The 142553-nt window shown below is 40.1% G+C and overlaps 11 protein-coding genes and 1 pseudogene across 19 annotated transcripts in view; 8 read left to right on the plus strand and 4 right to left on the minus strand.

Moving 5' to 3' along the window:
- The window catches only part of kank1a (KN motif and ankyrin repeat domains 1a), a 27417-nt gene extending 13324 nt beyond the window's left edge, over window positions 1-14093 (minus strand). The window contains exons 1-2 of one of the 3 annotated variants that reach the window (XM_088288059.1): window positions 13814-14093; window positions 1411-1554 (exon numbers count right to left, since the gene is read on the minus strand). In XM_088288059.1, coding sequence (XP_088144185.1) covers window positions 1411-1447 — 37 coding nt within the window. In that variant the 5' untranslated portion in view covers window positions 1448-1554; window positions 13814-14093. Of the gene's footprint in view, window positions 1-1410; window positions 1555-2832; window positions 2885-8012; window positions 8094-13813 lie in introns of those variants that run through there. The other 2 variants (XM_088288066.1, XM_088288073.1) reach the window with 2 other exon arrangements.
- A 3700-nt stretch (window positions 14094-17793) lies between these two features.
- LOC148343665 (fructose-1,6-bisphosphatase 1-like) lies at window positions 17794-22920 on the plus strand. The gene is made up of 7 exons (XM_088289194.1): window positions 17794-18072; window positions 18951-19113; window positions 19179-19271; window positions 19338-19481; window positions 20517-20654; window positions 21621-21740; window positions 22240-22920. The coding sequence occupies exons 1-7, from the start codon at window positions 17903-17905 to the stop codon at window positions 22435-22437; spliced, it is 1026 nt and encodes a 341-aa protein (XP_088145320.1). The 5' UTR covers window positions 17794-17902; the 3' UTR covers window positions 22438-22920.
- A 650-nt stretch (window positions 22921-23570) lies between these two features.
- On the plus strand, window positions 23571-30502 carry fbp2 (fructose-1,6-bisphosphatase 2). Its single transcript, XM_088289229.1, has 7 exons — window positions 23571-23792; window positions 24722-24884; window positions 24972-25064; window positions 25673-25813; window positions 26013-26150; window positions 29665-29784; window positions 30245-30502. The coding sequence occupies exons 1-7, from the start codon at window positions 23620-23622 to the stop codon at window positions 30428-30430; spliced, it is 1014 nt and encodes a 337-aa protein (XP_088145355.1). The 5' UTR covers window positions 23571-23619; the 3' UTR covers window positions 30431-30502.
- Window positions 30503-31268: 766 nt separating this feature from the next.
- On the minus strand, window positions 31269-36658 carry ctsla (cathepsin La). 3 transcript variants are annotated; one of them, XM_088289163.1, is made up of 8 exons: window positions 36525-36658; window positions 35139-35269; window positions 34780-34902; window positions 34543-34701; window positions 32435-32659; window positions 32039-32207; window positions 31684-31801; window positions 31269-31613 (listed from the first exon to the last, which is right to left on the minus strand). In XM_088289163.1, exons 2-8 carry the CDS (start codon window positions 35259-35261, stop codon window positions 31514-31516), a joined length of 1017 nt encoding a protein of 338 aa, XP_088145289.1. In that variant the 5' UTR covers window positions 35262-35269; window positions 36525-36658; the 3' UTR covers window positions 31269-31513. The 3 variants fall into 3 exon arrangements, with proteins under 3 accessions (XP_088145289.1, XP_088145298.1, XP_088145280.1); XM_088289172.1 differs by having other exon boundaries at window positions 35139-35273; window positions 36529-36639; XM_088289154.1 differs by lacking the exon at window positions 36525-36658 and adding an exon at window positions 36187-36354 and having other exon boundaries at window positions 35139-35273.
- A 4496-nt stretch (window positions 36659-41154) lies between these two features.
- Window positions 41155-70677, minus strand: dapk1 (death-associated protein kinase 1). 3 transcript variants are annotated; one of them, XM_088288044.1, is made up of 28 exons: window positions 70577-70677; window positions 70305-70497; window positions 69625-69840; window positions 60616-60837; window positions 58734-58872; window positions 57489-57618; window positions 56830-56878; window positions 56688-56714; window positions 55362-55514; window positions 54368-54413; window positions 54172-54261; window positions 53892-53984; window positions 52682-52900; window positions 52024-52122; window positions 51770-51868; window positions 51509-51706; window positions 50681-50878; window positions 48994-49092; window positions 48698-48775; window positions 48055-48274; window positions 46710-46904; window positions 45868-46065; window positions 45661-45799; window positions 45402-45522; window positions 45073-45261; window positions 44404-44901; window positions 42914-43255; window positions 41155-42001 (listed from the first exon to the last, which is right to left on the minus strand). In XM_088288044.1, exons 3-28 carry the CDS (start codon window positions 69684-69686, stop codon window positions 41543-41545), a joined length of 4362 nt encoding a protein of 1453 aa, XP_088144170.1. In that variant the 5' UTR covers window positions 69687-69840; window positions 70305-70497; window positions 70577-70677; the 3' UTR covers window positions 41155-41542. The 3 variants fall into 3 exon arrangements, with proteins under 3 accessions (XP_088144170.1, XP_088144177.1, XP_088144165.1); XM_088288051.1 differs by having other exon boundaries at window positions 70305-70492; window positions 70577-70627; XM_088288039.1 differs by lacking the exons at window positions 70305-70497; window positions 70577-70677 and adding an exon at window positions 69941-70249.
- Window positions 69777-73856, plus strand: LOC148343669 (uncharacterized). The gene is made up of 3 exons (XM_088289587.1): window positions 69777-70460; window positions 70659-70727; window positions 73206-73856. Exons 1-3 carry the CDS (start codon window positions 70195-70197, stop codon window positions 73237-73239), a joined length of 369 nt encoding a protein of 122 aa, XP_088145713.1. The 5' UTR covers window positions 69777-70194; the 3' UTR covers window positions 73240-73856.
- On the minus strand, window positions 71026-92741 carry LOC148343670 (phospholipid-transporting ATPase ID-like). The gene is made up of 28 exons (XM_088288083.1): window positions 92604-92741; window positions 85726-85813; window positions 85564-85622; window positions 84991-85104; window positions 84662-84760; window positions 84067-84128; window positions 83618-83690; window positions 83381-83451; window positions 83229-83311; window positions 83005-83163; window positions 82837-82925; window positions 82405-82598; window positions 80921-81129; window positions 80791-80834; window positions 80107-80272; window positions 79858-80046; window positions 79019-79134; window positions 78780-78944; window positions 78594-78705; window positions 77825-77930; window positions 77597-77738; window positions 76789-76972; window positions 76455-76678; window positions 75622-75705; window positions 75284-75529; window positions 75061-75199; window positions 74387-74517; window positions 71026-73549 (listed from the first exon to the last, which is right to left on the minus strand). Exons 2-28 carry the CDS (start codon window positions 85766-85768, stop codon window positions 73220-73222), a joined length of 3633 nt encoding a protein of 1210 aa, XP_088144209.1. The 5' UTR covers window positions 85769-85813; window positions 92604-92741; the 3' UTR covers window positions 71026-73219.
- Window positions 92742-95203: 2462 nt separating this feature from the next.
- Window positions 95204-117519, plus strand: LOC148343671 (metal transporter CNNM4-like). Of its 2 annotated transcripts, XM_088288262.1 has the most exons (10): window positions 95204-95791; window positions 96808-97654; window positions 104962-105105; window positions 105180-105314; window positions 106660-106829; window positions 109357-109453; window positions 110214-110276; window positions 112037-112093; window positions 113079-113260; window positions 114624-117519. In XM_088288262.1, the coding sequence occupies exons 1-10, from the start codon at window positions 95204-95206 to the stop codon at window positions 114861-114863; spliced, it is 2523 nt and encodes an 840-aa protein (XP_088144388.1). In that variant the 3' UTR covers window positions 114864-117519. The 2 variants fall into 2 exon arrangements, with proteins under 2 accessions (XP_088144388.1, XP_088144395.1); XM_088288269.1 differs by lacking the exons at window positions 110214-110276; window positions 112037-112093.
- A 4969-nt stretch (window positions 117520-122488) lies between these two features.
- il1b (interleukin 1, beta) lies at window positions 122489-125634 on the plus strand. The gene is made up of 4 exons (XM_088289427.1): window positions 122489-122574; window positions 122936-123143; window positions 123731-123892; window positions 124609-125634. Exons 2-4 carry the CDS (start codon window positions 122936-122938, stop codon window positions 124962-124964), a joined length of 726 nt encoding a protein of 241 aa, XP_088145553.1. The 5' UTR covers window positions 122489-122574; the 3' UTR covers window positions 124965-125634.
- Window positions 125635-127696: 2062 nt separating this feature from the next.
- Window positions 127697-130355, plus strand: LOC148343673 (uncharacterized). The gene is made up of 2 exons (XM_088288908.1): window positions 127697-127877; window positions 129011-130355. Exons 1-2 carry the CDS (start codon window positions 127790-127792, stop codon window positions 130144-130146), a joined length of 1224 nt encoding a protein of 407 aa, XP_088145034.1. The 5' UTR covers window positions 127697-127789; the 3' UTR covers window positions 130147-130355.
- Window positions 130356-130878: 523 nt separating this feature from the next.
- On the plus strand, window positions 130879-133880 carry LOC148343674 (uncharacterized; annotated as a pseudogene). The gene is made up of 3 exons (XR_015842261.1): window positions 130879-131032; window positions 131954-132193; window positions 132546-133880. The product of XR_015842261.1 is annotated as an uncharacterized LOC148343674 (transcript).
- A 1177-nt stretch (window positions 133881-135057) lies between these two features.
- Window positions 135058-142553, plus strand: part of LOC148343675 (uncharacterized) — a 10749-nt gene continuing 3253 nt past the window's right edge. Inside the window, exons 1-7 of the mRNA XM_088303013.1 lie at window positions 135058-135362; window positions 136403-137061; window positions 138340-138377; window positions 139404-139474; window positions 139590-139775; window positions 140830-141497; window positions 141968-142196. Of these exons, the coding sequence (XP_088159139.1) occupies window positions 135185-135362; window positions 136403-137061; window positions 138340-138377; window positions 139404-139474; window positions 139590-139775; window positions 140830-141497; window positions 141968-142196 (2029 nt within the window). The 5' untranslated portion in view covers window positions 135058-135184. The remainder of the gene's footprint in view (window positions 135363-136402; window positions 137062-138339; window positions 138378-139403; window positions 139475-139589; window positions 139776-140829; window positions 141498-141967; window positions 142197-142553) is intronic.

The raw sequence follows: 142553 nt of genomic DNA on the forward strand, positions 1-142553 counted from the left end.
CTCCTCTCACTTGCTCTAGAAATACAATTTAAACCCATCAACCACGTCATGCGATGAATCGAATCGCAGCCCTCAGAATCAAATCGGAAGAAGTCGGCAAAAGATTGTCCACTTTTGGGATTTTAAGCAATTTACTCTCAAATTGCCGCTCGTTTTCTTTCGTCCAAAAAAATTGTCACGTGTATCGCAATTCTTAAAGAATGAGGCATTTGATAAAGTCAACTGGACTCGACTCAAGTATCTGAAATCATCTGCCCGACATGCTGCGCATTCCTGCAGGGATTGGCGAGACAGACCACTCTCTCCTGTTAGTCCGGCCAGGAATGCGGGGCCGTCTGCAGGTGTCTGCAAAACAGCCCAGCACTGGCCCTTCTTTTTGCACCAAAGTGTCGAAATCCTCCCAACACAAACGCCTTCACAATTGCTGCCACGATGAATATTTTACGGTGACATGTACACTGCCTGACCAAAACATTCAGCACACTTAAGTTGTTCAATAATACAATCTGTCTCCAAAAAATATAACGAGAACGGCATGGCTGTAGACCTTGTCAGATGTCAAGATCCCCCCCCCACCTTCATTCGAATATTCCCATTAAAGAGTTGCAGCTCTGCCTAGTGGGGAAATTGTTCAATTACAGTTGAATCAACCACAATGTCATGATTTTGCCATTCCGTGATGGTCTATAAGGAGAACAAAACGCAAGAGAACAAAAAGGATCATGCAGATAATGAAAAAAAAATAATAAAATTTCCAAGTTCACGATGCTCATTTTTCTCGGATACTTGCGTCCGATTGGGCCTCATTTGGATAAATTCCAGTGTAAGAGTTAGTCCAAGTAGGACACGGATGGCTTCAAGCCAAATTTGACAACTTGCTCTTTCATTTCAGCTGTGGGTCTTGAGAGACTTTTTCTTATACGTCCTGTCGTGTCCATTCAATTTTGTTTGGTGAAACTAGTCCGGCTGACGATTGCGGGGCCTTGCAGCTCGGGATGCAAAGATATCCAAATGTCACGATACGAAAGCATCACAATTTGAACCTCACCATACGATAATAGCACAATTTTGTGGGGAGGTTGGCGAGTTAAAAAAAAAAAGCTTGCGATATGGTATAAAAAATGCATAATATTATATATGTAATATTTTTTTTAAAAAAAGAAAAATGAAAAAGAAATCGCCATATTGTGTTTTTTGTACATAACAGCATTGCTAAATAATTAATGTTGCTATTAATATGCAACACATGAAAACAATATTGTGGCAATTTCAATATCAGGATATTGCTGAGATTGTTCCAACCCAACTTGCAGCCCTGTCCTGTTGGGCACTGATAAAACGTAGACATGTGCACACGCCCGCCAGAAAAAGTGTCACGTTTTAATGACGTGATGTGGTGAATGTGGTTACCTGGACCGTTGCCGTTCACGTGCGCCGTTTGAGCCATGGTCGCCACCCAGCGCAATCAGTTCCGCACCAGCACCATCAACAACATCAACAACTGCTACCGGCGTCGTGCAAAGGCCATGCATCAAGTCCGCAACACCATGCAACCTGGACACAAAAAAGGGGGGGGGGGGAAGCAAACAAAAACACACAGTTAGTGATGTTGATTAAAGAAGTGGGGCAAGTTGGTGATGTGATGAGCACATAATAATATTCAAAGACTGCGCTGTCATAAAGCCAATTGACGCGTGTCACTTCTTTTACAAAAGGTGACAACATATGCCACATGGCATCATCCAGTCGTTAATGCTGTTAATAATTAGACTGAGGAACGTTTTCACCTAAAACGGAGCAAATTCCATATTTGAAGTATGAGCAGCTTACCCATCACCCTCAACGGTGCGCACCCGAAAAGAGCAACAGACAAGCAGAGCAATGGAGGGAAGGGTAGGGTTCACACAGCTAACTTTAGACCATGATGTCAAATGACAAACTAAGCAAGGTGCATACTAAAAGGGGAAATGAGGGAGGGGCGGGGTTTTGGGGGTGTAAAGCGGTCCTCATGCTAAAGGCCTGCAGGTAGGGCACATGTAAAGGTCAACTTCTTGGAAGACTTTAGTGACTAACAAAAATACTCATAAGTTCATGGAACGCAAAGTCACTCTTAGTATTTGCAAAAACACAAAAGGCTGTTCGTTTATGGAAAAAAATAGTAATCATGATTGTATTCATAGTAATTGAAACGACGCTTATTTCAAACAATATTTTTTTGGGCACAAAACAAATTGTAAAATGTAACCAATATTAAAGAGAGGCTTGATTGACGTTAACATTGGCACACATATAGTAGGTTTGCATGTAAAAATGACATCAGTACTGAAATGTAAAATCTTCATAGTTTCTGAAAAGCGACAGTTTTGTTGAAGGCGATGTTCATGAAAACAAGTACGTCATCTTCAGCGTGCTCGTGTTCACAAACCACAAGTTCGGTTTGTTGAAGGCAAAGTAACCTTGGAAATTCCCCCACAATAAACGTTCGCTTCCTTGAAGACTAAATTGTCCTCCATAATTCTGAAAATATCCATGTGAGATTTGTTGAAGGAAATGTGTACATTCGCTTCATTAAAGACGACATATAGTCAACCGTCAGTTGGATTCGCTCAAGACAACAACTGTCTTCATTGTCCAGAAATATTGGTTTTAGATTCTAAATTGTCTTTAATGTTCTTAAAAACCAACGTCATCTTCAGCCTACAACTTTCAACTGATATTTACAACTTGACATTGTTCAACACATTTACGTATCGTGAACCAAAACCTCGGTGGTCAATCCAAAGACAAAAGCTGCAAGTGGGCATCAAAAGTGAGCAAAGATGCAAAACTCACCTTAATTGACGGCTTAAGAAAGCAAAGCACACAGATTTGTGCGTCGGCAACCTTAATGGCTCAAACCAGAAGGACTCGTTTTGTTCTAAGACATGACGTAAACAAAAGGAGGCACGCGTCCTTTACTCACTTGAGCTGAGCGGCACCTTGTTAAGCCAAGAAAAGTGTGGTGAAATTTGCACAATGTTCTACCAACCTCCACGTCCGCAACCTTTCCCTCTTCTTCCTCCTCTTCGTCCCAATCAAAGTTGCAATCGTGCTTTTTTTTGGGAGGCAGGGAGGAAAGGGCCCAAAGTGGAATTGGTGGTACAGAAAGAATTTGAAGAGCTAAATGCTAATGCTAACAGTGGTTGAAGCATGAAGCGTTAGCTAGCTATCAGGAAACCATTTACTTTATGTTTTAGTTGTTTTTTATGAGATTTTTTTTAAGTCAAATATTAGCGAGGGAAAAAGTACATGTTAAAAACAAAATGAGAATAACTTCATTAGGTGTGCCTCATGAGAACCATTACGACCTTAAACAAAATATTATTTCTACATACAATAACAAGGTGTCACACCTTAAGTCTAGGCAAATCTAACTCCATTAAAGTAAGACTCAGTGTGATCAAGAGACAGGCGGACTTCCTTTTTGTAGATAACACTGCCCCCTGGCGGCAGGAGCACGAGCGTCACTTGCCCAAATTGAAAATGAATGGCCAAGTGCAAACAAGGAACCTGAAGAAGCAAAATCACCACGTTTCTTAACAGCTTCATGAGCCCACGCACAGCACGTTGTCGATGTGAGCTTTTCATTTCACCTGTGAAGTATTTAAAAGCGCCATTATTTAGATGTGACCGGCTTCTCTTCTTCCTGCCGCTCGTCTCATCGCTGACCCGCCTGCACTTGAGAGAGGACAATCTGGAGCCACGCATTTGTTTGACAGGCTGCTGAAAGTCACCCAACAGCCACGCGAGAGGCGACATGCAAAACAAGCGTCCAAGTCGTTTTGAATGCTTTGAAAATACAACAATAAAAAAATACAAACCAAAAAAAACAATCCAATCCCAATTAATCAAGACAGAAGTGTAGAGTAAATAAAAGGCACCACAGGGACAAACAAAGCGTTGCCCTCCCCATGACACAAAAAAAAAATATAACTTTTGTACCTAAAATGCTAATCTGGCCATTCAAGGCATCGCTAATACCTAGCATAAATCAGGCCCATCTGTTGATGGCCTCGTCGCCGGCTGGCGCGGCGGCGCTTTAATCGCGCCGTGGACTGTGGCGACACCAGCGGCGGGGGCGCCATTAAGTGGCTTCCACGTCATTAGTCGGCGGGGATATGGAGCTGGCTAATCTGGCCGCTACATGCGGACTCAAACGCTCCGACGCCACGATTAAGCTTCAGAGTCCATTTGGCTTCCATTAATAAGACACCGCATGGCATTAGTGTAAAGCGTAAGGACAAATAATTCTCATTCAACGCTCAAATCCTCATTTAGCACTCATTAATTCTGTTTTCATGGAGATGAAGCAGTGGAGTGGCCCCTGAAGAGGGCAAGCGCAGGATGGACTCGGGCATGTGAAAAGAAAGAAAGGGGGGGGGGCACAGTGTGAGGACTAATCCCATTAAAGTGGAAGCCAGATGATTTGTTCCGCGATAGGCGGGAGGAAGAGAACGCCATGGCACTCAGATCTCGGTTTTGACAGCTTTTGTTATTCGACTCCTATTTGCCTTCTATTTTGCCCAAAACTTGTCTTATTTTCTAATATTTTGCAATGTCTTTTCACTCAGTGTGTGTGTGTCATTAGACATTTTCAAAACTTTTTGTTCCTTTTTTTTTTTGTTTGCAATGTCTGTGGGAATTGTCATGTTTTTCCATTAGCCATCTTTAAATGGTCAAAGTGCAGCCAACATTTTGAGCCGTCTCCCTCCCATTGGCACATTTCTCTCTTGGTCCATTTCATGATTTGAAGTGTGAGAGTGGAAATAAAAGGTGGAGCGTGGTGGAAGAACGACAACAGCGGGGCCTCATGAAGTGGCCGGACGGAAGCTGGAACAACTCATTGAGCACTTCGGCGCTTCACCCTTTTTTCTTTATCTTGGCTTCGGCCTGCAGTCGCAAGGTCAAAGGCTAGCAAAACACGAGCCGGCCTTGGCATGCACGACAACGCCACTGATGTATCGTGCGTGTGTGTGTGTGTTCGAAGCGCTGACATTCCTGTGGAGACACGGCAGCATGATGGAAGAACCCCCCAACCACCTTTTTTGAAAAAAACAAACAAAAAAGAAAACAAGGTTTAAAACTACTGGCCTGATATGTTCTACTTTTTATGACAACGTATGTATTTTTCACTTTTTTTGTTTCCGTACTACGCTAAGTAGATGACACTGTAAATCCTCCTGATATGGTACACGTTGAATTGACCCGGCTTAAATAAATAAATCTCAACGGGCCGCGTTATTTTCTTCTTGATAATTAACATTATAACAAAATCCAAGGTATTTCTGTTCGCAATATTCCTTTGACTAAAGAATGATATCGGTTCCTCATCAGGATGCGTTGTAGTCATTATTATGTGACTCGTCAGAAAGACGGACGTGTTCCACATAAGATTCACCAAACGGAGGCGGCACCTTCACCGTCCCAAAACAAATATTGACCGGACTGCGTGCGATGGCTTCAGGCGCACCGCTTGCTTGCACTCATGTCTGCTGCAAAGCAAAAAACGGCCTTTGACGACAGTCTTCAAAAGCTCAACTTCATTTATTAAATCCACTCGCATATTCGCCGCCACCTGCACTAGAAGACCGAAAGGGTCAGGCGCGCCGTGGACGGCGTTGTCTTGGCGACCACACCTTCCTCTCGCTCAGTGGAAACTGAAACATGAGAAGACGCACGTCCATTGTCACCCGGCTGCACGGACGACAAACGAAAGGTCGGATCAGTCTAGTGACACTGCAGTGCCTAAACGTGTGACGTGTTTCGTGGAATGTGCGCCTCCAGTGGACCACATTTCAGGATTCTGCATGTCTCGTATGCCATCGTATGATTCTCTCACATGCAACGACTGACTGCAATGTTCTTTAATTGGAAAACAACATTGTGAGGTGCTAATTATACACACTTCAACTTCAACTTCATCTGCAACATTCAACATGTCCGCAGGATGTTGGCCACCTCTGCTACATCCTGAGATAAACGGCTCATTCAATTCTACCCCAGAAATGAAATTAGGAGGATGGATGATGGAATCAGTATTTGATTCAGTCTTTCATGTTTTCTGGAAAAAAAAATGCCGAACTGCGAATATGTACTGTAGTCTTTAGTTGTAACATCACCACTCACCACTAGATGGCAGACAACATAGTTGAGCTTATACTGGTCATAATACTCTGTTTTGCGGATTTGGAATGATATGCAGTACAAACAAATATTAATTATAATTACTAAATTATACATGTATAAGATATTAAATATTAATTTGAGTCACTTGATTTTTGTGAAAAAAAAATTGAACAAATTCTCATTCAACAGTTTTGTGCCATTCTTGAATAGTAATTTGTATGCAAGCGAGCGCTTTGCACTGAAAAAAAAAATACTTTTTGGTGATCTTGTTTTGTGCTTCAAATTTTGATGTCGCGTTAAGAAAGTGGACCTTTTATACATGAATTGAGAATTTAAAATCTCATTTTTGGCATCCGTCTGGTTAGGAAACGCGTTGTCCTATGTTGGGTCACGAGCAGCACTGTTGAAAAAAACGTACTCCCTTCCAGCATTTAAGTGACACATCTCTGATCTAGAGGTTGTTGACCCCATTCATTGGCTGCAAAGAGACTCTCCACGCTTCACTTTCTCAGCCACAGGTGTATATACATGAAATGACCTGTATAAGTAAAGGTATTTTCGACCATAGGTAACTAAGTCTCCGTAGAGTACCTCAAGTCTATCTGATGCTGAGTGCACATATCATAGTTACATAATCAATGCAGCAACATATTTAAAGGTCCCTGCACCTTTACGTAGGATATTTTTCACACATTTTCAATGAGACAACTAGAGTACATTTTAGCTGTTGTCCCACCACGTAATGGAAAATAAAATAGTGTGAGGTGTCATATTAAAAGCTGCCATGTGCGCCTTCACCAGCAACAGATGCGATCAACGGTGTCACCGGGGGAGCCGGTGTGCACTGTAAACAAAGTGCTGCTGACCGCAAGAGGAAATCATTTACTGCTGCTGTTAAACGCCCTCCCATCCCCTCCAGCCACCGAGCTCTTCGGGAATAAACGCACTGCCAACGCTGACGCATTTTATGGCGAGAAAACCTCATATCTTTTAGGACGCGGTCATTAGGGAGTTGTGTGGGCAAACCTCAGTGGCAGCTGCAAATGGTTGCCAACATATTTTTAGCGTTGTGTTGGTGGTCTGCTATTTTTTTTTTCAACGATGAAATGCTTTATGATTAACAGATCGACCTAGACGCAAGTCGTTTTTCCTATATAGGATGCAGTAGAAAACATACAGATAAAAAGATGTGCATGACTGCTCAGTAAGCCTCAGTAACAGTCATTGTTCAGAGAGGATAAAGAATATATGACTGTGATTACTGTTAGTTTGTCAGTAGTAGGCGCAAGGTGGCAGGTCTGTTTGAAGCTGCGCCGCTTTTACTGTCCCCGCGTGGCTCAGGTCACGTTCACGCCTCGGTTTAACTTCCACGCAGCTAAAATAGGCGACGCCGGCTAGTTTTGTACATGACGCTAGTGCTGTTCGGAATCAAATTTGCGGTCCATTGGAAGTCAAGCAGGCTGCACGGCTGAACTGCTCCCGTAACATTCACACGTCCACGGAACAAAGCGGGGGAAGCTGACAAAGTGTCATTTGGTCCTGTGGAGGAAATGCTCACCACTCAGTAGTTGTAGGGCACTACATTTGCACTACAATGATTAGATTAAATTCTTTCGCTTCTTAAAGAGAACGGTGCGGCCGATCCCCTGCAAGGCTGCAGAGCAGCGACGCTGGAGAAGTTGCAACCTCGTATCATAAATAAATAAATAAATAAATAAATACTGGGAGGCATTAATGGGAAGAAAAAGGTCTTAAATGATAAATGTCCTCTAAGTTTGTAATGCAACACAGCTGAACAAAAACGCATTCTGAGACAAAAAAAAAAAAAAAAAGTAATTGCTACTCACGTCAATCAGGTCCAAAAAGTGCTCTAGTAACTTTAGTCCAAACATTTCCTTGCCAGCTCACGCTACATTGACGGAGAGAAAACATCCCGGGGATTAATAAGGAGACGTCACCCGGCGCTGTCTCACACGGCCCGAGTGAGGGCCAATCACAACGCGGCAGCGCACGCGCGCACGCACACACGCACGGCAACCTGACAATAGCAGCCTGTGCAGGGCACTGAAACACGAGCAGCCTGGTGAGACTGGCCGCTCCGGGGCTTTGGGGGGTGCTCTGAGCCGTAAAAATGGAGGCATCCCCGAGAAAGGACACAATTCAGACTGCCATGTAGTTTTGGATGGGGCAGCAAAGCACAACAAGGCTACAACGACTGGAAGAAAAACGTTTTTAAAAAAAAAATGAGGATGTGTTGGATGATACTGTGGCATGCCGGTCCTGCAGGTGGCAGTAATGAGCATTACATCGTGGCTGGCATGCAAAGATAGTTTTGTTTTTTTTATTCTGATCCGCGACGCTGCAATTTGCAAAGTTTTTGTCAAACATTTATTAGTCATCTAATACATATAATATTTTCAAATATTTAATCAAATGTAAAAAAAAAATTCTAATATTTTTGTATTGAACAATATTGCCTAAATGTGTTTTTCTAACTAATATTTTTATCCAGTATCTCATTATGGTTAATTATAATATTTAGATTTTGTATCCATCTTTGTTTGTGTTCTTTTTTTAGGTTCTGTAAATTTTACTTACATTTTTGTGGTTTTCCTAATTTTTGCCCAAATTTCATGACTCAGTTTATTTTTTTTAACATTTTTGTCAAACAAAGAGGGAATTTATTTGGACTTTTGGCCATTACGGTTCACTTAAAGCCGAACCCAAGTGAGGTCGCGAGTGTCGCAATATACATTACTGCCATCTAAAGGACCGGCTCCGGGTTTGCCCAGGCGCTGGTCTTCTCTCCAATTATACTGGTAAACAAGTTCGCCGTGCTAACTTTCATGATGTTATTGTTGGGGGGAAAAAAAAGGACATCTTTGGTGTGTCTAAATTCAGGAAGACGCCTTGAGGAATGCCTCCACTTGACGGACAACGTCTGTGCACGCCTGCATAGCTGAGGGCTTTATCAAAATCACAACGGAAGCCTCTGCCTGCCTGGAGAAAAAAAAACCTAAATAAACAAAACAGAAGGGAGCTCTTCCTCCTCCTCGCGCACAAGTAGCGCTCAACGCTCGGCGCTCAAGTAGTCCAGGATGGCGATGTCGCCCGAGGAACAAACAGATCGACCACGATGCCCGTTGAGGATCCCCGACAAAGCATGTGACAAGTGAGTGAAAAGAAAGGGATTAGCATTCCAGGAAACAAGACATCATTGTGAAACACACTTTAGGCTTTGCGCGAGGGTTAATCCAACCACAAGAGAAAAAAAAATTGCAATCGCAGAATTAAATCTGCAAGAACCCACAAACAGGCTTCCTTTATCACGACAAATTTTGGAAATGATCATCAATAAAAAATTTGGCCATCTACTGTTTGGAGGACACCTGTTGCGGTTCATTCCGGAGTCGGAATTGAAAAAGTTTGAGTCGTGCTAAATGTCCGCTCCAAACCAACGTTTGCTTCTTTTTCGATATTGGTCATGGGTCCTTGAGAGATTTTCAAACACCGTGTTATGGTAAAAATGACCACACAAATTTGTGTTGATCAGTGAAACATGACGTGGCAAATTTTGCAAAAATTTCCAGGAGCGGCTACCAATTTACTTTCCTTCACCTGTCTTTTGTGTGGGGGACTCCGAATATATAACTCAGACATAAGCGCTGGCAAAAACATTGTCACAATGACAAAGTGCTAGCACTAGCATGTAGCATTCTAAGGCTGAAACATAAGGCAAAATATTCACTGCCAATCCCTGCGATTATGCTTAGCCTCACAATCCACGAATCACACTTCTAAACGGATTTTCAACACTTTGATGAGTGCAACAAAGTACACGCGGGATGGCGCTCGCATGCCTGCTGCCATCCTCGGGCGTTACAATATCACATGTGTGACATTTCAACAAGTGTTCCGTTGAAGTATATTTGCCATGGTTGCACCTTCAGGGCTTCTTTTGTGATATTAATAATCTCATCTCATGTTAAGTGTGCTTTTCTACACTGCTGTTATTTCGGGGCCCACAAGATCCATTTACATCAAACGGCGGCATTGTGTGCAGTCCCGGACAGATTCAGGGTCCCACATTAAGTCTTTTTCGGGTGGTGGCCACCGTGAGCTAAGTTGTGGTGGCATTGCCAGAACTCGCACTGGCACTCATTTAAAACAATACGGAACAAAATTCTGAATTTTATACGTCCGTCTACCACTGGATGAAATACAGAAGCAAGCAGTCTTACTGGCCAAAATGTACACAAGCATATAGCGCAAGTTGGCGATTAAGGCAGCTGCTTCCCACTACTACAATCCCGAGAACGCCAACTGTGCGAATTTACTTGCATTGGGCGCGTTCGTGAAGAAGAAGAAGAAGAAAGAAGAATGATACAAATAAGGAGACCAATAAGACCATAATAAGGTAAGTGGATTTGAATCGTAAATTAGCCAGCTAATGATGTTTAACTAAATCTCTGCCGTTAGCATTTCTCTGGCGGCGGCGGCATACACAAATGTTTTTTTTTTTTTTCGGGGCATGACAATTTTTATGAATAAGGCCGGAGATTCGAATTCGGAACGGTCCGAAGATCGCGGCCGTAGGGCGGGGGGGACTGACCAGCAAAAAAGGGTCAAGTGCCCAGCTCTGCTGTTGGCCCGTACGGGTCAGCATCACTGACCTTCGGGTATCCTGACGCAGTCGCGTGGTAGCCCCTGGCCATTGGTTATGTCATGATTTTTTTTTAACAATATTCCCGACAACCCAGCCAAAAACATCCACTTTTTCAGCACTAGTTTGTTTAAGTACCATTGGGAGTAAAACGCCACTTATAAGACTAAGCTACGTATCCAACCATGATATCGTTAGCAAACTGTTAACACCCACTTTCAATGGAGTACTTTCCTAAAAAGAAAACTTTGAAGCTATTTTAACTGCACTGAATGCGACCGTGACCTTAAATCCAAGGGAGGTACTCAACCGTGATTTTTGGCATACCATTTCCCCCCATTCCAAACTGAATTGTGTTGAGCGACACTCAACTGCGCTGCTCGGGGGACTTCTTCTGCTAATTACAAGCCACAACTGGAAGAACCGCCCTCTCGCCACATTCCACCTCAAAAACCGGCGAGAACTTTTGAGGAGGTGCTGTCCAAAAAAAATTTAAAAATTCCTGCGCTGAATACATGTAAAAGTTCAGCACTTTGAGTGAACACTTCGCCCACGTGGCGCTTATTTTTAGCGTCCCAAGTATGCGCAGATGCGCGGCCAAAAGTCAAATTACAAGTGAGCGACACCACGAAATAAATACAGCTGCTGCGAGGGAAGAACAATTTTGACGTGCAGCACACTCAGGGCGCTCGCGCCAGTGGAAGTCATTTTGCCACAGCAAATACTGGAAACAAGGGGGGGGGGGGGTCCAAGGCTTAGCTTTAATCATGTGGACAGAGGGGTCATGTCACCACGGTGATAATTGAGGGACCTTTACCACAAGTACACAAAGGCTGATGTGCGAGGGGCCCGCCGCTAAGCCGAATGTACCAAGCGACACCAGGCAGGCCCTGCTTATGCGACGTATGAACAGCTTTAGCTTTAGCTTTCGCGCTAAGCTCGCTTTGCGATGAGACATGCCTGTGAAGTAAACAGGAACACCACAGTGGCACTTCCTGTAAGCTTCGGACACAGCCGAGGGAACATAATATGCGTGAAAAAAAAAAAAGTGGCTGTCGTCTCCGGAATAATCAATTCATCTTTATTAAGACTTTGGTCAATTGTGTGTGATTGATTGCGTATGGAGCGTATAAAACAAATGGGACAAACTGGAGTTTTTAATGCTTTTTGTAGCATAAGAAAATCGAGACCCACTTGTCTGCATTGAGGGATGCAAAACACTCAGGTTGCACTTGCATAAAAAGGAAAAGATTGAAATCATTTTGTTCCTTTAGCCATCATGCGAAAACTGTGAGCTAAATAAAAAAGGCACAGGACAAATATTTTTGCCACAATGTGAAACTAAAAAAAATTATCACAACTTAGCCCCCCCCCCCGAAAAAAAAGAAAAAAAACGACTGACGAAGCAAGCCTGCGTTTAATGTAGTGTACTTTTGGGATGGAAGGATTCTCTTAAGTGTAGAAAAACACCAGCGGGCAAAGAATTTAATTAAACAACCATCACCATGCTCCCCTTGACACTTCAATTCAGCGCTTAACTCCGGAAGAAGAGCGTAGAAGCCTTGGGGTTTGCTTTTTAGAAGGGCAAAAAAAAAAGGCTGTTGAGTCCATCAGAAGCCCAGAGGGAGGATTCAAGCTCTTCAAGGACACAATAGGGCCCACCGGCCCACCATTGTGCTCCAGAAAGCCCTCAAGTTCCTTTTTGTGCACGTTATGGACTTGAAGGAAAATATGGAGTGGTGTGTCAAAACAACGCAAGGCCAGAATCAACTCATAGCATCTTGTTAGCAACAAATTTAAAAATAAGACGGCCGATGCATTTTTTTCACCATTTGAAACGGTTTTCAGGTCTTTTGTCGAAATATCAAAATACACACGAGCTCCACAGTTGCACTCCACTTTAAGCCCAATTTTTCGTCTTAGTCCGGTGGTCGGTCAGCAGTGACCACAAAGATCATATGAGCACTTTCACTCAAAAACTACACTGTGAGTATGTGGCACACCAAACATGAAAAATAGTTGCCACTCCAAAAACGTACAACTTATTTCTGTGCCGATTCTCCGACATGCAGGTCTTGGAAATACGCTAAGGTTGGATCGAGACAATGTTAACAACGCGCATTTGTTGACTTTTTTGTCATGTTTTCAAAAATGACTAAGGCAATAAATCCATCAGGCTAACAAACCATGTGTCATCTTTTTAAACATAAATACACATAATTACCTGTGCAAAGTCAAAAGTCAACTTTGGAGCACATTACAAAAGACGCGAAGAGTAAGATAAATATCAAGTCACATGCACAACAAGGTGCGCCTATCAAAAATGTAAATACACATTTTTATGTTAAAAAGTCACATGTTGGCGGTTTCATTGCTGTACTAGTGTGGCATATTATGAGGTTATGTGTGTAAATCTCACCAAATAGCATCTTTTACTCAGGCATGGCACAAAAAGTTGACAAAACTGCAAATACACTATTTAATGTAGAGAACTCCTCATTTTGAGATCCTTATTAAAATGAGGAGCAGCATTAAGTTAAATACCCAAAATACAAAAAAAATATATCAGTTGTATCTTTGCTGCCATAACAGAAAATGTGCAATAAAGCAACAAAACTGCAGATACACGTTCAAAAATATTTTTTTTCTGGCTCATATTTACACTTTATAGACTGCAGCACGTTTCCAACTCAGCACCCAAACTCGAAGGGACATCAAATGCATTCCATGTAATTGTTTTATTTGACTGCCTGCTCGCAAAGGTTTTCTTTCCCATGGAGCTCAAAGTCCAAACCGCCAACACTGAGCACTTAAACGCACCAGCAAAAACTTTCGACGTAATCCCGTTTAAGCGGCAGCGCTTCATTGGATCGTCTCATCTGCACTCCGCGGACACTTGACCAACTTAAGGTGTACTGCTAAGAGGCGATGAACGGAAAAACGACGAGAATGTGCGATAGCTAAATCATCGTGTAGACGGCTTACCCTCAACGCAAGGTGTCCTCGCGCAGGCTGCCTGATTTGGGTTTGAACGCAACACCGGTGGTTCCTCCTCAGCCTCGTATGTGTTGAATAAAAGCACCCCCGGTCCAATAATGCATTAAAACCCCGCAAAGTCCACTTGTAAAACTCCCCCGAAGCGCAAGCAGGTCCCGAGTGCGACGTTCAACCTCCTCTTTGTACTTGTCCACTTGACTCGCGTGTGCGTGTGAGCTCCAACTTGTGGAGCAGCTACGCGCATGCGCATTTCGCGTCCCAATTTAGCTTGGCACTCCGCTAAATGCTAACGCAAAGGTCAAATAGCAGCGCAGGTGTAACAGGTTACCTGTGGCTAAACTCGTCCGATTTCCACTTTATAATTCAGAGGTACCTGAGTTTTTAAACATTAAAATAAGCCCCGCCCCCCAAAATGACGGCATTCAAAGTTTGGCTGCCGCCACAAATTAAACCACAGAAGAAAAATAGGGCCTTATTATACTTGTAAGCGTCAACTCTTAATTTATCTGAACCAAGTGAACTTTGTTTTCTTACATTTAAATGCAACTCAAATTGTGAGAACTAAATGCTTAAATTAAGTTCAACTTTGTGACTTCTGCCCAACCACATCGTTCATTGACTGCACTTGATTATCCTGTTCAGTGGTCCGTGTCTCTTTTGGTCATTGGATATTATGTTTGGAAGCAGATATTAAAAATAGAAAACGACTGGTAATTTATTTTCATTTTTATATATAAAAACCAAAATTGAAAAAAACATCTAGTTTGTCGTCTGGACCTGTTAAGGAAAAGTGTAAAAACAGTTTGATTTTCAAGTTTTAATTCTAAAACTATTCTAAAACGAAAAGAATCCATATCTCGAAACACACATTGAAATACGGCTTGTATAGTTCATAAGGATTCCCGGAAGTTGTCATCGACAGTATTTCTCCTACTGACCAGGAGGTGGCGATATGTACTGCAATGCTTAAACCTAATTCCACAAATGATAATTATACCTGGAGAAAATGGAACCTCTCTGACAAAGAAATATAATAATAATAATAATAATAATAATAATAATAATAATAATAATAATAATAATAAGAGGGAAAAGTGGAGGCATGCGCTGGAAAGGGAAGAAAAATAGTCTGCTGCGTGAGGAACACCACTGGCAGACAAGACAAATGCCACACGGCATACTTGTATACAGACTTCTTCTGCTTTGCCTCTCGCCACCGATCGGTTGGTATAGAAACCTCACTCAACCATTGAAATAGCTTTGTTGAAAAGTGTTGGGGAAAAAAGGGGGAATAAAATGGAGGGAATGACAAAAGAAAAAAAAAACTGAAAGAAGAAATGCATTAAATTCTGAAATTGAAGGAAGTCTTCTGGTCCTGCAATTCCAGACATTGTTCATCAAAACAAAACTCACTTCAGACACACTTTAGCTTCTGCAATTTATTGGAATTCAAAGTCATCGTACAATCCATCCAAACCTTTTTTCATCAGTACAATGGTGATCTGGCCGTGAAGGCGGGCATGATTCCGGAGTCCATCATGTACAATTCAATGCAACAACAAAAAAGAAAACATTCAGTTCTGATATAGGGCACAACAGAAATAATCTATAGTTCAATAAACAAGGAAAAATAAAAGATTTGGTTGGCGTTACTAGACACGACCATCCATCTAATCAAGGTGTGGGTAAACTACGGCCCAGGGGCCACATGTGGCCTGTTAAACGTTTTAACCTGGCCCGCCGAACTTGAAAAAAATTAAATGAATAAACCTTGTTAATATTTTATTTTCTAAATACTGTGGTTTTTCAAATACATATATATTGTTGAAATGCTTTCATTCACTTTCATTTCAAATGAAATGTATTTTTTTCTCAGATGAGGTGAGGTTACCGAAACACTCCATCCATCTGCCCCTGGTCCGGCCTCTTTGTCAAATTTTAGAACCCATTATGGCCCGCCAATGAAAAAGTTTGCCCACCGCAGGTCTAGTCCATCCGACGGATGCTGTTGACGAACTCGTGGGAAGCGTCGACTCCGGGCTAGATGACCATCTGTACAAAAAGACTACAAATATCAAGTTCTTCTTGATCATTTGACATATCCCGCAGCAGTCCGGATTGTTGAGAGGTATAGACGAGATTATAAACAATGTCTCTGCTTACCGGCCTGGAAAGGCTCGCCAGGCACATTGAAATAGCAAAACAACTGCATTTATTTTTTGCCGTATGGCCTCGACAAAGATGAATGGCCATCTTGCCGTTTCGGCTCAGATAACACGATTTCCTTTTTTTTTTTTTGCTTGCTACTATTTATTCAAGTCAAGCTTCAATGTTGAGTACAACTGTTTTGCACATTAATAGAAGTTTAATACAGCATCTTTGCTCTTCTCCATGTTTGGATTAGATTGCAATTTCTATTCTTCTAGAAATAGAATTACATTTGACGTAAAATTCTAAACACAGCCACCAGTCCCATGGTGTGATAGCCATGCAAGTGTGATGACATCACAGTGGCCAAACACATTAAAGTTTACTGAAAATGTTTAATGAGTCTGTTGGTCATTAGTAGCTACTAAGAGACCTTCAGAACTGAAAATCTAGTTACAAATGGAAAAGTGAGAGTTTATGCCTGAAAAAAGAGAGATGGATTTTGCATCACAGTTGATCCAAAGGTTGAATTGAGGTCTGCCTGTGTGCTAACCACGAGACTGTCTCGCTCCGCAAACAGTTACAACAATGGCTTGTTTGACATGTGGAAATTGTTAAGAAACGCAATGCAAGGAACGTAATGTTCTCACTATATTTCAAGGTGAATTAAATTAAACCGTACGAAATTGCCGTATTTTTGCAAGCAAAAAAATTCCTAGCACTTTCTTCAAGCTGTACTACTCTCAGTTGGAGTTTACTGAAATTGAAATGAAATATTTATTATGAATATGAGAGTATAGCGAAATATGAACGTGCCTGAGTATGTACTATGTACTTCGCGTATGGAGGCAGATGCACGTACAAGTTTAAGTATTGTGGTGGATCCTTGTTCCTCAGATCCCAGTATGTTTGTATGTTGACTTTTTTTCTTTTCTTGTTGGGGCATATTATATAAATGATCTACTGTATTAACTTAAAATAAGTTAAATTATAGGGTAGGACTAGATAAGATGTTTACTTCTTCCTACTCCCTTTTGAAAATGTAAACTGTTTTTCCCTTTTTAAATGTTTTCTGACTGAATTCATTTCCGTTATCTGTTTATAAGTTCAATAAAAATCAACCAATCAACTAATACATAAAATCAAAAATAATTAAACATTCTGTTTTTAACCAAATCACATAACTTTGACCTCCAGAATCTGCCAGTTTAATGCTAGCACAATACAAGACACATTAATGAAACCGATTTGCATTGATGTTGCGATACTTTAACTTGCATATTGGTGACATAATAATTTGTAAAAGTAACACCCACACATATTAAACTGATCAATAGTATAAGTTTGTGTGAAATTCACCAAATTGTGACAGGTTGGAAGAGGTTCAAAGCCAGCGATATGATCACAGGCAGGAGCAACACGTTTCTGTCGTTTTGTGTGGCTGTGATGTATCTTGAGATATCAAAGCAAAAGAAAATTCTACATGAAAGTGCAAAGAGGGTCATGTTGAATTTATTTCAGTCCACTCGCAAAAACAAACAAATACCTACATTTTTCTAAACATGTAAACAAACAAAACATTATACGTTTTAAATTGATTTATTTTTTCATTTATTTAGTTGAGGAGCTGTTCGTACAGGTGGACTAAATGAAGTGTCTGTGAACTCGTGCAACATTTCTTAACACATCATTATCAAATGTGCTCATTGCCAAATGAAGTGCACAGTCACACTTCATTGTGACGCTCACACTCCATTTTATCACTTCCAAAACTGCCACAAAGCGAACCAGTGTGTTGCGCTTGAGGCCACGCCCCTACTCTCCTCTCCTCTCTCTGATTGGCCAGTCAAGTTCCGCGTCAGGGTTGCATTTAAGTGCCGCGGCACTTCCTCCTCTGGACTTGGAAAACTTTTTTTTGCGGTGGCAATCATGTCCGACCGAGGAGCCTTCGACACCAACGTGGTGACCGTGACCCGCTTCGTCATGGAGGAGGGCCGACGGGTCAAAGGTACCGGGGAGCTCACCCGGCTGCTTAACGCGCTGTGCACGGCCGTCAAGGCCATCTCTAGCGCCGTGCGCAAAGCCGGCATCGCTCACCTGTAAGTACACGCCCCTACTTGCAAAAGACTATATTTTTAGGAATTATTGTTCGTGATTGATATGCGTTTGGACCCCATTTGGAACATCCACGTTGGCAGAGACCGAGCAGGAGATTCTGGTTTGGCACGAACCAATCAGGAACCGCATACCTGAGGCCACGCCCACTCCAGCTTGTAATGCACTCAACAGGCTTCATGGTTAAATCGCGTATGATATTGATCAGTTAACCATTTAACTACTTGCAGTGTACAATATTGACTTTTTAAGGTTTTAGTGTTGTGCACAAAAAAAAATCCATACAAATATTTTCTAAGTACTGAGTGAAAAAGCTACTCCAGTACTAAGTAACTTCCGCTTGATTTTTATTTCTAATCAGTGTAACCTTAATAGACAAACATACAATAGAAATGTGCAAAGTCCCAAATGCCCAACAATAAAATTTTAATAATTTTACTTTGTATTTAAAAATATTTTAATGTTGAGGTCTTGAGGCAAACTATTCCACTTTTAGTTCAGGTCATCCTGATCTGACCAGATGATCGGAAATCTGAGACTTCATTTTCACATGCTCGCTATCAGGTTAAAAAGAAACAAGTTTTTAAAATTCTCGTAATTTTTAGAAGTTAGAAATAAAGTTGTGCTATCTGATAATATGTTGTATATTGTATTCATTTGCCAGATGATATAAACCGCCATCCATTGTTATTTTTCGGTGTGGGGTATTGGGAACTCGGAATCGGGTCAACTGTAGTGTACAACTCAAGTAAGCGTACCTAATGTTGCGTCCACTGAGTTGTCCGTCTTTCCCTGTGGATTTGCGTGCGGACAATTTGAGCGTTGACCCCCTCTCCCATCCTGTGTGCGTGTTTGTTCCCAGCTACGGCATCGCGGGCAGCACCAACGTGACGGGCGACCAGGTGAAGAAGCTGGACATATTGTCCAACGACCTGGTCATCAACATGATCAAATCGTCCTTCACCGCCTGCGTGCTAGTGTCGGAAGAGAACGACAAAGCCATCATCGTGGATCCTGACACGAGGGTAGGACCGTGTGAAAACATTCAATTTGACCTCCACAGGGATGAGCCAAAATGTCTTCTCCTCAGGGAAAGTACATTGTGTGTTTCGACCCGCTGGATGGTTCCTCTAACATCGACTGTCTGGTCTCCATCGGAACCATCTTTGCCATCTACAAGAAGGTACTCGCACCCGGCATACGACATGTAGATTTGTGACACACTAACGTCCACCATGTTGTCCCGCAGGCCTCAGACGATGGCGAGCCTTGCGAGGAGGACGCCCTGCAGCCCGGCCGGAACCTGGTGGCAGCGGGCTACGCCCTCTATGGCAGCGCCACCATGATGGTGCTCTCCACTGGACACGGCGTCAACTGCTTCATGCTCGACCCGGTCAGAACATGCTCAGTCCACAATATGATGTGACTAGGCGGGGCTTTTGGCATAATCTGGTGTGGATTCAGATTTAGACCCTTTTTGTGACATGGACAAATGTGGCTCCAGATTGTTTTCTTGCGTACTGTAAGACGGCGACAACTCAAAAAGATGAATTGTGATTTGGATTGAAACAATTCTGACTCGGGTTATATCATTTTGTTACCTGGACATAATGAGTCAAACTGGATCAAATTTGTTGTGGGTTCATTCCTTTTTATTCCATAGACGTGCACCAAAATATATATACCAATCGATTTGAGATTAAACGAGGTTTAGCGTCCCATCCTTTGTGCAATCTGAAACGTGATAAAGATACAAATCAATTTAGTTTATTCTGTAACTTGCAATATAGACGAGCATATTTGAAATAGATTAGGATCAAATTCGGTGTATGACACAACTCAAAAATAGGTGAAATAATTATGATTCAATTCACTGTGGGGCCAGATTTAAATACATTTCTATGAAAACAAATTGGATCAGATTTGGTGTCAATCCAGATCGGCGTTAATGTGTAACATGGACAATTTTGTGGATCAAGATGCACATCACTTTGCAACAGAAATTGTGAACGGATTTTGATGTGGATTTAAATCTTGGCCTGTTTGTAACATGGTCAGAACTCAAATAGTTGTGAGCCAAATTGGAACAAATTTGGTGTAGCTCCAGATCATTTTTGTATCTTGTAACATGGACATAATGCAAAAAGATTTGAACCAGTTTTGATGATTTTGGAAGTAGCTGTAGATCACTTTGTGATTTTTCATCACCCTCAACTGTGAATCTGGATGTGGAGTCAGAATGTGCACCCAGGACATTTTTGTAACGAGCAGACGTAAATAAAAGAGTTGTAAACTGAACTGGATTCAATTTGGTTTCGATCTGGCTCCTTTTTGTATCTTGGAGATAGAGTCGTCAAAAAGTTGACATCCAACAAAATTCATTCCAATTGAATGTAAATAAATGATTTTCGTTCTTTGTACTTTTCAGGCCATCGGCGAATTTATCCTGGTGGACCGGGATGTGAAGATCAAAAAGCGCGGCAAGATCTACAGCTTAAATGAAGGCTACGCCAAATACTTTGAGCCGGCTGTCACAGAATATTTGCTGCACAAGAAGTTTCCTCAGGTAATGTTGACATAACTGCTGGGCAAAGCTCCAGGAAATAAGCTTGTGAAATTAACTCCTTCTAACTTTGCTTCCTGTTAGAATCTCCGTCACCATCCATTGTAGTTAAACTTGTACAGCAGTGCCTTGAAATACGACAAACATGATTTACGACTTTTTGAGTATGAGCGGTCATTTGGCCAATTTTTTGTTTGTATTTTTGCACAGTCCCAAGATACGACTCAACACACTTTTTAAGTAGCACTTTGGTAAATTGCGAAAAATCATCCTCCCAAAAAGGCTACAATTGGTTTAGTGCCACTCCCGCTGGAAGTTTACTGTCAAACAAAAGAAAGACAATTCCACTTTTATTTAAAACAGTTTTCACGACTACCTAAAGAAAGGTCCCACTAGCTTAATGCTAATTAGCATTAAGCTGTTGTGGCACTTTCAACTTTTACACAACAGACTGAACACAAACGGCTCGGCAACAACATGTAGCCAGATCCCGTAACAGTATTCACAGTGGAAATGCAACGATTAATCGACACCGAATCAATTATCAAATTAATTGCCTTTTTGTCGTCAATTAATTATTTAGAGAACTGGTTTCAGTTAGAATTGTCTAAATGGTTGGAATCTCAGCCTCTCAATAGTAAATCTCAGATTTCTGTTGTCGTATCTCAGTGTGAGTCAAAATAAAACATTTGCCTGCATATGCTTTTACTTTGTAAAACAAACATTTTTGCAAATTCTATGGACCAAACTATTAAATGGATCATAATCAATTCATGTTTGTGCATTTTCAGCCTTGTCAATATGAAATAAGATGGAAATCAAAACTCTTGTTAAATCTGATGCATAGATTAATGATTGGATTAATCAATTATTTTGATAATTAATCTGCTGCTAATTTTTTTCAGTTGCATTTTTTACTCACTCATTATTAGCAAGTGTCTACTGCTAACGCACCTGAACTACCTGCAGGACAACAGCGAGCCCTACGGCGCCCGATATATCGGCTCCATGGTGGCCGACGTGCACCGGACGCTCATGTACGGCGGGATCTTTTTGTATCCTGGCAACGCAAAGAGCCCAGACGGAAAGGTGAGCGCTCACAAGGATTGTAAAGCAACAGCTACGAGGGCTGAAGGGCCAAGTTGACGCTGCAAATTGCCACCTTTGGAATGAGTATACTCTTTTACACGGAGAACCTGCAAAACCGGCATTAAGTTACTTCCTTCAAGTTCCTTGCCGCTGATATTCATACAGAGCAGCGACACCGTTAAAAGTTGGGGAAAATGCATCGACAAAGCCAACAATTTTCCATTTTTAGAGGCAGTATCAGAAGTCTCTTTCACACAGAGATGCTGCAAAATTGGCATTTATGCAAATTTGCCTTTTATAGAGGTTCTAGCCAAGGCAGGATAGAACCGAGACTTTGTGTCCTTTCATGCTATAATGCCAACCTGTTAACTTTCCGTCTTCGGGGTTAGAGTCTCTTTAACACAGAATTCCAGCAAAACTGGACACATCAGAGTCAGCTAATTAATTCTCTTTTCCACGGACGTGTGATGATATTAATGGGCGCCCTTTTTCCCGCAAGCTCCGTCTGCTCTACGAGGGCAACCCCATGGCCTTCATCATCGAGCAAGCCGGGGGCGCCGCCTCCACGGGCTTTGAGAACATCCTGGACATCCAGCCCCAGAGCATCCACCAGAGGGCGCCGGTGGCCATGGGTTCCCCCGACGATGTGGCCGACTACGTGGCCGTCTGCCACAAACAAGCCGCCAAGGCCAAGTGACCTCAGGCCCGTTTGCCGTCCAGCGCTCAGCGGAGCAGAACACTCTGTCATTGTGGATGAGCTTTTAGTTCACAAGCAATATGTCTGCGTTATGTTGAATGATTACATACATGTTTGTCATTGAAGGACTTTAAGAAGAAAAATACATTCCACAAATAAAAAACACAAAAAATTGTCCAAGTATGAAATCGTCAGATTGCTGTTCGATGCTGGTGTATCCATACTGTATTGTAACAATTTTGTTTTATACATTAACATTTGTTGCCAGTGTATTGATATATTATATTGATATGTGAATACATGAAAATTGATATTTGTTGCTCATGAACAACACAATATTGACATGCACCCCTCATGTGTATCCATGACAACGCACATCAACATGCAGCTGAAGGACCGAAACTTGAGCAAAGTTCTTTGTGATGCTTCATCATATGAACAACTGTTTAGAAAAATGGAAATAATAAACAATAAATGTCGCGAGTCACTTGTGTCCTCCTTTTAGCACACTGGCACGGTTCATGTTCATCCGTGAAGACGCCGGTGTTCTCCGGTTACGCTGACATTTAAGCTCAAAGGTTAGCAGAGGGTCAGGCAGCCCCTGTGAACATTCTTTTTTCACATCTGAGGCTACAATTTTCACTGGATATCTGTGTAATAGTCAAAAATAGATAAAAAGAGACCCGTCTGTTCCGGATTCAGTGCTGCAATTTTGCAGGATGGGATCTCTTTGTGAAAGAACCTAGGGTGAGACTGGCGTGTGACGTTTAACAACAAGGACAGTCTGCCTCCATTCACCGGGTTCTGTGTAAAATTCAACCTGGTTTCTCATCCAACAATGACAATGATATTTTACAAAATGTAAATATTGAAGATGTGAGAAAGTAATTTTTGCTGACTTGACTGGGTTCTGTGTAAATCCTGTTTGTGGCATTTTTGCACGATCTCTGTGGGAAACAGGCTGTTTTTTCCAGGCGGGGGATTCTTTTGATAACTGTATGAAAAACATTTTAAGATTTATATTGGATTTACTAGACAAACTTTTTAACAACACAACTAGGAGCAAGTCACTGCATCTGACACTTGACACCACACACACACAAATAGATCCCCCCTGAATCGACTCTCACTTTGCTTCGTCCCTCACCTGAGTCAGGACTCTTCGTTGTTCCGGAAAGCACGATGTCGGACCAGTCGACCTTTGACACGGACGTGTGGACGTTGACCCGTTTCGTCATGGAGACGGGCCGCCAAGCCAAGGGGGCGACAGGCGAGCTGACGCAGCTGCTTAACGCCATGATGACCGCCATCAAGGCCATCTCCTCGGCCGTGCGCAAGGCCGGGCTGGCCCACTTGTGAGTACCTCATCATCTGAAACGCAAAAAGGCCACAGGATAGAAAACGTTCAGAGAATAAAAATATTTTTTTGAAAGGAAGTTGTAAAGTGAACAAAACATGAACTAAAGTGGATTTTGTTAAGGATTGAAAGTCGTAATGAGGGCTGGACAGATGTGGATCTTTTTTAAGTCGATGCTGAGTCAGATATTTTGTGAAATATAACCTGTTAAACGGACGTTTAATTAAAAAAATATATATATATATATATACATATATATATATATATATGTATATATATATATATATATATATATACAATAAAGAAGTGAACTTTAGGCAGAATATTTGACTGTTTACATTTTTTTTAATTTCCTCAATTTTATTTTGTCAAGCAAGCAGTTGCACAAAATAAATTCATCTGGATTTAGATTTTTTTTAAGTACCGGTAGACTAATATATATATATATATATATATATATATATATATATATATATGTATATATATCCAGCGGATTTTATATTGTGCAATCATTTGCCGAAATAAAAGAAAGAGAAAATCCACTTATTTTTTGCAGATTTTTGTGGAGCGGGTGTTTGAATGCCATTATCATTGTCATGATTTAATGTGTTAAAAGAAAAATATGCGGATTGTTCGCCAACTTTGTCTTGTGTTGTAATATGTGTAAAATGAATATGTAAACAAAGCAGAATTTTTGTCTCAGTGAAGCTCCACAAGTCTTCAACAAATGTAGGTCATGACACTCAGAGGCCACTAGATGGCAGCATTAAAATACAAATGTAAAATGTCAGCATGTGGACCTCAATTTTGCCACCTGAAGTGACTTTGTTCTGGTTCCAGTTGTGTTGATGAGATTGCATTGTACGGCAACGATGTAGTTTGTGGCGCTCATATGCGAGTCAACATTGAAATGTGTGGTGAGCGCAGACAAGGCTTGGCGGGCAGCGTGAACGTAACGGGGGACGATGTGAAGAAGCTAGACGTGCTGTCCAACGACCTGGTGGTCAACATGTTGAAGGCCTCCTACGGCACCTGCTGCATGGTGTCCGAGGAGGACAAGGGCCTCATCGTCACGCCCAAAGACAAGCGGGTCAGTGAAACAATACTCGGATCTGTGAGATACACACACATGCATGCATAAGCGCACTCACTGTATGCAGTTGGACTTTTTTTCCAGGGTAAGTACGTGGTGTGTTTTGACCCTCTGGACGGCTCCAGTAACATCGACTGTCTGGCTTCCATTGGCACCATCTTTGCCGTCTATAAACGAGTGAGTCTCTCCTAGTTCACTTTGTATGTCATCTTATCTGTCCATCTGTTATAGATCTCACTAAATGTAATACATCCAGCCATCCACCTCTCAACACATTTAACCTGATTTTTTTAAAACAATTGTAGTAGCGCTTTGTGGCCGTAAGGGGGAGTTATTGTAAAGCTGGTAAGGGCCATGAGTCATTTGAATTGTTTTAACCTTCCAAAAAGGCGAACTATGAGGGATAAACGCACATTTGTACAATACAATACATCTTTAGTCAGATAGCGCTCTCACAACAGCTGAAGCTGTAACGAAGCGCTTTAGAGAAGTTTAACATAAAATAACAATAATACAACAGAAGGCATACCATGAGCGTGCCTTTATAGATTTAAGGCTCCAAATATAACTTGTAGTAACTTTTATTTCTTTTAACTTTGATCTTTCATAAGGATTTATAATCAAAAGGCGTTAACAGCCTTTGTGCAACTTCACTTGAGCAGCGAGCCTTTAGCATGCAACATAATACAATAGTAGTGCAAGATGTCAAACCGAAGTTTCATTTTATACACACACATATACATATACAGGTATCTAAAATCTCTGTATATTGATGGTCCCCTCAGGTGACGGAGGGTGAGCCCACCGAGGAGGATGCCCTCCAGCCAGGCAGCAACATGGTGTGCGCCGGTTACGCCCTCTACGGCAGCGCCACCTTGGTGGCCCTCAGCACCGGCGCCGGCCTCAACTTTTTCATGCTGGATCCAGTGAGTAAAAAAAAAAAATGGCTGAAATAAATGCTTCAATACAGCAACGAAATCTACTTCTTAGTTCTACTTCAATACGAGACTTCCAAAAGTGCTTGTACTTATAAAATAGTCTTTTAATTATCTGCAGTACAGAGTGTGAGGATGTTTGCTACTTGAGATTACATATTGAGTCCGTTTTTTTGTTTTTGGTCGACAGGCCATCGGCGAGTTCATTCTGATCGAGAGAAACGTGAGGATTAAGCCCAGAGGGAAGATCTACAGCTTGAACGAGGGCTACGCAAAGTACTTGCATCCCTCCGTCAATCACTACATCAACCACAAGAAAAACCCAGAGGTGAGCAAACTGAGCTGCAGCCAAACATCTGCCTGCTGACCGACTAGCTGTCTGTCTGTGGCGGAGGTGTTGTGTGTGTGTGCGGGGGTGTGTGTGCGTGTGTGTGGGGGGTGTTGGTTGAGGTCACTTGTTCCTCACAGCAACTAACATCCCCTTCCTGCCCACAAAGTGCACACTCAGCACTTTTTGGCATCACGCAGCATGTGATGCAAGGCGGCGGTCATGTGATTGTACAGTGCGCTGATGACTTGGAATAGATCTTGTTTCAAGCCGTAGCTCGCCTTTTTTTTTTTTTTTTTGTGAACGTGTTGGCACAATTTTTTTTCCATTTCCTTTATTTGAGTTCCTTGCAACGATTCAACTGAGAAAAGAATGTGCATAGTGTATGTTAATAAAGATGACATTTAGATTGAATATATTTGTTTGTGTGCAAGACATTCATCTGTCATTGTGTTTATTTTTACGGACTGTTTTGTTTCATTTTATTTTTATGTATTTGTCTATGATAATTTTATGCATTTGTCAATGTTTTCCTTGTACTTTTTAATTTAATTAATCTATTTTAGTTATATTCCTTTTTATTTTCTATAATATCATGTTTAAGGTAAAAAATCTTTATTTTTAAATATATTTTGAATTGTTGTTTTATTCAATCATACATTATTTTTATTTTCTGTTTTATTTTTAATGTTTCAAAATATTGTTTTAATCAATCATTTATATTTTTTATTTTATCATATTCTTTGATGCTTTTAAATATGTTTTTGACAATTATAATAATTTCCATATTACATTTTAAGTAAATTAAAAAAAAAGATTTTTTTGATCAACATACATTTTTGTATTTGTTTTTTTATATATATATATATTTACATTATTCTACTTCATGATCATAATATTTAAAAAATATTGTTTTATTCTATTCCTACTTTGAGGAATTCTGCCCAGCAACAGTTCGAACAATTCTGCAGATTTGGTGCTTTGCTGTGCTTTTACTTTCGTTAACTCCAGAAAACTGCAAACTTCAACTTATATTTAATTGGTAACAAAATTGTGACGATGAGTGTCATAAATGATTTTCTCCTCTTATAAAAATGTCACTGCAGCCATTTTGAAACCATCTTTTTTTAATCCCAGTTCCTCTGCAGTGTACGTGCGAGTGCGTGCGCACGCGTGCGTGTGTGTGTGTGTGCGCGTGTGCCTGTTTTCAGGAATTAGTCAACACATTTGGCCTTGGCATGTGACGCTTGCAACGTGAGTCAGTGAGCACATGACTGCATTGCATCACACGTTGCCTGGAAGTGTCCACACAGTTTGAAGTGTAAAGTCAACTTTTCGCTACAGCATTCATGCTCAAGTCTCGACATGGCAGGAGTCAGAAATCTTAGATACTCAGTGAGCCATTTTGTAAAAACAAAACTAAAACGAAAACACAGTGTTGACATCTAAAAGGAGAGTAAAACCGCATACCTCGATTTAAATGTACAATTTGAGGAAGGGCTCATCCGTTACAGCCAAGTACTTTTTTCTAGGCCTAAAAACACTCAAAAAAGAAAAAATATAGTTTTTTTTTTTATTTACCTTTTTTGGGTAGGCTAAAAATACCCAGTACACTACAAAATAGTTTTAAATAAAGGTTAAAAGCAAGAAACTGTTTTAAAGACTACACACACTTCATTTGAATCTGGTCGCGTTCATGAACCACAATGTTAGTGCTTCCTTTTTTTTTGCCTCCGTTTAGAGTAGATGCCACCGAAATGGGCTTGATCCCAAAAAACAAAAGTTGACAGCACCAAAAATCGCATGTTTTACAGGCATGTACACGACACGCGCCTGGGTAAAACAACAGCCTTAAATATGGATAGGTACATACAATACGTGTGCTAATGACAATGCTAAACTCATTTCCGTGCTTTCACGAAGTAATCATGGCTCAGCTTTAGAGAACAGGTGATCCGTGATTGGTCCTTACCTGAGCAATTGTGATGTCATTTTCAGTCAACAAAAAGTGGCAAAATGGCCGCCCCTTGACATGACTAAAAATGTGGGTATCTTGCTGCTTAACTCATATTCCACAAACGCAATATGAATCAGAAGGCCGTGTTTCAACTGGTGAAGGCGCATAGAACATCTTATTGCAAAGAGTATCTTTGAGCTGACTTCCCCTTTAATGTTGGCGCTTTGTGTTGCGGGGTAAAATTTACTAGCAGGCCTACTCTGTGGACTTTGGCTTGTTGAAGTGAGCTTGAGCGCAATGGAATGTCAGCACACTTCCTCATATTCAGCTTTGTGCTGATAGAAATACAGACAGCAGATGCTTTGGAAAAAACAAACAACAACAACAACAACAACAAAAACTGCTGCGACCATTCTGGGCTGTTGTCATTCCAAAGTTGAAGTCCTGAGCACTCTTTAACGTACAGTCAACTAACTTAACAAAATGTGGCAAATAAAATGGTAAACAATGTTTTTAAAAAGATGATTCAAGTTATTTTATTTCCACGCCCGGTTAAAATCTACTGTCAAACTAAACAGACAACAAGGAGACTTCCACTTATTTAGTGAATCAAACAAGTGCCAAAACAAAGCTTAATGCTAACAGACAATGCTAAACGCCATTGAAATGCTAAGTGTTAGCATCGGTAGTAGCAGCTTTTGAGGGAAGAGAAGTTTGAACTCTTGAAAGGAACAACACATGTAAGGCAAATAATAGAAGAATACTCACAGGAATATATATATATATATATATATATATTCCTAGTCCTCAGTGAAGAATGACATACACAACAGGATCTTACAGTGAAGCTTAATTGTCTTAGAAGAAGTAGTAGTTCTATTCTTCGTTTTTTTGTCTGCTTGACTGTACTATTATACTGCCTCCCACTGGCCAAGGTCGGCACATCGGCAAGAGCAGCACGATCGGCAGGAAATAGTTGAGTATTTTGTATTTCTTCGGTTTTGGATTTTTTCATGTCATAATTGTGTCATTTTTTTGTCTAATATTTTTGTTTATTCAAGTATTTTTGTGTATTCGTCAAATATTTTAGCATTATGTTTTACCTTAAAAAAACGTTTTGTTTAATGCTTGGGAAATTTTCTTAGAATACTACTATGTTATTTTTACCATATATCTTTCATGTGATATTAGTGATTTTTATCAAATATTTTTCCATTTGTCCAATATTTTGATAGTTTTTCTCATTGTATGTTTTTCTTGTTCTTGAAACATTTATGTCTGGGTTTTTGAAATTGTGTTTTAGGGTATATTTGTGCAGGAAGTTTTATTGTTTATTTTTTGTATTAAGAAAGTATTTTCATCTTTTATTTTATCATTTTTAACCGATTCGTTTTTTTCTGCTTTGACTTTTTTCCCCCAACGTAATGTATCTTCCTTGTCGTTTTACTAAATTTGGAGTTTTCTGATGCTTTTGTGAAAGAACAAAAAAACATTTGTCACATTTTTTAAATTATCTTCCTGTTTTGGCTTATTCATCTCTTATTCTGTGTTGAACAGGACGGCGGTACGCCGTACGGCGCGCGCTACGTGGGCTCAATGGTGTCCGACGTCCACCGCACCATCGCGTACGGCGGGATCTTCATGTACCCGGCCAACCAAAAAAGCCCGGAAGGGAAGGTAAGCTCCACCTTCTGTGGCCACAATAACTGCTTTAATGAAAGAGGATGATTTCGAGTCCCATGAACTGTACAGAAACTCCCGCCAGGTGTTTACGACAGTGTGGTGCAGTTTTACTTTGTTGACGAAGGTGCCGTATACCGAGTGTGACAAGCAGGTGAAATGGCAGAAGAAACGAGAAGAGAAAGAAGAAGATGCAGAAGTAAAAGTGACAGCTGGAAGGGGGAAGGTGTCAGGCAGGGCGATAAGTGAAGCTGATTGGCCGACAAGAACAGGGGAAAAACATTTCACTTTAGAGATTTACTTGTGGCCATCATACAGATTAACCCAGTTCAAGGCTGTCGCTAACCAAAACTGCAGCACATATTGCGATGTTGAAAAATTCAGTTACAGATTTGACTTTTCATACGTAAATCCATTTTTTTGTCAAACTTGACGTCCATCTTTGTTTTTTTTGTAGCTGCGTCTGCTGTACGAGTGCAATCCAATTGCGTTCCTTGTGGAGCAGGCGGGGGGCGTGGCCACCACTGGCACCCAAAGGGTGCTGGATGTTCGACCCCAGGCCCTCCATCAGCGGGTGCCCTTTGTGGTGGGCTCGCCCGACGACGTCAATGAGTATTTGGCATTTGTCAGCAAGTACCAGTAGAGACTTTTTATCCAGTATACCTTCGGGTTTACGTACTTTGACCAATAATAATGAAGAAAATTTGAAGAAAATTTTAAATGAAATTCCAAATTTAGTAATTATTTTCTTTTAGGCTAAAAATACTTGGGGAAAGAAATGAAAATGCTGTTTTAAAGCTGATTGTTGTTCTTTTTCTTTTTGGTGAGTTTTGCTTCACCACCCAAAGCCAAAATTTTATGATTTTTTTTCTATGTAATAATGAAACATTTTTGTCAGCTTAACTTTTGTGTTCTTGGTGCTTTCTGCAAAAAAACCTTTAGTTTTTCAGCACAATTTTATGATTTTTTTACAACTGATCTCAATTTTTTTTTAGAATTTGAGAAAAAAAATTTTCTCAGGAAAGATACCATTTTATAGCCAATTGTTTTTTTTGACTCAAGAACATTTTTTGGCTTGATCTCGTAATTTAGTGAGTTTTTTTTCACCATACTTATTATTTTTGCAAAACAGTCATAGTCTTCCGCCACCCATGTTAAAAGGTGGCATAAGTGATGGGGAGTGACTTTTTAGTCAGTATTCTCGTCATAACTTCTTTGTTTTTAAACATTGCAAACTTTACCTTTATCCTTTGTATAACATTTAGCATTTTCTCTTTGGTAGATAATCTTCGTTATATAAAAACATATTTAGGGCAAATTTTTTTAAGTTTGTATTATAACTGGAATGTCTATTTATTGGTACACTGGCCAAATTCAGGGTTCTAAATCTGAATTGCTTAAAACATGTTTTTAGCCCAAAAATAAATAAAAAAGTTTGCCTGGAATAATAAAAAAAATTTAATGGGCAACAAACACAAATGTAGTGTTTCACACCTTTAATGGTCAACATCAAACATTAGAAAAACAGACCTTTACAAGAACAAAAGAATTTCCCACTCACTGAGCAGCATATGTACAAACAATAAAAGACAAATAAAATTTGTTCAATAAAATTGGCTTGAAACTGGCGTCGTTTCCTTAAAAACGCTCATTTGTTGGCTAAAATCAAAACTCTCAACACCCAAATGTTACATTTTGAAAAAAATGGCTACAACGGCGCTCCTCATCAGACCAGCGGATAGCTGGCGGCGGTGGCGATGCCGCAGTGGTTCTTGCGGTCCTTGGCCATGTAGATGTAACCTTTGTCGCCCCACTTCTCACTCCAGCTGCAGGATTAGCCATAACGGGTAAGCGACGTGGCACGAATAACGTTAGCGCTAGCATTTCAGCACCCACCTGTTCTTGACGATCCAGAACTTCCTGCCGTCTGCGTCTTCACCCTCAAAGCCGTAGCCCACTACCAGCACGCCGTGGTCCAGCTCCTCACTGCTGCACTCCTTCTCAAAGTAGATGCCTGAAACAAAACAGAAAAATGCTTTGTTTGATCATTTTTTCTTGGCATTACGAAACATCTTTTAGTAGCATTTCTTTTTAGGTTAAATGTTTTGCTTCATTTTTCTACCCCCAAAATTTGCTAATTTAGATTTTATTTTTAAGATAATAAATTTGAAAGAATCTTTCATTTTCAATTTTTTTGTGGTCTCTGAATTTCTACCAAATCCCCCAGCGGTGCCCAAAGCCGTGAACCGACCCGACTGGTAGAACTGGAAGGACTCGTGTCCGGCATCGATGGCCACGGAGACGGGCCCCACGGAGGCCACGGCCTTCATGAGCGCGTGCTCCTTGCCGCTCGGCACGTCCATGAAACCCGTGTCGTTGGCAGAGTTGAACGTCGGGTCGTAATGGCACGGCTGGTCATCCTGTGGAGGGGAGATGGGGAAACCTTGGTTACCGTGACAACGACAACACACAGATGGGCCAGGTCATTTGCTGATTTTTATTAAAAAAAAAAAAAAAAAAAAATTATATATACATTTTTTTTTTCAGCCAAAAGACACATTTTCAAGTTGGATTAAATACATCAGGACTGCTATGACCTGAAAATACTCAGTGTCGGGCGGCTGCAAGAAAAGGCGGCGAAACGTACGGTTCCCAAGTATGGGTAGGCGTCCTCCGAGTCCAGGCCGTCATTGTCCTTGATGTACTGGAAGGCCTGGTCCATCAGGCCTCCGTTGCAGCCCTCGTTGCCTTCAGGCCGCGAGCAGTCCACCAGGTTCTGCTCGCTCAGAGACACCAGTTTGCCCGTTCTACGGAAGTGTTGACCCTCCAGGGCCCCCGTGGTGCTGAAGGCCCAGCATGACCCGCACTGGCCCTGCACATACATGCGCACACGTCAAGAGCCAAGAGAACATCTGTGGTTAGCCCGTCTATGGTATTTGCCATTCACTGTTAGCCTTAAGCTATCAGACTTTTTTGTTATGACATGGATTAACTGAACCATCTGATGTCATCTTTAGCCTTTTAGCATAATTGCAGGAGTCGTTAAAAATAAATAAATAAAAAAAACACTGTGCTTCTGATTTATGTACCGTATGTTGATTCACAAACATCGAAGTCATGCTAAGATTAAAATGAGGAAACTGGAATCGCTTTTGCGGAATTTGTCGTTGTATGTTCCTAAAATGCTCCAAAATAACTTAAGACATTTATGCTATTAGGGTAACAATAAAATAAAATGATTTGTTATTCAACACACAGCAAACTACTCTTTCAGAAGAAGGACAATTCCTGCAATTTCTTGAGATGACAAATGTGTGATTTTCATTTATGATAAATACTTTGATGCGCTAAATATATTTCAAACATGTCTCGATCTAACGAACATGCATCTAACGCAAGCTTTGCCTTGATTTTGGACAACAGTGTGAGCAGAAGTTTCCTTTTCATTTCCTCAAAGTTATGTCACATGAGCGTCCTAACATTTCCTGATAATGCAAAGGTGAAACAGGTGTTCGGAGATTTTTTAAAAAATTGTTTGTTTTTTTGTTTTTCTTTTTAAATAGGGTCTCACTAGATCACAGATTTTCACCTCCATCCTTCACAATGAACAGCTTTCACTATACGACCAAGTGTGGCTGATTGGATGGGGACTACAACGTGGTAGGCTAAAAGTGAGGCAGATAGTGGTGAGGTGACTCGTCGACTACTTAAATTGTCGACTAATCTTGGCAGCCCTAATATATGTACATGCATTAATATATACACACACACACCGCATTGGCATTTGGATCCGCAGCACATGGATGTGTTTGTGTCAGCTGTTACATTATATGCAAAGGGCACAAGAAGGGAGGGCGCGCGAGTGCACAGTGCAGATAAACAAACTACCGCTATGGCAGACATCTTATCTTTAACGCTGAGCTAAATATTGACTCTGTTATACAGCAGTTGCCACACGAGTCGCACACAAACACGCACATTGAATCATGTTGATTAAGGGGCTTCAAACACTAAGATATTTGGGTTTGAAACATTGATTTTGGTGACAGTCCTCCTACAGAGCTATGAAAGGTAAGCAAATTATTAGAAAGAGCTTTCAGTAGACCCAAAATACAATGTTTTTTTTTTTTTCCATTTGTATACATATTTGATCATTTTTAAACATTTAAATATTTCCAGTGGTGACCGTCACCAAAATATTAAAAACAGCTCTCAACGCAACCACAATATTTCAATAAATAAACATTCATATTAATAAATTATGATTAATGTTTTATAAATGTTACGAAAAGCATTAGAAACAGGTTGGGGTGCAACAATTTTCAATCAAATTTAGTATTTTTTCTCATTGATGTCCAGACTAATATCTGTAATATTTCACAAGAATAATTGCTTAAGTGAAGTCATTTTTAACTTACTGTTGCAACAGCAAAATTCTCAAACATTTTTAGAAAAAGCTTTCTGTTTTTGCCGCCCCTCATCCCCCAACACACACCGACACACCGACACACACACACAAGTCAGTCAAATATGACTTGATCAACTATGGCTGTTGGGCTGGAAATTGGTCATAAAAATGTATATTACATTCAGCAAGATAAGTGGGTATTTCAACACTTTCAATTTCATTTGGACACAAGTTGAAAAGACTCAAAGACGCTTTCCCGTTCCATTAGGACTTGATGGCAAATTTCCCCATGGTTGAAATCCACCCCCGCCTAATCCAAATCATACCCCAACCCCAGAATTGCTTACCTGGTCCTTGACGGGGGTGACATAGCCGTGGTCTCTCCAGTCCACCGAGCGCGGCGCCTCCAGGAAGTTGGGCTCCATGAAGTGCGCTCCCTTGAACTTCTTTTGCACCTTGCCGACGCGCTTGTAGCCGTTCATGATCTGCCGGAACTCCTCATGAGTCTGAAGACGAGCGCGGATTAGTCAAAAGGACATTCGTGGTATGACTTCCTTTGGATGACCGTGGCGTGTGAAGCGTACCATGTCCCCGAAGTGGTTCATGCCCAAGCTGTAGGTGTGCTTGCCCACGGAGTGCTCCAGGTTGTGCAGCTCAATCTTCCTCAGGTTCTTCTCCCACACCATCCTCCTCCAGCCTTCCTCTTTCTAAAACGATGACGGCATCGAGTCAGACGTTTCTCAACAAAGCCCAGGTGCATCAAAATAAAACTAGAGAATGACATTTGTGTTCATATTGTATGTGCATCTGAATTTGGAAGTTTGAATAGCTTAAGAAATATGGAAGCAAAAAGAACAAAAAGTGGGCATAATAATAAAGGGCGCCCATTTTGCCTTTCACACATGTTGTGGTAGCCCCTAATTCTTTCATTTCCACATGGTACCTGGTGGTACTGCTTGGAGTGCCAGCTCTTCCACAGGTCCCAGTGCTCATCCAGCTGAGGGTCCAAGCTGGGGGCAGCGGCGGCGGCACACAGGCACAAAGCCAACGTAATGAGAGGCAACATGCTTGTGGCTACCTGAGAGTACAACAAAAAAGATTAAAAAAAACTTCTCACATGCAATTACATCTTTATCGAGACAGCTTTGATGACATTTCATCATTATTATTGCTCACCGTCTCTGATATTTTGACCTTTTAGTGTAACTTGAGGCGACAATGCTGAGTATGTTTAACACAAAATGTGTTTCTACATCAATAATCATTAAAATGCAGTTTTCACATAATTTTAACAGTAAGAAAAATAGGCAGAGGAGCCCCCCCACACACACACAAATAGTCACAGACCCAAGGGAAAAAAAGACACCTGTGACTATTGTTTTATGTTGTTTGCATGTGTTGATGCTTCATATGTGGAAAGCAGAAGTAGTTTTGATCAGTTATAACAATAACTATGATGCAAATTTCTCTAAGCCTGTCTTTAATTATACATGTTAGACAAAAAGTAATATTTTAACAATGATTAAAACATTAGTAATTTAACTTATTATAAATTAGAATAAGTATCGTATTTTTTGGTTTTGCTCAACGGCTCGTGGTGCACCAGGTGTTCCTAATCATGTGTCCGCTGAGTGGACGACGAAAGCCAGTTGAGTTTGACTTAGAACTTCCAGAGCATCCGCAACACATTCCAACAACAACATTCCCTCGAACATTCATTTCGCTCCATTTAGTCTGTCGCCGACATTCAAATTGAGCAGGAAGCATACAGAACAAATTCCAGTATAATATGGAAATAGACATTTGAAATTAAATCGGACAACACCAGTTTCGAAAGCGGAAACGGGTTTCGGGTTGTTTTTTTTCTTCCGGTTTCCTTTTTTTTTTTCCCAGTCACGGGATCTGCGAAGGCGAGCCAAGAAAAAAATGGGCCATCCAAATTAGCGACGTGGAAAACAAAAAAAAACAAATATCTTAACGTATTTTCTCACCATGTTGACGCTCTTTTGCTCCCACGCAAACGTGAAAACTGGCAAGTGCCTGTTGTCTTTTGTTTTAGCCGAATGACCAACAAAAGGCAAGCCGAATTGAAGACAACGACGAAAACTATCCAACAATTATAAAAACGTCGATGTATTTATTTTGGAAAACTGAATTCCGACACTTAAATACAAACGTCCCCAGCGTAGTTCGTCACCCCTTGCTATTGTTACTGTGCAACAAATCCACATGCTTACGTAGACAAATAAAAGGCGTGTATCAGGCTGAAATATTGTCGCAAAGAGAAAATAACTCTAAAAATTTAATCCAAATTAATTAATAGTCATACTTACTTGCAGCCCTTTGATATGAACCTAATGATGGAGGGAAAAGAAGGAAAATGATCCTACTGCAGTGGAGCCACACAAAGTTTATAAAGGCTTTGAGTGGCAGTTGAATCCCCGCCCAACAAGCTCTCTGATTGGCCTGTTTCTTGTTTGTGCCATCTCGGAGGCCAGCCCTTTGCGTGACGTCACATTGGATTCACGTAATTCCTCAATGGAATAACGCGGTGGAGAAAAAGCAACGTTTAATGACGTTTGTCCCCTTAAAATGACATAAATTAAAACAGTTTAGTCATAGCATGAATGATAAATACTAGTGTGTCGTGTAAGCTCTTTCACTCGTTTACCTGCGTCTCTTTGTTTTTTTGTTTGACACGAAATAAGGTGATAAAAATAGGAGTGTGCGCTTGTTATCTCGTCCGAGTACGCCCAATTGCTTGCCCCGTTGGAGCAAACAGCAGTTTCGATAAATAATAGTCAATAATTCAAACAAAACAAAACATTCAACGTGTTATCATAAAGTATAAGAAAGCAGGTTAAAGTATGTGAACTTTGAACTCCCGTCACAACAACACTTGATATTGTTGCTGATAAACAATTCCATTTGGGAAGTCAACTGTCTGTCTTTTGTTTTTTTGTAGATTAGCAACGTTCTTAGTTGAAGATTGTAAACACGTGGAATGACGTTTCAAAATGAGCAAAAATATCAATATTTTTTTGTCTATGTTCATGATTTGTTTAAAAAAAAACAATTTTCATTACTTAACATTCTAATCATAAACGAGCATCAGGCTAACCTAAAACATTGTAAAAAAAAAAAAAAACATTGTTACTTTGAAATATTTGTGTTTATCAGTTGTTGAATTCATCAAATAAAATCCCCTTGATAAAATGTGTTCTTTGCAAAGATTTTTGCTAATTTCCTTACTTTAAATACTTTAGCTCAAAATAAATGAACGTAGAGATTGTAATCTAAATAAAAAACATGGAAAAAGCACTTTAAAAAATCACGAAGAAAAAAAAACAATTTACTGCTGAAATTCACTCTCTTTCTTTTCACCTATTAACTTGCATCTGCGTGAGTAAAATTTTTAGGACAAGTGACCTCAATTTTGACGTCTTGGAATTTTGGCTCGAACGAGCATTTGGTGGACTTTTTTTTTGAAACATTTCAGTTAATAAGTTGAGATACTGTATGTTGAGAAATAATTCAATAATACTCTTTTACTCTAATTTGAAGGTGTTTTTTTTCCTTGCAATATCAAACAAAAACTCCAATTTTTTCAATCAGAGACCTCAATTTCTCTGAAACCCATCTTCCAATTTTCCAAATTTTTGCTGCTTACTCGACTCGGGTGAAAGTAGCAAATCCAACCAGACTTTGCATTTTGACCCATTGTTATTTTTGGCAATCCTTGTCACGTCTTTGTTTAAATTAGCAACTTTAATTTAGCAAAGCATTTAATTTTTTTGTTTATTAACAGTTATGTTATCTTAGTATGTTAGGGTTTATGTGATGTTATCTTAGTATTGTAAACAAGTTAAAAGTGAAACTTGAGACTAAAAAGTGAACAATAACCTCTTGGTATTATAACTTGTCCTTTTTGCTACATCATGCATCATAAACAAAAAAAAAGCTTCTGCTGCGAATAAAAGTGTTGAAGTAATGTTCGCGTCACTGTTCGCCGCTTGCAGAAGTCAGCGTCTTAAATTCATAGCGTGATGACTGAGCACTTTTTTTTTTGAACAGGCACAAGTCTGGACAACATGCCCGTGTGAAGAAAACCCACAACAGGAAAGAGCTTTTTTTTTTCTCCTTTAAATTATGCTTACTGGACATGTTTGCTTTCTTTCGTTCATTCAGTACATTCTTCACGTGTCAGCTGAGCAGGTTATCAGGTTAAAGGTCAGAAGACCACGTCTACACATATTTGTGGCACTAAGACCACCAAAGAACTCAATATAATCAGTAATGTGCAGTTAAGGAGTCAAAATAAAGTCAACAGACCATATTTTATTCTATTCTATTGTATCCATCTATTTAACATATCATTGCATTTATAATCTCATTTCCCTCATGGGATGACAATAGTATTATAGCTATTCTATCGTTCAAATGTGATTGGAGAACACTCATATTTGAATGTATTGTAATACAATAGTCATGTATAATAAGTATATACTATTGCTTTGTAAATACTATTACTTAGCTATATTACAATTCATCGATTGTCACATATAATGTAATACAGTTGAGATTTTGATTCCAATTAACTTGATACAAAAATGGTATACAAATTAAATATAAAAAAAAATGCAATAAATTATCATTGGTTTTAAACTAACTCAAATACTGTGTAATCTGTTCTTTGTTTTAAATCCAGTTTTGTTTTCTGATGCTTGGACCCTGTGAAAATACAGTGCCACCTGCTCTAAATGTAACTATATATATATATATATATATATAAACACACACACAAACAACATTCAGGTAAGATTTTTTTAATTATTATTATTAAAAAAAAATATTACACTATAAAGAACTGAGAACATGCTGGAGGAAGAGAACATAAATAGAGTCGACATAGAAAAAAATACAAATTTTCTTTTTTCTTTTAAAAGCTGGTTAAATTTCTTTTCCGTTTTGGTCAGAGACAATGTCGCCATTACATCAGAAAAAAAACACAAAAAAAACGTAATTCCCTTTCGGTTCTGATTTCTGATTTCATTTGGGTGCAATATTGGACAAGGCCGAGGTATGTTTAAAGCCACGCAACATTGGCAACAGTTACACAAAAAAAAAAACAATGAACCTCAGAGTTTTTTTTTTCGTCATACATTCAATCGGCATGGAAAAAAGTGACATACAGGGAAGACAAAAAAAAAAAATCAAGCAAAAGATTATGTGAAAGTGTGGAAGGATAGAAGCAGGAGACTTCAAAAACATGATCAACATGTAACATTTAGCAGCTTTCGGGCTGTTTTCATGGCCCAATGAGGAGACAAAAATGGAGGAGAATCACAAAATGGAGGACATGTTGATGACAAAGCAGAGGACGGGGAAGACAAAATGTTTTTTTTTCTGTAAGTAAAGGTGCAAGATGATCCAGAACTGTTGAATACACACATCATATTCTCGCAAATTCTCGCAACTGTGAAGAGACCTAAAAATGGTGGCAAGTAGGTGGGATATTTTGAAGAAACTTTTTTGAATAAAAATTTTGTAGATTGAAGTAAACTGTGCTGATAAAGAAGATATGCACATTTAAAATATAACAGTAACATTGGACAGCTTGCATTTAGTTCCCTTATAAGTGCTACAGAGCAAAAAAAAGTTTTTTTCTTTAAAAAAAGAGAGAAAGAAAGAAAATACTAAATTTGATCATTAACAGGACAAGATGAAAGTTGCAATTTTTTCAAATTATTTTTTTTTAACATATTTTTGGGGGCGTACGTCTTCATGTGGTTTCCAGCCTTTCAACATATAAAAACTCACTTTGAGCAAACCCTGACAACCCCAACAAACACTCGACTTATATCCATTTTGGCCTTTTTTTTTTTTTAAAGTAATTGTAGTGTTTCGTGCAGACAAGGCACACCTGCTCTTATTTGTGCTTGGGGAGGTAGAAGGCCGCAAAGGCACTGGGAATAATTGCTGTGGCGGGACTGACGAAAAGGCCAAGATGAACGTGCGGTGATTACTGAATCACTTTGGCTGTGGAATTAATTGACAAGATGTGCGCTAAACAGTGTAAGACGTACATACATGGATACATACATAGGACATAAAGGCTGTGTTCACATTTGTCATTTGGTTCACTTCAAACGGCCTTATCCTTTCACACAGAACCAAGCCAAGTTAGAATATTGCAGCATTGGTTCACAAGTTTACGCAGACTTAGCGTCACGCAATCATAAAATTAAACGTCAACACAATTGCTTTCGACACCAAAAATATTTCCGAGATAAGACAGAACAGAAAATCCAGCATTTTTTTACCTGTGCTTTTTCACACAGAGAACAGCGTAAGATAATGTCGCGCGTTCCCACAGCAACACTGTGTCCCGCAATCAGGTTATGACTACCAAATTACAAGTGTGAACACAGTTTCAAAAGCAGCACAAATAGGTGATTAAAAAACAGAATCTCAAAGCCCCTTCCACACTGCCGCAGGCGTAACGCTTTATTGGCACACAGTCATTGCGGCTTCATGCAATCAGAAATGGCGCCGTTAAATTCGTGGGTGGCTTTTAATCACCCCCATTCCGCATCTATGGCCAGGTTGAAACAGGCTTCTGAGGCACGGATTGTGTGGACGCTAACCCCTTTTGCACTTTTTCCCCCCCGGTAAATCGGCGCACTAGAGGCAAAATGGTATTTCGGCATTTATTTCCTGTGTGTTTCAGAAAACACTCATCCAAAGTTTTTGCGCTTTCACGCAACTAGATAATTCGATGTGTGGCGACTTCGCTGCCTGCATCAGGAACTGCGACAATGGCTTTCATCACAAAGGGGCGGGAGAAATGAATGATGGGTGTTAAACTTCACAACCCTGTCCCTGCGTTGCAGAATTCTCTTACACACAAGCTATTGTCCCACCACTCTTGAGGCTTCGATTCAACTTCCAAAGACGATTGCTTTCAACACAAAAGCATTTCTTGGGAGGCCAAATTCACACTGCTATGCCTTTGATACCAAGGTGGAAATGAGTTGCTTGGAGGGGAATTCGGTATCGGTACCTTACACACAAAGGCGTAGTTGATTCCTGGGGCAGTGACAATTGCTTTTGACACTATGTGGCCAGGCTATTATCATGCGTTTGAATCCCGTGTCAGTTGGTACCTTATACGCAAAACAGGAAGGTAAGGCTGCTTAGACGGGTTGCGTGAAGGCCGCTTCGACTTCCTCTTTGGGGAAAATCAGCTCTTTGACAACATTCACCGTGGAAGCAAATGAAGAATGTCAAAGTTCCCTCATGCTGGAGTCTGAGCCACAATTGGGCGGTGCGTGGCCTGGGGAGCTTTTAGCGGGAAATGACAGAGCTGATGGAGTTGTAGGACGTGCCCCCGTTACAAGTGGCGGCGTAACCGTTGGTGTAACCGTTGGCGTCACTGCCGCCTAGTCCCCTCGCATCGACTCTGAAGACGGGTGAGGCCTTGAGAAGGAAGTCAGCGGCGTCCCTTCGACCCAGCTCCCTTAGCTTGAGCATGAGGACGCCCACCGTGCTGCCGGGTCGCCCGCTCCACTCGTGCAGCAGGGCGGCCGTCGGGCTGGGCGGGGCGTCGGGCGGCGTCCCGCCCGGCGGCGTCCCGTTGCCACTGTACTTTGCCACGAGCTCAGTGAGGCCGAGGTTCATGGCGAGAAGGCACCAGTCCTTCCCCAGGGCGTCGGGCGGGTCCAGCATGCGGCACAACTTGCGGCGGGCCAGAGGAGGCACGTCGGCGATGTGCACGTTGGGGCCCAGGACACCACGTTGGTATACCTACACACATAGACACAGCGGATATAAAAAGTCTACTAACTCCTTTTCAAATGCCAGATTTGATGTGAGGGATCCACATAAATTATTTCAAAACGTTTCTCAACATTAATGCAAACCATACCTTATACATGTATATAAAAAATATATAAATTACAGATACAGATAGCAATACATTAAACTCTGCTCCTTCGTAGGGGTACTGTTCCAAACCACTCCAAAAAAGAGAAAAAGTGTAAAAAAGTAAAACGTATTTAAATAACCCCTAAGCATGTTTTTGAAATTTATGGAACTTTAAATTTTAAGATCTTCATATAATAACTAAAACAGAATATATTAACAAACATGCTTAAAAATAATAATACTATTTGCAGGCTGGCCTGGTCTAAATGACCCGCGAATAATGAGGGCCCACTATACATACAATATAATACATCTTTATTTATATAGCGCTTTCATAACAGCTGTAACAAAGCGCTTCAGAGAACATTTAACATGAAATAACAGGACAATAAAACTTTGAGTCAATAATACAATGAATATTGTCCAAAGATGCACATAATAAAATTAATTTAGCCTCACAGTTACTACTAAAACGCATGATGGGAGAGGATTGAGACTTTCAATAATCTCTTCAGCAAAAATGAGGGATGATCTTGAAATACTTCTTACAATAGTATGCCACCACCTTGTGGCTGAAAGTAGAACTACACCCAAAAATAATTAACAAAATTGAAAAAATTATAACTGAACAAGACAAATCAGAGAAAGCGCAGCACACAATGGAGGGGGGTTGGTCGATCAATAGAGAGAATTTGCAAGATAGATATAGAAAGATAAAGAGATGAATGAATAGACCGACAGATTTTTATTGAAGCATTTTTCAAAATAAAAATCGGGATTCGATGTACATACCTCTGCGCAGCCAAAGGCAAGGATGGCGCTGAAGCTCTCCCTGTATCCTCCCATGGTGTTGGTGAGCGAAGTCTCCCTCTGCATCTGCGCCCTGAGGAAATCTTTGGGCTGGTACACCATGACGGGAGCGTGGCGCTCGCGGAGCTGTTGGGGGCTCAGGTAGTACTTGGCGGTCAACAGGCCCGGCAGTGTCGACGCCAGCAGGTTCTCGGCGATGCCGCACACGGCGTCCAGCAGGGCGTAGCACTTGGGTCTCTGAGACTCGTGCCCGCGCACCTGGATCTCCACGCCCTGCCCGTGGTTGACCAGCAGCACCATGGCCTCGGCGCCCGAACGGCTCACCTTACGGTTAGAAGAAATCCCATGGCATTAATCTGTGATCACCATCCCAAAAAACAGGCATTGATTTTCTAGTGTATGTAATAACCGTGGCGCTTTGAGCCACAGTACAGTAATATTAGTCGTTCTTTGCAGATGATGAGTAAGGCGTGTCTGCGAGTATTGTTATATTATCTGACTACATCTGTGGATTCACCGTTTGTTTTAAAATAGCCTTTGATTACAAGCGTATACCACTACAACACAGATACTATTCGCTAGCTTTTCTATGACATTTTGCATCGTTTGTAAATATTAAGCTGAACAGACTTTATTAAGGCAAAGCGATTGTTTTGAATACACAAAATTGAATTATCTTTGTTCGCTTAAGTTTGACGGTTAACTTCAATTGGCGATGGTTTGAGTCTCTTTTTTGAAGAATTGTTTACAAGCTGCCAAACTGCTCGTTGTGAAGTGAGTTGAGTTGAGTTCACTGTCACCATCCAGGGCTCAGATGTCAAAATTCTGCCCACAAGTCAAAGCAGAAAATTGTCTAAATGACGCCTCCTATCTTGAAGCATCACTGCAGTTAAATATTTATTTTATTTGTAAAGTTTTTTTTTTTTTTTATGGTGAATTGGGTGTCACTTGTATTGCGCTTTTCTACCTACAGTATTCAAAGCACTTCAGACTATTTGCTCATATACAGAATGACGACATATCAGCAGAAGCAACTGGGGGTTCAGTATCTATGACACAATGGCCAGGGATCAAACCCACAACCTCTAGGTTGGAAAACGGCCAAATAAATCTGCAAACAATTGGCCAATTTTTCTTGCTATTGCAAAGTCAAACAAAAGTAATGAGAGATGGTCAAATGTTCTGCCTGGATTTCATATATTTAACTGAATTATTGTTGTATTGCACTGGAGAGGGGAGCTCTCTAATCTCGTTGCACACTTGAGTACAATGACAATAAAGGGATTTCTGATTCTGATCATTATTGGAGGACCAAGGACCAAAAAAGAGCCAATTTTAATCATTAATTTATTCATTATTTTTAATGAACAGGCCAATTAATCAGTTATCTAAATTCTGCCATAATAGGCATCTGGCTAAAAAAATCCATTATCGGTTGGGCCCTAGAAAGTATTCCGACTCGCGCTGTTCACCTTGGCTCCGTCTGTCCACAGATGAATGTCAGCCTCCCTTTCTTCCTCATCCTCCTCGTCATCGTCGGGCTTCTGCTGCCGACTCCATCGGCACAGGTTGACCTGCAGTTTGTGGAACAAACCGCAGGGGAAGGCGGCCAGGTGCTCGGCGGGCACCAGCCGGACGCCACCGTAGACAGCGGCGACATCCCCCTCGGCGTCGTCCTCGGTCCATGAGCGCCGCAGCCCCCCTGCCTTGATGAGTGCGGGCACGTCCACCATGGCGGGGTCGGTGGCATCGCGGGCGCACACGTCCATGGCGTCCAGGATCTGCAGGAGCTCCTCCACGTCGCTGTCGGGCGCCAGGGCCTGCACCTCCTCTAGCCTGTAGCGCCCCCTGTAGTGGTGGATGGCCTTGGGCGTCTCCACAGACAGCAGGCGGCCCAAAATGGCACTGCACAGCCAGCGCGGCTCCAGCAAGACCACTTCCTGCACCGTTTCGCTCTGCATGATGTTGATCTGTGCAATACGGTCGGCAAAGAAAGAAATGTCACTCAAGATCAGAGCTTAGCAGACTTGCTTTTGAATGGTCGGATCTGGAGCACAGCGCCCACAAAAAAGAAAAAAACGGGGGTTCCCAGAAGGCTGAGAAAATGGTGGCGGTAAAGAAGGGGGCGGCAGCTAACTGACCTCTCCCATGCTGTGCAGCTGCAGCGCCAGGCCTCTGAGGTGCTGCTGGCTGACCAGCGGGTTGATGTTCTCCTGAACGTCACTGACAAATTGTTGCCATGACGTCAGCTGGTTGGGTCCGTTCAACTTACGCCAGGCGGGCAGCACCGCTAGCAGACGCTCCGACAGCAGCGTCATGGCGCCGCAGCTCTGCGCACATGAGCCAAAATGTCATTTTGGCGTGTGTGTGCATGTCAGACTATGTATGTATATACTTTATATGTGTCTACGTGTAGAGATCATGCGATTGGAGCTCCTTTGCTCTTGTTTATGTGTGTGTGTGTGCTCACGGAGATAATGTGCGAGCGCAGCTCCTGCAGATGATTCCTCAGCAGCTTCATGTCTTTGGAGTTGGAGGCGCCGGCGTCCATGACAAACAACTTGTCGCTGATCTGCAGGTCGTTTCCAAACCTCAAAATGTTAAAATGACAATAAATCCTTATTATATTGTTTTAGGAATATTTTGCTCATCTAATAACCATTCATTCTATTTCTAATGACAGGTTCTTCACTTTTTCTTTTTTTTAAAAAATAAAGCACATTCCTGACCTGTTCCTAACTTCCTTGAGGAGCGCTCTCTCTTTGTTGTAGCTGAACTCTCCTGAAAAACACCTTGGAACATCCGCCAGGTCCGCGTGCGTGCCCACCAGGACCACCACAAGAGGCTGCTGGACCCTCCCGCCGAACACTGCGAGCAGCAACAGCGTCACTCCACTGAGCGCCATCCGAAACGGCGAAAAAACTCAAGACACTCACGGATGTGGGGGTGCGGCGGCGTGAGCGCCTTGAGCATGTTGAGCCAGTAGCTAACGTGGCTCAGCTGGCTCTCGTACGACTCCTCCAGACTGAAGACCACCACATGGACCGCCGTGGCGTCGTTGGCCGCAAAGTAGTCATAGGCGCAGGAGTAGACGGGGTTGCCGGAAAACTCCCACACGCTGAAATCTCCCACGCCTACAGAAATGGATTCCAGTAAACTCCCAAAAATTTGTAATAAACAGAAACTATATTAAAAAACATTTTTCACTGTACATTATTCACTGTACACTTGCCCCTCCCACACGTTTTAAACAATATTAAAACCTTTTAAAAGACTTGTTAAACCCATTGTTTATTTCAAATAATAAAATAATTCGTAATTCGTTTATATTACCAAATATGGAATGTAACTATTAACTTTCTTTACTATTAACGATAAATTAAGTAACCAAATATTCAAGGTGATAAATGAGTCCATTAAAATGCAAATGAATAAATACATGTAAAATACAGTATTTAAAAATGTATTCATATATTTTATTATTTATAAATAATGTAATTAAAATTCATTTCCAAGTCAAAATACCAAAAAATACTAACACTGCAAACATGTCACGTGTACTACATTAAGTATTTTTGCGTATGTATTGTATGTATTTCTACATCCTTTACAACAAAAAATTTCTTAATAAGATAAATGAATAAAAAAATAAAAAAGGAATAAATACAAATTAAATGACCAATTTAAGGGGAAAAATGCATCCCATTTAAAAAAACACTGCAATAACCCACTAACAGTGTCAGTTGAAAAGTTGAAAAGCGTGCAAGATGCGTCTCACCATGGATGTTGGCGTGCTGGATGTCGACGGCCTTGGTGGCCTGCTCGTCGGCGGCGGCAGCGGAAGAAAGGCCGCTATGCGCAGGCGAGAAAACCTCCAGGACACCTTTGGTGAGGCTGGGCTCGAACATCATGCTGCGACTGCGCACGCTCACGTTCTCGCAGCCCGGGTACAAGTTGGAGATGCTCACCGATACTGTGACAAGAAATTTGGCAAGCATGACTATCATGAGAAGAACCACAAGAAAAAAAAAAAAGTCAAAATCATGCATTATACAACACAAAGTCGGTCTTTTGAGGGGCTTTATAGTCGCCAAGAAACGACCCCTGCAGCAAACAAAAAAGTCTCAAAAAGACACTTGATTTTGTCAATGTCAGTTGGAGGTATAATAATTAATCGACAACTATTTTCATAACTGATTAATCTTTTAGAGACCTAGTTGAACTTAAAATTGTCCATATTGTTTGAATTGCAGCAATCAACAGGAAATATTAGCTTATTTCTGTACTCCTTCATGAAAGTAGACTAATTAACTTCAAGTTTGTACAAAATAAGAAATTTGAAAGCATCTACTTTGACTTTGGGAAAGTACGATCAAAATGTTTGCCGATTCTTTAAAACGGTAACAGACCAAACCAGTGGCTGAATCATAATGAATGTGTGTTTTTCCATTTTCCGGTCTGGCAAGTTGAAGTAATGTCCTGTTTTGTAATGATGTGGGGAAAATTATTTTAAACCGATTCATTAATATGATGAATCAATTAATAATTAAAAGAAAACCGGCTGATGAATCAATTATGAAAATATTTTTGGCAGCCCGAATGCTAATTAAAAATGGGCATTATCCAGACAATTTTGACCAATTGTTTGCAAATTTGAACCAAGCATACAAAATGCAAAAGATTTGAGCTGATCATTGTGCCCAACTACGATGACTAGCGGTATCGTCGTGCTCATAATATAACTCATATTTTGTCTTTGAGATAGGCATTTCGCCACATCTGCATTGAATTGGAGAGTCATTTACTGAAAAAAATCAGACTTAAAAAAAAAAGGAAAAAAAGACTTAACCAGCGATGTCATTAGCGTGACCAAACTCAAAACTTTGAAAATTCATCCCTCAACTGGCTTTCACTTGAAGTAATTTGGTCACCATATCTATCTTTTTGTTACAGCTCCAGCTGTTGTGAAACGCGTTGTATAAAAAGAGTTGTATAGTATCGTATTGTATTGTATCTTTCATAGACCCCCACAAAAAGTCTCAGAACTCAAAAATCGCAGAGGAAGTCGCCAAAGCTCTAAAACGTCATCTTCACGCTCATCGCGCTGGACGTCAGCAACCAACCGGCGGGCTTGGAGTTGACCGGAGAGTTGGGGTGTCTTGTCGCGTTGCTCATGCGGGTGGTCCGGCGCCGGCGGAAGAAGCTGCGCAGGATGCCGCACTTGAGTGACTCCAGCAGCGCGCTCTTGCCCGCCCCCTGGTGGCCGAAGAGTTTGAGCTTGATGCGTGGCTGCGGCGTCTGCGTGGGCCGCAGCTGCTGGATGAAGGCCAACTTGTGGTTGTCCTGCATCACAACACAAAACATGTTTGCTATTAATGGCCTCTTTCACATTGGCAAAAATAAACATATCAGAACCATAACAAAACAGTGACCTCAGCAATCGGTGAAAAATGGCGTTTCACCTTTGCCACAACTTTGGTGCAACCTCAGAGGTTGGAAAATGACTAAGTTGAATTTGACCTGCTATACTGTGTTACAAAGCGCCCGCGGGCTTCCATGGAAATAATCAATTCAAGTGCTGACATGTTTTCCTTGCGAGCGCAGTGGATGAGTCATGTAACAAAAGGCGGTCGGGATTGTGAATGAGCGCTGGTGTGGGTGGCGAAGAGCCCTCCGTACGCCCACCTGAGTACTGCCACTGCCGTAACGCTTTCAATGAAACGATAAATGTCAATCATGCTCAAGCTCTTTTTTCTCTCAGTTTACCTTTTTAAGCTTTCCCAACAATGCCACTATATTGTCATGTTGTTCCGCTGAAGCCAAATCCTCAGCACCTTTTCCATCCTGAAAAAAAGATACAGGAATCATATAGAAGCAAAAATGAGAGAGGAAAAAAAAAAAAAAAAAAAAAAAAAAAAAGAAATCGCCCGGCACTCCATTTAACAAAGTCCACAATATTTGATCCACTGGTTATTTATGTAGTGTCTGTAAACATCTGGGAGAGCATTTAATCATCAATGAAAAGTGAAGGTATCACTTTATTTTGACTTGATTTGGATTACGTTGGTGACGGCATCCGTGTTGGCTCCGGACAGGCAGAGGTGACGCACGACTTCCAAACCACCGTTGCTGGCAGCCAGGTGGAGCGGCGTCCGGCCGTACTAGTCGACACAAGTCAACATACAACAAACAAGAAGATGGATATCAATACAAGGACATCATCAATAAGACTTCAATCCAGGCATTTTTGTGGAAACTATTGAATTTATTGACTTGAAGTGATTGGAGGCAAATTAACACTTAATGGGTAATACAATAAATGCATTGAGAAGAGTTACAAAAGAAAACCAAAAACTGAATTTTGGTGCCACGATCTTGGAATTTTGGCAGTTTAGAGGTGAATTTAAATTTATAATTTGTATGTGTCGAGTTGTATTAGTTACCATGAGCAGCTAACATTAGCGCGACAGGCATACTTGAAAAGGAAAGCCATTAAAAATCACTAAAAGGGAGCACTCACGTGGCCTACAATTGATGAGTTATTTTAGTTCTTTGGACTTTAAGACGGGAAAACACGAATGCAGATGTGCAGGCGGTGTGAAAATCAAACGCATCAGCATCATCATGAATAAATGAAAACGCTGATGGACTCCTCGGTAAAGTATTACGGGAAAACTCCACTCACTGTGTTTGTTTTGACCAACCTGCTAAGCTACACAGTTTGGCCACATGAAATGAAAAATAAAATCCAATGACATGAAAATAAATAAATGTCAAATAAAAATAAGTAACTTCAAATAACAGTAAATCACACGAAATGAGGGGTGTATTAGTGTTGGAGAGAGCCAGCAGCGATTTAGTCATAAAACCATTAACTAATGCTGGATTATCACGCCTAAAATCTTAAGAGGTGTTAAGAGTTGATTCCACAGTTGTGGGATAATGGTATAATCCATTTTGTTGGGAAAAAATGTTTTATATATATTTTTATATTTAGAAAAACACAAAACAAAAACAACAAATTAATGAAATACAGATGAGAAAGGATGAAATTCCACAATAAACAGATATCACACAAACCTTCCTTTCATACTAAATAGTTTTCATCCTCCCACACCTTTTAAACAGACTTATCAAAACACACTTTAAACACAAAAAAACCCCAATTATTTTTAATAATAAAAATTTTTAAAAGTTTTGTTTATATATTGTACACAAAATACAGTATGCACTGAAGTATCTGTGTGTTAGAGACGCATTTCAGAGAGGGGAGAGAATAAACGCCTTTGAGTAATGAATGCTGTGTTTGAATGAGTTGCTGCTATGCGTGTGCATTAAAGTAGCAGTTGGTGGAAGGTTTATAATTGCCGTAACATAAATGCTATTATCTGTTAGCCTGTCTGGAGAGTTTTGCATTATGTTAGCAATAAGCTAGTGGACTTTCGTTAGACGTATTGATGTGGTTTGTTTGACTTATTTCAATGTTAACAAAACTTTTAAGTTCTCTTTTGTAATAAACAGTTTGAGAAGAATTTCGCAATGTAGCGGTAATTTTCATATTTGACAAATAGATGCTTCAGACAAAAAAAATACAAATAAAAAGTTGCAAACCGCAGCATAGCAGGAAAACATCACAAACCAAAAAGGATGTGGAGGCTTTAAAGACTAAACAGAAGAAATGAGAGCTAACGTTAGCCGCTAGCGAGTTTTATAGTCTCTTTCAACAATGTGGGTGGTCCAAATTGTTACCTTGTTGGGGATGTCGAGGACGGCTCGGGCGCTGCAGAGCGCCACAGCGACGGGCAGGTTTCCGTCCTTGCAGGCGATGTGCAGCGGTGTGTTCCCATTGCGATCCTGCCGGTCCAGCTGACAGCTACGTGCCAGCAAGCAGTTGACCACCTCCAGCTGGCACCGCCGCACGGCCAGGTGGAGGGCCGTGTGACCGTCCTGGAGGAAGACCGAGGAGGCGTAGCATTAGGATGTAGAAATAAGGAGGGCGCAACTGATGTGGACTTTTTGAGGCCGATTCGGGTAACGAGCAGAAAAAAAATTCCGATGATCAATAATAGGACGATTAATTTAATAAATACAAAAATAAATATTGTTTTTGGGTCCCTTAACACTTGCAAAAACAAACATATGAATTACAGGCAGAACAATTGGACATTTTACATTACAATACAAAAGTTTTACAGAGAAAAAATTTCCAACTGATGCACCAGAGTGAGTGACGTTACTGGCAAAATATAATTTATGCATGATGCTCTTGAACATGAAATCACATCTTTTCTGCTTCATTATTTTCCAACTGAGACAACAACAATGTCATCGTCTCAGGAAAGATGCTTATTGGATTGAATGGACTCAAAACTCTATTTAGTGGACAATAGGCGCAAGGAGATCATTCTGCATTACTCCAATACTAAACATTTACTGCATCATAAAAAAATCACTTACTTGGCCTAACTCTCGCTGGTCATAATTATCGTGTAAAAGGGCTAATAACGTCTTTTCTGACCGATGAAAAAAAACAACAACCTTAAATAAAAATAAATAAATAAATAAATTAAAGTCAACCTTATCGGCAGTCTCCAGGTCGGCGTTGTGCTCCGCCAGGCACTCCACAATGTCCACAAAGCCGCGAGCAGACGCGGTGAGCAGGGCGCTCTCGCCCTCACGGTTCTTGGCGTCCACGCGGCAGTCGGCACGGCAGAGCGCCTGCGCCACGGCAGAGTAGCCGTGCCAGGCGGCGCAGTGCAGAGCCGTCTCTTGTTCCTAGACGGCGTTTCATAAATATTCAAAATGTTCATTTTTGAGAACCAGAAGCCGTGAGCTCACCCTGTCGCTGAGGTCCGGGTTGGCTTTGATACTGCACAGGTAGCTGACCACGTCCACGTTGCCGTAGCGGGCTGCCACATGGAGAGCTGTTTCCCCAGACTGCAACCCAACAACGAATTGACACTTCACGTCAGAGCCGTACGAGACAGTTAAGTTACAAAATTGAATTTTGTTTTTTTTAACCTGACTAAAGTTGCAATGACAAGCACAAGTTAAAATATTAAGAATGATTTTATTTATTATTGATTAGTGACCTTATCTTGTACATCCAGAGGACATTTGTTGGCATGGAGGAATTTGAGGGTGTCCACGTGGCCGTGTCTCGCTGCGTAGTAGATGGCGTTGGCGCCACTCTAGTGGAACAACACACACACGCACACATATATAAATACATAGAGTAAATAAAGTAACAGTTAATAAAAATATATTTAATTGTTTGTTAAATAGCAATAAGGAATGAAAATAAATATACGAAAACATTGAAGAATAAATGAAACAATATTAATTTAGAAAGTTGAGTTTTCTCTTAAAACAGCAGAGCAATAAATAAAATGCTGGAAATGATTAGAAAAAAAATGATTAATTGATGTATAAAAATAAATGGCTTGTACTGAGGAGAAAGTCAAATTAGGAAATTAATAATATATAGAAAATAAAATATATATTTTTTTAAATATAGAAAAGAGAATGAATAAACACTTAATAAATCTGAATTTATCCTTTGAAAATAATGGCTACAAATAAAATGAACAAATACACAATTAAAACTATACACACAACCCAAAAATACATAGAGTGAATATAACAAATATACAAGTAATAGAAACGCGTACTTAAAATAATGAATCAATCATCAGAAAAAAAAATATTGCAACACTCGGGGGGCGCAAAGCCACAGGGTGAATGTGTTACCTTGTCGTGTGCTTGAATACGGGCTCCTTTTCTCACAAGCAGCTGGATGATGTCAATGTTGCCGCAGCCAGCGGCGATGAGCAGCGGCGGCGTGCCGTGCTTGTTGGGCTGGTTGACGTCGTAACTGTTCAACGAGCCCAGCAGATGCCGCAGGCCTGGAACGTTGTCATCGTTGATAGCGTGGATGATGGCCTTCATCACAAATGAGTCTTCCTCATCCTGGATGCACAAAATGCAGCACGCAAATCTCAGCGCGCCATAACATAGGACCAAGGGTACAAAGGCAGAATTTTGGGAGGAAAAAAAAAAAAATCATCATCATTTTACAATTCATAAGATATTCACGAATTTTGTGAGAATTTGTTTTTCAAGAGTACTTGTCAATTTGCATGGGAAAAAAAAGTTTCAATAGTAGAAGGAAAAAAGTAGGAATGAAAAGCTATAAATCAGTAAGAAAAAATTAGTAAAATTAAAAGAGGTCGGAGACTATTTTGAAATTTTCTAAGAACCATTTTACATTCATCCATCCATTATCTGCACCGCTTCTCCTCAAAAGAGTCGCGGGGGGTGCTGGAGCCTATCCCAGCTATCTTTGGCAGTAGGCGGGGGACACCCTGAACTGGTTGCCAGCCAATTGCAGGGCACACAGAGACGAAAAACCATCCGCGCTCACACTCATACATAGGGGCAATTTTAGAGTGTTCAATCAACCCTCCATGCATGTTTCTGGAATGTGGGAGGAAACTGGAGTACCCAGAGGAAACCCACGCAGACACGGGGAGAACAAGAAAACTCCACACAGGGAGGCCGGAGCCGGAATTGATCAACCATTTTACAATAAAGTCAAACTAGAATCACAACTTTAGGAGAGAAAAAAATGGAAAAAATGCAAGTTCAAATGTACTGTATTTTCCGGACTATAAGGCACACCTGTATATAAGCAGCAGTATCTCTTACACACACACACGCACACGCAATAACTTGTGAGTAAAAAAAAAAAAACACTGTAAAAATGCACACGTGGTCACACACAGTCGCACGCTCACTAGGTCACCCACACCGAGGCACATAAGCTGTTAATGAATCCTTGCACTGGCGTGGCATCGTGAGGCGACAGAGCTAATAATACTCAAGCTTTAATTAAGCGTAGGGCTACAGTGGCAGTTCATCAAGAGTGAATGAGCTGCCATTTTGTGTGTGTATATGTTACCAGTGTGTCGTCACTGCGCGCCACGCTCATGTTGCTTCTGGACAGGAAGGAGCGCGACAGGCGGTTGCACAAGGAGATGAGTCGCACAGATTGCTGTAAAAAATGCGAAGCAGACACTTGGATGTACTCAACGGCAGATGGGGCAGGCGTCTTTTATGCATGGAATGATATTCAACAATGTCCATGGTTTAAGTTTAAACGTGAATTCATCCATGCCTTGGCGGGTCCTGCTGTACTGGTTAGCAACAGAGTTGAAATGGGGATGTGAATTCATGCTTACTTTCCATTTTCTTCTGGCAGCAAACTTTTTGAACTTTTCCATGTTGACGGCCGACTCTTTTCTGCTCAGCGCCTGCTGCGTGTCTTTGGGCTGGTTAGGAGAAAAAACATGCAAACGTATTGATTGCTTCGGCAGGGTTGACTCCATTGATGGACGGATCTGTTTTGTGTTGTGGTGGAGGTGGACGGGGGGAAACCTTGATCCAGGGGTGCTGAAAGCTGTCCTGAATGGTCATCCTCTTTCTGGCAACAAAACAACATTCAAATTAATGATTGTACCGATGTGAGTTTTTGCATCATAGATAAAATTAGATTTTCATTCAAGAGAGAATATTTTATTTTCCTTTTCCATCCATTTGCAAGTTTAAAAAAAAAAAAAAAATCGTCGTTATTTTCTTCAATATCATTTGTATTTTTTTTATTTGAAAATACCATATATAGTCATGTAAAAATATGACTGAAAGAAATATTTTATTTATTTTATTTGAGAACAATGTTATTTTGTAAACATATCATAAAATCTTTTCAATCATATAACTATTATGATAATAGAGAGAGAGAGAGAAAGTGAGAGAGAGAGAGAGGGACAATGAATAGTATCCAATATTATATACAGAATGAAAAATTATTTCATTCATTCATCACAACACAATATACATTTTTGTCATGTTAATGTATGACTCAAATATAATGTTTTTGTCAAAACATAACTTCTGAAATATATTTAGTGTGACATTCTTTTAAAGTTAGGTATTCCTATCAAGTTGACTAAAATTTAGTTTTCAAAATTCCAATTTCGCGTTACATATTTGCGATACATTTTTATTTTGTATATTTTATGAATAAATTATAAATTTGGACATTTAAAAGAAAAATTATACGGGTCATTGGATGATGGATAAAGATGCATTATGTATAATATTCCATACATTGTATTAATGTAATTAAACATTTAAAGTAATTTATATTTATTCATAGAATAATTTTATTTAATCACTATAATTTTCTTTTAAAAAGTTTTGATTAAAAAATTATAAAATGTATTTTTAAAAAAAGATTTTTCTACATTTCGTTACATTAGCTTTCTGTTATGTTTAAAAATTGTGATAATATTGCAATTAGTTTGGAGCTGAACTAAAAATGTATTTTGCTGAATGAACGTGGTGGTAATGTGCGTCGACGTGTACGTACTTTGGGTCTTTGACGAGGAGTCTGGCGATGAAGTCTTTGGCCAGGACACTAGTGCCACCAAAGAAGTCGTCGTCAAACGTGTAGTCCACGGCCGACACGTTGGCCAGCGTCTCCTGCTTGTTGTCGCCTAGGAAAGGCGAAGCGCCACTCAGCCTGATCACACCACGGGAGAAAGACAGACTGTCACACGTCATGTTTACGAGACAAAGTTGTCATTTTGCAAGAAAATTGTTCAAAAGTCAAAAGAGACTAAAGTTATTCATTTAACAAAAAAAAAGTTAATTTGTAATAGAAAAAAAACTATAATCTTTTTTCTTACTAAGTCACTAAATTATGACCATCTTTGTCGAGTATATATTTCATATGTATGATACTGTTCCCTGGTGTACACCAGAAGGAGCAACAAAATGAATGTCCATGATATACAAACGTTTGATTTCTTCCTTTACGAATCAATGTATTTGTAAAACAAATGCACGCCATATTTACTGAGGAGTAATTTTATGACATGAAAAAGTCAAAAGCATTTAAATGTTCCAATTGGCAAATGAGCCTAAAGCCCAAAAGTGAGACAAAAGTGTGCCTGAAGCCTCTCCAGCTGGTCAGTAGCAGACGCCGACTGCCCGCGGGACAGCTGCAGCAGACATGGAGTCGCTCAAGCACTTGAAGTCAAGCTAGCCTCAAAGGGACTGCACTGTGGCATCGGCACAAGACAAGACAATAAGGTTGCAAAAAATAAATTGCACAAATCTGCGCTGCATAGCAAGCCATTTTTTTTTTTTTTAGCTTTTTTACGTTAATTTAAGTGTACAGTGTTTGCCTGCCATTTTGTAGATTTTTGTTGCGATCTGCTTGTCTTTTGCAGAAATCACAGACATTTTTTTTTACAGCTTTTACCATTAATATTAAATGTAGTGTCCGGATACCTTGCTATTTTTTGTTTCCAACTGCAGCTGCACTGTACATTTGTTTGAATTTATTTTTTTTGTGGAATGTATCGACGTGTTTGTCAGAAATTTGCAGTTGATGGCGACCATTATGAACAGGTTTGTAGAGTTTATTACGTTCATATAAAAACCGTCCAAGAGTATAACACAATGAACAAATTACAACAAAAAAAGAGAAAAGTCAAGTTTGTTTTATATTTGTTTATCATTAATAATTTGAGAATTAAGTTGTAAAGGAATATTTTTACAAGACTAAAAAATTCTGAACATTCTGAAAAAAGGGAAAATTGAAAAAAAATTATGAGGGAAAAAAAACATTATCATCTTGATTGGAGCGATCCTATAAAAATAGGTTATACTGTAGGACTGTATGACTTACAGAATGTACGTTATCACGCCAACGCTCCTGCAGAGAGAAAGAGGAAAGCCACGCTTATCAATGTTGACTTAACTGCAGCAGTTCAATGGCATAAATTGTGTGTGCGCGTGTGTATAATGAATGTGTGTGTTTGCTTAGGCACCACATGTCCGCCTCCAAGCCCAGGGGTTCATAGTTCACCACCTCAGGAGCTGCAAGGATACAGAATGAATTCTGCCATTTAGAGTCTTTGTGCCCATTCCCGCTTGTTTAAACACATAACTCTTATATTTGAAAATTCAACCTCCAAAACCAGTCCCAGCATGAAATGTCATTATCACAAATAGAGCCCCAAAAAAAAAGAAACATCTGGAAAATAAAGCAAGAAAAGGCAGAGGAGAGGACTCCCAGGTTTGTCAATTTAATTGAAAGAGTCCATTTCAAGGTCAGGTTGTCAATGGCAATCATAAATGAATTTGTCAAACAGACGCAAAATTGCGAATATGTTTTTTCATCATTGCGTTTGCGTGATGACAGGCCAAAAATATTTATCGTCTAAAAAGTCAACTCAACAAGTTCAGATGTTGAAACATTTTACTTTACAACACAAAATTTGGGAGGCTTTTTGTAAGATTTCTCATCCTTTCTGTCTCGTGTGGATGAAGAAGCATGCTGTCAAAGTTGGACAACCATTTGAAGAATTTGCCAAGACAAATTCTTACCATTGCTGTCATTTTGCTTACGATGCGTGAGCGACATACAATCATTGGATGAGATGAGATGAGGCAACAACATGCAAATGCGCCTGTGTGAGATACTGACCGACAAACTCTGGCGTTCCGAAAATGTTCTTGAAGTCATTGCCAAAATCGATCTTGTGCGCCAGACCGAAGTCGATGAGCTTGATGCGCGGGTGAGGCATCGAGCGGCTCAGCAGCATGATGTTCTCCGGCTGAAAATGCAACACACACAACGCAGCATGTTTGTTTACACTGTCGGCTTAGTCCATTATTCTTCAAACAAAAGAGAAGTCAAAGAAACGCTACACAGAACTACACAATTAAAATTAAAAAAACATGGGGTCGTGGGTCAAATCCGGGCACAGTGGTCGACTGGTTAACACGTCCACCTCACGGTTCAGCGGCGCAGTGTTCAACCTTCCTGTGTGGTGTTTGTATGTTCTCCCCGTGCCGGCGTGGGTTTCCTCCGGGTACTCCGGTTTCCACCCACATTCCAAAAACACGCATGCTAAATTGCCCCAAGGTATGAGTGTCAGAGTGGACGTTTATTCGTCTTCGTGTGCCCTGCGATTGGCTGGCAACCAGTTCACGGACTACCCCGTCTACTGCCCGAAGAGGGCTGGGATAGGTTCCAGCACGCCCGCGACCCTTGTGAGGAGAAGCGGTACAGAAAATGGATGGATGGAGGAGTTGCAATGGTATAAATAACTATTTATGAAAATAACACAAATATTATACAATTGGTCATTTTATGAGAAGGTATGTGTAATTTTACTAAATAAAGTAATACTACCACGTGGGGTACATAGGGTACAATAGAATGAGTGAATAAAGTCAAATTTTATGAGGGAAAGTCATCAATTTAATAAAGTAGTAATTTAATTAAAAATAAAGAAGTACTATTACAAGCAAAAAAATGCATTTCTTATGTGCCTTAAGTTGTTTTATGAGAAAGAGTTATTTTGCAAGAATCAAATTGTACAGTAGTATTACCTGAAAAGGCTGCTATTTATGAACAAATTGAGCATTACGTATGTCACCAGACGAATGAAAATTAAGGTGCAATGTCACCCATAAAAAGTTGTAATTGTCCCCAAAAAATAATTTTAGGAGAATTAACTACAAAAGTCATACATTGGACTATAATCAGAATCAGAATCAGAAATCCCTTTATTGTCATTGCGTTACGTTATGATACGATGAGAAAAATGTTGAAATCTTGCATAAAGTTATAATCACACCAGGCAGAAAGTTGTAATATATCTCGAGTTGGGATGCAATATTTGCAGCAAAAAACATGACTTGAACAGCAAGGTGTTGGTGTTACCTTGAGGTCAAAGTGAGCGATGTGTTTGGAGTGCAGGTAGAAGACGCCGTCCAAGATCTGCTTGAGGAACTGCGTGGCTTCCTCCTCACTCAGCGACTCTTTCTCCGCCAGGAAGTCAAAGAGTTCCCCACCGGCCACGCTAAACGGAAAATGAAAAAGCCAACAAGTTTTAATGGAGCCCAGAGCAGCTAATCTCATCATGCAGGTGCATTAGTGCCGTCAAAGTTGCTTTTAAGCAGCTCGTGCGTCAATTGAGTGCATCAAAAGAGTACAATAGGAAAATGGTAAACAGGCTGAAGGTTTTGCATTTGGGATTGTTTAAGGCAATGTGAGCAATTTGAATATAGTTAAAATGGAAGAGTGCCAAAAAAAGATCAGTCCCCCGCCCTCCGGCCGTAATCTCTGTACCGTTCCGGCCTCCACCCTTTCGGCCTTATTCATTAAGATGGAGCTGCGGGTTATGTGATGTCAGAATAAGGAAATACAGGCACGCTGGAACACACGCTCCTGTCTCACGTCTCTTCATACACAAACAGTTGGTAGTGGCGCTTTTGACGCATTCAGAGGCAATTTGAAATTGAAGCATGTTAACTTTGATACATGATCATGTAGACAAAGCAACAGGAGAGAAGATTGAATGTATAACAATTATTATTGTTTGCTTGCAAGTGTGACTGAGCCGTTGTTGTCGTTGCTGAGGAATGTCGTCCAACTGGCACGGCTGGAAATTGCAGGCGTCAAGTCACCTTGTCATTGGAAGGCTTTTGTTTTGGGTTTGATTTGATTTTGTTGCGGGGATAACATTTCATGTAAACGCAGATGACCTTGTTGGAGTTTGCTCCTATTACATCAGCTAACCAAAAGTGTTGTAAACAATTACCAGGAAAAAATAATGACGTGAATACGACAATAAAATATGTCACAGGAATGAAAATGAATGACAATTGACGTACTGTATGGCAAAGCAGTCTCAATATTTCCAAAGGAATGTTTTACATCCTGTTAAAATGACGATTCTTACATATTTTTATCCTCCCAAAAATTATACTGTTTTCATAAATGAACCACTTTTTGCTAGATATTGTTGCTGCTGCTGGCCTTCTACCACTCGTCCATCGAGAGCCTGCTGACATACTGTGTCTCCACCTGGTACAGCGGCTGCACTGAGGCGGACAGAGTGAGGCTCCAGAGGACAGTCAAAACAGCGCAAAGAATTATTGGCTGCCCTCTCCCCTCACTGTCGGACATCTACACCGCCCGGTGCCTCAGCAGGGCTCTCAATGTCGTCAAAGACAATACCCACCCAAACTCACACCTGTTCGACCTGATGCCCTCTGGCAGGCGCTACAGGTGCATCAAATCGAGGACCAATAGACTGAGAAACAGTTTCTTTCCGAGAGCCATCTCCATTCTAAACTACTATTCTCTTATTTATCTAATTTATATATTTAACTGAATTATTGTTGTATTGCACTGGAGAGGGGAGCTCTCTAATCTCGTTGCACACTGGAGTACAATGACAAAAAAGGGATTTCTGATTCTGAACATTAAATAGAAAAATTATATGCAATGGCATTTTTTTTCCATGTACATAATTTTATACTCAAGCCATTACAACTTCATTTTAGTAGAATTACAACTTTTCTAATATGAAGTATTATTTCTAGTAAAATATTGTTTATTTATGTTTGTAAATGTTTGAATTTTTTTTCCAATATGGGACAAGTTAAATTTGGGAAAAATACAACTTTTTTTTTAGAAATAAAACATTTTCTGTTATTATTAAATGCTTACGCTATTGCAAATGAGATTTAAATTTTTGTTGCAAAATGATTTTTGTGGTTGCTGCTGTTGTTGTTTGAATTATTTTCCCAAAACTCACAGCTCCAGAATGAGGATGACGTCTGCTTTGTTCTCAAAGACCTCGTGCAGAGTGATGATGTTGGGGTGCTGGATTTCCTTCAGGATGTTGACCTCACGCTCAATGTCCTCCCGCGTCACGCCGCGCCGGCTGGACTTGGTGCGACGCTTCTTGATGAACTTGGCGGCGTACTCAGCACCCGTGCTCCGCTGGCGACACCGCCGGACCACCGCGAACTGGCCGCTGCCGACATGGCGAGACAGGCAGTCAAAATTTATTCGGCACATTTTGAGTTGACCATTTTTTAATTATAACATGGAGGCATGCAGTCATGCAGCAGCATCGACAAAAAAACATTATCTGCATCAGAAAGGAAAAATAGCTATTTGTTCACAATGATCTGTCAATGTGTTAATTAGTTGTTACGGCATAGATTAAAAAAAACGATGGGATCGGCACTTTGTGTTGTCAAGTACTAAAGAGTGAATACTCGTACTGGTATTGGTCCGAACAAAATGTGGTATTGAGCAACCCTACTTTAGACTTTGGATAAAGGGCAATTCTAAACTAAATGTCCACGAAAAGCCAAGGTTCACTGCTAAACCGACCCTGTGAGATCAACAGTCACCATCCTGCAGTGTCAAGTCATGCAGTTCACCCGCCCCGAGTCAGCCAGCACACTGTTCCTTTCCCAGCAACCCCCCTCCTCTCTCGTCTCGTCTCCTCCGGCAAGTCGGCCAAAAAGCGTGAAGGCCTGTCGGCGCTTGAAGCCACAACAAAGGCAGCAAGGACATTTGATCTGGCTTCCTGCTATCTGGCCTCTTGAAAAACTGCCTCCCGCCCGCCTCTATTTGTTCTCCGTCTGCATGGAAGGGCGCTTCCCTCATTATTTCCACACAACCCCCCCCATGCGCTCTCTATTGCAAGAGTTGTGCAAATGTAGAGGGATTCCCCAGCTCGTAAATAAACGTGTCATGACGTAATGGCCAAAATACACACTATGTGCTCGGGAATAAAAACAATCCTCACAAATGAACCTCAGAAACACAAGCAATAAAGAAATTCATCTGGATTATATTAAACAATAAATGTTTTGTACAATACAATAGGTTAAGATTATGCTAAGTAAAAGCAAATGAACTGTGAATTAATATCAAATACAGTTTAACAACTTCAATAGCATTCCCAACGACACCTCCCAAACATTTTACCTGACAAATGTGCCGTGAACATAAAGTAAATCAGTGAAAGTCATAAATGTGATTACGACAATAAGGCAAACACATATGTGGCTTTATCGTGCCACCTTTTCAGACGTCATGAGAAAATGATATGTGAATATCTGGACTGCACTTTTCAAGCATTCACTCCAAAAATAAGTTGTGCTTTTAAACACATCACATAGCTTTGCCTTCTAGCTGTCCATTAGCTTGATGCTGCTAGCACTCAATGCAAAACACTCTAACACTTTACGCAACAGATATTGGAACACAAAAGGTGAGGCAACACACTCACAAGCTGATATAATTTATCCTCCGCAAAGAAATGACAAATATTATTGCAGGTTATGCAAGTATTATACAAAACTTCTGGTGGCCGGAAAGAGCATCCCTGTCAGTTTGGGGTAGAAACTGAGGAGGACCCAAACGCAGGGAAGCGAGGACTGGGCAACTTAAATGATATTTAATTGAAAATAAAAAGGCAAACAAGGCACTGGGAAAGTCAGAAAATACAAAAGTACAAAATAACAGGGCTCAACAAAACAAGGACTTGACTTGGGAAACCGAGACCGGCATGGAGAACAGACACGAACAGCGAAAGGAACAACAACAGTGGACCAACGAGAACTGAAAGCAAACGAGGAACTAAATACAAACAAAGTAACGAGACAACGCGGAACACCTGGACAAGACACAAAGGGTTTGGGTGAGCTGATTGGTTCACACGAGGGAGTGAGACGACAAGAACAGGTGAAAACAATCAGATTTGAGCACTAGACACGCACCAAACATGGAAAAACATGAAACCAAGTACTAGACCAAAAATAACAAACACAGACCAAGACAATCCCAATGTCAATGAAATCATGATGCACAAACTGAATAAAGTACAACACTGTAGCATCGGCAAGCAACTGCGCGCCAGCTATTGATTGGCGTCTTGCGAAACAGGAGAAGGTGCTGAAAAGCCCAAAAGTGTTAAGTAGGAAATCAAGACTGGTTGGCTGCACTTCACAAGTGTGACGTTGATTCACCGCAGACTGAAGCAGGTTGACACAATGAGTGCGATCTCACCTACACGTTGCCGTTTGACGTATGGAATAACGTACAACCATTTTGAAAACGTACGACCATTGTGTGCTGCCATATTGTATCATATTGCACATTGCTAATAGATGATTAATGCAGTGAAACATTGATTAGAGATAGACTGTTTTTTTCAGGGCCGAAGCTGATTATTTTTGGTGGGTGACACCGTACAATACGAAAAATAACGTTTTACAAGAGGAAAAAGTTAAACTTCTCCAAGGATAAATGTAAAATTTAAAAGAACAATGAAGGAATTAACTGAGAAAAAGTCTAGGAATGGAATTCTATGAGGGAACAAAAATGTATGCCTATGGGATTAAAAAGAAAGAATAAAAAAAAAAAGTCATAATTTAAGAAAATTATACAATTTGATGGGCAAAACGACAGGATTACAAGTTAAGTTTAAGTCTAAGAAAATGTCATTGGTAGTATATGAAGACAAAAAGTTGCTGTTCTGCAAGAACAATGACACAACTTCTCAATCTTTACTTGAAAAAAGCTTTACGTAAAAAACATTGCACCAGAATGAAGTTAGAATTTCTACAAGAAAAAAAATGGTAGTAAATCTTACGTGGTCGCTTTGCTGGGAAAAAAATAAATCAGCAACCATGTTGATATATTTTACTGAAAACAAATAATTCTCAATAACATTTTAACTTACTGTAACAAGATCAATTAAAAAGAAAAAAATACTACTTTGTTTATAAAAATTGTCTGAGGCAGCTGTGCTATTAGGCTAAGAAAATATCTTTTTTTTTTGTAATATGGCTAATGGCTTTAAAAAAATGCAGCGCAATCACTGAGTGTTGTTGTTCTTCAAGAAGACATGAATATTTCACGACAAAGATGCCTGCCAGATCCCTCATCACTACACAACGTGAGCGTTAAAGTGCCGATGATGCCGCGAATCTCAGTCGCACTCCTTCACGCGAAAAAACGCTCAGCGCTTGAGCCAGACTCCCCCTCAACATTTTTTAAGACCAACGACAACGTTCCGCTCGGTGGCCATGTCAGGTGATGATTTCACTGAACATTAACTTTTTCCACTGCTTTTTCACCCTGAAACTTCCTTATCGTGTCACGACATTAAAGCCAATACTGCAGCTGTGTCAATAGAAGATAACGCACGTGTTGTTTTGCGTTTTGAATATTTCATTAGCCTAACAGCCCAGTTGCCCATATTTAACTTATATATATGATTTTTTTTTTTCTAGGACACTTATGAAGTCTTGTCTACATACATATTCAGTAAATTAAAATATTGGTGTCATAATCTAAAAAAAAAATAAAACTAACTTTGTTGAAACAACTATAAGCCTGTTTATTAAAAAAATTGAGATTTACATAATGTAGTTGATTAATCATTATCGTACATTTTTGACACTAAACAACTTTGTTGTAAAATTCTACAAACACAGATCATGGAGCTCCCAAGGTCATCAGCATGTCTTCAAAATGATAGAAATGTTAAAATTTCACTTATCTTTGTTTTGAACAAAAACAAAAGGTGCAAAGTCATTGCAGGGTCCATAGAATATATTTTAAAATAAGTTACATTTTTGTTGTTTTAAATGGATTTATTTTATCGGACATCAGATTTTTAAAAGATATATTGCCGCAGATTATCGTCCTCAACAAAGCTTTCTCTTGAGAAAATATAACTTTTTACATATGCGATTACCATTTTTTCACTCAATGACTGTCTTGCGAAACGAGGACATTTTTTCAGAAAAATTGGCACATTTTTCCAAAAGTCTGTGGTCATATTCTCTTCAAAGGCACGGCCATCTTTGTGTAACGTTTTGCAACCATGAAACAGGAAGTAGCCCAAAAATTGACTATCTGCTCAACAAATAAACAAAAGCGTTGGTTTTATTGTCGTGTCCTTGGTTGAGGTCAGTATCATTCTATCCTCTCGTCTTTGCAAAGACAGCGTTAAAGATGCAATTATCATATTGGAACTCACTGGATAGTGGAACGAACGTTAATGTTGTGGCCACCGCGTGCAATTAGCAGCTAGTAAGCGGCGTGGGAGGCCGGCTCGCAGTGTTCCCGACCCACTCGGCTGCGCTGCGCTGTGTGTGTGTGTGTCTGTGTGTGAGGACCACAAAACAGTTACGCAACCTCCGCACCATTGTGTACTGGTGGAGAGGGTAACCATGGCAACGGGAGTGAGAAGTGAGAAGAGGAACCGCCGGCTGCTTGGAGGAAGGAAGAGGCTGATGGATTATCAACCGTGTAAATAAGAAAATGCACATCTGCCAGAATATCAGGAGAATTTTCTCATGAGCTCATTATTACCACGCAGACAGCACCAGAAGGGCGGATGTTACGACAGTTCAGTGTTATGGCCGGTCACGAGGCTTTGCTGACGGCAATAAAAAAAAATTAAAAAATCCTCGCAATTTAGTGTCTTTGAAGGATCCTTGGAAATAGTTAGGCACAATGAAACGGAAGCGTCAAATCAAAACGGGAGACTTACTGTCTCTTTACATGCATGGATTCTTCAGCCTTTTTTCATGGGGCTACAGCCCATTACCAGTACGAGTATTCGCTCTGTGAACTTAGTACTTTTGATATACACGTATAAGATCTCATCAATGTCCAAAAATTGTGAAATAGGAACTTTCTTTCTGAAGCAGGTGATGATTCGCAGATGTGTCAAGCTGCCGAAGTATACCATCAATTACAACCGTGGAGAACTTACTCGATGTCAGTTTTTTGTTTTGTTTTTTTATCAGTGGCTGGGACCAGCAGTCTCTAGCAGTACCTGATATCTTGAAATAAAATCATTTGAAACCCTTCCAAAAAAACATTTTCAAACCAAGGCTGCTGGCTTTTCAACGATTAGCTAAGGCTCATGCCAAAGTCGTCGCAGCAGACATGGGCGCCGCCATCTTGTCTAGCCACTCCAGCTGGCTGTCAGTCACAATTCTGACACTGCTCCTCTTAGATTTGTGATTGGATGAGCCTGCTGGCGTTCACTGAAGTGTATACTTTAGTGTTTTTAAAGCACCGTTGACGGCGTCGGAGGAATGCCAACCATGCATCCTTCCACCCTTAAGCTTCTTTTTTTTTTTTTTTTAAAGGCATTGCTAACAATGGTGGTCGTTGTGCTCCGGAGAGCTTCGCTTTACCATCTTTACTATTCTGACATGCTGCCATCAGCGTGAAGAGATCTTCAACACATTCCTGAAAGCAGCATGAGTCATCTCGCAGTATCACTGAGGTATTATTATTACTGTTGTGAGCTGGATGCCGCTTTGTTTACACGACCTTCCAGCTATCTGTGTTAGTTCATGCCGAATACATCACAGCGTAATTGGCATCCTCGAGGACTGACCGGAATGCCTTCAGACACATCAGGGACACATGACACCAGCAAACGTCTCGGCGAGGTCACAGAGTAGACTCAAACTGTCACAATGCCTCAAATCTCCACAACACTGAGACACCATTAAAAAATAAATGAATAAAGGTGAATACAAAAAAAAAAAAATAAGTCAGTTCAAAGGTTGAAACTGTCGTTTAAAGTAACATTCTACAATGTGAACTTGTCATTCAAGTCAAAAAGTATTAATCAAACTATTCATTATTATTTTATTACAGGGATTTTATTATATTATTTTCTTTCTTTTTTTTATTTTACATAGGATTCATTTATTTTCATCGCTAACCAACTTTACAGGTGTAACTTTATATTAAATACAGTTTTTTCATTTGGTTGACTTATTATCGCTATGACGATGTGACTATGCCGCCACAAATTGCGGAACGTGCAAGATTGACATGAAGAGGAGGAGGTGATGGTGGTAATGGTGGGAAGTGAGGAAGGCAGAAGGGGGGGATTTGGAAGTGGGGGGCGGGGCGCCAGCTGCTCTGTTTATCCATCTATCATCTCCTGTCTTATAAAACGGACATTTGGCTATTTTATTTATTTATTTTTTTGGTGCCTTCATGATCTCATGACAAAGTCAGGTGGCTCGCACACACATGCACACCCCCACCCACATGCACACACACACACACACGCACACACAAAATTACATCATGTGACACGCTTGTTAATCTGTAGCGTTCTTGTTTAAAAATATATATATTTAAGAAAAAATAAATAAAAATGAGCCCAACAACCAGTTTCACCAAGTCAACACGAAACTGGGCAAACATGTCTGTGTTTACTGGCCATACGAAAAAGTCTCAAGGGCCAAGCCCAACATTTTAAAAAGTCAGACATTTTAGTTAGAAGCGGACATTTTGGGCAAATTTCAGAGTTCACATTTGACTGACTCTGATTAGGAATTGAAGGATGACGCTTTTATGTCTCCGTTGTACAATGTGGCCAGAGCGTGGCACCAAATGATCATTTTGAGGATTTGGAGTGGGGGAAAGAAAAAAAAAAAAAAAGTCAGCCATTTTGGTTTTTAGCGGCCATTTTGGGTGGGCTTCAGGGCAAACTCCTCCTTAAAACTAGGGCATGATGGCCATTTCTTTTTTTTTTTTGTTTGTTTGTTTTTTTACAACTGTTTTGATAGTTCATTTTAGGAAACAACAAAACTACCAAGGCAACAATGTTCAAGGCATGAGAAAAGCCCTCTCTGAATGTTCTGAACTCCTGCAGCCATTCTGAGTGGATGTACAACAACTCATCTTCCCGCTGCTGACATTGCACTCTACTCCAAAACAACAAAGCGTTTTTGCAGTGCGCTCCACTGCCTCAAGACACCATTAATTGTCAATCCATACCGCAAAGAATTCTTAACGATCAATTAGTGAACCATGATGCACATCGCCTAGTGCGGACTACAAGGTCGTACAACGTGGAGGACCGCAAACAACACTTTCCAAACTTGCGCGACTGTCCTAACTGACCACAAAGGGATGCATACACACGTACGCGCACACGCACACAGACACCCGTTACCCACTAACACAGTTGGCAGGGATCCGGTCACCCACCAGAACAAGACGAATTCAGTTTGAAATCCCTCGTTCTCGTTTAAAATGGTTAAAAACATAGTACGCTGGCTAAAATCAAAAGAATCAGCATTAAAGCACAGGCACAATACTGTGTGCTCTCTTCTGGTTTGTCATTTTTTTGCAGTATGACTGTACTAGAACACATTGATTTCCAATGCAAACTTATATATACACTGTCGGCTATGTTCCTTAGCACGCATGCTTAAGTGAAATAATATGAATTAAAGCAACTCACAACGCTTGATGCTCTTTTCCGGTATTTAGGTGGTGGAATACAATCAAGTGAACGAATCTGCATTAAAGTATTCACTTCACAATGTTGTGTGCCTGTGGACAATTCATTATCCTTAATTGTCTACACTTGGTGCAAACAAACAATGTAACAGCAGTTGGGTTTGATCTTCAGCGGGCGTGCAAAAGAATCCACATTAAAACACTTCACAATGCTGGCTGTTCCCTTCTGACACTTGCGGAATAATATATTAATTATCCTCAGCTTTTCACACTTGGTGAATGAAAATAAAGTTAAAACAAAGTAACAGCGGTCGGCTTTGATTGTAAATGAAACAATCTGCATCAAAGCATTTAGGACTAATAAAGGTTATCTTTTGTCTTTACAACACACTCATAGTATTTAAGTGTAGTAGGTGCAGTCAAGGGATTTTTCTTTTACCATTTCTTTTTCACAATCTCATTAGATTAAGTCTTACAAGAATAATGTGGCAATTTTTCAAGACTAAAATCGTAACTCTTTTTTGAGAATGAGATTGTCTTTTTAGCTGGTTGACGGCTGTTCCTTGGGTTGGGTAGTAAGTAGTTCATAATAGTGGGGGAGGATGAGTGACAAGTCTGCCATGCAGACTCGGCCCCTCCACCCTGTCGTGCCAGACCGGCCGGGTAAAAGGGGGTTGAATGTAGGTCAGTGGGTGCATGTGTGGCATTAGCCATCCATCACCTCTGCCTCTTACACAGCATTTATTCGATACACATGATATCCAGCTTAAGGTTCATGTACTCGTATGCTCATCATCCTCATCCTAGCAAGACAATTGTGAACAACTGTGTCTTGCTACTGACTTTTTTTAAACCACCATTGCCATTTCTGGCTCACTGGTATACAATTAAAAGTACTAGTAAACAATGGGTAACATTAGTAGGATCACTAGTAGGATTGTCATACACTAGTATCTTCCATAAGGCTACTAGTCGCATCTAAATGCTCACGAATAGTTTTGGCTCACTTGTATATATAGTTGTCCTCTGAGTATGCCAGAGTTGTCTTACTAGGTTGCAGAAAAGTCAGGACGTTGTGGGGGACAAATTGACTTTTTTTTTTTTTTTTTTTTTAAATCTGGCCACAGTTTTATCAATTTTATTTAAAGTTGAGTTTTGGTCGCTGAATAAATACTAAGTTTCAAAATCTTTGAATAGCCATGTTTATCAAGCGTTATTTCAATATCAATCAAAATAATTTTTTTATTTTATTTAATCATGTAATTACAGTATTTTTAAGACTATAAAGTAATATTTTCTTTCTATAAAACACATCACAAACATTTTAAGGTTTGTTTTTTGGGGGGCGGCTGCAACGTATTCTTGGCATTTCAATTCATTTCAACGAGTAAAGGTCAAAGCAGCACAGTACACGTATTTTTTTTTTTTCATTTTTCATACATTTTGCATGTCACGTGATCGTGGGGAACAGGTGCAAAGATGATTTTAAAGTGAAAGTGCGACTCACCTGCCCAGCTCGTCTCCGATCTCATAAAACTCCTCGACATTCTCCTGCTTGAAAACAGTCATGGTGTGTGTGTGAGTGCGCGTGCACTTGGAGGAGTGCAGGGTGTTTCCTGGAGGGGCGAGGGAGGGTGGTGGTGGTGGAGAAGGGGGGCTCGTCACAGCAGCACGCCGCTCAGGGCACGCTGGTAGCCGGCTACCCTTCTCCCCATGCTCGGGCCTGAATTGGAGACACCAGTGGTTGTGGCAATCAAATGAAACGGAGATGTCAAGAACGTCACGACTCCTACATTCAAAAAAATGGATATGTAACCCCCTACATTATTTGTTGGTGATTGTGGAGGGCGGGTCGGTACGTGGTGATAAATGCGTCCGAAAAAGGCGACACATGAACGGCTACTGGCGCACACCCCGGTCTTCGGCTTGCGGTAGCTATGGGAGACCCGAGTCGCAGTGCTACACACCTACTCCCCCTCTTCTTTCTCCCAGCCACTAGCTAAAGGCAATTGTCGCGAAATAACGTCCAAAAACACCCTCACGTCATCTCCATTTTCTTCTTAAATTCAACCCCAAAATGGACGAGCGTCGCTCTCGGTTGTCCGAACTCAAAGCTGAATGTAAGGTGCACTTCGATAAAGAAGAGAAGACAAGAGAGTTGGGAGAGGGAGGGGCGGAATGTCTTACCCCGGTAAGCCGAGTCCAGGCGACTATTCGTGGGACTTCCACCGGGAGCGAGTACCGCCACTCGGTCGTCGGAGCGCGACAAAACGTCGCGGTGGGAGGAAATCGACGTCCACAATGCAAAAGGCAGTCAGCGACCGGTGCTGCGTTCACATCCCGGTGGGGAAATTCAGCAACTCGTACACGCGAGCCTTCGCTAACAAACACACATTTACGTTTGACCACAAAAACGACGTTATCTACCAGTGCTACCGTATCTACACGTTGTCACTTACCTCAAGCTGTGTCTGTCAGCATTAAAACGATTATTTTAATGGTTAACGCGCGAATTAACGACTTTTTTTGTGTTATGCGAAGGCAGCATCGGTCAGTTTCCAAAGACTCAAGACAACAGAAAGACAATCAGCCCACCGGACACTTCATAAGGTACCCTGCTTTGGCACAGGTCAAACAAGTGTACTAATTTTTTATGAGTTTATGTTGTCATGATTTTATATTCTGGGTATGCGTGACCGTTCATGTTATTGCATTTGCTGCTTTAATATTAATTAAATGTACATTAGCTATTGTTTGAAAGGATTATAGCACCACCTGCACTCCAAAAATATCATTTCACATTATGAAGACCACAAAATACAATATAGTACCTTTTATTCTTATTCATTTATTTTCATTATATTGAAACACTTGGTTAAAAAAAACATACAAAACATTTTTAAAAAAAAAAAATCCCTCATAGAGTCCACAGTAATCCACATAAGAAATGTCACACGTTGTCTTGATAGTTGAAGGCACAGATAAATAATACAAAAAGTGGTATAAAAGCAGTATTTTATGCATACTTGTTTGTATGATATAACAATAAGAATTATGCTACAGTCAGCAGATGTGCGTTTGTATTGTTGCTTCATGCTGATTTTCCAGTAAATGCGAAAAGGGATGGGCTAATCGATTGTCAATTAATCGGGTCGATGAGCAATGCAAGATAAATCAAGTAGTGCACTACTTATATGCAGCCAGAAGAGGTGCTGCCGAGTCACTGTTGACTGGTTTGTTGACAAAGAAGAATAACTTCACGTCAGTTATTGTGTTCAAAGCAAAGCTGGCATGAAAAAGGGAGTTCAGAACGAGTCAAAGCACATAAAAATAACATTCTTATTACTACTTTTGGAAATTGCAAAAAAATGTACACCTCATATTTTTTAAGAATGATTCTCATCTTCATCATGGTATGAAGACTTGTAACATTATATAATTTTCATAAAATAATTTTATTTTTGTGGAATTTGGATTTCATCCTCATGACTTTAATTGTAAAATTGCGGAAAAAAACTTTTTGTATTAATATTAATTTTTTTCTAAACATATTGGGGACTGGAAATATTACAATTTAAGGTTTGCAAACAATACACGTTTTTTGTGTACAATGAAAACTATTTAGAATTTGATTCATGCAAAATTACGACCCCGCCCCTGCATAATAGCACCACTTTGTTTTGATAAAACTATACATTTTCCAGAAATATTTACTTTTTTAAAATGTCTGGCTTTCTCAACATGAAATTCAGACATTTTGTTGTTTTAAAATCCCAACTTCATTCTGGTAAAATTTTAAAGTAAACCTTAATGACAACATTTTACTCATAATATTACTACTTAATTTTGGTATAAAATACAAATTAAATAGATTGTCCTTTATTTTCAATCGCCTATCCCTAAAGCATTTTTTTAAAGTGGTCACTTCAGGTGCAAATCCTGAAAGTCTGACAGTACTCCTCAATGAAATTCCCTTTTTCCCAGAGGACAAAAAAAAAAACAAAAAAAAAAAACAAACAACAAAAAAAAACCAATGGAGGAGATATGAGCCATTATGACAACAGGTTGTAAAAGGTTATAGTCTAAGAACGTCTTCACCTGAAACGTGTAAATACAAAAATAAATGTGGAAAAGTACAAAATGCTTATAAGGCAACATGGCTTTCCTCTTTTCATCCCCTACAAGCAGGTCTGGGGAACCTTTTCAGTTTCACTCAGCAACATGAGATTTGGTACGCATGATGACCATGCGTACGCCGGCAAAAAAAGTCACAAAGTCTGCAAATTTGGTCTGATGCGGCAGTCATTTTCGGGTCATTGTGACCTACTCTTGCAGCCCTTAAAAAATAAATAAATAAAAAAAGACTTTTCCAACCTGAATTTCATCCAAAATTTCTCTCTAAAAACAGTTTCATGTCCATCATGAGTAGACTCACACAAAAAGTCTCAAAGGCAATGACTGTAGCGGACATTTTTAAGTCATATCAGCCATTTACACAGATTTTATCTGATTGCTAAAAATGCATAATTTTTATCTTTGAAATTTGAATCCCTTAAATGAATTGCACTTAGTAGCATGGAATTTGGTGGATGCGTCTACCATGGGTTGACGCACAAAAAAAAATCTCAAAAAGCCATGGCCAAAAAGACACAGCAAGTCATCAATTTTGGTTTGAAGCGGCCATTTTAAGTGACTTTTGGCCATTACAACGGTCTTTAAAAGACAAAATCCTTGCAAAGTTGTCAAATTTGACAGATGGGCAACTCTTAATACAAATCTTGAGTTTTCATCTGTGCATAGGCAGAGCTTAGCAGTGAAGATTGGTTGTTCGGATATTTTGATTTTAACCCTCCGAAAAGGCTCATCAGGAAGCACACATTAATTCAAGTCGTAACATTGGTGACTTGCTGCAAAATACCCAACTCTTGAAAGTATGTCTTTTGAGTGCTGTGTAGGTTCCCCACCCCTCCATTAACGTTTGCACTCTCAATGTTTAAAAAAAGTTTGTAAACATGAAGACACTTTGTCCTCTTCAGATAGTTCCTTTCCTACAAGCAAGACTATTTAATCCTAAACGTCTTATCTTAGGAGCTTGCACGTCGTCAAAGAGCAGCGTCGCTGATGGTCCTGTACATTTGCAGCGAGGTCGCCTCCACCTCCTGAGCTTTGACGTACTGCGCGCGGCCCACCGGGCTGTACCCGGCCGAGCGGCCCATGGGGCTGAAGCCCGTGGTGGCGCGCCCTGTGTGGGCAAAACCCGAAGAGCGAGGCGGGGCAGGGCGCCGCAGGAAGCGGCCTGACGTCACCAGGTCACCGTAGCCCTGCGCGTGCGAGAAGGCATAGCCGGAACGGCGGGAGCTGGTGCGGCGGATTCTGGTTCGGCGAGGAAGTGGGGGAGGTGACGCTTTGGCCTGGCGGACCTTGAACATGACCTGGGAAGAATGTTTGACATGTTAATACAAAACATTGGCGATAACAGGTGTGCAGCGCCCCAGCTAAATGATGGTCTGACTATTTAACTGCAGCCAGGTGCTAATCATTAAAGGGAAACAAGATCCAAGATGGCCTATTTTTCACGAACAAGCTCAGTTTATATATTTTTTGATCAGGAAAATGCAATTAGTTATCATTTTCTTTTCTATCAATTAATTTTGGAGAAATTAGGAAATAAGTGACAACTTGAGAAATGCCTACTTTTAATGAGGAATATGGCCACGCCCCCCTCTGCACTCACCACGGTACTGCGAGAGTCACTTCAGGAATGGATTACACGCGCTCCATTGGAAATCATTGTAGTTTTTATTTTTGTGTTGAGATTTGTTTTTAAACTTAGTGTTTATGTTAGTTAATATTATTTTATGTTTTTCAAAAAAGCTTCATTTTCATATGGCTTTTTTTAGTTTTAATATTAGTTTTATTTTTTTCAATGTGGTGTATTTCTGGAGAGCAAGATTTAAAAAAGTCACATAAATGTAGTTTAGTAAAAACAAAAAAAGTTATCATTTTTAAAACAACAATTTAAAAACCACCACAAATACAGTACAACAGTTTTAGTCAGTCATGATAGGCAAGCTTATCAAGGTTCATGTTGCGAAGTGAAATGTTTGGTCAAACCAAATGTTTAGGTGGATATAAATTCAGCCTATCAACAAGCGGAAGCACAGTTTCTATACAACTTAATAGAGGTGACATAAGAGATTTTTTCACCCAATTCCTCCCAGCCTCATATTTCTAATATGTAAAAGACATTAGCAGTTCTCCATTTTTACCTTGTCATTGACGGTGGGGCGGAGCAGAATCAACAGGAAGCGATAGGTGACAACAGGAAGGATGCACAAAATGGAGGTGAGCACGATGGTCAACCAGACGTTGGGCTGGCTCAGGGAGTTCCTCGCTGTGCCTGAACAGATTGGACGCCACACGGTTGGATCGCATTTTTAAATTCTTAACTTATTTGGTATATTACCAAAATGGAATGGCAATATTGCTTTTCAATATGAATCCCAAATACGAACTTAGATGCCTATATATTGAAATTAATTTTTAAACAATATTATGCAACATTGTAGTTTTTAAAATATGTGTAGTATTGGACCAAAATATAATGAGACCCAAATCATTTTTGTTCAAATTTGTCCTGTTACAACAAAAGCAAGATATTTACATAATAAAATGATCAGTTCTTCTGATATTTTTTTACTCATTCATTTGAATAAAATGAGTACTTTATTTTATTTTCTAAACTACTGAAAACATAACTCCCAAATTCCACATACAATTAAGTTAATATTGTTCCATTTGCAGAAAATGAAAAATGGTTGAAATTCATAAATAATAGGAAGAAACTTTTCCTCCATAACATCCAAATGTGAATTGAGAAGCTACATTTATATTGTAGAAAAATATAGGATAAATATTTTGATTAAAAACGTTCTTGGCATACCTATGAAGGGGAATGCTGAGGGCAGCACTAGGAAGAGGCCGTTGCTGTACATGGTGAAGGTGACGGCGAAGTACATGACCAGGCTGCCCACAACAAAAATGGTGTTCACTGCCGTCCAGTAGGACATCTCCAAGCCCAGCTGCGCGCACACACACACACACACGCACACACACACAGAAATGTAATCACCTCAACAAAGCATTTCAAAACTTTAGGATGATACCTGAATGGTGACAGCAAACAACAGACAGGTCTGCGTGAGGACGGCGAAGGACTGGTAGTCGGCCACATCCCGGCCGTCGGCGCGAGCCGCCTGACTGACGGCAGCGTATGGGATGAAGAAGAGCACCAAGGAGCTGTAGCAGCTGTGCAAGGCACACTTGAAGAAGGCCGTCTTGCTGAAGTACAGGTTGAGCTGGCCCGGCACATAAAGCTCAGGATGCTGGAAGCTCCACGCGTCGTTCACGTCCTTTAACCACCGAGTGGAAGGCAATTTCATTTCTCCACATACAAAAAATTACAGTGGTAGGCCGACTTACGATTAAATATGAGTTATCTCACCTGATCAAAGAGGCTCATTCCCAGCACAGGTAAAGCTGTGTACACCAGATTGTACAGCGTTATGAACAATTCATCATACACCGTCTGGAAGGGAAAGGGCGCATATCAATTGACGTTTAAAAAAATAAAATGTAAGAAAATGACATTAAGATACAATTAATAGACTAACAATAGTTTAAATTGCCAATAAAAATACTAAGAAACAACTGTGAAAAAACATTTATCAGAGAAAATTATGTAAGCAAATTTGGATTAAAGTCATTTAATTATTGGTGATTAAAAAGTACAAATATACGCGCAATTAAAAATGATATTAAATATATAAAAAAAGAATTTTAAATAATGAGACGAAAAATTATTTGAAAATACTCACATTAAAGATCATTAAAAACAAAAAGTTTTAAAAAAAAAGATGTTTAATACAAACAAATTCAATTAAACAGGCAAATGGTTTTAAATGATAAAACATACAAGCAAGAAAAGCTAGTTTGAAATAAAATTGGGCAATTAGAATTTGAAAAAAGTATTAAAATTAATTAATCAAATTAGATTTAAAAAGATAATTGACCAATGCATTAAATTAAAATCAATTACTATTAAAATGAATAAATAAATCAAAACCTAAATTAAAAAAAACGAATTACCCAAAAAAAAAAAAAAAAAAAAAAAAACAGGAAAAGTACAATGGAGCAAATAAATAAATAAATAAATATTCTGAAATAAGCAATCGAATTCCGGGCATAAATCGAGTACGAGATTCCGCGTCGAAAGTTTAACAAAATTAAATCCTGGTGGATTACGATTAAAGCCAATCCACTGCACTTGAGTCTCACCTGTGCCGAAAAGCCGCAGAAGAACGCGTACCAGAAGTGGACAAAGGTAAAGGTAAAGTTCTTGTAGAAGAAGTAGCGTAGAAACTTGCACATGCGCAGGTAGGACCAGCGGCCGTGCACCAGCAGGAGGCGCTGCAGGAAGCGGAACTGGGCAAAGGAGTAGTCGCTGGACAGCACCGCCTGCATGCCTTCCTGGCCGGAGATGCCCACGCCGATGTGCGCCACTGGGGGGAGGGGCAACACCCACACCAAGTTACCACTACGTGGCAAAAATCCATAATAAAGCTTTGATCCAAATAAAAATCCCAATCCAGTTTAATAAGATTCCCCTTACCTTTGATCATGCTGACGTCATTGGCGCCGTCGCCGATGGCCAGCGTGACGGCGCGCTTGTACGTCTTGACCAGCTCAACCACTTGCGCCTTCTGCAGCGGCGTAACGCGGCAGCAGATCACCGCCTTGCACATGCACGCCGTGCGTAGGAAGTCCAGCTCCATGCTGCGGTCCAACGCGTAAGCCTGCCGCAACAGACAACAAACAGCTATGGAACTCTCGACCAGCGCTCAACTGGTTTCGATCTTTTGTTGGTCAATACGGATATTTGGCAGAGTAAAATTCCGAAAACCAATTACAGGTTATCGGAAAAGGCAAAGCATGTGATTGTTTTTGGTCCTTTGATATTTGTTTAAATTTAGAACACAGAGAGAAATGGTGGTTTTGTTTCATTGGCAATACACATTGTCTTTGATGTATACAAAACTGTACGTTAGCTATTTTAAAGACTAAAAAAAACGATGTTATTTTTTAGATTTATGAAAATAATCTGAGTTTCATGGATGACTCACAATTGTCTTTGATGTTAACAAAAACATGACAATAGCTTTATTGAAGACTAAATTGCACCTTACTTGATATTTACAACCAAAATGTCAACTCTTAAATTGATTAGCATCATCGATTCCTCTTTTGCTTTGTACTGCTCTACTTGAAACCATGAAAGTTGTCAGGAGAATGCACTCAACTTTAGTACAGTGACATTTTTGGTATTAGATAATAATAGTTAAGGGCTTATTTACCAGACAAGATTAGCAACATGTTAACTCAAAATAAAAAATAAAGGCCCAAAAGTTCATGGGATGTACCAGACTGTGTCCGTTGATGACTAGGCCATACTCGCCGTTCACTGCTTCATCCGCGATGGCCGTTGCACTTTTACCCAAAGTCCTCGCCGGCAAAAATGCACAATCCTCAGTAGCACCTGGTTTCATGGACGTACGTGCGTTTCTGCCATACATAAAAGAATAACTTTTAAAAAATAAATAATATATATATTTTTTTTTAATTGTGAGAAAGAACTTGTCGATAGTGACCTGAGCTCTTGCCTGACGTTCTCCGATGAGTTGCCAGCAATGACGAAGACGTCGTTCATCTCCTCACGCAGCAGATTGCACGAGTAGCCGATGTTTTCCGCCGTCTCTGCAATATCAACAAGTATTCAGAATTCACGGTATTTCAAGTGGTAAATAACTGTGGACGTTTAACGTCACCAGGCTTATTCTGAGTAGTATTACACATCTATTCATGGAGATATACATTTATGTACAAATATATATATATATATATATATATATATATATATATGAATAAAAATTAAGTCAACTGAAGAAATAAAGAAAATATCAAAATATAATTCAAAAAGGTTAAAGAAGATATTCAAATCCCTTTGAAATAAAACAGTTGATTGATTTATTAATTAAATGAAAAAACTAAAATAAAACAAAAAATATTAAAAATAAAATATTTTTATGAAAATAAATCACAATATCACTGAAACAATGACAATTTAAAAAAATCAATAAATATATATCAAAATATATGAAAAAAAAACAAACAACAATTTAAATAAAAAAACGAGATAATTTAACAATGAAATACAACAAAATTAATAAATAAATACCATAAATAGTTTAACATATAAAACAATAAAATATTAAAAATAAATTAAATAAAATTAAAAATTGAGCTCCCTGAACCGTGTACAGCGTTAGGTTTTCCCCTATGGGTGTTTGATTTTCACCATTTTGGTCTTACTCTCTATTTAAAACCTTAATATCAATTATTTTTTTAAAAAGTTGATACCTTGCTTGTCGCCAGTAAGAACCCAGATTTTGATGTCAGCTTTGGAAAGCTGCTCGATGGTCTGCGGTACTCCGTCCTGCAGCTTGTCTTCTATCGCCGTCGCCCCAAGCAACTTGACGCACAAGCGCAACAGCTTAGCGTGTCGCATTCAACGCCATGTTCAAGCAACGCGTGCCGGCGGCCTACCAGCAGGTCGGTTTCGATCTCCTCGTACAGCTGCTCCAGTTTGGCCTCGCGCTCGTCCAGCGCTGTGCTGGCCTCGTGGTGGCGCTGTTGCCACTGCAGGAAAAAGTCCTCGTCCAGATCTTTGTAGGCAAGCGCCAGGGTCCGCAGGCCTTCCCCTGCAAACTCCTGCAGAGGGAACACGCAAACGTCAAGCGACTGCGTGTGAGCAGCTTTCCGAAAGATGTTGAAACTGCTCTGACGTTGAGGTGCTCTGTGGTGACGTCCATCAGTTTGGCGCAGGAGTGGTGAAGCCTCTCGTAGATGATGGTGTCAGCTCCTTTGCAGTACAGTGACAGCTTCCCGTCGGGGCTGCGAACTTGTTGAAGGAGTCAAAAGAATAAAAGCCACTTTTCATTGGAAATCATCAAGTCAAATGCTTTGCTACTCTGCTTCAGTAGATGTTTCTATATTTTACTTGGGCATTGATTTTTTCTGATGCCGCCTTTTTTTTTCCTTTTTACTGATGAATAGTTTGCGTTATGAAAGTGCTATTAAAATTAAGATGTATTGTATTTTATTGTTTTGTATTTACAACTGGTTAGCACATCCCCCTCACAGTTCAGAGATTCTTCGTTTCATTCCAGCATTCAGTGCGGCGTTTGCATGTTCTCCCTGTGCCTGTGTGGGTTTTCTCCAGGTTCTGCGGTTTCCTCCCACATTGCAAAGACATGCATGGTTGGTTAATTCAACGCTCCAAATTGGCTCTAGGTAAGATTTTGAGTGCGGATGGTTGTTTGTCTTTGTGTGCCCTGCAATTGGCTGGCAACCAGTTGAGGGTATACTCCGCCTACTGCCCGAAGAGGCTCCTGCATACCCGAGACCCTCGTGAGGAAAAGAGGCTCAGATAATGGACGGATCTATTTTGCCAGCGTAAATAAAATGACTCATGGCCTGTGCTAGCTCAGAGGAAAAGAAGTCATGATTCAAACCCGAAACCTCAGAACTGCAAGGCATATGTGCGAACCACTAATTCAACGTGCTGTCTGCTTTTAAATCTGTGCAGTGTAATTTTTGCAGGTTTTGCATTGGAGTTGTTTACCGATGACGGACATCCTCTTGCGGACATTGTTGAAATCCAGTATGGCCAAGAGTTTGTAAGTGCACTGTTCGCCCATTTCCACAATGGAGACGCTGTCAGGCGTCCGCGAGCGGAAGACAAAGCCGAAGTTCCTGGCTGCTGTGACCAGAGCGCCCTCATCTGGAGACTGGGCCTGGTACGAGAGCTCCCCTGCAGGGAGATTTTTTTAATCAGTACATGAAATTAATCACAATCACACAGTGAGCTCACCTTCTTTCTTTTCCTCCGCCATGACGGTGTGGCAGAGGGCGAGCAGTCGGAAGAAGGCGTGCACCTCGGGGATCTCCAACTTGACGGCCTCCACCAAGGCGTGATCGTGGAAGGTGAATCGAGGGTCAGCCAGCGGGTTGAAGGAGAAATCCACTGTCTCAGTGTGCTGCTCAGAGATACAGCTTGGATCAGCGAGACAGCAGAGTTTTTTTTTTCCCCGCAGTAAATCCCAACATCTTTCACATGCAATACCGCCCGATGCCATTGACATGTTAGTTTTTATTAAATGCATTGGAAAAAAAAAATTATAGCCGGCTATATTCAAATACCTAGTTCTTTGTGAGACCAAGCTAAATCATTTTCCATCATCATTATCCACCCTTAACGTGACGTGTACAATTCAATTAATTTTTTTTTTTTTTGTCATCAACAACTTTCAGATTTAATCCGTCACATTGCATCCCATGCAAATGGAAGTCAGCACAAACCCCACCATTTAAAGTCTCATTTGAATAATTCCTGCCTGACGGTTTTATGCATTGACTTCTATTTATAACGGTTCAGAATTCCCGCAGCCATAACTGCTTTTGGAAAAAAAGATAAAAATGCCTATCATACAAAACAAGAAAGCCATGATAGCAAAGACATGAAAAAGAACAACATTAATTACCTTTCAAAACTCACCTCATTGATTTCAAGTCTCTGGCCCATGTAGTCAAAAACATCGCCTGTGAAGAAACACCGACACACCACGAATGTGAATTTGACGACTTAACTCACAAGGCCTTTATTTATCCAGGTCAAGTTTTCTCACCGTACGTCTTGCTGTTGATGGAACACTTGTTGAAGGTCATGATGTTTTGTGTCAGGGTGCCCGTCTTGTCGCTGAACACGTACTTGATTTGGCCCAGCTCCTCGTTCAGCGTGGTGGTGCGCGCCTCGGCAGGGGTGTCGCTGCGAGAGTGATACATCTTCCGGTCCCAGTCGATGTAGAAGCTGTTGCCCAGCCGGATGAACTCCACACTGAGAAAAAAAAACAGATGAGGGGATGGTTTTATTGTGTTAAACTGCATAGAGGCTGCTTTTAAGACATCCTAATACTTAAGTGTTTTTCAGCATTTTCATTTTACCAGGGTGAAAAGGCATTTTGTGTCAAAAAGTACTTACTTAGTCAAAAAGGCAATGAAGGGAGTTATTTCGTGGAAATTCAGTCAAAGAAAATAAACAATTTGGAAAGCAGATTAGGAGAGAGAGCATCCAAAACATCTGAGAGCAAGACAAAAGGCAAATGTGTAGTGTCACAGGTGGTGCGAATATTGTACATTTGTGAAGCCTTGCAAAATCAGTTATAAAATCGGTAACCATCTGAATATGTTGTTGGAATGGTGATTTTTTTAAAATGAATTACTAATAATTATTCTAATAATGGATTCATCTGTTGATTATTATGTTGATTAATTGCTGAATTGGATTAAAAAATATTTTTGTATTTCTTTATATGTTTTAATTTATATCCCTTTATTAAAAAACATGACATTATTTCAAATTGACAGCACAGAAATTCCACAAACATAAATTAATAAATATTCAATTACTGGTTTGGGCATGTGAGAAAATAAGCAAAAATGTTAATTGCTTTTCAATGTAAAAACAAATATTTTAGTTTGATTCAACACAAAGATAATCAGTCCACCCGGAGGGCAACATAAATTGGATAATAGTCATGAAAAGCTGAAAATCTGAACATTTGGACTATTTTAGATGCAAAAAAAGATTTAATGGACTCATTGATTATCAGAAATAGTTGCTACTAATAGTGTCAACTTTAAGCATTTTTCCAGGTACTGTAAGGATGAATTTTCAAGTATCCATAATTCTTTATTGACCTGCGATTGGCTGGCAACCAGTTCAGGGTGTATCCCGCCTACTGGCCGAAGACAGCTGGGATAAACTCCTACACGCCCGCGACCCTCGTGAGAAGTGGCTGAGATAATGGTTGAATAGATAATTCCTCAACACAAAATAAATAAATACAAATATTGGCTCGTTTTATGAAAGAGTATTTGCCCCATGCTATTCTTACTAAGGCGCATGAAACCGCAATTTTTAAGCTTTTTAAAGAGTACACAAATCAGACTGAAAAAAAATAAAAGAAGACAGAAAACGGAACTTATCACGCTTGTACCATAATTTTTGGCTCTGCTTCTACCCGATGAAGTAATGTAAAAAATACAAAAAACAAAACAAAAACAAAGACACTCGATTAAAGTCCCGTAAACATAACCACCTTGGCCTCACCTGACATAGAGCGAAATGGGCACCACAGTGTTGAGGATGATGACGTAGGACCAGAAAGTGAGAAAGGAGGAGAAAGCGGCATCGTGACCGTTCTGCCTGGGCAGGAATGCGATGAACGCGGAGCCCTCGCCAAGCTCCCAGCAGTAGTTCCCGATGGCCAGGATGGTACACATGAACGCCAGGAAGCCAAAGATCTGCACACAGGAACATTGAAGAGGGCAGTGCAACCTGCGGCTACGATGCTGAAGAGCTGCATGGCTAGTATGGACGTAATAATAGGACGGGCCCTAGTCTGAAGCAGCCATTCTGGATGAATTCCAGGGCTAGCAAAGCTTTTTTGGGCATTGCTAGCTAATTGAGCATGGAGCCATTTTTCAAACATATTTCACGAAACCTTTTTACCGCAGACTCTAATCCCATTAACATGCTCACACAGAGAACGAGGACGTTCATCAGGCGGTCCACGCTGGTCCTCTTGAAAGTACTTTTGCCGCAGTTCTGCATCAGCTTGGTTTCTGGACCTAGGATGAAAAGCCAAGGCGATAAAAGCTGGCTTCAAGTGAGAGATGATGACGTTCCTTCCAAGAAGAAGTGTCCCACCTCCAAAGAGAACCAGTCCGAAGCACCACTCGGTGTTCCTCAGGGTACACCCTCGCAACAGGATTTTTTCGTTGTCCAGAGCGTACTTCTGCCCTGCGTAGGCTAGCGTCCCTGTGAAGCGGTCCAGCCGGTTGTTGGGAGGCTCGCAGAGGACTTCACCTTTGTGACACAAACGCAGGAGGTTGGAGACAAATTCCAATGGCATTACCCTTTTTTTTTCGTACCATTAAAGTCCGCCAGCTTGCTAACGTCATCGCCGAGGTCCCCGGTCACCGGCAGGGCCTGGCGCACCTTCAAGTTGGTTTCACTTAGGAAGAGGAGAGAAAAGTTTGGCCTAAACAACAATGACGAGTCGTGGACCACGACCGGGGCTTACCCGTCCAGTTCTGCTGTTTCAATGTAGACCAGGTTGAGTGGTTCACTGCTGGACAGCAGGAGGAGGTCAGCCTGCGAGAGTTGAAATGGCATTGTGACCACTAAAAAAAAAAATACAGCTAGTCTTTTTTTGCTTAGCTCGCTATTAGTGACCACAGCTTTATCCCTAAAATCTCTGACCATGCCAGTGAATTTTTTATGCACAAGCACATGTGCGAACAGTAAATCAAAGCCTCACCGTGACAAACTGGTTGTTTTCCAGCTTGATGATGTCTCCCACCTGCACGTCCATCCACTTCTCGTTGCGCAGCCTGGTGGGAGGAAACAGGATGTTAGGTTTGATGGCAAAACAAATGCAGTGTTTGTATTTCAGGAAATAAACCCAGCCCAAATATGGGCGTTTGGTAGCAGTAGCTGGATTGACGACTGGAAGTTTCCGGAGTGTTTCCTGCTGTAACTTGGTTGGAAGGCTCAACAATAATCGGCTCGCTTATTAACGAGTGAGATCTTTTGAACTTATTGTATTGTATTAGACTGCTACGCCTTCTGTGACTCGTAACCAGTGCGGATCGTTTAAAAGTAAGGGATAGCCCCGCCCAATTAAAATACATTAAAGTGGCCACAGGAATGGCATTGTTTTATTTTTTTAATCCTATTGACCTATGGATAAAATATAAAAACACTTACTTTCCATCGATAAGGACTTGGACTTTTCTGTTGTTGACTTGATTGTCACTCCGGTGGCGATTCTAGAAGCATAAAAAGTTTGATTATTTATCTGCTTTTCCGTATTCTAACTTAGTCCTTGAATCTCTTTGTACCCGAGCTAATGTTTAGTCGATGACATCAACTTATTTAGCTTGTTTCATTGTTTTTCGCCTTCCTTGTTTGCACTCGTAAAGTGTTTAAGAGTACAAGGTCACAAGTGCATATTGCAAAGGAAGCAGTTGAGTTTCTTGCCCAGCGTGACATATAAGCTTGTCACAAAAAAGGGAATCGAGCATTTAATTGTGAAATCGGGGTTGACGCAACTGGCCGTTTCAAGGGAACTTTGTCAGTTCCCACACATCTGTCGTGAGTCAAATATATTAGTATCAATTCATTTAAATTGATTTTTTAATCAGATACTTTTAGTTATGAATAAACACATATTTTACATGTGTTTGTTTCAATTGCAAACATATTAATTTACCTGCATATTTTTGTTTTAATTCATTTTATTAAAGCGTGTATATTTGCTTTTCTCATTTATGTCTATATTACAGTGGATTGAGGCGCTTACGATGTCATCGGTGGCGTCTTTAGCGGCAGTGACGGACAGCACCAGCGCCAGAGGCACCACGGTGGTGAACCAGGACAGTGACGAGATCTCAGGAATCACCTGATGGAAAATAGAGAAAGTTGCAATGTGAACCAACTGATTTGGGCTGCAGAGACACCCAAAACAAGTATAATTTCATGATTTACTCCAGCAGCGGAATAGCTAACAGTTCCCACTACTTGGTTGCATCCAGCACAGTTAATAATGTACTAACTCACTGCCTAAACAGGCTGCAAAGCAAGTCCTACAAGGAGCAAGGAGTGTTTGAGGCACTGGCCCTGCTGGCGTACCTGGAGCACCAGCAGGAACAGAAAGTAGGCATTTGCAATTCTTTGGAACTGCTCAAAGAGGTTGAGGGGTAGGAAGGTGAAGAAGTTGTACTTGGAGGTCTTGATGGCGTTCGTCTGGAGGAGAGAAAGCACATCACAGTTAACAAAGACTAACAAAATAACTCAAAAAAGCATTTTCAATAACAAAATAACAAAAAAAATGTGCTTTTAAAAATACGTCAATTATCGGAAACTACATTTTTTTTTTATTGGATTTGGATTATTTCTAGTTGTCGTCATTTATTTCGACTACACAAAGAGGATTTCTCCAGGCTGTTCTGCCTGTGTGTGTGTGTGTGTTGAAGCTTTTAGCAAATGTTTAACTAGTGTGGAAGCTAAGTGGCAGTGCGAGTGAGCCAAACAGAGTCCAGGTGGTTGTGATCAACGGCCGGACTGGAAACGAACACCAACAAAAAGTAAACAAACAAGGGGTCACAGTTCTTTGGGCTAAGGCCATTGTTTTAGAATAAAAATAGGCTAATAAAAAGCAAAACACTTGTTTCTGGGTGTTGCACTGCACTGATTATCACTCACGGCATATTTAAAGGAGACGTTGTATTCTCGGTCGTTGGCCCGGAGCTTCCTCTCCAGCTCTGACATCAAAGAAAAAAAAAAACATCATGAATGATGTCAATCAAAAAAAAAAAATAAATAAAACAATCTCTCATACTGATATCAAAGACTCATCAAGCTTACCTCGCTCTTTCTTCCCAGCACAATTGAGGTCAAAGAACGACATCTTCACTTCCTCTCTTTGCTAACTGTTCATCATCATCATCATCTTCTGTGGAGAAGCGCGTATGAGATTTACGCAATGTGTATTTCAACTTTGTCTACTGCTAGCTTAATGCTAATACACAATGCAAAATGCAATTGACTAGCTAACGAATAGCATTGATAGTCGCCAATTTTAAGAAAAGATGCATTGAACACGTTTAGGCAGACAATATATAACAAGGTAACTAAATCACAGGTGTATATTCTTCATCCTCTATGTCATGATCTGAGTTTTAGTTGTTTGGATTATATTTTACTTTGTTCCATGGTATGTCTTATTTTCTTGTGAAGCGAACGAACTTTTATCAAAAGGAACCACTGTTCTGTTTTGAACTGCGTTCACCGTCACCGAGGCATATTTTGGATTTTTGTAATGGCATAACCACTAAATCATGTATTGCTCTTTTTTCCCACTTTTTTGCTTAATAGCATCTCTTACAAACAATTTGTAAAGTTTGGCTTTTTTTTTTTTAAATGTTCCAGATCTGCCAATTATCAGTGTGTATGTGTGTGTGCGTGCATGCGCGTGTGTAAGACAAGCACACGGGAATGTGCCAAGCAAACACGTCACCACGGAATGGCATTAAGAAATTGAAAGCCTGCACGTTGCTTCTTGCGGTTGTTGTTCGCCGTGTGTGCAGCATCCCACGGTTCAGTTTGATCAAATTTGAGGTTGAAATTATTTGCATCCGCCACTTGCCTACGATTTGGCACAACATCCAGCACGCATGTTTATCATGTGAGAATGCACAAAAAAAAAAATAAATAAATCAAACCGCACATTGTGAAACGCAACACGTAGTTCATCATGTTGGATTTTTAGCCATTTTCCGAGGTCATACTCTTCGGGCCTTCGCTTGTCACCAAATTTATTGTGAAGCCCACATACTTTTTGATTCGCATTTTGTGAAGGTGTGCATGTTCAAAAGCCTGCATGCTTTTACGTGTCCACATTATTCTTCTAAAAATATAATGATGACTCAAAAAGTCTTTTAGGGGGGCAAACGCCCTTCGAGCGTTTGGTCACCAAGGTGATGTCAGCGCAAGCGCTATAAATACCCTCCCGCCACATGTGTTAGTCCAGGAATGTGCTTTATGATGACACGTGGCGGGCCAGACGCTGTGTTTGGGTCCTTTCACAGAACATAAACCGCATGAATCTCGCCTCCAAACGCCCAAGACAAACAATCCACTGTTCACTCACCAAAGTAACCACCCAGTTTATTTTCCACGGTGACGCAAGGCTGATGTCCACGCTGCCAGACAGGAAGAAGACTTTTAAACTGGTCACACCATCATAGAAGCGTGGGACTTTCCAAGGATTACCGCGCAGACACGACTGATTTGATGATGCAGTATTTTCTGATTGTGGTCTTTTTTTTTTTTTTTAAACACAAATTCTGGTACGAGAGATCGATTAGCGCTGCTTTACAATAAATGTCAAGGAACGGAATGGGAAATTTCATTAGGTAGTCGCATCAACTGGATGATAGGGCGGTGAGTTCGTTTTTTTTATTTGGTTTGTTAGATTGTTAGATTGTTCATTCGGATAAGTTTGCTCTTCATTCAGTAGATTGGTCATGAGGTTCGGTTAAGTAGACTGATTTTTGCTCGATCCGTCAGTAGGTTAGGGATCGTCAGATCGTTCTTTGTTCATTCGTTCCTCAATTAAGTGCAATGGACAGTAGGTTAGCTAGTTTGTTTGGTTGGTTGATTGATCTTTGGCTAGTTAGTCTTCCGGTAGTTCTATGAGTGGCTAAGTTTGTTCATTAAATCATTCTTTTGGCTAGTAAGGCCAATAGTCATCCATTAGATATGTCGGTAGGTTAGCTCGTAAGTTAGTTTGTCGATCAGTAGGCAGCTTAATTAAGGCAGTTAAAAAAATTCATTCATACATCATTCTGCAATTACCGTTGGCAGGTTAGTTCGTTTTGTAGATTGTGAGTGTGCGAGTGAGTTGTCTGGTAGATTTGTGTGATGGTTTGTTCGGTTAGTTTGCTTTTTAAACGGCGCGTTTGTTCATTTGCTTAGCAAGTAAGCAAGGCCACGTCACTCGACTGAAATTGACAATCGCAAAAGTTAGCTAGTCAGTTACAAAGTAGTTTGGTCGATAAACCACTCAGTCAACTAGTTTGTTGTTTGGTCGTTGAATGTGTTTGTTTGGCAAGGTATTGTGGGAAGTACATTTGTTCATTGTCTGATAGACAGTAGATTGGATCGTTCATTTGAATAATTAGTTATTTAGTTAGTTTACTTATAGTTCTGTTGTTTACTAACATGCTTTTAGTTAAATTAAATACATTTATTTGGTTAGCCGGTCCTTCAAAAGATGAGTAGATTTGAACATTGGTTTATGAGCATGCATAACAAGGAAAGAAAAAAAAAGCTGAGTTTCAAATTAGTCAGTCAGATGGTTGTGATTGGTGACGCCCACCGGTGTAAAGGTAACACTAACCCAGTGTCACGTTCACCTGTGCTACATTAGGCCTCTGTGGCACAAAGAATTAGGCAGGTAGCGAGCATTAAATGGCGAGCATTAAAGTTCTCACAGAACTTTTCACCTGTGACTGGCAGAAGGGTTCAAAAGTCACGCAACATGAATGGCTGTCTTGTCCTACGAATTCACCTCTGGTTACTACGTTAAACACTGCGTCCATTGTCTGCAAACAGCACTGACTTTATCACCTGGGGTGTGTGCGTGTATTCATCTTTTAAAATCATAACAGATCTTCTGGGGTGGTACCAGCAAAAATTCAAGCGAAGGCCATGTTCAAAAGAACACAAATATTTTTTCATTTGTCCGCTTTCTGAACTTTCATGAGCATTCAAGCAGCATTTTAGATTTTTGATATTTTCCCTTAGAGTACAACACTACATTTGATCATTTTGTAAGTTAGTTGTAGTCTGTTAGCTTGTTACTTTTTTAGTTTGGTCAGTCAGCAGAGTGATTGGTGGGTTAGTTGGTCATTTTATCCACTACATCATCCAATCATTTCTTTGTCATTAATCATTTGGGGCTATCAGTCGTTAAACTAGTGTGTACATCATTAGAATGTGTGTTCTTTCATTCAGTTAGTTTATTTATCGTTTGGTAGCTCAGTCTTTAGGTTAGTTTATAGATTGCTGTATTTTCCGGACTATAAACCGCTCTTTTTTTTCTGAGATTTTGAACCATGCGTTTAATACAACAGTGCGGCTTTTCTGTGGATTTTTCTTTCACCGGTAGGGGTGCTCTATAATTCTGAAAATACGCTAAGTAAATCTCGAGTAAGTACGTTTTCATTATCTTAATTATATATTGGGTTAGCTGCGAGCACTATTTTCATTGGACCAGTCAAACAGGTTTTAAGTTAATTAAATCAGAGGGTCGCTAGATTAATTGACCCCCTTAGGTTATTGTGAGATCACGTCAGTTAAGGTTATTTTCTTGTTAGCTCAAATATTCGTTTGTTCATTATTTTTTTGTATGATTACGTAGAAATAAATAAATCGGTGGGGGTGAATTGACAGACTTATTTTTAGTTTTGGGACTTTTGGTCTGGCTAGCTTCGAGATGGGCAAAGACCATATGCAGTTTGATGCTCCACTATTGCTTTCTTTAGTTTGGTTTTACTTTTGTTAATAGTTCAGCCTCGCCCGAAGTCTGACATTTTATTTGTTTGCTTTCATCAAATCGACATCGATGCTGAAAATGACGGTGTGAGTTTTTTTTTCTTCGTCATCTGTATGAAAAAAAAAAAAAAAACGGTTTTGAAAAAGAAAACATTTCCTGTTTTGAATAGATTGTTGATGTGAACCTAACCTCAGGCCACCTTCCTTTGATAAGTCATACCGAATTAAGAGAAACCAGCCATGCCTGTTGCATTCTTGCATTAAACAATGGTCTACTGAGACAGATAAGGCAGCAGCTGGATTTCCTCTGTTGTGTCTAATAGCAAACGGAGTGAGAAGGCCTCTTTCCAGGGGGGAAAAAAAGTTTTTTTTGTGCAGGAGAAAGTTTATGCTTCCAGGAAATGTTGACAGGGTGTCATGTTATCCTTTGATGAAACAGACGCCCCACTTTGGCTTTTGAGGAATGCTCCAGCGTCTTCCCAGGTTCACTTTTGTACCGTGAGGCTTTATCATCAGCTCCTTGTTTTATCAAAGCCGTGAGCTAATAATACCAACACAAGTCACCAAACGAAGAGTCTGTGAATCAGTCCACCTGCTCATGACCAGTCCTATCTCATAATGAAGATTTCAAGCACGTCAGCTTCGGCTTTGAGCCCGCATCTGGCAACTTTAAATACAATTTTTTGATTGCTGAATTGATCAGCCATACCCCGACAGTTTGGACTCTTCCACAAACCAAACATGTGTTTTGTTTCCATTAAAGAAAATGTAGGGACTTATTTGACAAAATGAACGCGCATTTTGGTAAACAAAAGGCGAAGCAAGATTTATATGGGGTACGTGTATACAGTACTTGTAAACTTTGAGGCCACTTCAACGTGTGTTTATAAAACATACTAAAGCCAATTCAATCTGCTGAGGTTCAGCATTTGGCTTGTAATTGAACATATTTAAAACAGCTCAATGTTGCCGATGACACAGCAAACAGTTTTTGGTAGTAGTTCGATATAATAAAAAAAAAAAAAAAAAAAAAAAAAAAAAAAAAAAAATCAAAGCTATAACATGGAATATTTAGTCTTCAATTTATAGAAGGACGTGTTTTCGAAGATATTTTAGAGTCCTGAACTAACCTGAGCAACTGTATGTGGTTTTGTAAACGTCCAAGTCAGATTTGGGTCTTTATCGAACCTAACAAACCAGTGAAGACAATGTGTGTATTTGTAAATATTTAAGACAAGTCTTCCGCATATTCAGTGTTGAAGTAAAATCAAAGTTAGTCTATGACGGAACTAACATTACATACAGTACGTGTTTTTGTACTTTTTTATTTATTTATTTTTTTATACATGGCAACTCTCGGCCGGAAACTTGGGAGCATGGCACAAGTAGACACAAACAATCAAGCTCTGAATAATTCACCTGACACCTCGGGCCTCCTCTCATCTTACCCGATTAAACCCCTGACCTTTTAATTGACCTCTGTGAATGAATGACCACATTCATTGATCAACTGGAGATCAAATGAACGACCTTTAGAAAGCTTTTAATCTCCAGGACAATTTTGAGTATTCGACTCACCCCCAAAACAAATTTTGGTTCAGATTAATGACAGATTTGAGTCTTTAATGATCTTCCGTTGCTGCCACATTAGCTGGCAAGTTAGCTTGTCAACAAGCTTTCATAAACTTTTCGCGAGTTTGTAAAAGTGCAATCAATTTTCCTGTAAAAGGCAACCTTAGCTTCCTCAAAAAGTTTATTTTAGAACACATCTTATCACAAATTCAAGAAATCCATCTTCAACTCTAGCACCATACAACTGTATATTACATTTATACAGTAGAATAATATACAAATGCTATTGGATTTCTCATTTTGCCAACCGTATGTAGTTACTATTAGTTATTACTTTCTTTTTCCACAGAATTTTAAATCCAAATTGAATATAACCCAGGTTAGTGTATATTTTTGCCCCACAATTGGACTGTAATATAGTTCATGTTGGCTTCAGAGACTTGTACAGTACTGGACAATGTTAAGATTTTGATTTGACGTTTTACTGATTTTACTTACATATTTCTATTTACTTATATACTTATATATATTGTTTTTATTATGCTACTAATATACTTACATTTATATACATATACACATGCACATATATGTAGATACATGTGTGTGTGCGTGTCCTTCTTGTTAAAGGTGACCACAGCTTCCTCAAAAAGATCAACATGTGAACACAAATTTCAGCACTTCTACTTTTTTTTTTAACTCGAACTCTATACAGATGAGGGTGATTAATTGCACATAGGCTAAAAACTTGGGTCTGTGGGGTGGATATACACATAAAGTTCTGACAAGAGCCGGCCGGGCACTTGACACTTTTTTGACGATCATTCCCGCGCCCTCCGGTCGTGATCTCTGTATCGTTATGGTCTTGACCCTCTTGTTCATAAAAATTGTCTGTCCCCGGACAATTCCACCCCTGGGACGGACTGCCCAACTCCGGTTATGAATGTTTACATGTGTGTGGCGAGTATGTAATACAAATTGCAGGTATGTGCTGTGTGTACGCACCCATCTATGTACAGCACATATGTATATATGTATACTGTAAGTATGGACGTATTTATTTTGGACTGCACTGCATTATGGACCATTTATCTTAGGGTAATGTTAAGGGCAATATTTAACTAAGTTTTTAACTTCTAATTGCTTTTCGGACAGTGTTTCAGTGTGGAAAAACATACAGCAGGTTTTATTTCTTAGTTTTTTTTTATACATCAAGTTCAGAACTAACAAAAAGTTCAATATAATCAAATAAAATACAAAAATCTAAATTGAATTGAATCCTAATTAGCTTAGCTTTTAGCCTCCAATTGAATCATACTGTAGACTGAGCCCTGCCAAATTGCTCATTTGTTTCTGTCATATTATAAGATGATGTTTGCGCCACAGACATATTAAGTCAAATAGTGAGTGAAATGCGTTCGGGAATGAGTCACCGAGCACTTTTTTACACTCACGCTCAAGCACTTTCCATCAAAGCATTGCTAAAAATGTAACGGTTCTCGTCGTTGAAAGAAGAAGCTGATTTTGGCCAACTTCTTTTTTTCTTACAACTTCACTAACTCAACTTTCAAGCGAGCAAATTGCCCTGCGCTCATCGGGGACAGGGGGCGACTTACCTCGAGTCCCGAGGCGAGGAGACGGCGCTGTTGCTGGGGACGAAAATGACGCCCACCCACACGGAGGAGCCACAACAACGAAATAATGTTTTCCTTTACCGCTACTCTTCTACGTCCACCAGAGCACATCGCTCCCACCCTCCATTCCTCTCCCCTCCTCTCCGCAAATTAAACCCTCCTCTGTTTCCTTCTTGTCACCTCCCTCCATTGCCTCCTCTTTGCCAGCCCACCAACCAAAAACAGTCCAATTTAATGAAGTGGAGGAGTTTAGACTAAATCCTCGCGCGCAAGGTCGCCAAATCACGCGAGATTTCCACTCAGCGTTGACTCAAGATTATGACAACCTCCACCCCGGTTATATTTAAAAAGCAATACAATCATATTAAATTATATTTTGCCGTATATCTTATCATGTATACGATATAATGGGATTAAAAACATTTACGTTCGGTAGTACATGTCTAACCACTGATTAGCTAATATGTTGACATGTTAGATGACCGTGTGCTTACTTTCCCACAGTCAGTGGGGCCAGTTTCACTTGATGGAAATTGATGAGATTAAAATTGGCTCCATCTAGTGGTCAGATTATGAATTAAGGACGAGTGCTTCACAGAAAATACAGAGCGAACCTTTTCCGAACGATAATAATGCACCAGACTATTGAATGACACTGTTGGGGAGGTATTCGTTGAGCAATGTTGTTGTGCTTTTGTTTGCATCAGTGTACAAGTGCAAGGCATCACAATATTAGGAAAATATTTGGACGCCCACACACCTATAATTTGTCTCATGTTTACTGCACCGTTTTATCTGTCTGATTGTCTGCTGTTAGTTTCCTTTTTGCGGTCTTGCTCTGCAGCGTTTTCTTTCCTGTCAGGCATAGAACAAACAGGCGGTGGCTTTTTTTCAGAGAGCGAAAAAAATCGCTGCACTCAAGTAGAAAATCAGTCATTGTCTGGCAACAATTTTAAACTGTGTGTGAATGGAAACAATCGTTCATTTATAGGGATCGTATAATGTAAAATGTACTTTTTTATTGCCTTGGAGACGATACAGTGGTAAGGTAGTGAACTCCGTTTACTCAAATATGAAATAAAATTTTCCCTTTGAAAAGAATTGAAATGCTACAAGTCAGTTGCAGCCCCCAAAACACCGCGACATTTTATGACGCGTTTTTCGTAAAGAAAAATAACACTGTTTTGTATATCACACAATGCAAGAGAATGCAAATAGGTAAATTGGTTTTATAAAGTGGACTTACTGCTTCTGTAGTCTTAGTGTGTTGGGTGTGTGCCTTTAATGGGCGTGGCTAAGCGAGTGACCTCAGGCCCTGGCCTCGGTTTGGCCGGTCAGTTTGCGTGAAAGCATCATGGCGTAAATTGTGGCCGACAGCATCTCATTACGAGATCTTAAATTAGGTGCAATGGGAATTTCCGTAAGATCCGAGTGATGGAGACTACAACAAACAATCCAACATGACGTTAACGCTGGGAGTGGAACTTGACCACAAGAGGGAGACGTAACCTAAATGAAGATATTTGGGCTTCACTCAATTTCCGTTTTGCAATCTGTGATTTCAGGCGGTGTGTTAAATTAAATTGACTATGTCAATAAAAAGTGAAAGCAAATTATGATTATTTTACCTCATACTTTTATTTCATAGAGCTATTGTATTAGATTATTTTTTTAGCAGCTGTACCTATTTTTTCTGGTAATATATCAGGTTGTTTAAAAAATAGCATTTCACCTTAAAATGTGTTAAGTGAATTTTATGGGAAATACTTCCCATAAAATTTTAAATAGGAATCAGATGTCAGTTGATAACTTGTAATATGGCAATTTAAAGAAAAAATAATTAATTTTAAAAAGTAAAAATGCAGTTCACGATAAATTAGTTTCCTCAGGAAGTGTGGCGTCTATGGAAAATATGGATATTTTTGGGAAAGAAAAGATCATGAAAACCACTAAAAGTTTGTTCATGATGGAGTAGGGTGATTTAATATGATGACTGATTGAACGACACACGTATGAATTTCAAACATTAAAAGCGCAATTTATAAAAATGTATTTCATTCTGAAAGTTAAATAGTGCTAACCAATATTTAAAAAATTAAATCGTAAATTTTATTTAATTCTGTCCGCTCATTCACCTATTGCGTTGGATTCGTAGGATTTGATTCATACTTGAAATTGTCTGCATTTAAAATTAATGGTTGTTTTTGTTTTTTCAATTTGAAAACAAAACAGTATCCAGTATAAGTTTTAGCAGTGGCAATTATGGGATCTATGGAAATAGTAAAATCACAAAAAGTTCTTCATAAGCACTAAAAGTACATTTAATTTATTGGGAAAAATTTAATCAGGAAATCGAATGACGCAATTTACGTGACGGCTCGGAGTCAAACTGGTTTGAAAAATTGCTGCCTGCGTTAAGTTGAAAAAATGGTTTGAAAACAAAAACTTCACCGGGAGGGCGGTTCGGTCAAGGTCGTCTTGGTGACGTAACAGCAGCCTATTGGTCGGCTTCAGGATATGTAAATGAACAAACTAATACGATGACGTCAGTTTCCCGGCTCCCCCTCCCTTCTCTGACACAAATGACAGTGAGCGAAACAAACATGGCGACGGCGTCGAGCGGACGCGGGTTTCTGCGAACTTTACTGCTTTTTACCCACCTTGCGCTCAGTGACCTGGCTGAGGCAGCGCTGGCCGAGCCGCGGGCCACCACGCGAATCCTCGGCATGCGGTTAGAGCGGAGCGACATGCCGGCCGGGACCACCGAGCGCGGCGTGATCCAGGTAACCGAGGGCAGCGACATCCTGGTCCGGTTCTACGGGCTCCACTTGTTCCCCAACAGCTCCGCGCTTGTCCGCTTCGCGGAGCTCTACTCCAGCGAGGCAGAGGACGATGCCCACGGCGCCGTGGAGGTGCCTCTCAACCGGACGTGTCCGGAGAACAGCAAGGACCTGGTAGTGAAGGGCACCATGAACGTGAGTAACCACAACACCACCGGGCTGGCCAGCGTCACCGTCAAGCAGCTTCGCAAGAGCGAGGTGGTCAAGGTGTTCGCCCTGTGCGTGCGAGACCCCCAGGACCACCCGGACTCGTGGTCCTTGCTGGACGAACAGGACGGCCGGGTGCGGGTGGTGGAGGTGAAGAAGTCCCTGCTCCCCGTGTGGCTTCAGGTGAATCAGGGGTGGTAAAAGTGCAGAAACATGCGCCAAAACAAACTAACAAAAGTCTGATTAAATTGCACACTAGTAAAAAAAAAACAACACATTCTCTGGAATGTACTGAAGCACAAAAGCAAAAACTGCAAATTATTTTTTTACTATTAATTATGAGCTATACCCATTTTGATTTGGTAGAATGAAAAAAAGTATGACAAGTTTATTTGTATCCATAGCCATGACTAACACCATCAATCATAACTATGTTGCAGTGGATACACAGTGGCAACATTATAGCACACGATAGCATACTGTACATTACATTGTATAAGAGATTATATCTCTTGAAATGAAGTGCTACAGGTTGAAGTGGTTCTCCTCAGGACGTGTCCCGGTCAGGTCGATGTTGATTCCTTACAGCAGGAGCCTCACTTAGATCATTGCCACCTCACCTCCTCTCTGTATAGGAGAGTAGGGGGGAGGTGAAGAAGTGGCAGCAAAACAGGCCAAATTCCAAATGTCAGTGGGTGAGGCTGGTCAAGAGATTAGTTCCATTTTAGGTGCGGTTTAACCAATTGCGACAGTGTTGACATAATTCTTTTGCGATTTGAAAATTTCCAGAGTGGTATCCACTCTAATAACAGAGAGAGGGAACAATTAACATTGGACACAGTTTTGATGCAAGATAAATTCTGATAGAATCATGCTAACTTAGCTAATGGTAACAACGAGACAAAAATTCTAATTGTCCTGATTATAGGGTCCAAAATGAGTTGAGAACTACCGAAGCAAATTGACGTGCGTAATAACGTTTACAGAAAGGTCAAATTAAGTTCACCTGCAAAGGTAATAGTGCATTTTTGGTTCATATTGAAATTTCATCCCAAACCCCCTCAACTTTTTGTGAGTACGGTACTTCTTGTTAAAAGTAGGGAGGAAAAGTAAAAAGTTGTCAGGAAAATCCATGCTCAAGATACCTTAAAATATACATTTCCAGTAACCAAGTACTTGATTATGTCCCACCATTGCAGGTGATCCTCATCTCCTTCCTGCTGGTCCTGTCGGGTATGTTCAGTGGGCTCAACCTGGGCCTGATGGCTCTGGACCCCATGGAGCTTCGCATTGTGCAGAGTTGCGGCACCGAAAAGGAGAAGAAGTACGCCCGCAAGATCGAGCCCATCCGCCGCAAGGGCAACTACCTGCTGTGCTCGCTCCTCCTGGGCAACGTTCTAGTCAACACCACTCTCACCATCCTGCTGGATGACCTGACCAATTCGGGCGTGGGCGCGGTGGTGGCCTCCACGGTGGGCATCGTCATCTTCGGCGAGATCGTGCCCCAGGCGCTGTGCTCGCGCCACGGCCTGGCGGTGGGCGCCAACACCATCCTGGTCACCAAGCTGTTCATGCTGCTTACCTTCCCGCTGTCGTGGCCCATAAGCAAGATCCTGGATTGCGTGCTGGGCCAGGAGATCGGCACAGTGTACAACCGTGAGAAGTTGGTGGAGATGCTGAAGGTGACGGAGCCCTACAATGACCTGGTGAAGGAGGAGCTCAATATGATACAGGGGGCGCTGGAGCTGCGCACCAAGACGGTGGAGGACGTGATGACGCCGTTGGGCAACTGCTTCATGATCCACAGCGACGCGGTGCTGGACTTCAACACCATGTCCGAGATCATGGAGAGCGGCTACACGCGCATCCCCGTCTACGAGGGCGAGCGCTCCAACATCGTGGATGTGCTCTTCGTCAAGGACCTGGCCTTCGTCGACCCGGACGACAGCACCACCTTAAAGACCATCACCAAGTTCTACAACCACCCGGTGCACTTTGTCTTCCATGACACCAAGCTGGACTCCATGCTGGAGGAGTTCAAAAAAGGTTGGTGGTCTGGTTGCGGGGTCAAACATTGTCTGTGCTAGCGCTAGTAGCTAACGTTAGAGGTCTCGGCAGCCTTACGATCTCTTTCTGATTCATCATCCTCCTGACCGGCTGTGAACCCACAACTAACAATGTGCTAAAATAATCAGTCTAATTCTAGTCATCCATGTGGCTAGCAGTCAAATCACTGATAACGACGGGTGATTCACAGATCTGCTGTTTAGATGACGCCGAGCTCCTGGCCAGGGAATACAAATGTACCAGTATTGTACATTTTGACATATTTTCATTCCCACATTACTGTAATAAAAGCATAACAACACTTTTTTGCGGAACAGTCAAATCTGACAGAAAAACCAAAAAAATGGATTGGAATCATAAAATAATCACGTTGTACCCCAAATTCCTGTGGTAAGTTAATTAACTCGTTTTGATATTGTATGACCTCTACATGCACATTATCGTTTCCTGGAGTAAACGCGCTACCTCTAGTGAGTGCTAAATGGAGCTTGGACTAGGTCTATTTGAAATACAATACAAAACATGTAAATACCATGAATGGCAATTCAATTTTGTAAATACTTTCAATACTATTTGGGAACTCTTCTATTTGCTCTTCTCTTTCTCTGTCCTAAAAGGAGAAATAATGTTAATCAGTTACCAGTCGGTTGCCTATCCTGTTGCACATTGGCGTTAATATTATCACATGCACGTAACAAAAATTACCTGCTGCAGAACCCCCAAAAATGGAAGAAAAACGCCAATGGGAATGATAACGAACTACTAACTAATTGACCTACGGCTCGTGTCAGCTGCTAACATTAAAGTTGGGTTAGCGCTTATGTTCTTTGTGTTACCAGCCCATGTTGACATTGTTCCTTCTTTTAGTGTCATGAAAAGAACCCGAGGAAAATGCACTTAGTGCTCGCCGCTAATGTAATTATTGTTTCTACTGTTCTAAACGTAATCGTCATCATTGTTTTGGTGTTGCGAAAAAGCCAAAGAAGGAAAAGCAAGGTGAATCGTTGGATGAGGTCCGGTGACTCGGTGGTGTTAGCGGTTTTGAGAGCACCTTTGGTGTCATAAAAAAAGCTTTGCTCGTTTTTAGACCCCTAAATGAACTGACGTGTTGTGAGAAGAGGTAGACGCCGAACTTCTTATGTTAGCTGCTTGCCGCTTGGTAAACTGAAGTCTCACAAAAAGTTTTTGTGTATTTTTTGGGGCCCGTTTCTCCTCCTAAGTTTTGTGTCCCAAATGCAGAAAATTGGACTGGTGGCATTCCCAGGTTTTCACAAAATCGGTGACCTGAAGATGCATTTGTATTTAATGAAGCGTCGAGCGTGCGTAATCTCACATGGCGGCCACGTGGATTAAAACCCAAGATTAAGAGCAGCTCGCATGCCTCCGCGTGCGCAAACAACCCTTGAGACAATGCGCTGTTTCTTTAAAAGTGCCCCAGAAACAGAGCTTCTTTTGAACTTTTACTATTATTTTCATTTTACACATTAGTCAAGGACACATGTGGCAAAGGTACTCACACGCTGGATTTAAAGTAACAATACTTTTTGTAAATAAAAGCACTTGCAGAAGTTTTCCTGAAGCAACTCATGTAGGTAAGTGAAAGTAAAAAAAGGTGCAAAAGTCCGAAGAGACAATTGTTTTTTCCTGTCGTATACAATTGGGGGGGGGGTCTTCATATACATAATTAAAAGTGAAATAATAAGCCTTACCTTAATGTATTTTAGTCAGAAATTTTAAACACCAGAAATTGGTAAGTTTTAGGAAGGCACAACACATCTGTCACTAATCATTTTTGACATCTTAAATACGGACAAGGACAAATTTTGCTTCTCACAATCTGTTGCTTCATTGCAGCTAATGCGCGCTGGTTCCCGTTCCACCATATCGCCCTATTTCGTTTTTTTATCCTAATCATACATATTCACAGAATGTGTCAAGTAAGAGTAAAAATTCAACCCCCCCCCCAAACAAAAAATAGTCATTTAAACTACTGATACCTGAAAAATCTACCGTGGCTGTCAGGGAGGCCACGTACACACGTACACATACGCTTGCACAAACACGCACAAACAAATCAAGGCTTGTTCGCCACTTCTAACGACGCTTCCTTCTTTTACTTCTCTGCTCACACATTCACTTCCTCTTTGCCTTCCATGTCGGACATCTCGTCTTGGGTGTCCGTTAAAAGTGGGGGCCGCGGTGGCGGTGGTGGTTTGGAGGCTCAGAGGAGTCTCTTTTTGTCGTGTGTCAAAGTGATTTCTGTTGCTGCTGCTTCTGCTGCTGCTGTTGTTGTTGTTGAGTGCGAAGTGGCGGCGGGCCAACAAAAAGCTCTGCGGTGCATCTCGGCCTGGCGTAGCGGGAGGGATAGACTACACACACACGCACGAAAGAAGTTACAGCGGTGCCTTGAGTTGTGAGTTCAATTTGTTCCATGACCATGCTTTTAATTCACAGTACTTGGTTCTCAAATCAACTCTCCCCATAGAAATTATTAATTTGCCATCAATGCATTCCAGTTGCCCCAAAACACAGCTTGGAGTTGACTTGCCAGTAATTTAGTGGGGACATAAACGCTTCTGTCTGGTCAGTCCGCTGCGTGATTGACAGGTAAGCCAGACTCCCCACTGAAGCCTCAAGTTCCACACTTTGCTGCTGGGCGTCCGTTACCGCGGTGACGGCGTCCAACGCAAAGGCGTCCGCTAGGGAGTTCAAAACTGTCAGGTGACCTTCTGAGGTGGGGACACCCCGCCATTAGCCGTTATGAAAACTTAATGGCGCTGCCAGGAAGACGCAGCAGGAGATGCGGAAGTCCAAACAGTGCAACCGCCAAATTGAAGGTCATACACTGGGGATACGGACGGTAAAAATGGACAATCGTCATGATGTCATGCCAGGCTTCAGCTCAGTGAGCATCACAAAATATATATATATTTTTTTTGTGATCATAAGCATAAGCTGGATGCTGAGCACAAAGACAAAATATAAATTAATTATTTCGCCACCAAAAGCCCTTTTTCCTTCATTATTGTCTTTGTTGTTTAATCACAGAGGTGTCACAAAACCCCCCATTTTTTTTTTCGTCAAAATCCCTGATCTGCTTGACGTATCGAAAAAAAAAAAAAAAAGAATTCTCTGCTTTTGGGTCAGTAACCAGAATTTTGGCGAAACCAACCATTGTTCTACTGCGGATTAGAAAAGAATGGTAAAAAGTAGAAACTTTTTTTTTTCCAAGTGATTGTTGGGTTCGGTGCTTATATCATCACACAACTCATTTATTTTCACATCTTGACACAATGACACAAAAACTTGCACAGTTTCAAAGCTTGTTTGGTATTAAAGTAACCAATTTAGAAGGAAGCTGCCATGTCGTAAAAAAAATCATTAATGGGGAATTAAAGTAAATCTCAAAAGAGCAAAACAAAACAAAGTCAAGCTTGTTTTGAATAACTTGTTTTTTTTTCCCTACGTGTGTGTGTGTGTGTGTGTGTTTGGGGGGAGGGGGTGGAACTAGTCCAATCAGAAATCGTAATTTCATGAATTCAATTGGAAATTTTCTTTTAAAGCCATGTCGCCCAGGTCGAGAGGTATTATGAATGATTCTGCTCACTTTGAAATGCATTCATTTAATAGTACAGTATTTCAATTACTTCCCATGGGCCAAAATGTTGCTGACCGGATCAGTTTTGGTGGTCTGCGAGCAGATGGTGGTCACCCGTTTGTGGTTACGTTGTGTTGCTATTCTGCAGGTCTTAATGGAAAAAAGGTTTAGAAGTGTAATTGAAGTCCAGAACAAGCTTGTGGTGGTTATTAAAGCGCCTCAAAGTCAGCGGGTGTCATTGTGAAAACACACACAAAGGCCGGTGAAGCCGTTTGAGGCGAGAGTCAACAGACTGTCACATGATCTCCCTCAGCTGCTTGACTTCATGTTCGGATCTCATACGCACGTAAAAATATATCGAAAAGGGTGAGGCGTATCGTCATGCGCTTTATCTTTTACAATTGCCACTTGCAGGACACAATCTGCTCGAGGGTCAAACTGTCAGCATCCTGAAGCTTTGATTTTGTAAAAAGTGTTGAATAAATGAAAATGTTGTTAGGACATTAAAACGTCATCACCAATAAGTGCGTGTGTGTATATAGCATGACATAAATAAAAACAATCCATTTTTTTGGAAAATCAAATGATCAAATAACAGTATTCAACCATTTTCTTCATCGATTAAATTAAAATGATTTTGAAAAATGCAGCCGTCATTAAATAAATGATTTTTAAAAATGTGAAGTATCATTTTAGGGCTGAAACTACGATTATTTTAAAAATCAATAACTGTCGATTATTTTATCGACTAATTAAAAAATATGTTTTCATTTCTTTCACTTTATTCAAAAAATGGTCATTTTTTTAAATTGACAGTACATAAAATACACAAACATAAATTGATAGTGATTCACTTGGTTCATCAGAAAACAGGCAAAAATGTCGATCGTTGTTTAACACAATATTTGCAAATGTTCAAATATTCATGGATAAATTCGACATTATTTCACTATTACTTTTCTTATTACTCTTATCATTTTAATTTGTTTATTGACTGATTGATTCAGTCATGTAATCGTAACCTTTCTGAGGCTTTATTGGCCCACAAACGTCATGTAAATATTATATTTGTGGCTGCGTTGTCTTTTGTTCAAATAACACAAGTCGAGTATGTGTCTTTGGCGGGGCTTTTTTGTTGTTCTTTTCTTCAATCATTTCCCAACCTGCTCGCTTTGTCAAGTGTCCTGACAGCTTGTCCTCTGTCACCTCTGTACCTTGACACCAACATGCACCAACACGCACGTGCCTGGTGACATCTAATAGCTTAGCGACTTGATGCTAATCTCAGCCAGTGACCTCTGCATCAGTCTAAAAACACTTTTATGTTTTTTTTTTTCTTTATTGTGAGCCAACTCTGAACTGATGACATCATATGAGCCCACCTGAAACTCAACTCCTGCTTTTTGTAAAGCAGGCGTGTCACCTTTTGTGTGCGCAGACTGTCAGGGGAGAGTGTATCTACGCGCTAAACCACCGAATTAGCCTTTTGTAGATGAGGAGAAGACGGGAAACCCACAGTGGTGGTAGTGATTTTACATTTCGCTTTCTTCAAAAGGATACGCAGAATTCTGCTCATAACCTTTCTCCTTGCTAGTTTCTCAATACGATTTGGCTAACCGGTGATAATGACCATGGAGCAGGAAATGTGCGATGAGAACCGCCAAACAGGCAATGGAGCCGACAGTGATGTAGGAACAGGTGCTCGGTACAAACGTGAGCCGTTCAATTCATTCCAATTACTTAAGTAACAAAGTGGATGCTAACGTGAATGGTATGATGCAAAAAAAAGTAGAATAGTCAATGATTAGCGTGGAAATGGAATGGCTACTCTTTAGTGGTTTTACTTTATTTGCGTTTTTTTTGCCCAGGCCAACTTGTCCCGTCTCAGTGCCATGGAGATTTGTTGAAGTGGGTTGAGCAGCTTCATTTAGACAAAAGTGGTTCTTTGATGCCATCTTTTGGCATGTTAGGGCAGTCCTAAACGTTTTTCAGGGCTGTTAATTAGAGATGGACCGATTATGTTTTTTTTTGTTGGTAGTGTAGGTGGTTCATCACCGATATCTGGAATCTATATTCGTTATCAGTTAAAAGGGAAATATTGGCGTCAAAGTCCTTTTATTGGGGAAAAAAACTCTTATTTTTGTTGAAACGTCTTGTTCATTGAATAACTTTTCAGATTTGCGAAATGTTGATTTTTAAAAAAAAAAAAAAAAAAAAAAAAGAAAGAAAAATTGATAATATACATCGTTGCTGAAAAATTCTAACAAAAGCTTCAGGTAGCTTCCAGAGTCATCACAATGTTAAATGAGAACTTAAACTATAACCCCCTATAGTTTTCAACAGTAAATAAAACTTCAGAATGACAGGAAATTTAAAATTTCGCTTATCTTCGTTTCGATTTAAAAAAAAACAAACATGCAGAGCTATAAAATATTCGACGGTAACAACCCCCTTGAGAGTAACTTTGCCCAACATTGGACTGACAGCCGTGCGTGTGCATGCTTGTTTTTATGTGCGCGTGTGCAAGATGCCGGAGGCGTGCTGCGGCTCTTGTTTGGCGACAAATCTTTGAGCTCACTGCCTGAGCGTGAGCCGGCGCAGACGGTGGTTGTATCAGGAGCAGGAGGATGACTTTGCCACTTTATTTGGGGACTCAGCTGACACGTGCTCGCTACGCGGGCCTGTTCTCGGAGAACGTCTTTGTCTGTGTGTTCGTGTCAACGGAAGCTCAAGTGACTCTCCAGTCATTAGGAGTGAGCGTTTGCTCCCCGGGGCTCCTGCCGCTTTTGAAATATTGACTCAACAAATACACACACACAGACAGAGCGAGAGTTCCTTTTGCATGACACTTTGTCTCTATTTCCATCTTCTGATCACATTTGGCAAGCCTATGGCGGCGGCATAGCACCAGAAGCTAACGTAGCAGTCTGCATCTTCACTCAGCAGACTACAAATGACATTAATACGCCGCACCAGCCGCTGATGCATTCAATGCTGCATGGATTTATTAACTTCATTTTCAAGTTTTTTTTTTTTTTTTACCGCTTTTCTATTGTTATCTTATTGAAAGTGCTTGGTTATTAATAATTCAGCTTGTGAAAGTCTGAGAGGCTAGTGTGTGCAAGTAAATAATTGTTTAGTTTGCATGTATGGGTCGGTCAAAGTCTGTATGTATAGGTGGCGTGTACACATTAACAGCGCCTGCTGGGTTATTGTTAGACAGTCACGTGGTAGAGAGGAACCCATATCGATTGTTGATTGATGTATGGCGGCTGCCCAGATTGTGTGTTTTACAGGAAAGCTTCTTCGAGTAGAGTTCTGTATTGCACATGAATAATTCATTTGAAGAGCAAACACCTTGGCCAAGGCACTCACACAACATTTCTGCTCGATACTTGGATCAGGTGGTAAAATGCTGTGTTTTCTGACTAATGGACTTCACAATGCAAGATACCAATTAAAAATTCTAAACAACAACAGTGCTGAACATGGTTGATATTGCACTACTTTTGATGCAAAAATGTCAAGTGTGTAGCGGCAAACTAGCGTGCAAAGCTAACATAGCCGCCTCATCCTTTTGAGCCTTATTCTCACAAAGAATGACTTTAATGTTCACCAGCAGTTGCAGAAGACCCAAAAGACAGCGTTCTGGTCACAAAAAGTTGCTTTTTTTGTCTCTCTGCATTAGGCAAGTCCCACCTGGCCATCGTGCAGAAGGTAAACAACGAGGGCGAGGGCGACCCGTTCTATGAGGTGCTGGGCCTGGTCACACTGGAGGACGTCATTGAGGAGATCATCAAATCTGAGATTCTGGACGAGTCGGATCAGTACAGTGAGTCATCAATGAATGTTCCGAATATCGCTTGAACAGCTGCCTCATTTTGTGGTCTCGTTTGTTTTTCTAAGCTGACAACCGCACCAGGAAGAAGGTGGCGCCCAACAAGAACAAGAGGGACTTCTCAGCCTTCAAGCACGAAAGCGAGTCCAAGGTGAAGATCTCGCCTCAGCTACTGCTGGCAGCCCATCGCTTCCTGGCTACAGGTGGGAGATATTTCAATTATCTTATTTAGTCACCTCTTGTGTGTGTATTTGTGTTTTTATATATATATATATATATATATATATATATATATATATATATATATATATATATATATATATATATATATATATATATATATATATATATATATATATATATATATATAATTTATTTATTTATTTATTCGACTTCTCGTGTTGTCTCATGTCGCTCTACGGGGTGTTATTTTGTGTCTCCACTTGTTGACGTACTAAGTAAACTCTTCACGGCAGAGGCGTGTTTGCCTTGCGCAGTGATGGATTCCCTCACACTGGTGTTTGCTGGGCCCGCCGCTTCTTTGGGTGCGGCCCAAGATGCCCTTGTTGCAATCTGTTTCCACTCCCTTCAGTCGTGTTTGCATTGCGCGCGATAAGTTAGCCATTGTGTAATATGTGCTACGTATACCACATGGCCTGTGTCTTGTACAAATCAGTGTAAGAAATGTTGGTTTAATACAGTGCTTCTCAATTATTTTCTGTTATGCCTCCCCTTGTCATGAAGAAAATGATTCGCGCCCCCCACCACCACCCACTCTCCGCCACAACTCTAGATAATAGAATTTTTGTTGCAAAACAACCCTACACCGCAGAATTAATACTCGCTGCGCCCAATGAGCAATGAGAGCGCCACTGCCAACTACTGGAGTGGATGTGCAATTGCACTTTATTGTAGTATGGCCGGAAAAAAAGGAAGTTTCCCAGGTTCACACGTGCCCCACTCAGCATCGCACCGCGCCCCCCCCCCCACTGTTTGAGAAGCACTGGTTTAATGCATTATTTTAAGAGAGACTGTTGTTTGCACTCATCCGCCGAGCCTTAAAAAGTCTTATATGTCTCCATGTTCTGTCCACTGTTACTACAGATAGTTCACAAGTGATAATTTAGCTCAGACTGATGTTACATCCAAGTGAGTATGCAAACGGCATGGATAATGTACAGCCAAAACCGGTATCAGGGGCAAAAAAAATGGTATTGAGGAACACTAACCCGCCACCCCATCAGGGTATTGGTGGGGTACCTCAACATATGTGCTTTTGCTAGCCAGAACAGCAGCACCGAGCTAGGCACATCTACCTTCAGTCTGGCCTATGGAGTCGACTCTGTTGCTAACCAAAACAGCAACACCTTGCTGGGACACGTAAACCCTCAGTGCCTAATTACTTGGCCTTGTCCACTTAAAAAGAAATAAACGCCTCCCTCAAATCGGCTCCTCGCAGTAGTCAGCGTCACAAATGTTCAGGAGACGTCTTTGTTGCGAACCAAAACAGCAGCTAATTCCACTTTGACACTGTGTGCGCGTGTGCAGAGGTGACCCTGTTCAACCCGGCTCAGATATCCGACAAGGTGCTCCTGCGAATCCTGCGCCACCCCAACGTCATCCAAGAGATCAAGTTCAATGAGAACGACAAGTGCTCACCGCACCACTACGTCTACCAGAGGGGGAAATCGGTCGACTACTTCATACTCATACTGCAGGTAAAACCTTCCTGGTATCTATAAAATGCTTCATGCACCTGTGTTATATTTACACCATATTTAATCCATGCGCCTCTAATGAATTATCTTTACATCATGGGCCGGAGCGATGTTTTGTTTTTTTTAATTTTTTAAACTTTTTTCTTTTTTTTTTTTTTTCTTTTTTTATGCCAATCCGGTATTTGTCAGGACAAAAATCCGCTAACCAATTAATTGCCCGAAAAAAAATGACTTCATTTTTGGTCCCTTAATGCTTACATCAATGAAATATGAATGACCTTATTCTTATGTTGTAATGTGTTTAAAAAACATTGTATATCTCATTTTTGTCATGTGGCAGGTAGTCATCATTTCTAGTAACTAACGTTGATTGTGAGGGAGTGCAGTCCTAAACAGCGAATCTCTGCTCGTTGGTTGCGTAAACAAAAAACAAAAAGGAGGCAACCTCACTTTGCTTCTTGGGAAACATCTGACGGAATATGTTCTGTTGGCGTGCATTTTTCCTGATGTGACCAATGTGAATTGTAGAAGTTCACTGCTTTAATAAGTTTTGCAATTTTTTTTTAAATTTGTGAGGTTGAGGGGGGCTGGTTCTAAGTAATTGTCTTGGTCGGAGTGTCAGCCAAAGCTGGCATTGACCAGCATTTTATGAGGGAATAATGTAGATTTGGTGTGGTGGATTTTGCATTACACTAAGCAATGTTTAGCTCCATGACTGCTTTTATCTTGTTTAGTTTCTTCTTCTTGTCCTCTCGCCGAAGTTGGTATTGACAGTTTTCTGGACAAACAGCTGCATCAAATGTTTTAAGTTTGTTGATGTTGGTGGCGATGATGTAAACGCAAAGGTTAGCTGTTTGTGTTGGCTTCTGACTGCTGAGCTGCCCTTTTCTTGTCACCTGTGGACAAAAGTGAAGAGAATGTGGGCTAGTCACAGGTTGGCAACAGTCATGCACTCAGTCATGCACACAATACACACACACGCACGCACGCACACGCGCACACACACACATTGTAGTCTTTAATGGATGGACACTTGACTTACCTTTGTGGTGAGTCATTTAACAGTGGTTTTGAACTTTGGCCACACACACCGGGAAAAAAAAGTCGCAGCTCTGCATGCCATCGAGCCTCGGGTAGGGGGTGATGCGTGAGCTTATGGGACCCCGAGGGCCAAATATTTCACCTTGTCACATGGTTCACACATTCCCTGATGAATGGTGTGACACCGATTGTCGATTCAAATTTGGAGTGATACAGTATGCACGCCAGCCAACAAATGGGCAATCCACATAAAGACCTGGCTGCTCAAGGAATGTTACAGTCTGCTCGCATTGGGGCCAAGTGGAGCAGTTACCCAACAGTTCAAACAATACTCGTTATTTGGACTGATGAGTTAAAGTGGGACACAGAATGTCAGTTGGGTTAGAGAAGCAGGAGCACACAACTCACACATACGAATGGGTGGGAATTAAAAAACAACAAACATGTTTTGAAAGCGTTGCATCCCAAAGAAACACACAAGACTCAAGAAACATTTCAAACCATGCGTTTAAACCAAGTTCCAAGTGTGCCGTTTCATGGGTGCAGCCAGAAAAGTTCTGTGCAATATTCTGAGTCAAAAAGTTCCTGTAATATAAATATTCAGATTCTGATATTTCCGTTATACTCTGCGCAGTTCTCATGTACATCCTTGACATCATATTGGGCGGTTTGTGCGCTGCTAATGTAGCATGTTTCCACCATATGTAAAGGTCTGTGCACCTCTAAGGTCCCACATGTACATGACGGCGTCCAGCTGTTGTGGATGTAGTGATGCTGTGTGTGGATCAAGTGTCCTGTTGTTGTTGTTGCTGCATTTCACACATTCCAACCGACCCGTTGGGCTGGACTGTGCAGACAAACAAGCCAGAGGCCTCCTTAGCCTCCGTCATCAACAACCAATCAGTACCCCCCCCACACCCTATGGCCAAATAGAATTTGCTCATGTGACTGAAATGTCTTGTATAGTTTATACTGTACTGGCCCCTGACGGCCACTCTTTGTAACTACAGCAACTGGCCCTGGCACGATTCTTGGGATCCCTTTTTTTTTATCTACGACGTCCAAAACTTCAAAGCTCTCCAAAACCCAAATTATGTAAGTTCAAATCCAAGAAAGAACAAACCATCATCAGCATCAAAAGATTTAAAACTTTCGTTTTTTGTTTTTTTTTTCGGGTTCAAGTCAATATGAGACAGATTCACTGGTTTGTGTACCGATGCGTGCACATTTTTTTTCATCATTTAAATCGCTTTTTGTTGCTCTCTTTCTCTCTCTCGTTCTTTCTCTTTCTTTTTCTCTCTCTGTCTCCCCCCTCTCTCTCCTCTCTCTATTTCTCCCTGTTTTATATTTGTGTTCAAATATTCAAATAAATGCTCAATCTATCTGTACAAGAAGGGTCAAATTGGTTTAGCAGAGCCAAAAAATCATAATAAGGATTACATTACCATTTTGTCATTAACAATCCATGTTTTTTACCTCCCATCAGGGCCGAGTGGAGGTGGAGGCCGGCAACGAGAACATGAAGTTTGAGACGGGACCCTTCTCCTACTACGGCATCATGGCGCTCAGCGCTCCCATGCTGGGTGAGTAGCAATAGACAAATCCCCCCCCAATCCCACCGCCTCTCTTTCCTTCGTTTGTACGAATTCTCCCATCAGAGTTGGTCCAGTAGCCGCCCTGAATCTGTTCCGTTAGCATAGCTTGCCTAGGTGTCTCTGTTTTAGTTAGCAACAAGGTTCTGCTTGGCAAATAGATCGTTGGAATAAAATGACTCATGCTCATTTTGTAGTTTTTCATTGTAAATGTAATTCTAATTACCTAATTAAGCTACAAACAAAGTTAAATGTGTTTGCTAAATTCTTTATTTTACTATTAGATTTTAGTCTCTATTTGCAATAATTAAATAATTTGCTGAGAGATATAAACCAAAAAATAATAGACATTCTAATAAACACATTTGGGGGATGAGTGCAATAATCCCAATATTTTATTTTAATCAAGTAATTCATGCTCATTCTTAAATGAATTTGATGTTCGGCTTCGCAGTCAGTGTTACTCGCTTGAACTTTATTGAATCCCCTCTCCGCCCCCTTCTCTCTCTCTGTCTTCTTTTTCCTCTTCCTCTCTCATCACTCCTTCCTGCAGGGTCTCCAGGTTTCAAAGTATGAGACATTCTTCCATATTCTAACCACACACACACACACACACACAATATGCTCAGCGGAGACCAACCCCACCTTAGGTTTTTTTTTATTTGCATGTACTCACCTTGTTTGTCTGTTGCTGTAATGGCTTCCCACCTTTTGTCCCCACCCGGTCACCCTTTGTACTTTCTTCTCTCAGCGGCTGCTCCCCGTCCCCGTCATCTCTCCTTTAAGAGGTTTTCACTATTCTCTAGGTTGCCAGGTAAACTCCGGCATGTCGGGTCTCTTTAACACAGAGGGGAGGGCGGGGGTTCTATGATATGATTGTAGTGCCCTGAGTAGAGTGGCTCTTGATTCGGCTACACGTGTAGCCTAAAAAGTACTTGAGAAATCTTCAAAGTAGCATTAGCGGCTAACGTAGAAGTCTACATCGTCACTCGCTGCTCCTTCTTCACTGTCTAACAAAGATCCAAATCAAAAAGCTGGTTGGGAACGTTTATGAGAGTTCAGTCAAGCTGATGGCAATGGGAACGAAAACAGGAAGTAGAAACCTAACAGAATAAATCCTACATTGCCAGACAAAGTTTGGGTAAACGCTTCATTTAATGAATGGTCGCGATTAGCACCTATCTTTTGGTGCTAACGTCCCAGTTTGTCTTCACTCACCACTCCCGAACAAAAGCAGGAAGTAGAAATCAACCCAAATAAAACCAACATTGCTGAGCAAAGTATTGTCAAACCCGTGTTTGAAAAAGTGTAGCTAGCTAATTGCTACTACCAGGAGCCAACGTAACATTCGAAAGTCACGCTCAGTGCTCCTCAAGCGCACAAAAGAGCCAGATCAAATTCTTTCATTCACAAAATGTTGTCCAATGCACCAAAACAGGAAGTGGATACAGAGAGAAAAGTAACCAACATTGCTCAGCAAAGATTCAGTTACGTTTGTGTTGCGAGTAACAGCATTGAAACAAAGACACCGCCCAATGCAAAACCAACATTGCCAAACAAACGATGGGGAAATGCTTCTTTAAAAAAGAAAATGGTAGCGCTGACTAAAGTCCATCCAAGTTAATAACAATGGAACAACTTAGTCCTTTAAAAGGAGTGAGCAGAAATGTAAAAAAATGCAACCGGAAGAAAGTCACAACCGACCTAACACGTATGTTCTGAAAAGTGGTAGTTCACTGGTGGCCAGCGCGAGGAACTTGGTCAGCAGTCGACATCTTCACTCAGAGCTTCTCAAATTTGACCATCAGTCTTTAGGTCACAAAAAGCCTGCGTTGGACCTTGATTTTTATTTTATTTTATTCTTTTCCGATTTCTTGATTCTAGTTGGGGTTTAGTTCTAATACCAAGAGCTTTAAACAATGTAGCAATTAGCCCACTAACTCACTCAAAATGTTCTTAATGAGCGCTCGACATCCAGTGGGAAACTTCATGATGAGTAAAAAAAAAAAAAAAAACACTTCAAATTATTTGAAATAAAAGAAACATTTGAGTAACTTTTAAATACATTTCAAAATCTACAAGTACACCTATTTATTTACATAATTATTTTTTCAATATTTTTGAAAAGATGTCTTGATTTGTATTTCTATATTTTTGGGGAGGGAGGAGCCCACCCCCATTTTTCATGGAAGTCACTTTTTGGTGGCATATCCCATTTTATTCGATAATTTGGGCCGATTAAGAAATGTTTTTTGTTTGTATTTTTTTAATACTATTACCCCAATTAATCATAAATGTTGCGATTTTTATTTATTATTATTTTTTTATTTATTTAATTTCATTTCATTTAAACTGTAACTTTAAAATAATTTGCGCTAAATCCTTTAGACAACGTTTTTACTTTTCCCCTCACGTTCCCTACTGGATCTCAGAAAGTTAACATATGTCATCAACAGCTAACCACTAACTCACAATGCTAACAGTCCAGGCTTAGTTTACTCTAGTTTAGCTTTACTGGTCAGTAGAAAAATAAAACAAAATGAAGAACAATCTAACATTGAAGTTGCCATATAGGTAAAACTGTGTCCTATGACTCCCTGAGGCCTCCTGCTGGAAGACACACGATGACTGGTAATAGTAATGCTCGGCATGCGTGTGTGAGCGAGCAAGTTTGTGCATGACACAGTTTTGGTGTGATGCACTGGGTGGTTAGTCATGAACGTGTGCGTGTGTACTTGTGCTTGTGTTTGAGGCGAGGTACAAAATAAGCCAATGAATTTTTTTTGTTTCTTATGAAAGCCTCCAGGCCATCGTTTGAAAATGTAAAAGGTGAATAAAGGGATGATTGTGACTAATTGTGCTGGAAAGTTTTTCTTTTCACTTCGCGTTCGCGTCCAGCTGCTTTTTCGCTTGGATCCAAAGGTTGAGGCTAGAAAATGTTTGAAACATGGAAAAGGCTCCAGAAAATCCAATTTAACCACAGTGTGAAGTGTATTGCTCAACCATTGTCATATGGTTGAAATAATCATCAAATAAATACATTGCTGAATTCATTCAGTTTGTAGTTTTCTTTGCGTCACCGAAACTGCTGTGAAGTATGTTGGTGTGTGCCAGTTCGTGTAGTTGACATGGATGAGTCAGAAATCCAATGCTACGTTGCATGAGTACTGTCGGCATCATTTGCATCACAAACGGCCCTTGTGTCTTCACGTTTGTCTCACACATCACGTGTTTTGGATTTTATTTATTTGTTTGCATTTTCTTGTCTGTGTGACAAAGGAGGGGCACTTGAGTCATCACCTGTGCTGAGACACATTTAAATGTTTTTGGGACTTGGGACATGCTTGGCGTTTAAAACCCGAACTCATTGGTTCGGCTTTATTTCAGGGTATCGCTTACGATGGTCACCGATAGCTCTTATATCTTGATGTTTTTTTGTTTTTTTTTAATTAATTTATTGATTTTTTTTTTTTATATTTTATTTTATTGTATTAACAATTAATCACCTTGACTCCCAAGTTGAATTCCTTCATTACCAGAGTCCCACTGTCTTTGTCTTGCACTGTCCCGGTCCAGTATTTGTGTTTAAAGCATGTGTGACTTGTGTCTTTGACAGAGTTCCGCTCACCGTCGCACCTCAGCGGCCTAAACCGCACGTCATCGCTGAGCGGCGCCGATCGGGCCGAGTCGCTGTCGGTGAGCGGCAGCAACAGTCACCTCAGCAGTCAGCTCAACTGCAGCACCATCTACACGCCCGATTTCTACGTGCGTGCCCTCACCGACCTCCAGTTCGTCAAGGTACGGAGAGGAAAACTCTATTTACGTTTGCAGTGCAAAATACAGCTGGCCCAGAGAACTCGCTGCACTTTTTTCTTTTCTTTGATCTTAATACAAAGATAAATGAAAGATTAACATTTCACTTCTATGAAAATTTGGGAAAACTTTGCGGAGCAATTAATGATTTTGGGTTTTCATTTATTTTAGACATCTTTGTTTTGAATTTCTAAGCTTAAAAAAAATATCTTTAACATGTTAAAAATCCGAAAATGTGTTAAATTAACACTTGTTTAAAGGCATTTAAAAGTAATGTTGGAGTTGGGATTATTCCAAATTCTGTCAACATCTTTTCCCATTTATTCTAAATATCAGCTCCACTTATCGGTTATTGTCCCCCTTTTACTCCGAATAATTGGCTTTGGGATCGTCCGTGAAAAAAAATCTTGGTCTTTCTCTATTTTGAAGCGATTCCTCAGTGCCTGGTTTCGCCGTCCCGCTCACGCAGTTCTCCAAAGTAAAGCGTGCTTGCTTCCAGCTTTTTGTTGCTCCCAGTTGAAATTTAGTGTAAAAGCGACACATAAAACAAAAGAAAATTCAGCATGGCCAATTTAAACTCCAAAATGTTCAACCAAACTATGTCATTTAGTCTAAACACCGCCAGCGAGCTTAATTCTAAAATGTTCTGCCACGCACCAGCTAATGGCAACTTTCATCGATTTTTATTGTCATTAGAAATTTTCAAACCACTGCTACCTGGAATGTTTCCGGATCAAGATTATTATAGTTACCAAAAAGTCTAAAATTAATAAAACATTTTTGTTCACGAAATCTAATTATCTAATTTATATATTTATCTGAATTATTGTTGTATTGCACTGGAGAGGGGAGCTCTCTAATCTCGTTGCACACTTGAGTACAATGACAATAAAGGGATTTTTTCGCATTCTGATTCTGAAATAAAGTAAAAACCAGTATTAAAAAAGGCAAACTGGAACTTTTACGTTTAGCAGATAAGACGGATCATTTTTCTCTTTGTCAATTAATTTCACAAATTAACTTTCAGGGTTTATTTGAAATACGTTTATTTTGGTATTATTGTTCGCCTGGACACAAGGTCAAATTTTACTTTATTACACAATACTTTGACTTTTTTTAATCTTTGACTTCACATATACACCATATTTTTTTAAAGCTAAAGCTAATACTAAAACATTTTTTTTAACTAACGCTAATATTAAAACTAATAAAAATTATACAGAGGATTTTTTTTTAAGAAATAAGAAAATCTAATAAGAATACATGTGTGAATTTCAAAAGTAAATGTAAAAATGAAACAAAAACGAACCATGAATAAAAATCCAAAACTGTTCTAACCCCGGTACAGATCACACGCTCGCAGTACCAGAACGGACTGATGGCGTCTCGTCTGGACAGTACGCCACATTCGCCCGAGAGCGTCCACCAGCTGGCCGCGCTGACCGACGCCTCCGATGTCACCCTGGCCGAGCTGGACCCTGCAGCCCCAACAGAGAACGGCCCCGATGAGACCACCATGCTGCTTCTCAACCAGCGGAACTCGCCTCACGACGCCAACCACCACGGACAGCTGGACAACAGTATCTAAACCCTCCCCCCTCATCCTCCTTCTTTTCCCGCACGCTTGCACGCCGCCGCCGAAGAGACTCAGGGAGATTCACACCGCAAAAAAAAAAAAAAATCCAAATCAACCCGTATTCCATAGAGAGATTCAATGTTCAGGTGGTGGACGTATGACTGCGTGTCACCATGGCGACAATCAGTGCGATGATGAATGTAGCGTTTCAATGGGTCGGTGTGTGTGTCACAGGAACCAAAAATAGGGAAATTTTGCTTTAAGAGAACTTAATTTATTTTGTACCAAGAAAAGATTGAGGCCACATTGGAAAAAAAAAAACATGACAAAAAAAAATGAGTGAAATTGGAATACAGTGTGATAGGGACTGAGCTTGCCAAAAATAACGTCAGCCCCAAAAAGGACACAAAATGGCACCAACGTGCTGCTTTTCTCTGTGACAGCAAATGACGGAGGTGCCAACAATAAATTTGCAAATATGCGACAGCCCATCAATAACGTACCCAAGAATAAAATGAAGAAAATTTATATTGCAACAACAAGGAAAGATGATTATTGCCCTAAAAAAGTCTTACAGTTGTATTTTACTGAGAATAAAATTGCAAGATTTCACTGATACGAATATGAAGAAATGTGAAAAGGGGCGAAAGTCATACGATGAAAATGAATTTGTATTTTGGAGGGAAATTAAAGCTGAGTATAGCGCAAAAGAAATTCAGAATCCTATGACTAAAAAAGTCAAGAATAAAGTTGTATTTTGGAAAGAATTAAATAATTATTTACAAAAGTCAAATTGCTCACACAGAATTGTCTTTTTGTCTTAAGAAAAAAAGTATTTTTTCCTACGTTATTAAATATCATATTTTTCTAATTCTTGCAACTTCCCCCCCCCCTCTCAGCTTTGTTCTCGCTTGACGGCATTTTTTTGGGGGTCAAACTACGATTATGTTGTCGGAATGTTCTGAGTGCTTTATTCACTCCATATTTCAAAATAATATTAAAGTTGAATCCTCAGAACATTCCGACTGAATTCACATTGAATTACTTTTTCCGCTGTATGACTTTATTTTTGGAAAATCGTAACCATCTTTGTCGCTAAATTCTGACTTTATTCTCATAAAATTGTGACTTATTTTCGATCATTTTAAATTTGAGTTCTCATTACATCAAATTTTTCTTTGTCATATTGCCGCGTTATTTTCACAATATTTTAACAAATTACATCTTAATTTTCAGAATTTCATGAGAAGAACTTTTTCCTCATTGTCTAAAAAAATGTATCCTCACAAAATCAATCTGAGAACAATTGTTTGCTTTTTTTTAAATTATAAAATGTTGTTTTTGTTTTTTTTTTTGTTTTTTTTGTTTTTTTTTTTTAAACTCACAATGCTCAGATTTTATTCTTGTCAAATTCCAACTTTATTTGGCCCCAATCCAATTTTCCAGTGTGGCCTTAATCGTCCTGTGTCCTTTTCAAACAGTTCAATGGGGAATTGTTTTCTGTGTACCGAGGGAGAATGTGATTTCATTGTTATGCCTCAATGATTGTTGTTGTCTTTGCGCTTTGTGTTGGGTTTAATCATACGTGAAGAAACGCGTAGCACCGTTCAAAGCGTGACACACTCCGACTTTTTTTTTTAAACTAAAATATCAAGTGAGCCTCTTAAAGGAACACTCAGTCTTTTTTTATGCAACATGTGTGCTTTTTTTTGTTAGCTTTCAACTGTAATTTGTAAAAATTATACTAATCTGAGTAATAGCTTTCCTCGATGAGACACTGACGGCAGAAGAAGGCTGCTGCTGTACTTTTAACAAAAAAAAAATGTGTGTATTATTTTTTTTCTTTATTCACAGGTGAACATAACTTTGTCAGGTATGCTCGCAGGGCATTGTGGTAGTTTACTGTGAATGTTTTTTTTGTTTTGTTTTTTTTAAATGCAACAGCATGTCACTAATGGTACGTTAAATTCTGGAGGCCGGGAAAACAGGGACGTTCCAAAATGGAAGGAATATTTTCAAAGAAAGTCGGAATATTACGAGAGAGAATACTTCAAGGAAGAAAACATTTGAAATCCTCATATGTTAAAAAAAAAAGACTTTTTTTTTTTCCCGACCTTCAAAGTTTTGATTAGCTTTTTTTCAATTTTACAACTTTTTCTTTGTCAATGTACTGCCTTAGTTTTGGCATATTTCAGATGCATTGTCGTTAATCCTCGAAAGGTTTTGGCGTAACTCTTAAAAGTACTCTCAAAGTTACAAATTGTGTTCTCATGACATTATACTTTTGATTCCCCTAAACTGCCAGATTTTGTTCTCAGATAACACTTGCAATATTCTGACTTTATTCTCCCTGACTAAGTAAAAAGCTGTTGCGTTTTGGTGAGGATCTGTCACTGTCAAAGGTGTTCGAATACGAATGTATTTTTGGGGATGCCTCCTAATATTAGAATGGTACCGCCTGCCTGTTCAGGACCGCTTGTGTTCGTTCACCTTCGATGCGAGTATATGCCAAAGAGTTTGGCGAGTCATCCCAACCGTCCCCACTAACCCCCCCCCCCATGACATGCACACTTGTGGTTGTCATGGAAACAATTAAATTATCAGCTGCTGCAATTTGTTTCGCACAACACTGTGTGCATGTGTTGTTGGCTGTGGTGTGCATGTGTATATATATGTGTATATATATTTATGTATGTATATACATGTATAACTATATATGTATATATATTTCTGTATATGTACATATGTATATTCAAATCTGAAAAAGAAGCACAGAGACATTGGACTGCCTGCTAGCATGACTTGTCTCCTGCAGCCAACCACACACACACACACTCCACATCCATCCCAGTTAAGTCGTGTACAGGTTTGACCTCCTCAAGTGTCACTTAACTCCGTTATTGGGCTTATGGGAGCATTTTAACATGGCTTGCCATGTACATCCAAACAAATGAGTCTTGTATAATGTATAATTTATATATTTTTTTATTTTGTTTTTTTTGTTTTATGGTCTGCGTCACAATTTTCTGCTCATACGTTTTCTTTTTTTTTTTCGTATTTGTTCCTCATTATGGCCATTTTGGGAATATAAAATTCTAGATTTTTTTGTGTTTATTCATGGATGCACTTTAATAAGGAAAGCAGTATTTCCCCTACCACCAAAAAAGATGCCACCAGTTTTAGAATTTTTTTTTTTGTTTTGTTTTTTTTCTATGTCGCAATAAGGACTGTTCAAAATGAAACTGCTTTCAGTGATACTTGTCATTTTGTTGCCTTCAGCCTTTCTCGGGAACTTTAGTTTTTTTTTTGGGACGCATGCACGCAATCACTCAGTCAAGCAACCCTGAATGCTTTCAATCAAACCGGGGTCTGATTCCGCGTGCCTGTCAATCAGTTCACTTTGTTGTTTTTGTACCTTATAACACTGTTGATGATCGCTGTTATGTGTTTGCGTGTGTCGTTTTCCACACTGATCTGGGAGTGCGCAGCGAAGGGAATTAACTGAAAAAAAGAAAAAAACTTTATTTCCCGCCGCTAACGTTAAGACAAATCCCAAATGACAAAAATATTGTAAATAGGGTTTTATAATTTCTGTCATAAGAGTTCATAATGAATGTTGTTATTAATAAACCTGAGATCTATTTCTCTATGTGAGGGACCTTTGGTGTTTTATTGAGTATGCAGGCTTCCTCGAGTGGTACAAGAAAGAACAACTCAATGAAATGCAGTGGTGGGCGGTCAATGCCTTCAAGGCCTTCCCTGCTGGTCTAACATAAACAAGAAATCCTGATCATATTCTTCACATCAATGTCATATTATATCCTAGTGTTGAATTTTTCCGTTAGCATTTTTATCCAATCAGTATTTAGCTATCTCGTGTTACCGGGCAGATTTCATAATACCACTAGTAAGCGATATTCGTCCGAGGCCTTCAGATACAAACGTGCCGGCGTCTGTTTTGTGTGAGTAAGGGAGCTGTTACAGTTGATAGACACTTGCGATAGCCAATCAGATCACGAGTTGTTGACTGTAAGACCTTCTCGCTGACTTTACGTTGAAGGTGATGAACGCGGCTTGTGATTTGATACTCACTTGTGACGGGGCAGTGCTATGCAGAATCAACACACCAGCAAGTCATAACTGGCGACCGTTTGAAAATCTAAACTAAACTATAAATAACAATGGCTGAAGGAGGGAAAAGTGTGGTTTTAATTGCAGATACACTTGCGAGGCCATTTTCACGACGGACCATTCAAGAGAAGATAGGTCATCCAACACTCACTCAGTAGTGCGTAAGTGTCTTTCTGTAAAATATTACTCCAGCCGTGTAGATTATAATATGAGGGGGATTTAGTAGGACTTCACTGAAGGCCCACGTGTGAAATGCAAGGCCCGCCACTGATGAAATATTACCTATTTCAGTGGCTTAAATTGTTTGTTTGTTTTTAATCCAGTGCAATTTACGTTACGTAACATACAGTACGTTGCATTTAACCATTAAGAACTGTTATCAAACCTTTGTTTTGTTATAGTCTTGAATGGTAGTTTGCAATACATCTTCCAATTTTCTCAAAGGTTGGAGGACTATTATAGTCATCAGTGTGTGTGAAGATTTTTGACAATGTCATATTAAGATTACATTGAGAATTTTTTTTTCTTAATCTGGCACATTTTTTGCAAAAGTCTTATTTTTGGTGACCAAGGTCATTTTTAAGTCATTATTTTGAGATAGAAGGGAGATTATAAAATCTTATCTTAATTGTCAATGAGCTTTTTTATTCTTGAAAAATAAAATGAAAAAAATATTACTTTCATGTAAATTAGGAAGATCAAGAAAAAAGATTTTGGGGGGGAACGGAGAAAAAACTTTATTTCCTGAAATTATGACCTTTTATCTAGAAAAAATAGAATAGAATAGATTAAAGTGGTGAATTTCTGGTGAAATTGACATTAAAAACAAATCAATTTGCTTAGTTCGCTTGAAATTGCTATCAGCAATGAAGTAAGTTGCCTCAACAACACCATTCTCAAAGGTAAACAAAGACATTTTTCAAAAGGAACCATTGACAGTTCATTTGAAAAGTGTGAGGAGTTACTAAATTTGTCTCCAAAAAGATGGACGTATTCAACGCTTAGAAACATGAATGGTGTCTTAATTGGAGGTTTCAGAGGCACAATTGGTGAAAATGTCACCCAAATGGCGTATTTTGATCCCATGTTGGTCTCATGTGTGTGCGTGCGTGCGTGGGTTTGAACACACTAAAGGCTCTTTCATCATCAGCCTTTTTGTCACATACACGCAAGACTGGTTTGACGCCAAAAAATCCCCACTCGTCTAACAGTCAAGGATTCTTGCAGTGAATTGAATAAACAAACAGCTCCTTTCACTTCCTCGTCCTTTTTGCCACACCCGTATGGAAGTGCTCTCGCTGGAGCACGCCCGACGCTAGGCGTCAAAGTTGCGCTGGACCACGTGGGAAAGGAAATTGGATTCCTTCACTTAGTAATGCAAAAAATACCTCTTTATTGTAAAAAAAATAAATAAATTAAAAAAAAAATATATATATATATATTCTTCTTTCTTAAGAAAGAAATTCTCAATATAATATCCTAAATTTGCCACTCTGTTCATCTTAATTCTAAAAAAAAAAAAAAAAAGAAAGAGATCAAAACGTTAACATAAATTGTGGTTTTCGAAGCAGCCAATATTTGAACACGAATGGAAGAGCAACATATTCACACAGATAGTACAATAATACTCACAGGCATAGATTCTTTATCCTCCAGGAAAAAGCACGATTATATACGCTTCGAGTCGTAGTAGATGAAGAAGTCTATTCTTCTTCTATGAATGTCTGCATGACTGCCTCCCCATTGCCCAAATGGTTTAATTTGATACATTTTATTGAAATGTTATTATTCTGTACATTTTTAGAGAGACAAAAAAAAAAAACCATTTCAAAGTGCAACATTTGTGGGGCAGTTTGAGGAGATCCAAGTCACATTGTTACTGAAATAAAGACAACATTTTCCAGATTCTTTTCAAACAAAAAAGTCAAAACAAAAATGACTATTTGCAAAAATTTGACTTTTTATCCCCCCCAAAAATATTTTTTTTTACTCATTACAACTCCAAAGTTTTGCTGTGACTTTCTTTGTAGAAAGAAAATACATTCTTATGTTATTTTTTAATTAAAAATGTGTTTCTTTTCCTTATTCTCATCCAATTATGACTTGCTTTTAAAAAGAAATACACATTTCTAGTTTTTAAATAAAAAGGAATATAGGATTATGACTTAAATTAAGAAATATGAGCTGACTATTCTGAAAGAGTCATTTTTGTTATTTATTAAATCTGCTGTTCCATTTTTTTCATCAAACATTCTAAAAAAAAATATGACTTAAGATGCCACTCAATTCACATATTGTGAGGAAAAAAAGTGTTTAGAAAATCTAAATTTTGGATTTTCTATGATTATTTTTTTAAGTATGGTCTCAAATCCAAACCGCATCCGGTGTCGGCACGAAAAAGATGAAATCTCTCTGGAAGGAAAGAACGTGCAGCGTCATGGCTTGCTTCTTGGTGGTGAAATCGTAAACACAGCCGATCTTACGCAACACCTACCAGGTGGAATTTTTACTTACATCAAAAGAACCTCAACTCTCCGAATGCGGAAGTTCAAAAAAGGAGTCTGAAAAAAAATTGTTAAAAAGTCACCTCCAAGGAAAAAAAAGATGACATGAAAAAGACAAAATTATAAATATTAAAAGATTTGCTTTGTTAAAGTGACACTTTTCAACAGAAAAAGTCAGTATATATGAGATTTTTCTAAAAGAGGAAATCAAGTAAAAAATGTTTCTGTTCAATGCAGTCCCACTCATCTAAACACGCAATTCGGATTGATATTGCGTTTGTGGAATTGAAATTAAACAACAAAATCCACCTGATTTGATGCATCTCCATCTCCTTTTATTCATTTTGTCATTTGCTGCCGACCGAATATTAACTTGACAGTGCCTCAGCTTGCGCCCAAACCCAGAAAGCAGGTCCGGCGTGATTGATCCTTACCTGAGCAACTGTGATATAATTTTCTGTGGACTGAAAATACATCTGCATTGCGCAACGGAAATTCGGTTTTCATTCAATTCAACCGAATGGAATTGTTACATTTTAAACTGAAAAAAAAAACATCTTTAATCAGACATGCACACTTGGTGTAAATCAGTTTGATGTTGCCGATGATTTTTTTGGGGATTCTTGATTCATTCTTTAATGACTTTGTTACATATCAACAAACATGATAAAAAGCCACAGCCGCTCCATATCGAATCGAATCATAGTCCCACCGAATCCAATGGTTGCGCTTGAAAATGGAATGCCCTCGAATCGGATCGAGATGTATCAAATTGGACCACTACCTTAAATTCCTTCCTCTTTGATTTGGGATTCAAGATGCCATTAGTAAATGACATCAGTTCAAATCCGCTCAAGTTTCACCATCCCACACGTTGACCTAGACATTACAGTATTGCGTCACGGCGGCATGACATCGTCATCATGGACCATCCCACTTCCTGTGTGTCCAAGGGGAAATTCCTCGGGTGGTACTAAAGGTGCATAAAAGCACTCAGGTCTCGACACGCAAGCACATACCACAGCAACAACATTGCTGAGCACTCCTACCTGAGAACTACTACGACTACTACTACACACCAAAACAAGGTAGAGTACTTTGATTTGATTTGATTCTTTTCATAGAAGAGCAAAAGCAGCTAAATTAGTCAGCAGCATTATATGAAGCAAAAACTATATATGCAGTCTACTGCATTAATAAATGGACAGTATAAAAAAAAATGCTATACTATAGTGATACGGATATGTGAATAGTCAACAGCATTGTATGTAGCAAAAATAAAAAATGCATCAATAAATCATCGGTCTGTTGACAGCTATGCATGCATAGTATATCAATATGATATTATACTTTATGTCTAATGTGAAGAAAAGTAGCAAGAGTCGTTTGCAACATTGGACGTGTCCAAAAAGTAGAATACGTAACAACATGTGCCTTCTCTTGGAAAAGATGGCCACAGAGACGAGATGCCCCGTGAGCCCCGTGATGTCGGCGGGATTGGACCTGGAGGTCTCCTGTCACCCTCTGACCATGAGGCAGGTGGTCAACCTGGTGGTCGCCATGGAGAGGTTAAAGGGCAGCCGCACCGAGACGGCCCTCAGGAGCAAATTCACCACAGAAAGCTTCTTCAGCATCATGATGAACGACATTGTTGACGGTAAGTCTCGCATCGGTTACATTTCGTCCATTCAGACTGCTAGCTTGATGCTAACACACAATGCAAAATACCACTGGCGGGCTAATGGGACTAGCATTGACACTACAGTACAGTTCAAAGATGAAGTCAAGTCAAAAATGTTCTTTGCAATAATGTGTTATATGCACCCGCAGATCCAAAATTGTAAATCAGGATGATTTATTTACGCTAGAACATATTGTTGTAATGAAAACTGTTGACGTGACTTCCCCTTTAATATTTTGGATACTTTGACTTAGTCTTGTCTAGCGCAGTTGCGGCCGACAAATACTCCATATTCAAAAAAATAAAACTCTTACTAAAGCTAATAAAAGCTAAACTGAAATGAAGCATAAAAAAATGAAAACTAGCATACATGTTCTAAAAACAAAGACAATTAACTGAATACAAAAAAAGAAAGGAAAACTAACTATTAATTAAAAATCCCAACTATTATAAGCCTGCTTTGTACTGAGCAAATTAGCATGTCCAAGTAAGAATTTGTAGAAAGACAAAAGTTATCAGCAGGCTCACATGATTTTTTTTTTTTTAATTTCTTTCTGTTTCAGTGATCCAAATGCCCGAGGGGCGAGCCCCGGTGAATCAATTCATCCGGACGGGCCAGTACGAGCTCAACGTGAGCGACAGCCAGAAGAAAAGTCTGGTGCTGCTCAGGGACAGCATGGAGCTGCACGCCGTCATGCTGCAGGGAGGAAACAGTCACCGCAAAGGTGTGAAGCCACACACACAGTGTTTCCTGCAACATTTAAACTTTCTCAAGTTACGCAACGGAATGACTGTTCATTGTCCACTGTCCTAAACTAAATGTAACAAATGCTAATCCTATAATTGATGGCTCCTTCATAAACGATCGTCAATGGAAGCCCCACCCATTCCTTTTACGTTTTAGGGTTTTTTTTGTTTGTTTGTTTGTTTTCCCCTCTCTTTTAGAGTTCAATTTGGGTTGCAGGCTTAAAAGAACTGAGCTTTTTTTTCTTTTCTTTTCATTTATTTTATTTACATGAATTTACTCACGCTTCAATCCTGCCTTGACAAAACATGAGCACATTAAAGCTCATGTAACAAAGTCCATTAGTCTTTTTCATTATCAGTTTATTTTTTTGTATGGTAATCATCGGATTGTTGAATTTTACTGTCAAACTAAACATGAAACAGACGATTAGAAATTGAGTATTTACCCAAACCATATAAATCTCTTGCGAAAGTCTGCTTGTTTCTGTTAATAAACAAAAGAGCCACTGAAGGGCTAAAGAAACTAGCATCGGGGTTGCCGTAGATATAAGCTTTTACGCGCCAGATATTTGAACGTATGTAGAGAGAAAATCTTACAATGCTCGCTCGTTTATGTTCATTACCTGCTACATGAAACGTCCACATTACTGCCGCTTGCTTACGACCAACTAATAAGCTTTGTTATGCATTGCAGTGCACCTCAACATGTCCACCTATGTGCACCCGTTCCCCAACACGGAAGCCCGACCAGTGGCCCTGGGCATCAAGGGCACCAACCTGTACCTGTCGTGCCACCAGGAGGGCGACAGGCCCACCCTGCACCTGGAGCCGGTAGAGGACCGGCAGAGTCTGATGGGCGTGGCCCCGGACAGCGAAATGCTGCGCTTCCTCTTCTACAAGCGCGACTCGGGCGTCAGCCTCAGCACCCTGGCGTCTGCGCGCTTCCCAAAATGGTTCATCAGCACGGCTGAGGAGGACCACATGCCCGTGGAGATGTGCCAGCGCTCTGCCAACAGATATGTCACATTTCATATCCAGAGGCAGAGCTAGATTTAAAAAAAAAATGGACAAGAGAGGGAACAAACAGCAAAAGGAAACAACAGCATCTGTTAACAATTTACAATCATTTGGAGGCTCTAGCTCCCAAAAGGGACAGGCCAAAAATTATTCATACAATTAAGGGAAAAAAAGCAGTATGAATTTATTTATGATCAACCCAAGCAATGTATTCAATAATGCAGCTATAAACATAGCAGGTGAAGGAAATATACAACAGTTATCAAAAGTCTGCACACCCCTGTTCAAATGGCAATTGCCTGTGACACAAAAATGAGACCACGATAAATAATTTTGCAACTTTTTTTCCCCCATGATTACATGTAGAACTCGGATGGAAATATTTATTACTTACTGAGAAGGTTATTTTCGTCTTTTAAGTATTTTTTATCGAATGAAGGAAAAAATGCACTGCTCAAAAACAACAGTCACTTTTTTTCATCCTGTACAAAAGGGCGAGAGGGCAGCTGCTTCAGCACCACCTGGTGGCTACGTGTGCACGTGCTTGTCTGTTTAGGTGTGGTAGCATGACTCAAAGAAGAGTAATTATATTACATGCTTTCTTTCATATTGATGTATTTATAAGTATTTATTACATGTATTTATTTATTTATACATATTTAAAAATCCATGTGTATTTATGTTCTCGCACTTGTTTTTGTGGTGCAATAAACAACATATCAACATGTACGCCTTGTTGAACTCATCCATTCATGCATCAATCCATTTTCTATTGCAGCAGTTACCAACTTTCTCTCAGACGCAATTTGACGGATAGGCATAGAAAGTGAACACAACTGATTTGGTATTAAATGAACCATTACTGTGAATGTGGTTGCTGCGTTTGTGGTAGTTGGTTGGAGGCCTACGTTTATTTCCTTTCAACGAGCTGGTACCATCATGGGGTACAGCAATCTCTTGTTTTCTGAAAAATAAAATTCCAAAATGCTGTATTTTACAATCACTGCAAAATTCAAAGAAAGATGTCTTGCACATCAGACACGCCACAGAAAAATGTGTTGTTGACAAACTCACCAAAGCTGATTTATTTGGGAAATTTCCATTCCTTGTTTGACCATAAATGTTATGAATTAATTAATTAATATTCACTGTAATTTAAGGTGATATTCACGTGGAAGCGTATTTCTGCCTGTAAAATGATTCAAATTTTGGGGGGATTGTTTGTAAATAAAATGATCATTTAGAATAAGCGCATCACATGGATGGCTTTCGAAACTTCATTTTAATTACTGCTTCGATCCATGGCAGCCTCCTGGCAGCTGTCCGACGCCGTTTACCTGCTGAGAGTTGACATGACTTTAGCGTTGCTAACTGTCCGAATTATAACCAGTCGGGGTTTGCGTGCGCATTCTTCCTCTTGTCCGCTTCTGCTTTTGTAAGTGGAGAATCGACTGGCAAAGTATTTTTGATTTTGTGGAGGTGATCACATGGGCTCGTTTAATATCAATAAATCCAAACTACTGTGCAGAAGGCTTTTCTATACTTTCAGAGGTTGAAGTGGACGGGAAGAAGTAACGTGCATTTGCATTCTGGTGGTGATGGGTCGCCGTTTTAGATATTTAGATTTACAAAGTTGCTGTCAAGGATTCACTCAAAAGCCACATCTGGTAAAACACGAGAACGCACACTGGAGAGAAACCATATAGTTGCTCATCTTGCAGTAAATGATTTATTCAAAAGCCGATCATGGTATCGCACGGGAGAACCCACACAGGAGAAAAACCCTTCAGTTGTTCAGTTTGTCGTGGAAATTTCAGACAAAGGTCCAATTTGACCGTTCACACGCGCGCACACAAAGAGAACAAATGTTTTACGGTAGTCCACATAAACAACAACAACAACAAATATTTGGTCTAACTTTAACTGACCTGTTTACCGTGAAGTACACAGCAACTTAGTTATCACCTCTGGTAATGATTAGGTCATGTTTTAGTTACGCTTCGGGCTTCACCAAGATATTGATTATCTGCTGTGTGGTGCATACGCATTTTATTCTTTGCCAGAAAGACATTTTGGATTCTGACCCCTTTGCAGCAATTTATTTTGTCCTCAGCTCTTATTTTGTGCTGTTGACGGAACTGCCGAAATCTAGCAATTTGCTCTGTAGCCTTTGGGATTATTCTAGATTTTTCTGTCTAGTTTCCGCGACACTATAGACTGCGGCCCTTGAAGACCGGATCTGGACGTGGATTGTTTACATCGAAACAAGACCATCTTCCACGAACATAGTGTGAAAAACACCAATCTTCTAATAATCTGACTCATTCTTAAAAATACATATATATGCTTACTTACATTTGTTGAGTTTTGCCCCTTTAAAATATACGATAGTCTTTTTTTCTTAAAGAGCAGATTTTTTAGTAAAATTATTTTTCTAAAAGATTCATTCTCGTCATTATGATCGTATCTCACAAATAAAAGACTTTCCTGGGGGGGTCATATTTTTAAGAGTGATACGGTATATTTTTCTGGGAGGGAAAACATCCATCTCGTAATATTCCACATTTCTGAATGACATTTTTTAATTAAAAAAAAAACCAGTTGCGCTTTGATATAGCTCTAACTGTTGCGAATGCGCAAAAGGTGTACTATCCTGATCTGTTAATTTTTTCATTATTGAATTTTATGTAAAACTGTAGTTCATCAATAACGCCGCAAGATGACGACCGCGTAATGTCATGGTTGCCTTACCTCTTGTGACGCCACCACCAAAGAAGAAGAAAAGAGCGGAAACCGCCGTCGACTACAGAGAATAAGACAAAGCGCGCGGGTGAAGCGCTAATACCATTATAAAAGACATGAAAATGTCACTGAATGAACTTTGTCCATCAAAATTGGAGGACGAGCGACAACGAGACGTAATTTCCTCGTCTCAAATTGTTCAAGGTGAGTTCACTTGCCTTCTGATAGCTCATTCAACATTTTCTCCAGCAAAAAATAAAAGAAAAAAAATACTCGTGTACGAAACGTGAGTAGAGGTCATATAAAACGTGTCAAGTGTTTACAGTTGTAATGTGGAGGTTCCAGTGCTTAACAAGTGGTGGAAAATAACAAATAGAAATATTAAATTAAAAAAAAACGGTAAAAGTCTACGAAAACATCTGAACTTGATTTGGGGTTCACCAGAAAAAACGTGAGCTGGTGGCACAAGTGTGTCTATTAAATATGACTTTGAATGTGATTCGGTTCATTGTGAAGACAGCCACATCCCTGCGGTTATTAGGGTGTGCAGACTTGTGCAACCAGATTATCTCTTGAAAAGATTAATTTACGTAGTTTTCAAGAGTTGCCAGCAGAGGTGGCTACTATAATGCTTCACAGTGGCTGTTAGATTTACCAATGTCATTTTAATGATAAATTGTACTAGTCAAAATTCTTTATACTTCTATTTAGTAGAAACATGATTTCTTTTTATTAATTTCTTATTTCTCGCACACTGCAAAATTTTCAAAGAAATACATTCATGTAACACGTTGGAAATCAAAGTAATGGCTTTATAATCTGCCTCTTGAGTATAAAATATTTTTTTTTTATATTTGCCCTAATTTGTTATTTTATTAATAAAAACATTTATATTATTTCACTAAGATTTGCACAACCCCATGTTTATATTCTTGTCTATTTGAAGTCATGCTTTGATTTTTTTTTTAAGTACTTAACTAGTTGTTTCACTGAATACCTACCCTTCCTCAACTAATTTTTTGTAGGAGTACTTTTTACTTTTGCTTGAGTCATATGACACTAAAGTAAACATACTCTCACTTGACCACGGTGTGTGGCTCCTCCACACACTTGAGGTCACATTAATGGTGAGTAAATTTCGGAAATCCATTATCTTGGTCTAATTGTTTTTATCACAAAAATGCATTTGAACATGGGTGTAGATGTTTTATAAAAAGGATAAAGTGGGCGAAAAAAAAAGAATGACAGCACTGACAAAGAGGAACATGAACCAGGAAGAAATGATAACATCTCATTTTAGACATGACCTTGTCCAAACTGTTGCTTGTGCCCTGCAGACAACCAGCAGCTGATTGGTCTTCAGCACGAGCTTCGAGAGACCCCCTATGTTAAAGAGGAAGAGGAGGATCCAGGACCTTCCTGTGTTAAAGAGGAAGAGCAGGATCCAGAGTCCCAACAGGTTAAAGAGGAGGAGCCAGAACGCCATGTTAAGGAGGAAGAGGAGCGTCCTCAACCACACCACATTAAAGAGGAAGAGGACGAGTCTGACGTCAGCAAGTTGACACCTGCTGGTGTTGCCATGGAGAGCGACAACAACAACGACCAACCACCTGAGTGGTCACATCCTCATGATGGAAGACCACTACAACACAACCTCTTAGCGCCTCTATCAGATAATGACGACATGGATGAATCTTTGAGGAGCGACGCAGACCGCGAAGGTGGCGACAAACAGTCGAAATGCTCTAAAAAGGAGAGGCTTGGCAACAAGGAAATGCCACTAACATATCAAAAGCTTTTTACCTGCTCAGTTTGTGGTAAAGATTTTGCTAAAAAGCAACACATGATGACACACATGAGAACACACACAGGAGAAAAACCCTTCACATGCTCAACTTGTGGTAAAACCTTCTCTCAAAAGCCACATCTGGAATCACACATGCGAACACACACTGGAGAAAAACCCTTCACTTGCTCTTTTTGTGGTAAAACATTCTCTCAAAAGGAAAATATGGAATCACACATGAGAATACACACAGGAGAAAAACCCCACAGTTGCACAACTTGTGGTAAAACCTTCTCTCAAAAGCCGTATCTGGTATCGCACATGAGAACACACACAGGGGAAAAACCGTTCCCTTGCCCTTTTTGTGGCAGAGCATTCTCTCGTAAGGAGCACGTGAAATCACACCTGAAAATGCACACGGGAGAAAAACCCTTCAGCTGCTCAACGTGTGGCAAAACTTTCTCTCACAAGTCAAATCTGGTGGCGCACATGAGGAGACACACAGGGGAGAAACCCTTGAGTTGTTCACTTTGTCATCAAACTTTCTCGCTAAGGGAACATGTGGACTCACACATGAGAACGCACACTGGCGACAAACCATTTTGTTGCTTTGAGTGTGGTGAACGATACACACTTAGGGCCAATTTGACTGCTCACATGCAAACACACAACAAAGGCCAAGAATAAAAGTTTGACAAGAGCGACAATTAACCGATACCACCAGCACTTTTGATCAGATTTCTATTGAAGCAATGGCAGATCATTGTAATGGAAAACATTTGCTTTACTTTGGAAAATACGGCAGAACAGTCATCCTGCAATAGAGAATTTAAGTTCTGTTTAAAATGTGTCATTTGTTCTGTTATTCTTTGCTATAAAGACAATTTGGATGATGACCTCTTTGCAGCCTCTTTTTGTCCTCCTTCAACTATCTTGAGCTATTGCCCTGAATGACTGATTATTAGACAGTTATGATTTACGTTTCCCAAAAATCTCATCTCAACAATACAAACAAAATGTTATGCAATTTTATCTAAAAGAATACAAAAATTGTTTCCTTTGAAAACAATATAACATCAGTAGTTGACATGAAGACTTTCGACCAACCTAACACTGTCTTAATGTTGTGGGTGGCTATAAAATCATGATGGAAGAAATAAAATGAACTGCAACATGCTGCTGACTCTATCCAGAAGTGCGTCACATTCTTGTAATGTCCTCTATAAAACCAGGAATTTTCCCATCATATTCCATCCCTTTATGACCCTAAAATGTACTTTTTTCGTTTATTATGCCTGTCTGTAAAAAAAAGAAAATGCCCTTAATTTTCTTCCTTAACGTTGTCTCACCCATACCGCCACAAGATAGCAGCCGTGCGTCACGGATGCGTTTTTCCTGTCAAACTACCACCGAAGAAGAAAAAGGCGGAAGTTGGCGACGCCATAGCAAGGGTGAAGGAGGGACAAAATCACTCCAACAGATAACAGGAAAATGTCCGAAAATGAACTTCGTCGAGCAAGAGAGCAGGTCGAGCGACGACGGCCCGCTGTAACCGACACTCAAAATCTCAAAGGTGCGTTCACTTGTCTCCTAAATGAGCAAGTCATTGAACATTTTTTTCGCTAAATAATAACGCCCAAGAATATGATAATTAAAAGTATTAAACACGAGCTATGGCCTTATAAGAAAACGACAGTTCTTACCAAATGGTTGCGTGTTGTGTTGGTTGGCAAAAGCGATTTTTTTCCCAATTCATCACCTTCTTCGTTGTTTTCGTTGAGTAAAATGTAGGTGTCGTTTTTCGTTCTCGTAAAGATTTGATAGCAATGATCACTGGGCAGATATAATATTAAAAAAAAAAACTGCTATTCGTCGTTAACTTTTGATCTTCGCAATTAAGTCATTTTTATCATTCTAACTAGCTGAACACGACTCCGCCGTCAGGTGGCCCTGCGTCTTTTCTTTATAATGATAATACTAATGATAGTAATTACAGTAAAGTGTAATATTAATAATTCGTGGCGTTAGGGACCAATATTTACCGTGAATAGCGAGTGTTTGCATATAATAGAACCCCAATCGGGTGTGACACATGCAGTAGTACTGGAGTTTGAGACCTTTGGTTTAAACACGAAAAAGAAAATGTAACAGCACTTTTACATCATTTCAAACTCATTTTAAAAAATACCAAATGAATGACTTGCAGATTATTTGATTTTGGAATAAAGGTTTTTGGAAGTACGAGGACACTGGCGTGTGTGTTGCCAGATGTAAAAAAAAAATATCTAATTGAGCAGTTATGGAATTAATTTTGTTTAAGTTTTTCAAAATCATGGCATGAACTATGTTTTCCACTATGATTAAAAAAACAAACAAACAAGTAATGATTATGGCACAAACAATGACTGAATGATTCCCATCCCGTTTGGATTCAGATCACGCTGAAACCAGATTGTGTTTGGATGTTCAATTATGATCCGCATGTGTCACTCAGATGTCCAGCAGCTGATTAGTTGCCGGGAAGAGGGGGAGGTCAATAAGTTGCCGTTGACCGTCGTGGTGGTGAAGTCGGAAGACAATGACGACAAAGCGCATGAGTGGTCACTGCTTCACGGTCACATTCCGAGTGGAGAAGACCTTGGAGGATCACCGGACAGGCGCTTTGCGCCACTGTCCCATAGTGGCGATACACAAGAACCTTTGAGGAGCGACACAGACTGCGAAGGTGACGATGGTAAGGAAGGAAAGTTTCTGTCCATATATGCACCGTTGCATAGTTGTGGATTTTTTTTTTTCATAATAAAAAAAATCTTGGGGCTGTTTTTTTTATGCCTTGTCCTCCTTCCCTTGTTTTTTTATTTTGGGGGAGGGGGGCGCATTGCGTTAGACAGCAAATATTTATTTTTTTCTAACTCCAGCAATAATTGGTCCAAGGACGACCATTGATTTGTTCCCAGTCCCTGGACAAGTATGGTTGCTTTTAGATATTTTTTTCCACTCTCGTGTCATGATTGTGAATTTCTTCAAATGTGGCATATGGTAGAATGACGATTTCATGGTGCGTCCATGTTGCTCATGTATTGCAGATATCCAACAGCACGGAGGGAGCTCCTTTTTGGAGCAGGTGGGTCCACTCTCCTTCAACATTAAAGAGGAAGAGGAGGAGGCTGATGTCAGCAAGTTCCCACTGACTGTCGTGGTGGTGAAGAGTGAAGACGAGGACGATGAACCAACTGAGTGGTCGCAGCTTTATCATGTCAGTCCAGCTGGAGACCGCTGCGGAGGACCACCACCAAACAACCTCTTAGCTCCTCTGTCAGATAGTGACGACACGGAGGAATCTTTGAGGAGTAGCGCAGAACGTGAAGGTGTCCGCAAATCGTCGAAATGCTTTGACAAGGAGACAACTCTTGGCAACAAGGAAACTTCACAGATGTGTAAAAAACGCGTCACCTGCTCAGTCTGTGGTAAAGGTTTTGCCAAACAATATTTGATAAGACACATGAGAACGCATACAGGGGAAAAACCTTATAGTTGCTCAAGCTGTGGTAAAACCTTCTCGCAAAAGCCACATCTGGACTCACACATGCGAACACACACAGGAGAAAAACCCTTTCCTTGCTCAGTGTGTGGTACAACATTCTCCCGAAAGGAACACGTGGAATCACACTTGAAAATACACGGGAGAGAAAAACCATTTAGTTGTGCAACTTGCGGGAAAACCTTCACCCAAAAGCCGTATCTGATATCACACATGAAAACACACACCGGAGAAAAAACGTTCAGTTGCTCCTTGTGTGGTAAGACCTTCTCTCACAAGTCACATGTAGTTTCACACATGAGAACACACACCGGAGAAAAACCGTTTCAGTGCTCATTGTGTGGCAAAAGATTCGCTCACAAGTCACACGAGGTGAAACACATGAGAACGCACACTGGGGAAAAACCTTTTCGTTGCTCACTTTGTGGCAAAACATTCTCTCGAAAGGATTATATGAGCTCACACATGAGAGTACACACAGGAGAAAAACCATACTGTTGCTCGCTGTGTCATAAGACATTCTCTCTTAAGTCACACTTGGTCACACACATGAGGATCCACACTGGAGAAAAACCCTACAGTTGCTCCATTTGTGGTGACAGCTACGCTCATAAGAACAGTTTGACTGTACACACGCGCACACACAAGAAGGGACAGTAAAGATTTTACAACCGTCCCCCTGCAATGCCCCAGCCTCCCAACCATATATTTCAAGACAATTTGGATTCCGACCACTTCACAGCGTTTTCTTCATTTTGAACCATTGGCCCTGTTTCCCAAAGGTCAAGGTTTGATGAACAAAGATAATATTGTAACATTGGCCCAAACCTTTGACATTAATGTACCTTTTGTTAAATCTCTATAAAAACATGGGAAAGCAGTGTTTTATTTGGCTGTGAAATGTGTGCTCATATGTTACTTTTGCTCATGTGCTGTGGATCATATTAGTAAATACGATCAAAGTATTTCACGCAATTCATGTGTGTGCATGACAAGAAAGCTGAAAATGTGGACGCAGATTGTTGGCACATTGTTCTGCATACGTTGCACAAAACATCTCACGGTAAGACACAGTGTGTGTGTGGGCGGGGGTGCGTATGTTGACGCGCAGCTGTCATAGGCTGGAATTTTTTTGTCGACAGGCGTTGATGCGCCGAAAATAATAATAATGTGGAGGGAGCATGTCCTCGAGTAGAACCTGTAGCGTGCGTAAAACGGCATCAAACGAAAGCAGCATCAAAAAGAAAGACACCAAAGCGAGAAGTTGAACGATATAATTGACATCAAAATGATGAGAGAGTTGATCAGGCAGCGACTGATTACGGCCGCCGATGAAATCTGCGGATTGTTCGAAAGCGCAATCGTGTGGTACGAAGAGCGACTTTGTCGAGCTGAAGAGGACACAGAGCGACGACGGCGACAGCTGCAGTCTGCTTGCAAGCCACAAATCGTGATTCGCAACAAAGGTATGTTTACAAAATGTCTACTTAACATTCACAACACTGCATCATCAGTATTAAGACACCTGATATTTATTTATTTCTATATTGTTGTATTTTACTGTTTGTAGTTTGGTTTACAATTAGAATAAATAAATAATATAAATATATAATATAATATAAATAATTGTTTAATAAAATACGCCGACATCACCATCCGTGACCCACATCAGTAGCCATCTTGGGTTGCCTGATCAGCCAATCACAACACTGCCTTGGTGTGATGGACCGGCCCCTGAAACTCGGGAAATAAAAATACCGACGAGCCGCGGTATTCACGGTACCTACCGTATTCCTGGAAAATTCACATACCATTGAAATATATTGCGGAAAAAAATAATTACCCCAAAACATTCTTCTAAAAACGCTGATAAACCTTCATATACATTTCCTAAAAAACGAGGGGGCGGGACACATAAAGAAACAAAAACACAAGAGGGAACACCCAAACAAAAAATATTTTGGGCGGTGTGTGCTTCACTATCAATGAGTGTAAACGTGCTTTAGGTACACTCCAGTCCGGCAGGTGGCGGCAATGCGTTCAAATGCCGTTTATCAACCGGCGAAACCAAAACGAAGAAGAGAATAGACGAACGTTAGCATAGTTGCCAACCCTGAAGCGACGACGAGGGGCAAAGGGTCGACATTTTAAAGTGTTTAGTTTTGAACTGTCTTCAACATCAAAATGTTGAAAGAGTTGGTCAGGGAGCGACTGATTGCGGCCGCCGACGAAATATTTGAATTGTTTCAAAGAACGATCGCGTCGTACGAGGAGCAACTTTGTCATGCCAGGCAGGAAAGCGAGCGACACCGACGACAACTGGAAGATGTTTACAACACGCAAATTGTGATACGCGGCGATGGTGGGTTTGTGGTTTATTTCAGTTGTTTTCAAACTTGTCCGACCAACGGCGCCGCAATGTCAACGCTCTTATATAGTCAGTCTACATTACTCACAAAAAGTACTGAAGTAAAAATGTATTGGACTAAAGTGAAATGGAAAAAAAAAAAAGATTTTTAAACGCAAAAAAATTCTTCAAGATTTAACGCAAAAGGTAATACTTTATATTGTTAAAAACAACCAAACCGGGATTTCACTTAACAACCAATTAATGACATTTTGTCTACCTCCATATTCTCAGCACAGATTGATAAGATTTTTGACTACATTTCATGTGCTCAATGTATTTTATTTGGATTTAATTTGTGATTAAAAAAGTGCTGCACACAAATAGTAATCAAACTTTAAACACATCTTATTTATGGAGTGCTTAAACTGGTTTGCAAGATGGCCTCACAGTGCACATGTCGTGGGTTCGATTCCAGCTCTGGCCTTCCTGTGTGGAGTTTGCATGTTCTCCCTGTGCCTGCGTGGGTTTTCTCCGGGTACTCCGGTTTCATCCCACACTCCAAAAACATGCATGGCAGATTGATTGGACACTCTATATAGCCCCTTGGTATGAGTGTGAGTGCGGATGTCTGTCCGTCTGTGTGTGCCCTGCGATTAGCTGGCAACCAGTTCAGGGTGTCCCCTGCCTACTCCCCGAAGATAGCTGGGATAGGCTATCAATTTGATATTAAAGGTTGGCGCAAAAAAGAAATCGAATGCTGGGGCCATCGCTGAGTCATGGAGAGCTTATCCAGTTTTAGAGTTTGACAGGTACAGTATGGCTCAAGTCAAATGTGGGCTGCGTTGGAATTTAGATTGCTGAGGTGAAAACCATTTGAAATGGACAAAACAAGTGATGAACAAGCTTGTCAATGTTAATACATTCATTTTAGATACAATTGAGTTGAGAAAAAAAACACACACACACAATGGCACATGTTATAGTTTTGCATGTGGGAGAATCACAACATAATAGCATCGCATGTGTGAGCCAAACTCTGTTATGTCCTGCAGATATTGATGAGGGCGATCCACAGCCTGTCCACCTGAAAGACATTGAGGAGCGTCCACAACCTCTCAATGTTAAGGAGGAAGCGGAGCAGACTGACATCAGCAAGTTTCCACTAAGTGCTCTCTATGCGGTGAGTGAAGACGATGAAGACAAACCACCCGAGTCGTCGGTGCTTCACCACCACCCTCCAAGTGGAGACCACTGTGTAGGACCACCACCGGACGAGCTGTTAGCTCGTGAAGGTGACGACAAACAGCGGAAACCTTCCAGAAAAAGGGCGACTCATGGAAAGAGGGAAAATTCTATAACAGGCCAACAATATTTTATCTGTTCAGTCTGTGGTAAAAGTTTTGCAAAAAAATCTATATTGATTCGACATTTGAGAACACACACCGGAGAAAAACCCTTTCATTGCTCAGTTTGTGGAAAACGTTTCACTCAGAAGCCAAGCATGATTTCGCACATGAGGACCCACACTGGAGAAAAACCCTTTCGCTGCTCGTTTTGCGGGAAAGGCTTCACTCAAAAGCCTAGCATGGTGTCGCACATGAGAATTCACACAGGTGAAAAGCCCTTTAGTTGTTTAATTTGTGGTGGAAGCTACGCCCGTCGCTCCAATTTGACTGCACACATGCGCACACACCACACAGAGAAAGTAAATGTTTCATAATTTATTGTAATCTACTTTTTAGGGAAAAAAGTCTTTTCCTGAGGAGCTCTAATTGATCAGATCACACAGTTGATTCATAATCCTTGTCTTGATTCAATTTTTGCATGTTAACTGGTAAAGAGTTGTTCTTATGTCATATATCATTTGGGGCTTCAAGTAGAAATTGATCAGCTACTTTGTTGTGTGTCATAATCCAAATAAATTGTTCTGGACCCAGCACTGTGTTCTGCGAAAGTGGACAGCAGACGTCTAATGTACATGTTATTATTTGTGATAAATACGATTTAGATTCTGTCCCCTGTGCAGCTTTTTTTCCCCTCTCATCTTGAGCTGTCGTGAATTCGTCCTCGAGGTGGTGTCCTTTTTGACGTATCGCACGCAAAAAGCCCCGCCTATGAAACGATTCACAAACAAATACTATAGTTTAGAATGTTAGGGTGGCGACACGAAGTGGTCTTGAAGCCCTAATCCAAGATGATTTTTTTTTTGTTTAATTGGCTATTATGTTGCAAATACGTATATACTTTACATGAAGTGAAATTGTCGTTAAAAGGGAAGTCAACCCACACACATTTTTTTTACAATAAAATGTTTATTATTACAATAAAACGTTTAAACGATGACCCAATTATCACAATCAGCCAATTATAATGTTGACTTGGCGTCACGTGACGGGTCCAACCTTGTCAAATTCTTTGGCGTTCAGAGGATGCAGAGCAACACAGGTACATAATTACCAGCCTATAAATCATTAGGAATACATTCTAATTTCATATCAAAATGCACCAGTTTGTCAACTACGGCTGTGTGAAGCTCGTAAAAAGACACAAGATAAAACTGTGATTCCCGTTGGTCCAATTTGGTTACAATTCGGAAAGGCACGCTAAATTGCCTCTCCAATAACATAACCATAAGGACCGAAAAATATGTTCGTTCAAGAACAATGAGGTTCGTGAAAATTGAAAAAAAAATACTGAACCGTCCTAAACCGAAAATAACAAAATATTATTTTCTATGCGTCCTTTAATTGTCCGCAAATTATGTTATACAGATGTTGAACTTGAATATTGCGCTTAAATCTCGAGAATTCAAACGCTGTGTTTAAGTAATTCTATTCAACAGCTCTGAAACGTCTAAAAACATACATTTCAACTGGAACGTAATGTTGGAATTACAATAAATACCATCAAGATTGCAGAATCACAATATACTTGATGTGCATGAGCCAAACTGTGTTTGTGTTGCTCGTGTCTTGCAAACGTCCCGCAGCATGAAGGAAGCAGCAGTTTAGAGCAGCTCTGTTTGCGGTAAAGTTTTGTCAAACTTGTCAAAACTAATAACACACTTGAGAACTCATACTGGAGAAAAACCTTACCATTGCTCAGTTTGTGGTAAAAGATATTCTCAGAAGGTAACCATGGTATCACACATGAGAACACACACTGGGGAAAAACCTTTCAGTTGTAAAATTCGTGGCAAAGCATTCAGTCAAAAACAACATCTTGTATCACACATGAGAACACACACGGGTGAGAAACCCTTTGATTGTTCAATTTGTGGTGGAAGATTTGGTCTGTTTGTTTGTCTAAATCTTCAACCACCTGCTCCTTAGTCTGACTATTTTCCTCCTTAAGCCTCCTATTTTTTAGATCAATAAATCTCGTATATACTTTAAGTGAATTGCGCAAAGAAGAAATTTCCTAGGCAAAAAAAAGTGAATCCGAAGAGTCCTCTATATGATCCTGCTTTTTGTGCCTACTAAAAATGACTTGAGTGTCAGTTGATTTTTTTATCATGTTTCTTTGAAAATTATTAATGATTTACTGTATATTGTGAAGTAACTTTGTTAGTTTAGAAAAAACAAACAGGATTTGTTTAGTGTTATACAATGTGTTTGGTACACTGCTACACTGCAATATTTTGGGTATCCATTGCTCTTGCTGTATCTCAATTTGTTTAAATGTTTTGATTAAATTATTTTGAAGTTGTGTTCAAAGACCTGCTGGTGAAATTAAATGAATTTAATCAAGTAAAAAGATGGGACTGATGGAGATATAAAAATCCGTAAGATAGGGATGTGAAAAACCTACAAGTATTACTGAGGGAAATGTGTCATAATTAACACAAAATGAAATTGTGAAGTGTGAAAATATGAAAGAGTATATTATAGAGAAGTATACTAAGTACATAAACAGATGTAGCAAAATAAAAACATGTTTTTATTATTTTATCCATGAAGTGATCAATTTTACAAAGCAGAAAATATATTTATGTATAGAAAAGTGACATGATATCTGGGTAAGGAATAGATTCTTTGCTGTGACTTTTTTCAGCCGCCGCCTAGAGCTCTCGTCAATACCGCCACAAGATGGCAGCCGTCTAACGTACGAGCCGCAGTGTCGCCGTAAAAATAACACCGAAGAAGAAAGGGGCATACGTTATTAGCGTGTTTAGCCAAAATTCCAGTGCGACGAGGGATAATGCTTTAGAATGTTTTTTTGACCGTATTCAACTGTGAAAAATCAAAATGTTGAAAGAGTTAGTAAGGGAGCGTCTGATTGCGGCCGCCGACGAAATCTTTGGATTGTTCGAAAGAACGATCGCGTCGTACGAGGAGCAACTTTGTCGAGCGAAGGAGGAGAGCGAGCAACAACGACGACATCTGGAAGCTGTTTGCAAGAATCAATTTGTTCGATGTGTCCATGGTCTGTTCACTAAGCTTACTTTACATCCATTACATTTAATTGACCTGACCAGTGCTTCAAAAACCGCATTAATGATCTCCGTTTTATTAAAATAGTGTGACCAAAATGTTGAGGGTTCTATTTGATTAATTTGAGCAAATTACTTGACCAAGAAAACTGATGTGCCTAAATTCTTAAATATGAGTTAATATGATTTCTACAAAATAATTTTTAAACGAACCGACAGCTGCCATCTTAATTTTCACAATCAACCAATCAAAATGATGCCTCGGCGTCACGTGACGGGCCAAACTCAATGTAGTTAAAAATAAGTTGATTTTCCTCTATTGTAATTGACTTTATGAGACATTAAGTGCATCACATCAGTGTGTCATCTTCAAGCGATCGATCATTAGGTGTATACCAGAATCCTTATAGCAGTTTACTGTCAATTTATTCACGATGAATTGACTGAAATGCACCTAACCTTATCTCTCCAAAAACATGGACATTCAGTGCCCAATAACCTGTATTTTTCTATTCAGCAGGGTCAGTGAAAATAAGAAATGCTAAAGCAGTCTACTATCACAAAAATATTCTATCAAAAAATATTCAAGGATATTTTGTTCGTTTCCTTTAATAATTAATCCGCAAATAATTAGTGATAACCAGCAAGTGCAAGGAAATTGTATAGCAATGTGGTTCTCAAACCTTTGACATCAAATACCACCTGAAAAACTACCTGTCTTATCAAGTACTACCAATGATGATCAACATTTCAGTCAAACAGCATGTAGTGCGAATCAAAAACGAGACTGAGGTTTTATTTAGTTTTTCTTTTCCTTATTGCAATTAAGCCATGGTAAGATTATGGCGATTTAAATAAAAACCTATATTCCAATAATTATTTAATCATTGCAGTTCTATTCAAATAAATTTTTGAAAACCAAAAAAATCCAAACGATTCAATATAAATCTATTGTTGGAATTGCAATAAGTATCTTCAAGCATGGAGCATCACACTACAATTGACATGCGTGAGTCAAACTGTGTTTATGTGGCTCGTGTCTTGCAGATGACCAACAGCGCGGGGAGTGCTTCAATTTGGACCATGCACAACCCCCCCACATTAAGGAGGAAGAGGAAGAGGCTGACGTCAGCAAGTTGCCACCCACTGCAAATAATAGCAAAGACAATCAGCCCAAATTATCACAGTTTCATCATCGCAGCCCAAGTGGAGACCACTGTGGAGGAACACCACCAGATGACCTTTTTGCTCCGCTGTCAGATTGTGATGCCACGGAAGAGCCTTTGAGGAGCGACGCAGATGACGACCAACAGTGGACTTGCCCTAAAAAGAAGACTCTTGGCAACCAGGAAACGTCACGAATGTGTGAGCAACATTTTACCTGCTCCATTTGCGGTAAAAGTTTGGCTAACAACTCAATATTGATGAGACACTTGAGAACTCACACTGGAGAAAAACCTTTCCATTGCTCAGTTTGTGGGAAAAGATTCACTCAAAAGCCGAGCATGGTATCACACATGAGGACACACACGGGAGAAAAACCATTTCTTTGCTTAGTTTGTGGTAAAGCATTTACTCAAAAACCACATCTTGTGTCACACATGAGAACACACACAGGAGAAAAACCTTTTAGTTGTTCCGTTTGTAGTGGAAGGTTTCGCCATCGGTCCAATTTGAATGCGCACATGCGCAGACACAAAACAGAGAGAATAAATGTTTTGCAATAGTCCACTTAAAAAAAATCAATGTTCTGTTTTATTTTTGTTCCGGTACAGTACACTATAAATTGTTGTCATCTTCATTATATCGCACAAGTGGATTCATCAACTGCGTGACTCAATTTTAATATCTTGGAGCTGATTTTGGCTGCACCTAGAAAGTAATGTGCTACCCTGTGTAAATGTGTCATTGTACGAATACTTGTGGATCCAGCGATATGTTCTCTATAAAACGTTCATCTTTTTATGTACGTTTTATTTTGTATTCTGACCACTGAAGCTATTTTCATTCCTCTGCTCTAACGCTGAGCCGTCATCTATACCGTCGCAAGATGGCGGCCGTTTAACGTATCAGATACGCCAATGCCGTGAAAGCTTAGTCGAAGAAGAAAAAAAGCCGGAAGTTATCATTACTGTCCTAATTTTGACCAGACCGAATGACGAGGGACACAACGCGAGGTTGAATTTTTGTTTTTCTGTGCTCGCGGAACCGTCTGGGACAAATTAGAACATCAAAAATGTTGAAGGAGTTGGTGAGGGAGCGACTAATTGCGGCCGCCGACGAAATTTTCGGACTTTTTGAGGAAACGATCGCGTCGTACGAGGAGCAACTTCGTCAAGCGAGAGAGGAGAGCGAGCGACATCGACGACAATTGGAGCATGTTTGCAACACTCAAATTGTAATCCGGGTCAAAGGTCTGTTCATTAAATTTTCTTATTGCTTGCAACAGTTTATTGATGTAATAAATGGGTTAAACGACATTAATTGTATCTGTTTCAATGAAAAGGTTCGATTTAATGTAAAGTCAGCAATAAAATCGAATCATAAATAATATAATCTCTCTACATTTCTTTTGTTTGAAACAATACAATCATAACAGCAGTTGTTTTTTTGTTTTAATGAAAAATGTGCGAATTCCTTCACTTGTGTCATTTTACCGTGCGTGCGCGCGCGTGTGTGTGTGTGTGGGTGGGGGTGTGTGTGTGTGTGTGTGTAACCAATCAGGACAAGAAACAGACCAGCTGGGCTATATTATGAACGTGACTCTACAT

Source organism: Idiotropiscis lumnitzeri, chromosome 1, assembly GCF_059441095.1.
Source record: "Idiotropiscis lumnitzeri isolate Australia: NSW breed Sydney's pygmy pipehorse chromosome 1, RoL_Ilum_1.0, whole genome shotgun sequence".
Lineage (NCBI taxonomy): Eukaryota > Metazoa > Chordata > Actinopteri > Syngnathiformes > Syngnathidae > Idiotropiscis > Idiotropiscis lumnitzeri.

Coding starts and splice junctions, on each gene's coding strand:
- LOC148343665 (XM_088289194.1), top strand. CDS start 17,903: ATGTCCGACCGAGGAGCCTTCGACACCAACGTGGTGACCGTGACCCGC. Junction 20,655..21,620: donor TGCACAAGAAGTTTCCTCAG/GTAATGTTGACA, acceptor AACTACCTGCAG/GACAACAGCGAGCCCTACGG. Junction 21,741..22,239: donor CAAAGAGCCCAGACGGAAAG/GTGAGCGCTCAC, acceptor TTTTCCCGCAAG/CTCCGTCTGCTCTACGAGGG.
- fbp2 (XM_088289229.1), top strand. CDS start 23,620: ATGTCGGACCAGTCGACCTTTGACACGGACGTGTGGACGTTGACCCGT. Junction 25,814..26,012: donor ACTTTTTCATGCTGGATCCA/GTGAGTAAAAAA, acceptor TTTGGTCGACAG/GCCATCGGCGAGTTCATTCT. Junction 26,151..29,664: donor ACCACAAGAAAAACCCAGAG/GTGAGCAAACTG, acceptor TGTGTTGAACAG/GACGGCGGTACGCCGTACGG.
- ctsla (XM_088289154.1), bottom strand. Junction 34,903..35,138: donor ACTCCAAGCAGTACCACCAG/GTACCATGTGGA, acceptor TCATCGTTTTAG/AAAGAGGAAGGCTGGAGGAG. Junction 32,660..34,542: donor TCACCCCCGTCAAGGACCAG/GTAAGCAATTCT, acceptor ATGTATGTGCAG/GGCCAGTGCGGGTCATGCTG.
- dapk1 (XM_088288039.1), bottom strand. Junction 49,093..50,680: donor TCCTCGACATCCCCAACAAG/GTAACAATTTGG, acceptor TGTGTCGACTAG/TACGGCCGGACGCCGCTCCA. Junction 48,776..48,993: donor ACACGGATGCCGTCACCAAC/GTAATCCAAATC, acceptor TCTTTTTTTCAG/GATGGAAAAGGTGCTGAGGA.
- LOC148343669 (XM_088289587.1), top strand. CDS start 70,195: ATGGACGAGCGTCGCTCTCGGTTGTCCGAACTCAAAGCTGAATGTAAG. Junction 70,461..70,658: donor GGTGCTGCGTTCACATCCCG/GTGGGGAAATTC, acceptor TGTTATGCGAAG/GCAGCATCGGTCAGTTTCCA. Junction 70,728..73,205: donor CCCACCGGACACTTCATAAG/GTACCCTGCTTT, acceptor GTCTTATCTTAG/GAGCTTGCACGTCGTCAAAG.
- LOC148343670 (XM_088288083.1), bottom strand. CDS start 85,768: ATGTCGTTCTTTGACCTCAATTGTGCTGGGAAGAAAGAGCGAG. Junction 79,135..79,857: donor CAAGAGGATGTCCGTCATCG/GTAAACAACTCC, acceptor TCCTTCAACAAG/TTCGCAGCCCCGACGGGAAG. Junction 76,679..76,788: donor TGACGTCAGCATGATCAAAG/GTAAGGGGAATC, acceptor CCCTCCCCCCAG/TGGCGCACATCGGCGTGGGC.
- LOC148343671 (XM_088288262.1), top strand. CDS start 95,204: ATGACAGTGAGCGAAACAAACATGGCGACGGCGTCGAGCGGACGCGGG. Junction 106,830..109,356: donor ACTTCATACTCATACTGCAG/GTAAAACCTTCC, acceptor ACCTCCCATCAG/GGCCGAGTGGAGGTGGAGGC. Junction 110,277..112,036: donor ACTATTCTCTAGGTTGCCAG/GTAAACTCCGGC, acceptor GTTGCCATATAG/GTAAAACTGTGTCCTATGAC.
- il1b (XM_088289427.1), top strand. CDS start 122,936: ATGGCCACAGAGACGAGATGCCCCGTGAGCCCCGTGATGTCGGCGGGA. Junction 123,144..123,730: donor GATGAACGACATTGTTGACG/GTAAGTCTCGCA, acceptor TTTCTGTTTCAG/TGATCCAAATGCCCGAGGGG. Junction 123,893..124,608: donor AGGAAACAGTCACCGCAAAG/GTGTGAAGCCAC, acceptor TATGCATTGCAG/TGCACCTCAACATGTCCACC.
- LOC148343673 (XM_088288908.1), top strand. CDS start 127,790: ATGAAAATGTCACTGAATGAACTTTGTCCATCAAAATTGGAGGACGAG. Junction 127,878..129,010: donor CTCGTCTCAAATTGTTCAAG/GTGAGTTCACTT, acceptor TGTGCCCTGCAG/ACAACCAGCAGCTGATTGGT.